General features: G+C 42.7%; 4 protein-coding genes and 1 long non-coding RNA gene across 11 annotated transcripts in view; 1 reads left to right on the top strand and 4 right to left on the bottom strand.

Annotated features, from left to right (window-relative positions):
* The window catches only part of LOC102917994 (alcohol dehydrogenase 1-like), a 21,615-nt gene extending 18,246 nt beyond the window's left edge, over positions 1 to 3,369 (bottom strand). The window contains exon 1 of the mRNA XM_076575050.1: positions 3,155 to 3,369. Within this exon, the coding sequence (XP_076431165.1) occupies positions 3,155 to 3,217 (63 nt within the window). The 5' untranslated portion in view covers positions 3,218 to 3,369. The remainder of the gene's footprint in view (positions 1 to 3,154) is intronic.
* Positions 3,370 to 13,951: 10,582 nt separating this feature from the next.
* On the bottom strand, positions 13,952 to 19,125 carry LOC121830348 (uncharacterized). Its single transcript, XR_006073550.2, has 2 exons — positions 18,891 to 19,125; positions 13,952 to 14,899 (listed from the first exon to the last, which is right to left on the bottom strand). It is a non-coding gene; the product is annotated as an uncharacterized LOC121830348 (long non-coding RNA).
* Positions 19,126 to 30,826: 11,701 nt separating this feature from the next.
* Positions 30,827 to 71,892, bottom strand: Adh7 (alcohol dehydrogenase 7 (class IV), mu or sigma polypeptide). 2 transcript variants are annotated; one of them, XM_076575049.1, is made up of 14 exons: positions 71,756 to 71,892; positions 67,292 to 67,487; positions 65,981 to 66,114; positions 51,376 to 51,444; positions 50,151 to 50,877; positions 49,834 to 50,034; positions 41,937 to 42,038; positions 40,264 to 40,402; positions 39,740 to 39,827; positions 39,433 to 39,649; positions 37,375 to 37,635; positions 35,737 to 35,872; positions 33,402 to 33,540; positions 30,827 to 31,547 (listed from the first exon to the last, which is right to left on the bottom strand). In XM_076575049.1, the coding sequence occupies exons 6-14, from the start codon at positions 49,993 to 49,995 to the stop codon at positions 31,523 to 31,525; spliced, it is 1,269 nt and encodes a 422-aa protein (XP_076431164.1). In that variant the 5' UTR covers positions 49,996 to 50,034; positions 50,151 to 50,877; positions 51,376 to 51,444; positions 65,981 to 66,114; positions 67,292 to 67,487; positions 71,756 to 71,892; the 3' UTR covers positions 30,827 to 31,522. The 2 variants fall into 2 exon arrangements, with proteins under 2 accessions (XP_076431164.1, XP_076431163.1); XM_076575048.1 differs by lacking the exons at positions 50,151 to 50,877; positions 51,376 to 51,444; positions 71,756 to 71,892 and having other exon boundaries at positions 67,292 to 67,640.
* Positions 71,893 to 71,951: 59 nt separating this feature from the next.
* On the top strand, positions 71,952 to 101,696 carry C6H4orf17 (chromosome 6 C4orf17 homolog). The gene is made up of 9 exons (XM_006970323.4): positions 71,952 to 72,197; positions 81,291 to 81,506; positions 87,146 to 87,349; positions 90,035 to 90,099; positions 94,078 to 94,221; positions 96,744 to 96,825; positions 97,828 to 98,035; positions 99,639 to 99,682; positions 101,084 to 101,696. The coding sequence occupies exons 2-9, from the start codon at positions 81,374 to 81,376 to the stop codon at positions 101,269 to 101,271; spliced, it is 1,068 nt and encodes a 355-aa protein (XP_006970385.1). The 5' UTR covers positions 71,952 to 72,197; positions 81,291 to 81,373; the 3' UTR covers positions 101,272 to 101,696.
* Positions 101,697 to 104,727: 3,031 nt separating this feature from the next.
* Trmt10a (tRNA methyltransferase 10A) lies at positions 104,728 to 118,335 on the bottom strand. 6 transcript variants are annotated; one of them, XM_006970324.4, is made up of 8 exons: positions 118,175 to 118,335; positions 114,031 to 114,234; positions 113,038 to 113,200; positions 112,100 to 112,171; positions 111,113 to 111,187; positions 109,337 to 109,486; positions 107,562 to 107,667; positions 104,728 to 106,267 (listed from the first exon to the last, which is right to left on the bottom strand). In XM_006970324.4, the coding sequence occupies exons 2-8, from the start codon at positions 114,213 to 114,215 to the stop codon at positions 106,011 to 106,013; spliced, it is 1,008 nt and encodes a 335-aa protein (XP_006970386.1). In that variant the 5' UTR covers positions 114,216 to 114,234; positions 118,175 to 118,335; the 3' UTR covers positions 104,728 to 106,010. The 6 variants fall into 6 exon arrangements, with proteins under 6 accessions (XP_006970386.1, XP_015847914.1, XP_042135926.1 ...); XM_015992428.3 differs by lacking the exon at positions 118,175 to 118,335 and adding an exon at positions 116,977 to 117,932; XM_042279992.2 differs by lacking the exon at positions 118,175 to 118,335 and adding an exon at positions 117,644 to 117,869.
* Between the last annotated feature and the right edge of the window lie 5,152 nt (positions 118,336 to 123,487).

Genomic DNA, 123,487 nt, shown 5'->3' with positions numbered 1-123,487 from the left:
CGCATACTTTGAACCGTTTCTGTCACAGGTCTTTGTCTTTCCTAACTTAAACAGAAACAGCGAGCCGTTCTGTAACTCCTTATGTATTATCTACACTCTAGATAATCTAGTTCTGCTGGAGTTTGCTCGGGATTTCTGCCCTCTCGGCATTCCTGGAGGTTGCACAGCAGGTAGATAACCCGCTCTGAAGCACGCACTCTGGAGTCCTTAAACCACAGCAGCACACACCAGTCAGTATCGCGTCTCCTCGCAAAGCATGCTGGTTAGTAGTTGAAACCGTGGCGTTGTTTACAGCAGCCGGCTTCGGGGCACATCTTGATGACATTAGATTAAATATTTCCCAGAATAAAAATCTTCATTTCCTTCTTCCTGGACTTCATATTCCTCCTTCAGGTCGCTCAGGTCAGAGCTGTTTTCTTCTGTTTGCATTGAAGGCCATCTTTGAATCCGCACCATGCCTGTCCAAGGCAGCTGGACGGATGACCCTTAGGCGGATGGATTTTGCTCTGGCGTTTTCCTCCCCTCCGCAGCAGAGAAGCTGACAACCAACACAGCAAAGGTCACGTCTGGCATCTTGCTGCATACAATGCCAACCACGGACTGGACACTCCTGTGCCTGGCACCAAGCTGTGTCCAGACGTGGAAGCAGTGAGAACAAAACAGCTTCCGCCCCTGCCAGGAGGCAGTCATGCACTGTGGGTGAGGCACAGTCTTGGGATCAGACAAACCGAGTTCCTAACTAACTGTGGGAACAAGGATTTCTTATTCATCTGCTGTTCACTTTAGTTTCTTTATCTGTACGATGGGGGACAGATAAAAGGACCACTGGAAGGAACTGTCTATCCTGTCAGAGTTTGAATCTGGTTGTCACAGAAACACAGCTTCCACCTCAAAGGGAAGTTAAGAGTTTATTCTAGAGCCAAATATGAGTGACCAGAATGAGTGACATGGAGTTAGGTGGCCCGGGTTGCAGGTTCCTACATGGAAGGAGTTCCTCCAGGTTTTACAGTATCAGAACAAAGAGAGCCACAAGTCAAGGACACTGAAAATACATCGGCGGGCTGCAGAGAAGCAGGCCACAGCCAGGCAGACAGGCCTCAGTCGTCACTTGACAGCATTCTTAGCCTTCCATGGGTGAGGAATAGGGCTTTGCTAGCACATTCCAGAACTTTTTATCTGTTTATGACTTGGGCTGACCCACAATGGTCAAGGAACAGCTATTTGGTTGGCTAGAGGTCCTCATGACACACTGTAAATTAGGCTTTGAAACGGCAATGTTGTGCTTCTGTCGAGAGACCCTCAAGCAAGACCACCACAGAGCCGACATCCAATGCGAAACACACAGGGGTTTATTGATAACAAGCGAGCCCAAGCTTGATCTGTGTCCAACACTCCGACACAGCGGGTGGAGGAGGATGGCCCTGAGCTTTCAGGGTGAGGTTTTTTTTTTTAAAGATAGATTTACTTACTTACTTACTTATTATGTATACAGTGTTCTGCCTGCATGTCATATCTCATTACAGATGGTTGTGAGCCACCATGTGGTTGCTGGGAATTGAACTCGGGACCTCTGGAAGTGCAGCCAGTGCTCTTAACCACTGAGCCATCTCTCCAGCCCAGGGTGAGGGGTTTTTAAAGGGAAAAACCGCAAGCAGGGTAGTACAAGCCTTTGCATCGTATGACTGAGTGAGGGTATGTAACCTCTGAATTTACTGGTTGGGGGTTACAGTTACCATTTTTAGGCAGGCCTGGACAAGTCCCAGGCTTTGTCCTTGAGCTGCCATGGAGACTGACTGGCCTTGCACGTACTGACTGTAGGGGCTGACTCAGTGGCCCAGGCTCTGTCCTTGAGCTGCCATGGAGGCTGGCTGGCCTCACAAGTTCACATTGACCCATGCACGTAGCTCTAAGTTGGTGAGGGTGAGGTCCCAGACAGTAAACAATTGACTGAACCTTGAGCAGTCAGAGTAAGGGCAGAAAGGGAGCTACTGCAAGGACTATGACTTTTGTTCACGGTCCTCCCAGAAAGTGCTTGTTCGAGTCTCAGGAAACTGAAATTGAGGCCTGGTCACTGAGAGAAGACTGGCAGCCTGTTGTGGCAGCTGCTGGGTCCTTTCAGCGACACTTCAACCCTGCCACACTCTCGGATGTTTGAGTCAGCCTGTCACACACAGCCTTGGCACACACAGCTTCTTTCCAGGACTTTTCTTTCACCATCTGGAATGGTCTGTGAAGGACCAGGTGGTGCTTTCTTAGTCTGCTGTGGCGTTACTGGAAGGTGGTAGAAACAGTAACAGATCTAGATGAACAGTTTTAGGCTGCTGTATGGTACTGTGTGTTTCCCCTCGTGGGGTATTGTGGGACCCCAGGCTTAGCCTTACCTTTCATTCTGAGTGCTGAATGGCTTGAGCCTTGCTGTGTTGCCCAGCCAATGGAGCCTATCAGTTTTGGTGTCAAACATCCAAAGTCATGGGTTGAAATCAATCTTTGCTCTTTATCAGTTGTCTTGGAGATTTGTTCCAGTGAGGGGACATTAACCGGTGAATAAGTATGATCCACAGAGTATGGCACCATCCTGGAGAACTCTCAATACATTTCAGCTACAGTCACTATCCTTAAAATGAAGCCGGGGCCAGAGGGATGACGTCACTAGCAGAGTGCCTGCTGTGTGAGCTTGAGGCCCTGCATTTGTCCCCCAAACCCAGGCTTTTAAAAAGCCAGGCATGGCGGCATGTCATTGGAACCCCAGTGCTGGGAAGGTGACAGTAGCTAGCCAGCCAAGCCTACTTGGTGAGTTCCAGGCCATTGAGAGATCTTACCTCAGAAATCAAGGGGGACAGTTCCAGAAGAACGAGCGTAGAAGAAACTGCAACCAAAGGAACAGATGCCATAAAGGACTGGCTAATAGTTTTGCCTAATCCTTTATATCAGACAAAGTAAAATTTGGCTAAGAGACCCCTGCCTCCAAAATACCCCAGAGATGAGTAGTGTCTTAGCCAGGCTTGTTAGAGAGAAGCAAAATTTACAATGGCAGGATGCTGCCTACCATTAGTTCACCAAAATGACCTCCAGCTGGTCTCCATTCTCATAACGAAAGGAGACAGCCCTGACTCCAACCTGCTATTAGGCCCATCCCGCACAGCAAAGACCGTACCTCCAAGGGGCAGCTCAAGGGGTCCGCACAGGGTCCAGTCATAATTAAGTCCCAGGTTGCCATTAAGTGCCCTGTCCTCTTATTAGGAAAAGCATATCTGCCAGGTGGGCAAGATGAGCCTGGCTAACAAGTATTGGCGAAGAACACCATTGCTGTGCTTAAGAAACAATTCTGGCAATCTTTGCTGTGTTAATCTCCCATCTGCCCACGGTGCCAGACTTGCTGTCTCTTGTGTCTGTTCAAATGGTTCAAAGTGTAACCTGCGGCCGGGACATAAAAGAGACTTCAGCATGACAGCATTTGTGAAATGCATAAGCCTAAGGTGTATAGAAGTTAGCAAGGCCGGGCGGTGGTGGCGCACGCCTTTAATCCCAGCACTCGGGAGGCAGAGCCAGGCGGATCTCTGTGAGTTCGAGGCCAGCCTGGGCTACCAAGTGAGCTCCAGGAAAGGCGCAAAGCTACACATAGAAACCCTGTCTCGAAAAACAAAAAAACAAAACAAAACAATAATAGATAAAGCAATCACAAGAACTATAGATGATTCAGATATTGCAAGGATTTGACAAAGACTTTGAAAATAATCATTATCATTATGTTACAAACAATAGGAAAAATAAATAACTCACAGGAACACGTTGGGGAATTTCATTAGCACAATGGAGATATGTGGCAATGTAGTAAGATTTTAATGTACTGTACTACAGATGAATTATTCCTCTGTGTTCTATGAAAACACTGAGCACAGCCAAGAAATTGAGCAATAGAAATTATAAAAAATGAACAACAAAAAGAAACTGAATAGGAAAATATCACAGCATCATGGGCTAAAGGATGTCAAACGGTCTAACATCTAAGAAATAAGAGTCCCAGAAGAGCCACAACCAATCAAAATGCAGAATTGTTGAGCCAATCCCAACTGATGCATGTACAACACAACTCCTGCACCTAAGGTTCAGAGAACATTGTGGAAAAGAGGCAGAAAGCTTGTGAGAGTATTTCCTACTAATGTCAGAGAGACACCCATAGAACATCACCAGCATGACCGCCTAAACCTGAGCAGAACAAGGACAACAACAGACAGGCTGAAGTAGATGGGGGTAAAGACCATGCAGGCTCAAACCTATACGAGGAGCTACAGGCAACCAAAGAATGCCAAGTGTGGGAGAGTCTTTTCCAGGGAAAGCACACCAACTGGTTGTTCAATACCAAACAGTCAGCCCTGAAAACATACCTACAAGTAACACTATATGGACTAACAGGTTATATTTAGGAATACAACTGTGCGCTCTCTCTCTCTCTCTCTCTCTCTCTCTCTCTCTCTCTCTCTCTCTCTCTCTCTCTCTCTCTCTCTCTCTCTCTCTCTCTCTCTCTCTCTCTGTGTTGCAGAATCAGAATATTTATTTAACTATGTAAATATATGTTACATTTGTTTAATTATATAAAAATGTGTTGCTTGCCTACCTAAGGCACCTGATTGATCTAATCAAAAGCTGAATGGCCAATAGTGGAGGAGGAGGTATAGGCAGAACTTGCAGGCAGAGAGAGTAAGTAGGAGGAGGAATTCAGATCTTGGGAAAGAAAGAAGAAGAAACAGCATGGAGACACCAGGGACTAGCCAGACACGGAGGAAGCAGGAAAGTAGGACACACAGAATGAAAGAAAGGTCAACAGCCCTGAGGCAAAAGGTAGATGAATAGAAACAGGTTAAATTAAGTTAAAAGAGCTAGTGGGACAAGTCTAAGCTAAGGCCGAGGATTCATAATATAAGAAGTCTCTGTGTCTTTATTTGGGAGCTGATTGGCAGCCCAGAGAAAATGCCAACTACAAATTATGTGTGTGTGTGCATACAACTATGTATATGTATACAAACACACACACACACACACACACACACACACACACACACACACACACACACACATGCTTGTAACTACAATTAATGAAAGAAGAGGCCATGAACTTGAAAAAGAGCAAGGAGGGCCATATGGAAGGGTTTTGAAGAAGGAAAGGGAAGATGATGTAATCATAATCTCAAAAATAAGAAAAAATTTTTTTAAAAGAGTTCGAGAAGAAAAGCAGTATTAGAGGGAATAAGAAATATTTAAGAGATAATAAATAAAGAAATTTCCAAAGTTAATTAAAGAAAATCAAGACATGAGAATTCTGAGAACTTCTCATACACGTGTGATCTGAACACACACACACATGCATATACACATAAGCACAATGAATATTAAAGATGAGGGGAAAATACTGAAGATATTATTATATCAGAAAATACACAAATCATGGAACAAATCTACTGAAAAGAAAACCTGCCCATAATTTTTCACTTGTTGGAAACACCTTTAAAAAAAGGAAGGCAAAATAATTTTTAGAGAAACAAAATCTGAATCTATTGCAGGCACAGCTGTGAGACCAAAATGTCATAGGGATTTCTTTCTTCCATGTTCTTCAACATACATACTTGACAGTAGGTTTCATTGTGCCATTTTCACACATACACGTATGTATTTTGATCACATTCACCCACCCCTTGCTCCTTCCTGTCCCTCTCACTCCTGCTGAGCCCCCTTCTCAATCACGCTCTAAGTCCTTTCCTTAGCACAGGGATTATGGTGTCAGATGGAAATTGGAAAGCACATAAATGAGGAACATTGGAAGCCAAAATGAAGGCCTGTATAGAAGACATTTCTTCTCCTCTTTAAATACTGAAATACTTGCTGTTAATAACAACAACATCAGAAGTAACCTGCATGTGACAGTCACTCTGGGGATGGAGGGAGAAAATGGAGATGCCACGATCCGTATGGCTTCTGTGGAGAGCTACAGTACTACCTGAAGTACTATTATCAGCAGTTGAAGATATTATGATGTCTTACTGAAGGCAAGAAGTGAGAGATGACCATGTTAAATGAAAAGTCTAGACCCAGGAAGGAAGACATATGTCACAAGCTTTGTCTTGTATTCAGAAAAGGACATGAAAGTGGAAGGGACTGGGAGCTGTCTGGGAAGGTGACGGGGGGGGGGGGGGGGGGGGGGGGGGGGGGAAGGAGGGCAGTGGAGGGCGACTGTGATTCTAGGCATAAAATGTCATAATAAAGCTCATTAATTCATACAACGCAAAAGCCTGAAGTATTCCCATACATTTTTTTTTTTTTTTTTTTTTTTTTTTTTTTTTTTGGTTTTTCGAGACAGGGTTTCTCTGTGTAGCTTTGCGCCTTTCCTGGAGCTCACTTGGTAGCCCAGGCTGGCCTCGAACTCACAGCGATCCGCCTGGCTCTGCCTCCCGAGTGCTGGGATTAAAGGCGTGCGCCACCACCGCCCGGCTGTATTCCCATACATTTTTAAGGGATTATGAAACAAAGGATTGATGAAGCTAAATTAGGGCTGAGATGGAAACACTGAATGATGAAGGAAGAAAAGAAAGAATAAAGCTTAAGTTACTGTACACGCCTTCCCCAGTGAAGCAAAATAAGTAAATAAACAAACAAACAAAAAGAATTGAGCCTAGAATTTCATATAGATTAAAGTGGGAATCCATAATAACAAACAGAGGAAATAAAGAAACCAATAAAAGCAAAGTCAGTTCTTGTAGAAGATCATTCTAATGGATAAATCTCTCCCCAGTCAGTCTGGTTTATTAAGATACACAAATACCAAACAAATGTCTTGAAACAGAAGCATGCGACCCGTACATGCACTAGAGACGCTAGAATATCAGTGGCATTTACAAACAACTTTTTACTGATGAACTTGACAATTTAAATGAAGTGAGCAAATTCATTGACAGCTAAAAGTTGCCATCTGGTCAAAGGTGAAACAAACGAAATCTGGTGAACCCTGTGGCTAATTAAAACATTAGGTGTTTTATTTTAAAACTTCACACAAAGTCAACAACTTGTCTGGGTAATAAGAGTCATAATTCTATAAATCTCTCAAAGAAGAAATAAACCTATTTTCTCAATTTCAGAAAACAGAGTGACTATTTATACTTCCCAATTTATTTGATAAAGTCAGTATTGAGAGATAAACCTAACTCAGATACTTCACAGGAACAATTAAGATTTCGTGAACGTAGAAATAAAATCTTTAACAAAGTATTGATAACTCATACTCAACCATATATAAGAATTATTTATTTATGACCAAGTATTATGTACATGGGGAATGCAAAACTTCTTTAGCATTCAACTGTTAATGTAACTCAAAACAGAATGCATGTAACACATAACAAAACAGAGGCAAGATGCATGTTATCATCCTCATAGATGAAAGTAGACTTTTGCTAAAAATCCAGTTTCGATGCATGATTACAAAATTGAAACTTAGAAAAACCAGTGCTATCAACAAACTTCATATTAAATGATTCGGTGCCTATGTTTGACACCAAGATGAGTAATTCCACTCTCAGAAATTTGACATTTATTCAGGAAAGGCTTTCAAACTTGAGTATAATTTCTCAAGAACAGCAGATGAAACCAAAAAAAATTAGGAAGACTAAACATGCCTTTTGTTTTTTGTTTTTCGTTTGTTTGTTTTGTTTTTTTGAGACAGGGTTTCTCTGTGTAGTTTTGGTTCCTGTCCTAGATCTCCCTCTCTAGACCAGGCTGGTCTCGAACTCAGAGATTTGCCTGGCTCTGCCTCCTGAGTGCTGGAATTAAAGGCATGCGCCACTGCCACCCGGCTAAGAATGCCTTTCTAACAGATGATGTCATTGTGACGTGCTGAGGGAATGAGGCTGGAGTTCATATTGGGTGCTAGTGGGAGTGTAAAATGGGCCGATTACATCAGAAAATAACCTTGTAATTTTTTACAATGTTCAGTTTTCACACAACGTATGAACTAGAAATTCTCTTAGTTACTTATTTGAAAGGAATGAAAACATGTCCAGAATACTTACAGTGATTATCGCAAATGACATGCCCATCCTCTGGTGAAGGTATAAATTTTTTGAATAAATTCAGTGGGCTACCATCTAGTAAAAATATAGTAAACACTTTATATCTCAAAAATATTGATGCACAGTGGAGAGCTTACGATTATGCCTAGAATTTTTCATGTACTATTGTTAAACTATTATTGATCCTGTGTAACTAAAGCTATGGAAGGCAAAACTCAGGCTTAGGCAGCAGGGGGGTGGGGTGGGAGGCCTTCATATAAAATTATAACAGGGCTGGCACGCTGGATCAGTGGGTGAAAGAGCTTGCCGCCAAGTTTGACAACCTGAGTTCAGTCCCTGGGACTCACAAGGAGAAAGGAGAGACCAGATCCCTTCAAATAAAGCAAACTGAGAGAAGAAGGCACATCTCGATTGTCTTGGGAGGCCTGTGTAGACAAATGAACCACAAAGGGCTACAAGGGAACTTTGGGGGAGGGAGTGGCGAGAACATTGTGTCTTGTTTGTGGATGGTGAATCAAGGTGGTCAAGGCTCACTGAGTTGTAGAGTAAAATGAGGATATTTATGTGGAGAGCTGATGTGAGAAGTAAATTTAAAATTTAAAGTTATCTGTCATCATTGCCTCAGAGAACCCGTGCTTGGAATTACCTATCGTTCAGTGTTATAGTCCTTGAAATGTCCAAGCTGTGGGAGAGAGAGTGATGTGGTAAGATAAGAGTCCCTGGCTCCATCCTTTTCTATTATTCACACTTATTTGAACATTTAAGGGGAAATACTTTTGAACTGCTTATGTGCAACCTAACACTTTACTGTTACTCTATTAGTGTCTGCTTTCTCAAAGCTCAAGTCTTCTCAAAAGAAACGCTGAGTCCTGAAGTCATTCGTTCATCTATTGTTCATTCATTCTTCATTCCCAGCTTTGCTCTCCTTCTACTCAGACCCCAGACGAGGCATCCCAGGGGGTATAAACCTTTAATGTGAGAATAAACACACATTTAATTTGAGACTATAACGATCTAGTTTACTGTTAGATTCAGTCAAGGTAGCTACAATCCCTGACTGTGGGACTATGCAATCCAAGTGTGGGGTAAATCAGAACCAAGGCTAATATAAGCATGATCTTTCATGTTCTTTGTTTTGCTTTCACTAAAAGGGCAATTTCTCAATATTTGTTGTCAGAGTGAATACTTTAAGAATTGCTTGCGTGGACATGCTCTTACTCAGCTGTGGATCAGGAGTCTAATGTTTACATTTAGCATGTCATTCAGGGTATTAAACAAAGTCTGCTAATGTCTGATGTTTTCCAGTAAGTTAAAAACAACAACAAACCCCAATAATAAAAGAAGTACTCCTACTTACCAATTTGACAAAAAGCTCAGTCTTATGGTACTTTTCATGTGTTCTCACAGAGACAATTTCACCTGATTTTCTGCATCAGCCAACTTCCACCTTAGTGCAACCTTATACAAATACAATTCCAATGCAATTGCCACTTACAAATCTTTTACAGAGTACTTAATGGAACCGCCAACACTGAGTACTTAAGTATTCTGCCATTGTGTAACATGGGCTTTGATTCCCTCTAGTTAAGTGACAGACAGTCATTTCCACCCAATGCTACCAGATCTTTCAGATGGCATTGTCACCAACCTTTGCACTTCTTACTCTAGGGCTTATAGAGCCACCAGGTTGAAAGGACTTAGTATTTTATTGTGCTAGCACTAAAACAGGCCGCAGCCATAGAGCTGTGGTAGTTAAGCAACGTGAAGTTCAGTGCTGTACGCTCTGAGCTTTCAACTTCGCAACTGGTTTGTTCTGCTGTTTATAGAGCCGGTCCATTTGCCTTAGATATGGCTGACAGATGTGTAACCAGGCTGATCCTGCAGCTGGACATCTCAGCTAGGACATCAAGAGTGGAAGCGGAGTTATTATTAGTCATTACTCTGTGACAGTTGTCCCTGTCAACCTGAGACACACGGCTATCCCACTGTCACAGGGATTACACAGGTTTTATGTGACCATGAGCTTAGCTGTCACCACATAGCTGTCTTTCCAGATTTCTCAGATGACCACCATGATAAACAAAAATCACTAGCCCTGCTATCACAAGTAGAAGTGAAAATTGGAAGGGTGACGATTCCTGGTGGAAGTGGAAGCTGGCACGCTGACCTTGCACTCAGTTACATCCTCATCTCACCGTTTCCTGTTACCGCTGGGCTCCTAAGTGCTTCCCCAGCCCATTAAAATATTATACCAGGCTCTGTCACCTCTCTGCCTCCAATCCAGACCTCGTTCCCCACTTCCTTTTTTTTTTTTAGATTTATTTATTTATTTATTATGTATACGGTGTTCTGCCTGCATGTATGCCCATATGCCGGATCTCATTATAGATGGTTGTGAGCCACCAGGTGGTTGCTGGGAATTGAACTCAGGACTTTTGGAAAATATCAGCCAGTGTTCTTAACCTCTGAGCCATTTCTCTAGCCCCTCCCCCCACTTACTTCCATTTTGGCAGGCATCCTCTGAGAGTTCTGTGGCGTCGGTCCTTTAAGGTGGACATTTAGCTCACCCCTCTTTCTCCCAAGTCACGCTATAAAACACTATGGAGATATGCCCAACCTCTGCCTCAGTAGAGGTCGGAAGGTCAGCCTCCATTCCTACTTAGCTCCTTTGGTCTTTGACATAATGGTCATGACTATACATTTTAAAGGTAGAAAAGAAATAACTTTAAAAGTACTAACTCTTTTGGTATTAACATCAGTAAATTCATTCTGAGGTACATGATTAGTATCAAGTTCTCCCTGAGAGCAAGTTATCCGTAAGAGTTATCTGTGATTGCCCTTTCAGAGGGAGCCATAAGCCTAGTACTAAAGCTGTGGCCTGGTAGTGTTTCCCTGGCAAAGGAACTCCACTGTTGATGGAGACAGTGTGGTAAGTATTTTACCTGTTCTCCTCCACCCCACCCCATCGTTAACTTTGTCATTTATGCGCGCGCATACCGTTTCGTAAGTGTTTGTATTAGAAATGTATGTACGCAGCATCTAAGGCAGGCAGTCCGGTATGTCTTTGGAATGAGGTCTCAGAAGCTGATCACCACAATGATTTATATGAACATTTTAGGGCTGGATGGCGTGGCACACATGTAATCTCAGCACTAGGGAGTCTGAAGCAGGAAGGGAGCAAGTTAGTATGTGGGTTGGATCTGTCACACACAAACAAGTAAACAATGATGATGAATACACTAAATGAACATTTTATGTTGGGCTCTTTATCTAATGAAGTGCTCAGTGTCCTGGGGTTGCCTTGATCATCTCCCAGAGCATCAGACGAAGGGGCACTTGGGCACATCAGAGCCAAGCTGCTTCCCTTTACTGAGTCTTCATGTTCATGGTGCTGTCTTCTCTTGCTGCCAAGAGCCTTCCCTGGTGGGACTCGGGCTGATACCACAGAGCCTGGTATTATTTCCTTAATTTAGCTCTAGCCAATAAAACAAACACCTTGGCCTTTGTGTGGCCTCCTCATCTGCTAATCTATTCTAAGCCAAGACTAGGAATCCGGTTTCACCTCCCCAAGCCAGGCCCCATAGGCAGACTGTAATTTGGTTACAAATCACCTGATTTCTTCATCACACCTCACCTCCTCCCTGCTTCTGTTGTAATCCAGAGATAAAGGGTCGTCCAGTTTCTGTCCTTGTCATGCAGTGACAGACACTACCCTGAAAAGCACAATTCCAGGATAATTTCTGACTAATCACGATTGGTTGCCAAATCAAGTTGTGGTACGGCTCTGCCTCACCTTGGGCAAGTGGCCACTTTGCGGAGAAGTGAACAGGACCCGACAGTTTTTTCTTCCCCCTCTCTTCCCTGGCACCCAGTCCTGGGAGGTGAAGAAGTTCAGATCAGACTCTTGCATGGATCATCTTCTTTCTTTCTCATTTCCATCCCATAACCAGCACCAGAGTCACTACTTCCTTTCTTAGTCTGTCATTTCTCTGTCTGTCCATCCTGTAGCAAGCCCTGCTTGTTGTGGAAGAAGTGAGAGAGACTCTCCCATTCTGGCAGAAATTAGATTCTCTAGACCACACAAAAGAAAAGAAGAAGGAGGAGGAGGAGGAGGAGGAGAGGGAGAAGGAGAAAAAGAAGAACAGAAAGAAAGAAAGAAAGAGAGAGAGAGAGAAAGAAGGAAGGAAGGAAGGAAGGAGAGGAAGGAAGGAAGGAAGGAAGGAAGGAAGAAAGAAAGAAAGAAAGAAAGAAAGAAAGAAAGAAAGAAAGAAAGAAAGAAAGAAAGAAAGAAAGAAAGAAAGAAAGAAAGGTTTTCCCTTTCTGGAAAACCTGCCTTTAAAGTTTATTTTCTCACTTCAAAGTCCTCTTTGAGGTGTCAGGCAGTGAGTAGACACAATCTTGGGTTGTATTTATTTGTCCACCAGTCATATGGCTGTTTCAGGTCAATTGAGAAGATTATAAGGATAGAGTGGATAGAAAATTCAGTGTTTTTCAGATCTCTTTCTTCCTTGCCCAGAGCTGAAGGGTATTTTGCTGAATACAAACACCTGCTTCCTCTCCTCCTGAGTACCGTGCTTGTCATCATGGACTCAAGGTCTATCAGGGCCTTGCTGAGTAACCCACGCTGCCCACATAACCACGTGTGAAAAACGTGGAAAGATCTTGGTCTTTAGCAGACCAGACATGCTTTATGCTGTTGAAACACAGAGCCATCTGTGTAGCTGTTTTTACACATTTCACTCTGTGTGCCCTGCATCTCAAAAGAAAAGAAAAATGGCATTTATCCTTCCATGTGGCCATAGTCCAGGCAAAACCTCACCACGTGTACCAGGTGAGTTTCAAAGGCTTCATCTTTAAAAAAAAAAAAAAAAAGAATAGAAAGAGTGAAGGGAGGGAGAGAGGAAGGAGGAGCCAGGGTCAGGGAGGAAGAGTCAGGCACATAATTCTTCTTCTGTGGGATTAAAGTTTTCTTGGAGCACTGCATGGTAACTGGACTGAGGCAAAAAACAAAGAATGGTCTGGCCGTAATATTTCATAAACTCTATCACAAATTCTGAGATTTGCCTTTTGGAAATGAGAGGGCCTCTGCTCTGTGAGGCCTTCTGATCCTAAAACTCTGCCGGAAAAACAAATCTTTCCCATTGCACTTCCAGGGGCTTTTTGTTTGGTTGGTTTACAAAGCTTCCACAGCTGGGCGAGATCATTTACACTAAATCATTTCAAGCTGAGAAAAGCAAAGGTCTCCTGAGATTGTGTCATCTCTGCAGGCCAGACAACCCCAGCTGACGAAATAGCTGGAGTGGGAAAAAGTGCACTTTCTAAGACACTTACTAATTCGGACATCTGGTCAGAGGTGTCATAACCTGCAGCATAGCACCTTTGGGGGTCAAGTTATTAGGCTACCCTTCCTTGTAGGACGGTAACTTGGCCTCCTCACACCGAAGCCAGGATCCCTGCACACAGCACCTGTACAGCGAAGGCCTGAGGCAGGGTGGGCTTTTCCATCCGTATTGAGAAACACATCTTTGAGGCACACCATGTACTCCTCAGCCTTTGAATCATGTCACCCTTTGTAGTGCCAAAAGAAATAGGGAAGTATTTTGTTTGGCTGTTTTTTTTCTTTCTTTCTTCTACTCTATGTCTTTTCAAAGTGAAGGACGCTGCTGGTCAGTGAGAAATCTGGCCCTCTCTTAACTGACAATGAGGGGCTGTCCTTGCCCTCTAAAAGTAGTTTACTCTTCCTAGCCAGACCCCACAGCATCACTGCTTTCCTTTCTCCATCCGGGGTTTTCCATAAATGTAACATTTTCATAAAAGACATTGGGAAAATGTATATGCCATTATCTTAGTTGGAGTTTCTATTGCTGTTACAAAACACCATGACCAAAAGGAACTTGGAGAGGAAAGTATTTATTTCAGTTTACTCAGAAATAAACTCTCAGGTCACACTCCATCACTGAGGGAAGTTGGGACAGGAGCTCAAGGAGACAAGAACAGAAGCAAGGGTCATAGAAGAACGTTGCTTACTGGCTTGTTCCAGGGGCTTGCTGAGCCTGCTCTTTTATAGAGCCCAGGACCAGCTGCCCAGGGGTAGCGCTACCCGTAGTGACCCGGGCCCTCTCACATCAACCATCAATCAAGAAAATGTCCCACAGAAGGCCAACCTGATGGAGGCATTTTCTCAGTGACGTTCCTCTTCCCAAGCTGTGTCAAGTTGACCACAATAAACGAACAAGAACAAACAATAACAAAATCAAAATAAAGAGCAAAACCCCCCAATCAAGGAGGACAGCCATTCTGAGACATTTGGTGGTCTTGGGAAAAGGTGCAGATCTAGATGGATTCAGCCTGTGGGACAGTTCCTAGCAAATCCAGTCTTGGGCGTTACATTTTTCAATTAAGAATAGTGTAGTGCACGATGGTTGCTGGGCCAGACTCTGCGAACTGAGCTAGGAACTGTGTGCATGAGTTGGAAATTCAGCTTCAGCTATAAAAGTCAGCTCTCAAGCTCATAGGATGGAAACTTAAGCCTGCGCCATCCATCCTCAGATAGATGCAGCATCTGAATCCAGGTAAGGGAAGTAGGGGTAAATGAGGCCAAACTGGAATGGGGTTTTAAAAGAATATCAACACAGGGGAAGAAGACTGTACCCCAAAAACAAAGGTCATAATGTTGAGTGAGACAAATGGCAGTTTAAAAGGAATTCGTGTTATTGGTCTTCACCGAGTGTAACGATGTCGGGTCTTCAAACGGATGTTTTGCACATTAGGCTAAGATGAAGGCTGGGACTCAGGTGGCAAGCTGTGAATGGGCAGTTCACACAGGAACATCAGAGAAACAACTGCAGAAAACGACAAAACCAAGAAACAAAACACACGGCTGGAAAACCTGCACTGCAAAAGCAGTAGGAATAGAAGTAACACCTTCTATATCAGATCGTCCATCTAGACAGCAAACTTAAGATATCACAAAGCCCCCTGAGTCAGAGTCAGTGAGAGAGAGACAGAGAGAGACAGAGACAGAGGGAGAGAGACAGAAACAGAGACAGAGAGAAAGGGAGAGAGGGAGAGAGAGAGAGAGAGAGAGAGAGAGAGAGAGAGAGAGAGAGAGAGAGAGGTTTGCCAAAACAAAATGACCAAGGTCAAAAGCAAAAAGAGAGGGCGCTCCATCAATTAATACTTATTTAGCACCACACACACACACACACACACACACACACACACACACACACACACACACACACACACACACACACAAAGAGAAGCAATGAAAAACCAAACTTTTTAGAAAGCTACTTAGCTGGGATCACAAGGTACTTTTGCCTGTATTCATACAAAAAGCTTTAATAAAAAGTATCATAAGCTCTATGTTTAGGCTAAGGACGTAGGAAAAACTAAAACTTAACAGGAGAGGACACACCAAGATACACATGCCCAGTGGTAAGATGGGTTCAATCGCCTTTTTATATACATAACTTATAAATCACATTGTTTAATCAACTCCAGTGCTGCCCCTACAGTGCAGAGAGCCCAGCTTTTGCCACACTCTGTCCAGCCCTCCCTGAAAATGGGCATTCTCTATCAACGTTCCCCAGAACTGAGACTCAGAGCCCCAATTGCTGCTTGCTCAGTATGGTGCTATGGAAAGGCTCTGGTTTGGAATAATTATTGGGACACCCCAAATTCTCCCCAGGAAGAGAGGAAAAGAGTGCTTTTGTCCTTGTCTCATGTTCTCAGGGCACGTTAGACAGGTCTATAGTGCCGTTCAGCAGTATCATTCCACCAGGCTCAGGAGATAAAGCATAAACTTCTTGCTATCCTTATGAACAAATAAAATGTGTGATATTCTAGCTCACTGCTGTTTACCTCTCTTAACTGTTTAACAGTCGTTGGGTGCCCAATCCTTGATATACTTTATTTAACAACACAAGGTAAAATTATTCATCACACCTGTTCCTGTAAGGAAACATGAGCTATATGACTGTGCCAGGAGGATGAAGTAAAAATATTTATAGCAACAAAGCAGTCTGCAGATTCCATGAAATCATATCACGATTCCAAGGTAATGTTTCACAGATAAAGAAAAAAAAAATCCTACAGCATACCCTGGACTTTGTAGCACTGAATAGCCAAAGCAGTCTTAAGAAAGAACAAAGTTGGAGATGTCACATTTCCTGATTCCAAAATGTATTCCAAAGCTACAGATATCAAAACAGATGTAGGTGGGGAGATGACTCATCAATGTAGTTGGTCTCCAGAACCCACATTAAAAAACAACAATAACTGAGTATGCTAGAGAGGCGGAGATGGGCGGGTCACTGGGAAGTGTGGATCAGACAGGCTAGCTTACTTGGCAAGACCCAGACTAGTGTGAGACCTTATCAAAAGCAAAACATGCCCCCCAACAAGAAAAAGGTGGACAGTCCTGAAGACAGGCACCTGAGGTTGCACACACACAGCGTCCATGCATATATGTGCCTACACATCCAAGTACACACACAGAAATACCAGTAGGCAACTGTATGAAACTAGATGTAAGGACAAATGGAACAGAATAGATATCATAGAAGTCAACACACACATTCATGATCAACGAACCTTCAGCAAGGATGCCCAGACACACAGCAGGGGGAGGCCGCCTCTCCCTCGGCAACTGCTCGTCATAACAATAACGACACACAGAAAAGTGAGACACAAAGATCAACGGGCAGTGAGTTGCTACTTCAGTGTAATGTGAACCTTACAACCTTTGGAGCTTCATTTGTTTAGTTACCTCAAGTCTTTTTAACACTTACTTTGTTATCATTGTGTATGTGCATGCATGAGAGTGCCCAAGTGTGGCGTGTGAGTGGCACACATGCCATGGGGCACATGTGGAGGTGAGCTCTCGCCTTCCTTCCAGCCTAGGGGTCTGGGATCAAATTCAGTGATTCAGTTTGAATGGCAAGCACTTTTACCCACAGAGGCAACTTCCCGACTCTACATGGAATGTTCCAGTTCAGAGGAAGTAGCCATGCAGCAGGCATGCTGTTAGTGGCTGCCTTGTCCTTCTACTTAATGTTTGCAGCGCTCAAGGCTCCTGTGACCTTTTATTTTTATGTTTTCTTTCAAACTTATCAGAACTTCTCTCTCTAGAGAGTGGCCATAAAGCCTTAAAGGCAGACAGTCTCTGGGGTGATCTCACATTGGGAAGATTGGGTTGAGCATCAACCCACTGTTCCCACTATTCAGTATCCAAGACCACTCAGTGGGAGGTAAACCAAACGCTTCTTCAGCGTGATCAGAGATGCTGTGTATCACATGAATAAGAACGAACCTGGACCTCATCATAGTTATATAAAAGAAAACCCAATGTGGAGTAAAGTAGAAAAAAAACTTTAAATTATGAAACTCTAGGCAGAAAAGATAGGTCAAAGCTTTTGTTAGATTTGGCAATTATTTTTTGTATTTTTTCACTTTTTTTATAGCTTCTCTCTCTCTCTCTCTCTCTCTCTCTCTCTCTCTCTCTCTCTCTCTCTCTCTCTGTGTGTGTGTGTGTGTGTGTGTGTAGGCACATGCCACAGCATGAATATGAAGGTCAGAGGACATCTTGCAGGAGTCAGTTCTCTTCCATCATGTAGGGTTCCACAGATCAAAGCCAGGTCATCAGGCTTGTAGGTAATGCCTCTCCCTTTGAGTCATCATTTCTTGACTCTAACATCAAACTCATGGGAGATAAAAGCAACAAGAGACACATGAGAAACACATTTTTGCTTATTCAAGGACAAAGTCAGTACAATGAAAAGGAACCTCTGATGAAGAGAAATTACTTCCAGATCTCAGCTGTCATTGACAGTTTCTATAATTAAAATGCAGAGCTGTGGAGCCCACCCCAAATGATCTAATTAAACACAACTCCCCGAACCTCTGGCTCAGGGAGCATCGTGGACGAGGGACTGTAAGAGCCAGAGGACAAGGAAGTGTGCTGAGACTGTGTCTCCTAGTATAATGTCAGAAGCTACACCCACAAAGTCTCACCATGACCCCTAACCACGAGCTGAACAAGAATAACAGTAGACATGGTAAAGTGGGCAGGGGAAAAGCCCGTGAGACCTCAACTCTACACAAAAAGCTACAGGCAACTAAGGAATTCTGAGAGTGGGAGAAACAGTCTTTTCCAGGGAAGAGCACATTGGTAGGTTATCCAATACCAAATGGCCAGCTCTGAAAACATATTCGGAGAAGTAACATGATACAGACCGAGCAGGTTGCTTTAGGAAGGTATATGTATGCACATTTATGTATAGAACAGCAATTAATGAAAAGTGAGACCCTGAACTTGAAAGAGAGTGAGGAAGGAGGAAGAGGAAATGATGTAATTATATAATAATCTCTAAAAATGCGCTGCTTCAGTCTTGCAAGATAAAGATTTGTGGAGGTGTGTCTTAATAATCTAAGTAAAGGCAGCATTACTGAATACCATACCCCAAATGATTAAAGTGGTGATTTTTATGATGTTTTACTATCATGAGAAAAAAGTATCTGAGTTGAACTTCTAGACATGTAGATAAAAATACTCTCAGTAGAATAAATAGCAGACTAGATGTTGCAGAAGAGAAAAAATTATTTTGAAGGAAAAAGAAAGCTAGAAACTATCTCAAATTAAATATAAGAAAGAAAGGCAAAAGCATGAGTAGAGGGCTGTGCCAAGAGGAACTGTGTGTGTACTTGTAATCCCTGTGGGGAAAAGAGGAGTGTAAACATAACTGAAGATACGTAACTGACAGACAGATCACAGAAACCAGGCTGTTTGTTTTGCGTAGAAAGAAGCTCAGGGACAATATAGACAGTTACCTTCGGCCTGCAAACCAAGGCTGATGTGGGGCCATCAGACCCATCTCGCAGCCTGTGAGGGAGGCAGCTAGGAGAGCTAGGGCCTAGAAAGAGGCCGTTGGGTCTAACGCGATGATCAGTGTCCAAGCCTGGGGAACTGGCTTTCTCTGTTGAAGTGGTATTGATCGTTCTTCATTGGCTTGGTGCATTTCCACCTCACCTTCGCATTTGTGTCCACTTGAGTCCTTTGCTTATTCTCTCAGCTGCTGAGCATAATTACGGGGAGGACTGTGATTTATCTGACTTGGATGTGCTCTAGCAGAAATTACACAACACTTTGGCAGACCACAGCGGGGTGAAGCCCAGCACCAGGTGGGAGGGGTCGTCTCAATGGATGGCTGCTGGGGGGCTCCTAAGCAGGGATGAGAATTATTTGGGGAGCTGCAGAGCACACACTGTTCTCTGTCCTTTTCACAAGCTGAGGACAGTTCCGTCTGTTCCAAAGCTCGACAAGGACAAGACACATTGGCTTCTGGAAAGCGAGCGTTCAAGGCTCAGAAGGAACTGCCTTCAGAAGCAGCCATGGGTCTGCTTTGAACCCCGCCAGTCTTCCACCGATCCCTGCACCCACCTCATCTGTAAATAAGGTTGAGTTTGAATACATTTGAGGTCATTTCTAGCTCTGTGCTTCTAACTCCAAAATGTTTTCTTTTGCAGGTTGACACCTGCTCACCATATGTATTATTATTCATACTATATTATTAGTCATTGTTTTCCATCACAGATTTCAGCTTCATTTGGTTTGCTCTGTTTTTAGATTGAAGACTTCGGGCACTTTCTTTCAGCTAGGCATATACCACATTTCCTGTGGACATGATGGGACAGAGAAGGCTGGCCACTGGAATGTGGTGGAAGTGTTGATAGATGCAGAGATAAAGTGACAAAGGACCTCCCTTTCACACAAACTGATCACACAGGGAGTTGTTTTGTGTAAAGGAAGTGTGAAGCTATCCTCCTCGGTGAAAACACACTTTGATGAATGAAAACGGTACCCGCCTTCATTCCATCCTTACACGCTGTACACAAGTATCAGATCACTGCTCCGCTCCGCACGTGTACACAGTTAATACTGTTGTACCCAGAGTCCCCCAAAGACCACCAAGAGACCGAATCCCATGCAAAAGCAAGGAGTCTTTTTTGTATTATGAGTTAACTCGGGACTCTCCGTCCGACTGATGCAGCAGCAGAGCAGGAGAGACCCAGATTAGCGATGGGGGAGGGTTTTTAAAGCAAAGGGGGGATTGGGGTCTACAGACTACATAGGAACAGACTTGGGATTGGATTATGTGAGTGGCAATCAGGTTAGTAACTTTTAATTGGCTAGGGTTAGTTGGGAATTACAGTTACCATTTTTGGGCAGGCCTGGACAAGTCCTAGGCATTGACTTTGACCTGCCATTCTGGCTGGCGGGCCTAGCATGTGCTGACTGTGGGGGCTGACTCAGTGGTCTAGGCTCTGTCCTTGACTCATGCACATATCTCTAAGTTGGTGAGGGTGAGGTCCCAGACAGTAAACAACTGGTTGAACCTTGAGCAGTCAGAGTATGTGCAGAAAGGGAGCTACTGCAAGGACTATGACTTTTGTTCATGGCCCTCCCAGAAACTGCTTGCTCAAGCCTCAGGAAACTGAAACTGAGGCCTGATCTCTGAGAGAAGACTGAGCAGCCTGTCATGGCAACCGCTTGGTCCCTTCAAATACTGACAAAGACAGTGAGGCCTCATTAGGACATCACTGACTTCCTCTTCTGCTCTTCACAACAGACTTTCATTAGGCTCACTGATCTCATCCTCTTGTCAATCTGAAGTGGGCCTGTGCCAAAATCAAAGGTGCCACCGTGAGAGTCACAGAGCCATGAAAGCTCGTAACTGAGGAAGAAAGCACCTTTCATCATGGAGCTCTGCTCCTCACACCCTCCGAATGCTGCTCTCAAGTTATCCTTTAGCCTCTCGGGAACTATTGCGTGGCTTCACCACGAGACAGTGTGAGAGTCCTCTGGTGTCACCAGGAGCTGAGTCATCCTTTCCGATCTACTACCAAGCAAGGTGATGGCGCACAGAACTGTAAATATTTACCCAAAGAGAAGAGCATTGTGACTTTGGCCTCCCTTTTCCTTCTCGAGATCTTTAAATGCAACCAGTGTCCTGCTCATTCTATGTTCCCAGAAGCATGGAAAGTGTTGATTCTGGAAGCTCAGCTCCGAGCTGGTACAATTCTAGGCAAAAAGATTACACTCTGGACCACCACCTATGAGAGGATTCTTTGCCAAGGAGCTGCCAAGCTCTTAAGTATGAGACACTGGGTGAGTCCATGGGCCTGGCAGCCAAGGGTATGGCAAGACCTAGTGAGATTCCGAGGTTTCAGGATGGTCTGAGTCCCCTGTTTTAACTCTAGAAGTGTGATGGGAAAGGGAAATGTCCAGACACACCTGAGAGCTTTCTCCTCTCAGTATATGTTGTCCAGGTTACAGCACCTATGTAGAACAATTGGGAACACTGTCTGTTTGGGCTTCTATAACAAAACACGGTTATTGGCAGGTAGTTCTTAGACAATGGAAAGTGGTTTCTCATACCCTAGGGTCTGGGAAGTTGTGGATCAGGAGGTGAGCATGCTCACAGTGAAAGGTCTCTTCATGGTTGTACACAGGCACTTTTGTATGCTAGAAGAGGTGAGTAGGTTCCTCAGACTTCTTCATGAGGTCACTAAACCCGTTCAGGAGTGCCCATCTTCATGGGACAATCATCTCCCTAAGGCTACATCTCCCTACCTCTTAAGATAGGCAGTAGCCTTTACTGTGGCCAGTGTGATTGTCATTTTTTAGTACATTTTAGTCGACCTTCACTGACAACACAAGAGAAATCCTTGTGACACTTTCATACCAACATCAACACTTCCGATAAGCCTTAAGTTATTTGAGCTAAATGAATTAATCAATCAGAATGTTTGAAATGTTCATTTGGTGGCACAAGCCTTTAATCCCAGCACTCGGGAGGCAGAGGCAGGTGGATCTCTGAGCTTGAGGCCAGCCTGGTCTACAGAGTGAGTTCCAGGAAAGGTGCAAAGCTACAGAGAGAAACCCTGTCTCAAAAGAAAAAAGAAAGAAAGAAAGAAAGAAAGAAAGAAAGAAAGAAAGAAAGAAAGAAAGAAAGAAAGAAAGAAAGAAAAGAAAATTAAACACAAATACTAAAATATGAGGCAAAGGCAAAGGAATTTCTTTTCTTGGCAATCTCTCTGGGGCTAGGTCCACGTTTGTGGTCACCTTTCAGTTACTCATTAATAACCCTATTAAACATTCAGTAGATTAAGGTTTCAATGTATAAATTTTAAGGGGGAAACAAACATTCCGAACATAGCAAATTTTCCACGAACAGAAATAAGACATAGTGAGATATTTATCCTTCCAAAAGGGCCACCTTGGGATCTGGGTACTCCATGGACTACCATAGTACCAGTCATAGAGATACATGCCTATAACCCCAATAGAGATACATGCCTATAACCCCAATAGCAGGGAGGCTGAGGCAGGAGGATTGCCATGAATTTGAAGCCAATTTGAGCTACATAGCAAGTTCTAGGCTAGCCAGAGCCACAAAATAAGATGTTGTCTCAGGAAACCAGAGCAAGCAAACAGACAAAAACAAACAGAAAACAACAGAAACAAAGCAAAGCAAAACAATAATAAGAACAGGGCACTCCTGGGACATTTCTAACTTGGCTTGAGTTGGTAAGGATGCAGCAGCTGGACATACTGTGGGTGGAGGCTGGAGCAGCCAGCCTCTCCCAGAAGTAGACTCTTATTTTCAGAGCTCCCGCCATGAGGGCCAACTGTCCCTTACCCTGTGGCAGGCACCAGGACTCCCTGAGAAGCCCCACCCCCACCCCTATTCGGATGGATGATCAGTAGTAGCACTGAGTCTACACAGCGGTCAGTTCTCTCTCCCGGATGCTACAGTGAAGCACCGGTGGACATTTAGGATTCACACAGAAGGAACCCCTCAAGCTGCAAGCACATGCCCCACATTTCAGAAAAGGCATTGCCTTCATGGGTCCCAATTTCTGGTCATAAGAAATGTCTCCTTTCTTAGGCAAACCCACATTCCAGCTGGGAGAAGAAGGCAAGTTCTCTTGCTGTACACAAAGCTCCAAGGGGGTGAAAATCCTCTTCAGACTTCTACTACAGTCCCTTTCAGTGTGTGGTTAAGTAACCGAGGTCCAAGGGCCAAGACAGCCATGCCCCATCCCCTCCCCCCACCCCCATACCAACAGTTTCGCTCCATTGTGACCAAGGCAAAGGTGAGCCCCGAGTTAATTGAGAACACTGGGCCACTTTCAAATATTTCTTTTACCACTCCTTAACTGAAGTGTGACTTTCTTCCAGAAAAGCATAAATAGGCTGGCAAGGGCATCTTAAATCTTATATCCACTCACTTCCCCCGAGAGAACTCATGGTTTCCTGCAAAAGATTCCTAACTGAGGCCCAGACTCTCAGTTTGGGAATACTTGCTGAAAGGGAACAAAGTATGTAGTGGTGATTTGTCTTGTATTTTTAAGTCTTTGGTAGCTGAAAACTGAGCTAATCATTCACAGGGTTCTCTGCACTTTAAGGATTAATGGTTAGTGATACAAAGCACTTTGTTCTTGGCTTTCTCTAAGACAGATTGTAGATATGAGGTTCAAGAGGGAAAAAAAACCAGCCAGTACTAGATCTAAAACAGACCTCAATGTCAATGTTAACTCACATGGAGCCTGTAAAAGCTATAAACCTTTGAGAACTGAGCACAGCCAGCCTTGTGTGGTCTCCGAACCTGAAATGTGTCATATAAAATACTTATCCCAAAATTAACACTCAAAGTGATTGCCATAAATTATGTCAAGTTCTGCAGCTAAGAAGATGTTTTCATGGATAGGGGTGCTTGCTGTGAAAGCAAGGAGACCCAACTTCAAATTCTCAGCCATCACCGAAAAGCTAGGCGTGGCTGCATTTGCCTCTAACCCCGGCACTGGGAGGAGAAAAAGGCAGATCCTAGGAGTTTGCTGGCTGACAAAACAGTAACCTTTAGGTTCAGAGAGAGATCCTGTGTCAAAAACAAAGGTGATGAATGAGAGAGGAAAACATCCCACTCTGAGGCCCACAGGCACACACAGGCACGTACCCCACCCCAACAGTATGTTAGGCTCCAACCCTGTTTGTCAAAGAGCAAGATTGTTCGTTTCCACTTTTCAGAGAAAGAAACTGGGAGCTAGAGAAACAGAACAAAGCTACACAATGCACTGTGGGGTGTGATCTGAGATGATGGGAAACCCAATGCCTGCTAGGTAAGGGTCCCAGGAGTGCTGCATCTGTCGTGTGTGTCCTTGGTGAGAAAATGGAACCTTTCATCCTGGTCATCTGCCTCCTCAAAATTCCAAACTTATTCATATACAGATGCATAATAGTATTATAGGTGGAAAGGTAGTGTAAGCAGTTGCCAATCTTACATTTGCTCTGATTTCCCTGTAGAATGCAGCTCATCACATCTTAACACTTCCTCCATCGGTTCTTGGCCACTGAGAGTGAGTATGCTGGGCTGCTTTGAGAAAAGAGGGGCTGTGAACTAATTTAGATATTAAGCAAGCCTGTGTGTTCTTCATGCTAACACTTCCCAGGGTAATAAAGAGAGCAAGCTGCTTTTGGCTGGGCAGCCTGAACTCAGCCTAGTAACAGTTGTGTTTTGCTGATCAGAGTTAAGAGGAAACACACTGTTGGTGTTTACGGTTATGAGGAAAATAGCTGTTTCATTATGTTGATCTGAGGTTCTTGTGAGGTGGAAGGAGAGGTTGTGGCGAATTCTGAAAACACAATCTTATTTCCCTTCGTTGGAAGGAGACCCAGTCAGTTTTCATGGAGTAGATTTGGCTTTTACTGGTGGATAATTTGAATGTCAATTCTCTCCCATTTTGGCCTCTGCTCCTGGCTAACAGTCCTCGTCTGTGACTTTGGCACTTGCCAGATGTCGCTAATTCTCCTCTTTCCCCCTTTGACCTAGGGGTCAACACTGTCCTCTTATCACAGGACCCCAGGTCCTTCATATCATCCAGTTAGGGTGACTGACCTTGGGGGTGGGGTGGAGCTCACTAATCTACTTTCTCATGAACTCTAGTTTACTCTGGCAGCCCTGCTGGGTACCTGACCTTCGAGTTGATAATCCTTAGGGTTAACTGTGGACAGTTATCTAATGAAAACTCGGGTTTCTGACCTGTCCTCATAGAAGTCCACTGGGAGCTGGTGCTGGTGCAGGTGTGGGTGGGCAGGGAGAATACACAGTGAAAACCAACCAAGACAAATGTCCGGGCATCACTGAACTAAAAGTCAGGCTTTCAGCGGGGCTTTATTTAGAACTTGGAAGTGAGTGTTGTGCTAGAGTGATTAGAACAGCGATGTGTTGTGTGGGGGTGGGTGGGAGTGGGGGTGAAATTGAACAAGAGTAAATATACCGCCTGAGAGAAGGGTGCGAAATCACAGCAGAGGGTTAAACATTTTCCTGCAATAACCCTTCAGTCTATGCAATTGTCTATAAACTAGAGAGTGGTTTATGAGCTGAACAGACCGTTTCGGAAGCAGTTTCCAGGCATTGCATGAACAAAATGGAAGGGTGTATGTTTCCATAGGGTGCTCCATTTGTCCAGTATTTTAGGGTGTGGTATTTCTGTTGAGCACAAAATTTTCCTCTGTGGCTTCATTTTCCTAAATTCTACTGGAAAAAGAAACAAAACTCAGCTGAAAGTTTATGCCAGAGAGTGTGTGTGTGTGTGTGTGTGTGTGTGAGAGAGAGAGAGAGAGAGAGAGAGAGAGAGAGAGAGAGAGAGAGAGAGAGGGAGGGAGGGAGGGAGGGAGGGAGGGAGGGAGGGAGGGAGGGAGGGAGGGAGGGAGGGAGGGAGGGAGGGAGGGAGAGAGAGAGAGAGAGAGAGAGAGAGAGAGAGAGAGAGAGAGAGAGAGAGAGAGAGAGTGTTCTGTAGTTCTTAGAGTAACTGGCTGGCCAGCTTGCTTTTTTCCTCTTAGCTCCATACTGCCACCTTCTGGTCTTAAATCCTGCAGAAGAAGCTAGTCCTTCATGTACACATGTACTTCAGAAACAGTTGGATGTCAGTTCTCATGCCGGCAGCTGGAGATTGATGAATAGACCCATGAAGGAAGAGACACACAAACATAAAAATAAAGTATGACATGGTACACACAATGACAGAGTCATACCCAGGTTCTGGAGAGTACATGGGTGGCAGTGACCGGGGTCAGAGTGGACAGACTGAAGAGGACTAAGGTGAATCCTAAAGAATGAGCAAAGATGAGTGAAGACAGATATGGGGATGAAGGGCGGTCACAGGAGGAGGACTTACAGAAAGGACCCAAGGAAGAAGGCGTCTCAGTGGGGTTAGTAGTGCAGCCACAAGCATCTGACTGGCTGCACCCTGAGCATACAAGGGTGGTGCGGAGGCAGTGAGAGGTTATCCAGCTGGTGCAAGGGACCCCAATTCTGTTAAAAACCCCAGAGGTAAAGTACAGTCAGTCGATGACTGTCTAAGCAGAGGATGATGTACTCGGGGTTGCCTTTCAAACGCTTTGCTTAGGCACATCTCAGGGCAGACAAGAGGCATTTCCCAAGTTCTCACTGTGCCTTACATTGGATGAAAATAACAGGATAGCAAAATTTATACTAAATTATTGGCAGTTTCTCAAAGGAGAGTGAACATTATGCCACACAAACTGTAAGTCACATAGACTATGGTTCTGGGTGGGTTTTGGTTTTGGTGAATACTAAGTTATTTTTTAAAACTCAAGAAATCTAATACCGTGGTAGGGGATGGGGAAGTAGCTGGGTTAGTAGACTGCTTGCCTCTCATGTACAGAAACCTGGATTCGATTCCCAGCAGCTCCTTCCAGAGACAGAGGCAGGAGAGTCAGAAGTTAGAGGTCATCCTTGATAATGTAGTGAGCTCCAGGCTAGCCCAGATCATATGAGGCTCTGTGTCATTAAAAAATTATGACCCATAATTAAATTAGACAAGGTATTACTAATCTCTTCTGTAATGAGGATAAAGTGGAAGTTCATGGCAACTAAACCTTGACTTTTTGATGACAGAGAATGGAGTGAGTTTACTAAGTCTACAGCAAGCAGGGAAGGTAGACTAAAACAGTGACTGGCAGAAAGACAGACAGACATCTGGTCAGACACACCACCAGCAGAAACCAGCGGGAGAAGCCCCAGGCACCAAGACAGCCCATGGACTGACATAGAGAGTCCCAAGCAGCTATCTTCTGCTGCAGGAGACTTCTAATTAGTCATTCCCACCACAGGAAGTTCTTTGCATGTTTTAAAAGATTTTATTTTTATGTATGTATATGTATCTGTTTCTGCCGTGTGTGGGTCCTCTTGGAGATGAGAACAACCAATTCCCCGGAGCTGGAGCTACAGGCAGTTGTGAGCCACCCAGCTTGGGTGCTGGGAACTGAACTCAGACCCTCTGCAAGAGCAGAGTACACTCTTCACCATTGAGCCCTCTCTCCAGCGCCCCCTGCAGGCATCCTAATGTCATGAAATAAAGTTGGTTTGCTTTGGGGAGGTGTCTGGGAATGTCCCCCTCCCAGCTGAATTCAGGGCCGACATCTTCACTCCAATCATGTACTGTCCTTCTGCTCGTAAGGACATGGTGTCTTCACATTGGAATATTTATGCTATTTTCTGTTCTCCTTCTCAGAAGGCCAGGGGCTAGTCCATCCTTGACAAGGCATCTTGGAGGACACACTCGGGTGTTATTATTATCATGCTTGGGTCTATAATGGGGGCCCCAGAGCCAGCTCCAATTTACTAATTCACATTGCTGTCTTCCATTTTTATCTCATACAGGGAACAAGTGAAAGGCTGGAGAAGAGTAAGAAAGGGATCCTGCTCTGAGGGCAGGAAGGAGAGGAAGGGGGGCGCTGAGCCCTGGCCTCTGAGCACACCTGTGGTGGCGTTACTGCTCCCCTTGGGTGGCCTCCTGCTCCTTCCACTCCTACACGAACAGACATCAGTGGTGCTGAAGCAGGGCCATGGGGACCAGGACACCTCTCGCCATCGTCACATCCTGTCCGCGGCAGGGCCTGCTCGAGGTCTCGGGGGAAGATGTTGGCAAGGCTTTGGTTTGGCCTTCTCCTTTACTCTTAAAACAATCCCTTTTGGTATTTTTAAGAATAAAAACAACAAAAAAGAAGAGCACTTGGATTACCTAGTCCAAATCTCTTCTACAGGAGGCAGGGTGTGCGTTAGATGGCAGGAATCTGGGTGAAAGGTGCAGGGAGAAGAGCGGGGAGGGAAGAGGTGACGGACTGCTGCACATTCCTTGGGGATCCATGAGATGTGGAAATGGTGACACAGGAAGATCCACATGGTGTCCAGGTTTTCAGTTTGAGTGAGCGGTGGTGCTAAGGGCATAAATTTGAGAACATGGGAAACAGGAAAACCATGGAGAGATTGGAGGGTACTGTTGAATTACCCTTGACCAGTTAGGTGGTTGTTTCTACCAGCTTCTGAGTTACCCCATACCCTCACGGTCACAGTGTCATGCCATCCTCAGGGCAAAGTGCAAATTTTGAAAAGGAGAAAAAACTGGATTAAAGGTCAGAGAGGCCGTGCATTAGCAGTATCCTGAGTGGAGCGGGGAGATTTCAAGGGATGACCGTGTGTCCTCCTGTTAGAGTCTTCCTCTTCTGGAAATACTGTCCAATGTACTGACACCGAAGAAACCAGCCTCACTGCCCCTATAAAAATCCTCAGTGTCGCCGCCTCTGTGAAAGTCTCCAGTGTTCCAACCGTGGGCTAACTGAGCCTCTGATTCAGTGGCCGCCCTGACTGCTGTTAGAGCAACCAGCTATTCCTTGTGGGTGAGCAGCTCAAAGTGAAATTACAGAAAGAGACGGGATACAGTGCTCTCCAACCAAGACAGAGCCTTGACTGTGGGGGAAATTAGCTTTAAAAATGAGTTCATTATTTTATTTTATTTTCAAAGGGACAATTTAGCTACAGGGATGACTCAGTTGGCACACCATTCGGCATGCAAACATGGGATCCTGAGTTCCTGCCACAAGAACCCACATAAACCTGGGTGTGGTTGTCATGGCCATAATCCCAGTTACAGGCTACCTAGCCTGTAGTGAACCCTCCCTCAAACAAGGTGGAAAGTGAGGACAGATGGCAGAGGTTGTCCTCTGTCCTTTACGCACACGTTCTATGGCATGCATGACATGTACACACATGCTTGTTTAAAAGGGATGATAGTCCAAATTAGGATCAGGATTCGGCCAGGCTGAGCATCTCTAGATAACAGGAATAACATGAGGCCTCCGGATAGTGCCAGGACCAGCACCCTGCACCCAGAGCTCTTGTCTTTTTGTCTCGGGGATTTAGTCCTCCCTCACACACATCCTCTTGAGCATTTCTTTTGGATTTAGACAACTACTTCCCGGAGCGTTCAGTGGTGCTCTCGGGGAGCCCATTTCTGATTCTCATTCCCACACTAAGGCACTAGATTAGAAATAAGGGATTAAGTTTAATCCTTTTTAAAAATGTATTCTTCTCTCATACAGCACATCCTGACTGCAGCTTCCCCTCTCCATCATGACCCACTGCTCCTCCATTTCCTTGTAGAAAAGAGCAGGCCTCTCAGGGATATCAACAGAACATAGGATGACAAGATGCAATAAGACTAGGTACAAACCCTCATGTCAACACCCCTGAGGACATAATCCTTGATCTCAGTTTGAGAAGTAAGAAACTAAGCCTAAGAATCCTACTGTAATCAGCGCCTTTTAGAGTTGGGACTATGTGTGTGTGGGGTGGTGGTGGTGGTAGGGTGGGTACAGGAACTAGGTGCTGAGGGCTTCCATTAGAGGTGGAGCTGGGATCAAACTGGGCTTCCTGGATCCCACATTGCATGAGGTCTTGCCTGGGGCCATAATCTACAGTGTTTGCGTGACCTCTTGCTCATTTGCTGTATGGGAAAGTTTGTTTTATAACAGGTCTTACAGGATGAATAACACTGCATTTGACGCACACCAGATAGTTGTATAAGTCTATGATTCTTTGCCAACACTCGCAATGAAGCTTGTGCTAGCAAAGTTAAAACACCACCTTTATAGGTTTTCAAAAGTGCAGTTGTGAAGTCAAGTAATTTACCTGCTGGGCTCTCTGGAACCTCGTTGAGATTTTTTTTCTTCTGTGCTGTTAGGTGTATTGTTGTTAGGCAGTTTTAGTTTGTGTGTGTGTGTGTGTGTGTGTGTGTGTGTGTGTGTGTCCTTGTGTGCTTTTGCTATCAGAGTAACATGGAACTCCTAAAATGAGTTTGGAAGAATTCCTTCCCAGAAAGGAGCATGTTTGTCCGTTGGGTTCAAATCACTGTTTATTGGAAAATATTGATTATGGATTTGGCTCATAGTTACCTGGACTTTCCAACCTATACTATGTCCTTACATGGAAATCCCCAAATTCTGCTATTTTTATCCGACTTCTTTTTTTTAATAAGTCATTTTGTTTTCCGATACTTCAATACTCTATAGCCATTATAATCTCAACAGTTAAATAAAACTGTCTCTTTCAAACAAAGTTGTTACTACAAATCATTTTGTGTAACTTTTTATTTTATTAAGAACTTTCAGCCAGGTGTACATGCTGGTAATACTAGTTTGAAGTTATCCCAGGCTACATACTAGGCCAGTCTGATACACATTATAATGAAATTTTAACACATACTATATGCATGTATACGTCCACAGGCAGATGCAGATAAATACATGCTGGTGTAGTTACAGCAAAATAAAAACATCTTCACGTTAAATGTAGTTATTATCCTGTAACTAGGGACTTAGGACTTGTAATTCTGCTTTATTAAACTGAATATTGTGGTAAATATCACAATGTTATTATAGCTATGGTTCATATGTAATGGCTATTCTAAATTTTTTTTGTCTTATAAAATATTAATATACACAGACAAATAGTCCCAGCACTGTTGTGCCTTTTGAATGTCACAAAGTTACATAATGATAATTTTAGAGTTAATCATTGAAAAATGTGCCCTTCCCTTAAGTTTCCCAATTTTTTTCTTAATCTAATCAAGTAATGCGTGCAATTTCACAATGTATTTCAAGTTAATTTATAACACATTTTAAAAGTGTTTCTGTTAAACAACAGAATGAGGAGTTGTAGCGTGTTTGAGGGTATTTCTCTAAATGTGCATGTACCACATCTCTACATGCTGCATCTACTTTACGTCACAGCGACCATGTAAAATTCTGCGAACAATCCCTGTTCTAGCAAATAGAAATCCAAGTATATGTTTGTAAAAATATTATAGCCTTAGGAAACACAAATTAAAGCACTTAACGTTTCTATTGAGTCCCCTGCTAGTCCCAGGCACTTACTAAACTAAAATAAAGGTTTATAAAACTTGATAAAGCTTCTACATCTTCACCAAATCTACTTCTGCATGTATTTCTGAGACAGACTCATGATCTCAGTGAGCACTGCCAGGAAGAAGGCTTCGGGTTGCCGTCACCCAGCACAGAACATCCACCTCTCCAGATCTCAGAATGTCAGGACAGTCCGAATGCTGAAATGGAAAATGACAGCTTTTCGTCATTTGTGTGTGTGCATATATGCATATATATAGTTTTTCAAACAAGAAAAACGTTCCTTTCTATTATAGGGGCTCTGTGGTTAATTCCATTATGGGAAAGCTGTCTGGCTTTGAGGTCCACACCCTCTGTGCATTCTGGTGAGGGAAGCTGAGTGGATAATGAATTGACTCAGGAAGCACCTGCTTAAACTGCAATTGTTAGCAAGAAAGAGTTCGTCCTGCCCCAACAGGACTAAGGCCGTGATGGGAGGACAGTTAAGATAATCCAAGAGGGTGTAAACTTCTCAATGCCAAAGAGATGGTGAAAAAAAGCAAGACCTACCTCCCCTACCTACCTACCTCCCCTGTATCCCCAGAGTTTTGTCAGGGGCTGGAGGAGAGTGGGTGTTGTGTTCTTAGTTATTGAATATTAGATCACTTAGTAAATGAAAGTGGGCTTTAGTTGAGTAGTAAGTCTGCTTTGGGACATTGGCCTTTGGGGATGGCCTGAGTACATCTATCTGCCCATGAAGGACTGACGAGGACTGGAAAACAGAAGCAGAAGGCCACTAACGTACTATGTTGGCATGTCCAGAGGAATCATGGTGATCAGACTGGCCCAAAACGATGCTCTTGGGCAGGAAAGAGGAGACACACTGGAGGAGATGGGGTGGGCAGGGGTGAGTGTGTGCGGGTCCTGCCTGCAGGCCTCAGCATCACTTTGGACACACTGGGCAGGAGTCAGAATGAGCATGCAGTGCTCTGGCTCTTACTCTATAAAAGCCGAATAAATGTCATTCTCTGCCGAGGTGGAGAGAAGCAAGAATTGTTCGGGTAAGTTGATGTAAATGGAACACTCTGGGCGGCGTGGGGTTGGGGTTCTTATGCAGGAAGTCATGGAAACTCAAGGGCTCAGTTTTACAAATGTCATTTTGGAAGTAACCACATTAGGGAGATGGGAGAAGTAAGATTTCAGGAAGTAGTTTTGTTTCTTTGGAAAACAACTAGTAATTATTTTCAAGCTGTATTAAAATATTAGTTTTGTTTACACAAATAAATAAATGTCAACTTTTTTTCAGGTAGAGACCCTTTCATTGTATACTTGTTTAAAAGTTAAAATTTAATTTAGGTACATGATGTTACGATCCTGTAGACTGCATCAGGCATAGAGAGAGCACTGAAAAGAAATGTTGTTTCCTATTACTAGCAGAATCCAACCCCACTGCACACTGCTGATGCTCAGTATTTACAGAACCAATAAAAGTCATCTGTTTTGATCTCAGAGGCAGGTCCGAGACATCCATAAGGAAAGAGGAGCTGAACTTGGACTCCTTCACACCCCACCTAGCTCTGGCCTAGTGCTCAGGAGGGAGCCGAGGATGACAGCAGCACCCACTGTTTACCTGGTTCACGGGGCTTTGGGTGAGAAGTCTGGCCCTGTGTGGAACAGAGTGCACCCTGGCGCTGCTCCCGTGGGACCAGATAGTATTTATTTGCCTTTTGTAACCTTAGTTTCATCAGCTGGATATGGCAAGAATAACATCTGAGAAACAAAACTCAGAAAACAAACACAGTTGCAAAAGAGCTTTGGGAACTGCACGGCTTGAGAATTAGAGAAGCTTTGTAATGCTAAAAAATGGCCGGTAAGATCCATCTGGTGTGAAAAACTAAAGTCTAGGGTACTTTAAAGAGCTCGTATAGGGCTGACATTCTAAGAGAGTAGCTATGTCCACCTGGCTAGCTTAAATAATCCAAAATCAAAAGGGAAGGTAATGGGTACATTTATAAATACTAAGCTTTAAAGGTAGCCTGTGGGAAAGAGTCAAAGGTCACCATAAGAAAACATACCTTTGCCCTGAATAAAGCAATTCAAACCCTTCATTGATGTTTTTAAAAGGCAAGGTGTGGGTTATCAACTGGTCCAGGTCAAATTTCTTTTCCAGGAGCTCAGTCACCAGTTTAGGTACATCATCTCTGCTCTTCCAACCTGTGAGTAAACTCAGGCTAGTTCACTGTGCTTTACCAATCCTCACATTTTACGGCATTGTATTTGTGTCGTTTCTCTTATGCATTATCGACATCCCCCCAGCCGAGTCAATCCCAACATCCAAAAGAGCTGTACTCCCATCGTAAGAAACCAAGGCTAACAAAACCCTTCTTGATTCCCTGTGTCTCCTTCCAGCTGTCTCACACCTCTGTGCTGAACAGCACCACAGAGAGAACCATGTCCCATGCACTCTTTCTGGTTCCAGTCCCTTTGACTCTCTTGTGAGCTCATTCTACATAGATTCACACTCCAGAGCACCACTCTTTCGGCTTTAGTCAAGGTTTACTCATCATTTTGGTAAAATGGTCGACTATGATTCCTGTACTGTGTCCTCTGGGGAGTCTTGGTGACTGATTTCTCCCTTTCCCTTACCTATTTCTGATCATATTATCATCCTCACTCATTATTCTCCTACTTCAGTTAGGAAAAGATCTTTACTGAATCCTCCACATCTCCCAGATACTCAAATGGTTATTATTCTCTCACACTGTATAAGACAGAGTCCAATATGAGGAGTACCTCCTAAATCCCAGTGCTGCATGAAGGTACCAGAGAATTCGACTTTGTAGGAAGGGACTGAAAGTATTATACTACCTACTGCAAGTGAGTGATTCTGGCCTCATCCTTATAGCCTCAGTCGTTCTGGTGGGATGGTGAACTCTTCCTATGGAATTTGGCATTCTATCTGTTCATTTATTTGGGATCTGGGCACAGAACTTTTACCAAGGTCTTCTTGAGTAGGGCAACTTCTCTTTCATAAGTGAGTGTTCTTGTGTGTATGGAGAACAATGGATGCCATCAGAATTTTCTGCCATAGCCTTTGGGTCATAGGAGTTGCAGATACTTACCTAATGTGTGCTCACTGGTGTTAGCTCCTGAGTCACTTAAGGAACAGATAGATAGCTGTCTTTTGTGTGATTGCTATGGCAGCTCCATTTGGGGTCATTTATCACTCACTCATCCTTGGAAGAAAGTACTTTGAGGGTAAGGAGACAAGAACACAAGTCTCTCTCACTTGGTAGGCTGTCATGGGCCATGACACAAATACAACAGATGGTAATTAATAATTCAGTTGTTGATACACAAGATGAATAACTCTCTGATGGAGGAACCTCATCGAGCAAGGCTTATGGGACCACAGACTCTGAAAACTGGTTGTTTCTATCTGTAATTTTCTTCATGTGCCACTACATTTCTTCCCTAAAAACAGCTATGGGTAGTTTCTCCATTCCCTGTGTGTTTATCTTGTGTATTGATTCCATCTACTGGGCACACATATATCTGTGGCTGGTCAGGAAGATGATTTCTTCTTAAGCTGTACAATTTTGCTGAATAGAATACTAGGATATTCTTCATAGTTCAGACTGACATAGGAACTAACAATATTCTCAGTTACAACGGCAGCTTTTTACCCAATTAGCTGATTTAAGACCTCAGAGCAAATTCAAAGTAAAATAATTGCACCTGTAAATGTATGCACAAGGACAAATTCCCAAGTGTCTGTTTGTTGAACCAAGGTCAGGCACAAAGCAACTTAAGTAGACATAATTCCCTGCACCGAATCTCTCAGCAACGGACTCTCTGCACACACACCCTAATATCATTTTTATGATACAAGATTCAAGGTTCAGCCAACTAACTGTTTATGCAGGATAGAAAAATATATCTTAAGATTTGGGATGCTTTTAAGGTCACTGTCCCTCACTATGTGTCTCTACCATCACTTTACAAGGAGTCTGGCTGACAGCCAAGCGTTGCCATGGTTACTCACTTCCAGCTGCCAGTCAGTGTGGCATTTCAAGCCGGAGAGGAACCATATGATTTCTTGTGTGTTATCAGAATGGCTCTGTCTTTATTGTTTGTTCAAGAAATGTAACATGACCCTCAAAATGTAGCTCATATATATTGTCTAGAGTTTTTTAGTTGGAGAGAGATTTTTTTTTTCAAGATGCAGTAATAAAGTTACCATCAAAACACATAAGTTCCTTTCCTAAAGACCTTCAGATAGATAAGAGACTTGACTGGCATTTCTTTTTGCTACCCTGCAGCAAATCTGGGAGCTGGTCTCCTGGGCTGCAACAGTAGGCAGCGGAGGCAAAGTTACTACCCACTGTCCGGAGGCCCAGCTTCCCTCACCTCCAAAGACGCAGCCCTTCCATGTACGCCCAGTGAAGAGCAGCATTGGGTCATAAGTGAGCATCTTGGCTGACGGAGGAGCACCAACGACCACACTGGTTCCATAGTTCATATGGCAAGATGAGAGGGCATCAACCTGAGTTTAAAATGAAGGAGATTGTTGCTTATGGAGATCGTGGGCTCAGAAATGACAACAGGTGGTCTGAGTTCCAATAGTTAACATGGTTTCCAACTACAAAATCAAATTAGGCTCCTAGGCTTTAGGTTTCTATTTGATTCAAAAATTCTCAATGGAACTTTAGTCCTTAATAATTAATTCCTACAGACATGTACCTCTTAAGAGAGGCAGTAGCCTTCACTGTGGTCAGTGTAATTGTCATTTTTTAGTACATTTAGTCAGCCTTCACTGACAACACAAGAGAAATCCTTGTGATATTTTCATACCAACATTAACATTTCAGACAAGCCTCAAGTTATTTGAGCTAAATGAATTAATCAATTAGAATGTTTGAAATGTTCATTTGAAAATCAAACACAAATACTAAAATATGAGGCAAAGGAATTTCTTTTCTTGACATCTCCCTGTGGCTAGGTCCACGATTGTGGTTATTCACCTTTCAGTTATTCATTAATAACCCTTTAAACACTCCGTAGATTGCAACAACAGACGGTGGGTTTTGGACGGCACTTCCTCAGAGCGCCACCTCACAATCAACAGAGCTCATCATGCATCCATCTGGCTCTTTGCTCCGTAATGTACAACCTAGAATGCCATGCTTGCTACAGAATAAATTCTAGGTGACACCAAGAAGGGGATGTGACGGTGGTGACAAACTGAAGGTTTCTTCTCAATTACCAAATGCCTCATAGCAAATTTCACCTGTTATGCAATTGTGAGCAAAACTGGTTTTGTCCGGTTTTCCAGGACTCCTAATTCTACCCAAGGCTAGGGCTTTCTAATGTCAAGAACTCTGTCAAGTCAGCCACTGGGGTACCACAGAGGAGGCATAATTCAGAGTGCTGAAGTTTGTGTTCAGTGGGGATTGAGAGAGGGGACAGCTGAGCTGGGTGAAGATATCACATGTAGAACAATCCTCTCGGCCACCTCATCACCTCCTCAGCCCTCTTCAGTTCTCATCACAAAACAAATTCAAAAGATGGAATCCCTTTTGCTAAGACCTCCACATATACAAGCAAAGTTATGGGCCACAAGTTGACTCCTTACCCTCTAATGACATGAAAATGGTATGATACAATACTTCTGTGACCAGGTAAAACTGATCTTAAGATGGTGACTTTTTTAGGCAAAATTGCTATGTGGTTATCATTACATTTTGATGCATTTATTTGTGTGTGGTCCTGAGCATGGATGAGTGCATGGAGTGTGTGTGGAGCTCAGAGAACAAACTTGTGGGAGTTGGCTCTCTTTTCTCCATGTAAGTATTGGGAATCAACTCAGGTCGTCAGGCTTGGAGACAAGCACCTTTACTCACTGAGCTGGCTCACCAGCCCTGCTTTGGGGCCTGGGTCACAGGTATTTCCATAGCTGATTGTTGATAATGCTCTGTAAAATGAGTTTTAGGCTGAACACATCGTGGAGCTTGGCTCCTTCGTGGCTCCCTGAATCTCGAGTCTTACCATGGTTTCAAGGCGCCCGATAACTTCAAAGGTATACTGCACGGTGTTGCCTGTCATGTCTGATAGCACCTCACTGATGGGCTTGGGGGAGTCCTTGGGACTGATACACTCTGTGGCTCCTACAGCCAGAGCCTTCTGGAATTTGTCTTTGTTGATGTCAACTCCAATGATCCTGGAGGCACCCGCGGCCTTACAGCCCATGATGACTGACAGGCCTACTCCTCCCAGGCCAAACACAACGCAAGTGGAGCCAGGGGTGACCTGTGGAGAGAAGAGTCCCTCCAAGAGTTAACAGTGACACCTGCCAAGTATCCTCAGTGTCAGGAACACGAAGCTCAGAGGCTTGCCATGACTTGGGCCAGGACTCCAGATGGCTTATTCCAACGACAATGAAACAAAAAGAATTAGAGTAGAAGAATGTTTGAGAAAAGAAGTATTTGCCAAAGCAAAGGCAGTATTTGCCAGATAAACAGCAGCTCTTCCTAAAGGTTTACCCATAGGCTAGCAGCCTTTGTAGCCTGCTTGGCCCTACCCACAAACCCTTCTGCCCTCCCGGGAGGGTTAGACAACACTGAGACCTTTCTATTGTCTTCCCACAAAGCCATGCTGATTTGTTTTAGGTTTGGTCTGACTGGCAGTTTCTGAATAGCCATGACTCTGAGTCATTTGGAGATATGTTGTCTTTTTTTCTTATCCCCAGCCAAGTCCAACCTCCATGTCATCTGCAATTCAATGGTTGATGAGTAGTTCAAGGAAGGAACCCTACTTAAGTCAACTTTGGAGTTTTTACCCAGTACTATACTAGATTAAAGAAGGATTCAGCCCATAGTCACGTTCCCGATAGAAGAATAGCAAAGACTGAATCCAAACGGTCCCTTAGAAACTCATCAGGCTTTTGTGTTACACAGCAGCTACTCTGGTCTTTCCTCTGTCCTCTACCCCATGTGTGGAAATGTTCATCTCCAGTACCTCAACATCTGGTCTTATTTGGAGAGTGTCTTTGCAGAGGTCATCGAGTTACAATGAGGTAAAAAGCCTTGCTGTGGTTTAGATGTAGTTAGAGCTGTCTCTCATGGGCTGTGTGCTGGGGATTTTGTGCCCAGGATGACCATGTAAGTGGCTATGGAACCCGTTTGGCCTAATGATGAGTGAGTAGGTCCTCGAAGGTGCTGGTCTCAGCAGGGATGAATTCTTGGGGGATCTGGATTAATTCTCTGGAGAGTGGGCTGTGTGAGGTCACATGGTACACTTGGCCTCTGCTATCCATGGCTCTCTCCTGTCTCAGTTTTCTATGCTGCGAGGAAGCTGCTGGGGTCCCTAGTGAGGGCCTGAATAGATGGAGCCATGTGAGCTAGAACTTTTGGTCTTCAAAACTGTGAGCCAAATAAACCTGTTTTCTTTTTCATACCCATGTTCAGGTACGTTGTTATAGCAACATAAAACTGATTAGCATATCCGTAGTCCAACGTGACTGGTGTTCTTATTTTTTAAAAATTGAAGTTTAAATATAAAGACACAGTAGGAAAGATAAAACAAAAAACAAAACAAAAACAAAAACAAACAAACAAAAACCTGGGAGATAGGCAGCCATGGGCATGACAAGAAAAGGGGCCTGAACAGGTCCTCCCGCAGCAGCCTTCAGAAGGAACCAAGCCTGCCCGCACTCTGATTGGGGACTTGTGATCTCCCGGACAATAAACCTTGGTCTGCCGCACTTCGCGGCAGTCTCTCCCGCAGACTAACACACCAGCACCAATATACGTCTGGTGGGAAAAGAGATCCGTTTGAGGACTGAATATAAACTTCAGTGATTTAACCCGAGGGAGATGCTGCAGGAACAGGCAGTAAATCCAGACGTTGCAGCTCCGTGTATTTAGAAATAAAATTTCTACCTTGCACCCCTCCCACTCCGCCCCCCCCCCTTTCTTCCAGCTCATCTGGCAGCTCGCATGTTTTCACAACGTTTCATTTTCAGGTTGCTTTAGTGCTCTAAAAACGCCCTCAGGAAGGCTGACAGGCGGGAAAGCAGGAGCTGCAGGAGCCCGGCCCGATTCTTACCTTGGCGGTTTTAACAGCAGCTCCATAACCAGTGGAAAACCCACAGCCAATGAGGCAGGCTTTCTCAGGAGCAGCTGCGCCATCGATCTTAGCTACGGAAGACTCATCCAGCACCGTGTACTCAGAGAAGGTGCTAGTGTTCATGAAGTGCTGGACCGGTTTGCCCTTGCACGTGAATCTGGTAGTGCCATCGGCCAGTACTCCGCGGCCGGTCAGACTGTTTGATATATCAAATGCACACATTACTTAATTCAATTCAGAAACGACCACGGGGAACTCAAACGACAGAGTGAAAAACTACACCTACTCGCTTCTAATGCAGAGATTGCCCTCGGGGTTACAGCAGGCATTGCACTCTCTACACTGTGGTAGAAAGAGAGGGATGACTTTGTCACCTAGAAAGAAAGTAGCATGATGTAAGATGTCATTCATTTGCATTAAAATATGAAGTCAGAGTGGCTCATGCCTGTAATCCTAGAACAGTGGTGACTAACACAGGAAGATTGGCGGGCCAGCCTGGGCTATGTAGTGAGTTTCAGGCCAGCCTTGGAAATATTAAGACTGCTATCTCAAGAACCATAAATAATTATAACTAATTAATTAATAGATAGATTAAATAGGTATAAATTGAACTTATACACAAATATGTCTTTAAAATACTCTAAGCATTGTAAGTACCACAAAGTAGTGTTAGAGGTTGAGATCTGACAAGTTGACTTTACTTGGTACAATCTGCTCTCCTTGTATCTTCCTCAGTTGGGTTTCAGCTCTCTATTAACCCCCAGTGAGGATGTGCTGTTTCCTTCAGGAGCATAACCGAGGCCCCCATACCTGGTCTCACTGTAGTGACCCCTTCTCCGATGCTCTCTACAACCCCAACTGCCTCATGTCCCACAATCACTGGAAACTTGGACACCATTGCTCCTTTTATCACGTGGTCATCTGTGCGACAGATTCCTGTGGCCAAGATCTGTTCAAACAAAACAAAACACCAACAATAAACTCCTCACAACCAGCAAAGGGATCGTTTGACACTGGCATGACATTTAACTCTCTCTCTTAAACTCTGTATCATTTTCTCAAACTATAACATTGATGCCAAGACAATCTGAGCCTAAATCAAGCATCAGACCAAGTTCCCTTACTTCAGGGATGTACAACATTGCTGCTTCCCTGCCTGCTTGGAAATTGGTGCTTTTCTAGAGAGGAGAGGTCGGATGAGCATTGAAGCCTGCTCAACAGGGGCATCTAAACCAAAGACAAAGTGCTGTCCAAGCGTGGGGGGCACTGCAGGAAGGTATTGCTTCTCAGACACAAATGAGTCCGAAGTGAAAGTCCTCTGGGTGGCCTTGGTGGCACAGGCCTGTAACACCATCTGTTTGGGAGAAAGAGGCAAGAGGATCACCAAGTTCACATCCTATCCGGGCTACAAAGTGAGTTCAAGGTCAGCCCACGTGACTTAGTCTGACCCTGTCTCCAAGCAACAGGTGAAAACATAGCTAGAGATACAGCTCCTTGGCAGAGTGCTTGCCTGGTATGCATGATGCCCACGATTCTGTTTCCTGTGCTGTGGGATGACTCATCCCTAGCAGGCTTGAGGCCCAGCCAAGTAAAAAAAGATACTTTCTGAGAGCCAACCTGGGTCTGCCTAGGGCCTTAGCAACAGCAGCTGAAACATGATCTGGAGATGACCTGGACCAATGAGAGACAGCCATGTCACACCAGCAGATGCATATTCATCAGACCTCCCCAGGGTGGGGTGGAGGGTATGTAAGGCTTGCCTCTGACTGAATAAACTGAGCTTGTTGTTTCAACATTCTCCCGGAGTCTGTGTCATTGACTCTGTGCCTACTTGGCCCCCTCCCCCAAAGGGAACAACAGCAAGGACCCTGCTAGACTGTGCCACACCAATAAATATATACATCTATACATAAATACATATCCCAATACACTGTGACTCCCAGAAGATTTTAAGTCAATTCTTGGTCATGCTATTGATCATTCTCTCTTAATCACTGTATTGGAAAAAACTCAATAAGTATTATCTTTAATAAGCTAGAACATTGTTGTTCTTATTGGACAGTTAATTTGTTGAATTTCACAGCCAGCATGCCTACTTTTGTAACAACATGCATGAATTTGTGGGACAATTAGTTGGCAAACAGTTTTTTAAGAAACCAACCTCTGGGCTGGAGAGACAGCTCAGCAATCAGTTAACAGCAGTGGCTGCTCTTCCAGAGGACCCGGGTTTGATTCCCTGCACCCACATGGCATCTCACAACTGCATCTCTGTAACTTCTCTTCCAGGGGATCCAATGCCCTGGCCTGGCCTCCTCCAGCACTAAGAACACATGTGGTATACAGACATGCATGCAGACCAACATCCCCACCCCCTAAAATAATAACTACATATCAGTTTAGGAGGAAGCCAGCCTCGCAACAATGGCTTTCTCAATGTAAATGAGATCTCCTTTCAGCCTGTGTGTTCCAAGCCCCTTTCTTACCTTAACACGAACTTCCTTAGCCTTTGGTGGGGCCACTTCTATGTCCTCAATGGAGAAGGGCTGGTTCATTCCCCATAGGACAGCTGCTTTGCACTTAATAACCTAAGAAGTCAAGTGTCATAACAGGTCTCAATCGTAAATGCAGACTCCCAGAGTCATAGAAACATCACAGAAGATCCGCATCTAACATCCTGATTCTCTAAAGGCTGCTTTCCTTCAATGACAGAATTTGAAGCCTTACAGATCCTCTTGTATGGACCCTTGTCTGATGTAATGGCCTGGAAAATGCAGGCCAGAGACATGGAATGACAGATCCAAGACACAGTACATAAGGTCAGGACTGAGATTCACAAACTACTCCAATAAAGTAGTCTATTGGTACGATTTCAAATGTGATAGATGAGTGCAACTGTTATCTGTGTATTGTTTATTAATGGAGGACAAGTCTATAAAGCAGAACACTGCTCATCTGTAAGAAGTCAACCCAGTCTTTAGTTACATCTAACCCATCCAGTGGCGGTGAAGCAAAGAGATGACTCACATCGTAAGACATCGTGGTGGTTTGAAAGAAAATGGCCCCCAAGGAGAATGGCACTATTAGGAGGTATGCTTTGTTGGGGGAAGTGTGTCACTGTAGGGGGTGAGCTTTGAGGTTTCCCACTCCCAAGCTCAGGCTACTCTCAGTGTGGCACATAGCTGCTTCCTATTGCCCATGGATCAAGATGTAGAACTCTCAGCTCTTTCTCCAGCACCATATCTGCCTGCACATGGCCATGTCCTGCCATTAAGATAATGGACTAAGCCTTTGAAATTGTAAACCCCCTCCATTAGATGTTTTCATTTATAAGAGTTATTGTGGTCATGGTATCTGTTCACAGCAATAGAAACCCTGAGGAGACAGACATGGAGCTGCCTGTTATCATCATAAAGCATGTGGATTGTGACTATGGTTTTGGAGTGTGATCCACATGTTTGCATCTCTATATCCCTTTTTGCACTTAACCCAAATCAGAGCTTCTCACCTTGTACAAATAGAATGCACCCAGCAACTGACCACCAGGCAGAGCTAATTAGCTAACTGGTATTGGAAAGAGTATCAAATTCTAGCAAGAAAGGGAGGGAGAGGGAGAGAGAGAGAAAGAATTTTCCTGTAAGTTTGCTGACCACATATCCTGGATATACAGCAGCCACAAGAGAACCCTGCCTTTTTAAAAAAAAGCAGAAGCAGAGGACAGATACTCAAGGTTGTCTTCTGACTTCCACATGTGAGCCGTGGCACACAGGTACCTATGTATGTATATATAAACAGAGAGAGAGAGAGAGAGAGAGAGAGAGAGAGAGAGAGAGAGAGAGAGAGAGAGACTGGAGAAGGGAAAGGGAAAGGGAGGGAGAAAGGGGGAGAGCATACATACAGATTCAAATAAAATAAAATATAAAAGTTTCATTTTTTTCTGGTTCAACATTGTTGTGGAATATTAGTTTAACCAGGCAAAGCTGTGTTACATTTGTTTATGCTGTAGAATATTACTTTAACTGTATAAAGGTGTATTGCATTTGTTTATGCTGCACTTGTTTAATGATGTAAGGATGTGTGTTTAATTATGTAAAGATGTGTTGCATTTGTTTCACCTTGCCTGCCTAAGGCACCTGATTGGTCTAATAAAGAGCTGAAAATGGCAAATAGCTAGGTGGGAGAAAAGATGGGCGGGGCTGGGGGGCAGAGAGAATAAATAGGAGGAAAAATCTAGGCTCTGGAGAGAGGAATGAGAGAAGAAAGAGGAAGAAAGAATGAGGAACATGTCCAGGGCCAGAAACTGGGCAGCCATCAGCCAGCCAGACACAAGAAGCATGAAAATAAGATATACAGAAGAAAAATAAAAGCCCCAAGGCAAAAGGTAGATGGAGAGAAACAGGTCAATTTAAGTTAGTAGAGCTAACCAGAAATGACCTAAGCTAGGCTGAGCATTCAACACTATAATAAGTCTTCATGTCATGATTTGGGAGCTGGTTGGTGGCCCAAAAGAAAAAGGATGGTATATTTAGGCATTCTAACATGAGGCCTATATTTCCATGTAGGGCTTGAGAAAGCTGAGGGGGAAAAAACCACCAAAAAACAAATATGGGGATATGGCTCTTTTAAGAGGATTTGCCATAATGATATGCTAACTAGAAACAAAAATCTAAGTAAAAACACCTGCCACAGTGCAGGCACAGGCATCCCAGAGGTGGGGGGTTGAATACAGTTCCCATTCATACACTTCCAGACCTAGCCTGAGGGCTTAGGGCTCAACTCTCATAGACCAGAGGAGGGGACAGAGCCAGCTGCCAAAGGACCCAGTGGCAGCTCAGCAGTTTAAGATTTTGCTCATGCAGACAAAAAAGGCTCAAGAAACAAAGTAAAGCAGGTTCAGATAGAAAAAAAACCCCTCTAAACAGATTACAGTGTGTTTAAAAATGTGTGTAGGCTTAAGAAAGAAAAGAAAATGGGTATAGATAGTCATAGAAAAAAGTAAATAGTTTATAAATAATAGAAGAAGAATAAGCTACATAGAGATGGGAAATACACAGGGAGTCTGGATCCTGTGTGTTGTTATATTGTCTTTGAATTGTTTGAATGCTCATGAGAGAATGACAGCTGCTGAGAGACATGTGATTATAATAAGGACTGCTGAATTAAATAAGCCTAGATACTTTAGGGATGCCTTAACTTTAAGATGGAAGTCAATAAATATATTGCTTTGGAGAAGAGGTTATTCTTTTGGCTCCATAGGGAACAAAAGGCTGTGGACTCATTCAAGGTTAATAGTAACCAGGTTTGATTAGGGGAGACCCCCCTGAAAATCCTGGCTACAGATATAAATAAAAAAAAAAAACACCTAGAAAACTACAAGACAGGTGACGTATATTTTACCTGCTCAAACATAAAAAAAAAAATCATCTTTGGATGGCTTGTGAACAACACATAGTCCATACCTGTGTTAATGCAGATAAGTATGTTACCTTTGAAAGTTTGTGTTTTCAGAGCAAGGGGACCAGACATCAATGAAAATGGTTGGTCCAGGTGATCCAGTCTCTCAGATTGCCTCTGTTGCAGTTTCCACAGTGTTCTGCATCCAGAACAGCTTCAAGGCTGCTGGCTGAGATGGTCCAGCATCACAGACTATTCTAGCCAGGACTACAGGTAAGCCTTGTGCTTTCCCGCTTTCCCATTGCACAGAGACTGGACAACAAATGTTATGGCTAGTTTTCTTAGGACTTGACCATTATGTTAATTTTCTCAGATTCCCTAAAAAGATGTCTTCACCCACAGTCAACAGGAAGCAGCCTAGAGAACACAACACCCACATTCCCAAGAGGTGGAGTGGGTAGTTTATGGTTATTTGGTGCATTATGGATGTTTGTCATCATTTAGTGAGAATATAGGAATATAGGTAAAAAAGATAACTATTAACCTCTAATATTTTGCATTGGTATGGATTTTGGTAAACTGATACAAATTTAAAGTTATTTCTGTTATACTGTATGTATGTTTCTATTCTTGTTTGGGATATTGTGCTTATGCAGCTCATTTAAAAATGTAATGTATAATTAAGAAATGCAAGTTAGGTATGTTTTCATAGGTTAAACAGATATATTTAGATAGATAAATGATCTTCAAATACTTCAAAGACCTACATAATATGGCATTAAACATGTTTAATAACCTAGGGCTTTTCATGACAGTGAGATTGCTCCTGGCAGCACTAATTTACTTTAGAGAAGATGATGGGAATTAAGGAAACTCCATATGGAGTTTTCTTTCATTGTGGGCAAAGTTAGCCACTGGGCAAGGAAACTGCTCTTGCCTCAACTGCTGACAGTATGCTGTACAAACTGGATTTGCAACACACACACACACACACACACACACACACACACACACATACACGAAAGTGACTGCCAAGCTTCGCCAAAACAAGATAGGACAGTCCTTCAAAATTTCTGCTTTGCTTCATAGAAAAGTCTGCCAGACATTCTGCAGGACACATGAGAAGGAGATTGCTGAACTTTGCCAAGACTAGGTGAGACAGTCCTTCAAAATTCCTGTTTCATAGAAGAGTCTGCTAGATATTCTAGGCCTGTAGGCTGAACATTAGATTCCCCAAAGTTGCAGAGGAACCTTGGGTGACTGTCCAGGAGATCAGATGTCTCTGTCATTTCTATAGTTTTGGAAGTGGAAACTGCACTTCCTGTCTACTTAGGTAATATTATGTCCTTCTGGAGTCTTTGATGAAGTTGAAGACTAGATAGTTATAGTTTTCCTCAGCTAAGATGGTAAGTAAATTGAGTACAGCTTTGGACTTATCAAGATAGAATAGCTAATAGAGTGATTTCTCTGAATTTGCCAAATACAAATGTAAATGTAATTCTTACTTGATAACTTTTTTATTTTATATAGTTTTACTATGTTTAAGTTAAAACTTTCCTTTTTTATTTAGATAAAAGGGGGAGATGTTGTGGAATATTGTTTTAACTAGGCAAAAATGTGTTACATTTGTTTATGCTGTGAATATTACTTTAACTGTGTAAAGGTGTGTTACATTTGTTTATGCTGCATTTGTTTAATGATGTAAGGATGTGTGTGTAACTATGTAAAGATGTGTTGCCTTTGTTTCACCTTGCCTGCCTAAGGCACCTGATTGGTCTACTAAAGAGCTAAATGGCCAATAGCTAGGCAGAAGAAAGGATAGGGGGGTTCCAGGCAGAGAAAATAAATAGGAGGAGAAGTCTAGGCTTGGGAGCTGGTTGATGCCTCACCCTAAAAAAAATCCAGGTACACAACACAAGCTATTCCTCAACTTATGACCAACTCATGCAAGCTCCTTTAGATGCCTCAATACCTTTCAGAGATTAAATGTGGGGAACATAATGCTAGAAGCAGATGACTGACAGAAAGCTACCAGCATCTCAGTTTAACATGTACCCTTTGTCTAGCTAAGAAAAGTATTTTCAGTCATGATATAATCTGGCCAACACTAAGCTAGAAACCTCACACCATATTAATGGCAGTGACAGAGAGCATGGAGTAACTTTTATATTTAATAATGACAGAAAAAAATGTTATAAAGGAAACAACAGCTCTTCAGAGGCCATTCCCCCACCGATTCATCCTGCTATGTAGCTCGGGCTTCAGGCTGGCCCCAAACTCAACAACCTTTCTGTCTCAGCCGCCTGAGTGCTGGGTATGTAGGAATGTGTGATGCTCTGAAAGTGTTGTATGCTGAGAGACAACAGCTTTTCCATGTAGAACAGAGAGATGCTCTGGGAGAGGCTGCTTAAAGTAAAATGGGAAAAGTCACCTTGTCGGACACACAGAAAGCTTAACCATGTGTGGAAAGAAAGTGTCAAGATCTCCAATCATTGCTCTGACCTCTGAGCTTTTCCTCTGTCCCAGGAGATGTGCATAGAGGACTTTAGCAGGAAAATATAAATTAATATATTGTGGTATATTTACTCTTCTTGCTCTTAAGAATATATATATTGGTTTTTTGAGACAGGCTTTCTCTGTGTAGTTTTGGTGCCTGTCCTGGATCTCACTCTGTAGACTAGACGAGACTGACCTCGAACTCACAGAGATCCACCTGGCTCTGCCTCCCGAGTGCTGGGATTAAAGGCATGTGCCACTACCACCTAGCTTAAGAATATTTTTAAGAGACTAGAAATAACAAGCCATAATTCTATATTTATCAAGCTGATAGTGAATTTTTACTTAACAAGAATACCCAATTTTGTCCGAGCAATAAAACGGGCAATCCTATTTAAGTTCACCGCTTTGGAAGGTGATTTGCTCAGTACATCATGAAACATAAGCATGTGCTGACACTCTTACTCCACAATTCCATTATTAAAATCAGCCTCAAGGAAGAATAAAGTGCAGAAAAATCTTAATATGCTTTAGAGGTTATCTCAGGACTATAAGGGAAATATGTAAAAAAAAAATGGAGGAAACTACTAAATCTAGAAATCAGTGTAAGATATTGACAAGTCATTGTTAAGTTGGAAAAATAGGTTAAAGATATTTGTATCTTATATGAGCATAGCCACATAAAATATGGTTGGAGAATGCATAGAGGAAACAAAACCAAGCAAAAACAAAGTCAGCGGGAGCTTGGGAATATGAGAATATGCTTGATTCCCCTCGACACCCATATTCTGTTCATCCGAATTCTCTAGGATAAGCATTATAATAGAGCAAAGTCTCCAAATTCATGTACTGAAGCCCTAATCCTCCTCAGTACCTCAGAACTCGATGGTACAGTGCTTGGAGATGGGCTTTTTCACATTGCAATCAAGTTAAAGTGTGATCACTGAAGTTGGTCAAGTTGAATAGAATCTTTTTCATAATGAGGTTAAGACATAGACATAGGGAAAACCATGTAGAAATGGCAAGAAGAGCACCTCCTAAGCAAGGCTCCTAAAGGAACCAATAGTCTCAACATTCTGTTCTCAGGATCCTAGCTTCCAGATGTATGAAGAAACAAATCTCTGCTCTTTAAGCCACACAATCCCTGGTACTTTTTTATGGCATCTTAACAAATTAATATATGCATCTTTGGAAAAAATGAAATAGCAAAAAATTAACAGAGGAGTACTGATGCATGAAAATACCAGAGCAGTTTTGTGGAACACATAACACCCTGTGAACTACCCTCCTGTATAACATCACCAAATGAAAATTCTAAATATGGTGTGCTATTTGTTTTGTATGCTGTATTCTTAATTATAGTTAGGAGATGCTGCTGGACCCTGGGTTATTTGTGACTTGGGATGTTCCGATAGTGGCTGGACATTCACATGATGAAGGCCACAGAACTGGCTGTTGGCAGTTGCAGATATTCTAAGGTTCATTTCAACTCTAAGTTCCATTTACTTCTATGAGCCAAGTTACTAACGTCCATAGTGCAAAACTAATTTTCCTGATATTCAGTTTTTACAGGATTTCTGACTCAGACTGAGATGTTTTCATTCTCTCTCTCTTCCTTTCTGGGGGGAAAAGTTTTCTTTTTTCAGATTCTAGCATTCTAGTGCCTCCTCAGAGATACCAGTGTTACCCAGACTTTAAACATCATCTTCATCTTCCTAAAATTTTAAGGCAGACTAAATGCAAAGTTGCTTAAAAGTCATACAAATATAAGTGCCCCATATCATATGCAGTTCCATGCCCATTGAAATCAAGGAGCCACCTACCCCAATCTTCAAGTGCGGGGGCGGGGGGGGGGGGGGACGGACCAGCATGATTTCTTAAATTACTGTCACCGTTCAGGTGCTGTCTCCTTCTGAAGGAATAGACGTGCCTTATCTACAGGGTAGTCCTCTTTTCTAAGAACGTTTACTCTTACACGTTGATACAAAATGTGTCCTCAAAAACTTGGAAAGTGGGATGACTTTGCTGTTGGCTTTGCATTCCAGAACCAACATTTTCCACCCTCACCAGCAGGCCACATTTCATCTGGCCGCTGCACAGGAGATCCTGGACCTGTTAGACTCCAGAAATGAATTGAATACATACTACTGACCCTGTTGAAGTCTCCTTGTGGAAACGGTTTGTTCTCCAGAGCAAGTGACTGGCTAGCCTGAAATTAAACTATGAATAATGTCCATATAAACCACAATTCCTTTTTTTTTCTTCGCTGCCTTCTAGAAGAACCTTCTGCATGTGGTTTTCAATCAAGTCCTGCTGTTTGCTATTGGCATTCTGACGCCATTTACCCACACACCCCATGTGTGCCCACACAACAGCCTTGCCTTCCTCAAGGAACAGCCTCAAGTATTTAGCTATTCTCCTGCATTCAAAGCTCTCAGAAGCAGCCCCCATTATTAGCACAAGAGAATAAGAAAGCTGAAATGTTTTCCTTACTTTTCCGGCAGTGCCCATCCTGGCTCTCTTGGGTTTGTAGTCTGCAAACAGGAACGTTTTCTGACTGATGCTCAGTTCACTCTGCCATGAATAATAGCATCTTCTGCATTCAATAAATAGCGTGACTTGGAAGTTCTGCCTGCCTTCAGCAACATGATTCATAGCCTTGAAACTTTCCCAACCCCAAGAAGCTCCACCCTCCTGCAAAATCAAGTGGTGAAAAGAAATACAATAACTGTTAGGATTAGACAAAGAAGAAGAGCCTAACAAAGATTGGAAAGTCAACTCTGCTGTGAATGACCAGAAAACATTCTTACCCATTTTATTTGGAGAATATAAAAACAGGTCAGACTAGTTCAGCTCAGTGCAGTTGATGAAGAATGAATTGGATGCTTCTAAGTGCAAGCTGTTATGTAGGGCAGCTGATTTTAGGGATGCACTTGAAGCATTTGTATTTGCACGCCATTCTGCAGACTTGATATAGCTTGTAGATAGTGTGGTTAAATATAAATGAGGACTAGGGGTATAACTCTGTGGTAGAACCCATGTCTTGCCCTGGGTTCAGTCCTCAGCAACACACGTGCATGCACGTGCACACACACACAAACACATACACACATACTTATAATGATATATTATGTATGTATATGTATGTATGTAATCAGTGCAAGGAATCTGTAAAAATCTGTATCTACCCAGAATTGCTTACACACATAGGTGTCCAGACTACCAAGAATTAGAATCCTGCTATACACAGAGGCCCTCGCATCCCCCGCCCCCCCCCCAAATCTTTTGGGCAAGCATTTAGCTGTTTCACTATTTTAAGCCACTATTTTCTAGTGTGCAGCCACACCAGACCCTCTTGAATTGACATTCTCCTTTGATAGGAGGGTGTCCAAGCTCTTCCTTATTTTTGACGGTGGTGGGTTGTCATATTGACACTCCACGGCCTCCAGTAAACTCTCCATTCATCTGTAAGATGTCACTCTCTTGTGGAGTGACATGGCAAGGCAGGCTTTCATCTTTAGACAAAACTCTTCAGTCCTGAAATAAAGAACACAGGCCCTCACCAACCCAGAAGACGTTTGGCAGAGTTTATTGTTCAGCTACTTATGTATCAACAAAACCCTTTCCTCTGAAAAGTGGAAAACATGGTCACAAATCTCTCAATGTAATACAATACATCTGGTAAGTCCGATTTAATACTTCCCTATAAATTCAGATGTAGCGATTCTAACCAGCAATTCTAGTGCATTGGCCAAATTAAAGCCAGGAGGTAAAGCATTGCCCATGGATCAGGCTTGTATGTAAGTGTGATCGTTTTAGCAGCAATGGTAGAGAACCAGGCATGCGTTATAGGCACAGTTAGGAAGAGTTAGGCAAGTAAGAACATGGACAGACAGACATTCTGAGTCTCAGCCATCAAACAACAAAGGGCAAGCCCCAGCAGCAGAAGCCTGTTTGCTTCTGAACAATGGCAGGAGAGAACCAACATGACGCAGTACCTGCCCAAAGGCACCAGAAAACAAACATGGGTGGTACCTGCCCAAAGGCCAAAGTGCTCAGCTGATAACTCCTCAAGGGTTTTGCCAAGCTTCATAACATGCTGGCCTGGAAAGTAAAATATTCTCAAGTTAATGTACCAGGTGATGTTTGGTAGCTAAATAAGGTTTTATGTTCCTAATCCATTTCACCCAGAATTGATTGGCTAAAAAATATCAAAAGCTGAAAGTTGGAAAGTACCCAAATGTGCTGGGGTGGGGAGTGAGGAATGAATATGATCAAAACACATTGTAGCGTGTGCGAAATTCTCAAAGAATAAGTAAAAACATTAATTATATTAAAAATTACACGTAAAATGTGTGGCTTGAGGTTTCTAGGGTAAGATTCCAGGGTAAGACATCAGGTTAGAAGCTTCCTCCATGCAATGCAATGAATGGGAAGAGTCAAATACCAAAGGCTAGAATGCATTACTAACAGAGAGAGACAGGAGAGCGCTGGCCAGAACAAAGAACAGAACGTGGAAACTGAAAAGTAGGAGAAACAGCAGAACACACTGTGAAGGACTGGGCAGCACACGGCTGGAATGTGGCTCTCTGGTGGGGCAGATGCCTCAGCCAAAAGATAAGCGATTGTAAAGTGGCTGACAGTCCTACCCATGTGACAGTCCGGTAGTTACCTCAGCCTGAACACATAGGCTGTTCTGTGAAGGCCGTGATGCCTGCTTGATGGGCAGAGGGATTCCATTTTGTCACACTCGGTATCTTGGAGAGCAGTGGCCAGGTGCCAGCTTGAGAGTTAAGCTTAAGAAGTAAGTTTAAGATGGTATCTCAGAGTCATTTTGATTTGCATTTCCCTGATGGCTACAGATGTTGAGCAATTCCTAAAATGTCTTTCAGCCGTTTGAGATTCTTCTGTTGAGAATTCTCCGTTTAGGTCAGTACCCCATTTTTAAACTGGATTATTCGGTATTTTGATGTCTAGTTTCTTGATTTCTTTACATATTTTGGAGATCAGCCCTCTGTCAGATGTGGGGTTGGTGAAGATCTTTCCCATTCTGTAGTCTGCCGTTTTGTCTTCTTGACAATGTCCTTTGCCTTACACAAGCTTTTCAGCTTTAGGAGGTCCCATTTATTAATTGTCAATCTCAGTGTCTGTGCTGCTAGTGTTATATTAGGAAGTGGTCTCCTGTGCCAATTTGTTCAAGACTACTTCCTACTTTCTCTTCTATCAGGTTCATTGTAGCTGGATTTATGTTAAGCTCTTTGATCCACTTGGACTTGAGTTATGTGCAGGGTGATAAATATGGATCAGTAGCATTCTTCTACATTTTAACACCATTTGTTAAAAATGTCAGAATGGCTAAGATCAAAAATGCTAACAACAGCCTATGTTGGAGAGGATGTGGAGTAAGGAGAACACTCCTCCACTGCTGGTGGGAATGCAAACTTGTACAGCCACTGTGGAAATCATTACGACAGTTTCTCAGAAAGTTGGGAATCAATTTACCTCAAGACCCAGCTGTACCACTCTTGGGCATATACCCAAAGGATACTCAATCATACCACAAGGACACCTGCTCAACTGTGTTCATAGCAGTGTTATTTTTAATAGCTTGAACCTGGAAACAACCTAGATGCCCCTCAACTGAAGAATGGGTAAAGAAAATGTGGTACATTTACACAATGTAGTATTACCCAGTGGTAAAAACCAATGATATCATGAAGTTGGCAGGCAAATGGATGGAGCTAGAAAAAATCATCCTGAGTAAAGTGACCCAGACCCAGAAAGACAAACATGGTATGTACTCACTCATAAGTGGATATTAACTGCAAAGTAAAGGATAACCATGTTACAATCCACAGTCCCAGAGAAGCCAGGTAACAAGGAGGACCCAAAGAAGGATGCATGGATTTCCTTGGAAAGGGGAAATAGAGGATATTTCCTGGGTGGACTGGGGGTGGAGTAGGAAGGGAGAAAATGGGAGGATGGGAACATGAGGGATCAGGTTGGGTGTGTTGGAGGCTGGACGGAGGAGGGAAGTAATGAAAGAGATATCTTGGGAGAAACCTGGTGCCAGGGAAACTCCCAGGAACCCACAGGGATGACCCCAGCTAGGACTCCTAGCAATGGTGGAGAGGGTGCCTGAGTTGGCCTTCTTCTGTGGTCGGTTTGATGACTACCCTAGCTGTCATCAGAGAGCCTTCATCCAGTAATTGATGGAAGCAGATGCAGAGATCCACAGCCAAGCACCGGGCCGAGCTCTGGGAGTATGGTTGAAGAGAGGGTGGAGGAATTGTACAAGCCAGGGGGGTCAAGATCATAATGAGGGAGCCCACAGAGACAGCTGACCTGAACTAGTGGGAGCTCACGGACTCTGGACCCACAGCCAGGGAGTCTGCATGAGACCCACCTGGGCCCTTTGAATGTGAGTGACAGTTATGAAGCTTGGTCTGTTTGTGGAATCCCTAGCAGTGGGATAAGGACCTGTCCCTGGTGCTTGAGCTGACTTTTGGGAACCTATTCCCCTTGCTGGGTTACCTCACCCAGCCTTGATGCAGGGGGAGAAGCTTGGTCCTGTCTCAACTTTCAATGCCATGCTTTGTTGACTCCCATGGGAGGCCTGCCCCTTTCAGAATGGAAGAGGAATGGATGAGGGGTAGATGGGAGGTCGGGGGAGAGAATGGAAGGAGAGGAGGGAGGGGAAACTATGGTTGGCATGTAATATAAATGAAAAAAATTAATAAAAAAACAAAAAGAGAAGTAAGTTTATAGCTGAAAATATACACAAGAAAAAAAATCTTGAACAATTAAACTAATGATTCACTGCAAGCCTTGGGAAGCAAGTACAAACCAAACCCAGAGGAAGTAGACAAACCAATGTAATAGAAACTAAAAGGACAAGAGAAACAATGGATTAAATAAAACTTTGAATCTTTGAAAAGATAAAAACCAAATGGTCCTTAGCCAAACTAGCTGAATGAAAGAGAAGACCAATTTAATGAAATGAAAAGAGAGACATTATAACAGACACCAGACGATCATGGAAAAAATACTTGAAAAACATAAATTCAAAGAGCTGGAAAGTCTAGAAGAAATGAGTAAGTTCAGAGAGACATCTGACCTGTAAAATTTATGTTAAATAGATACAAACAATTTAAAGAGATCTGTAATGAACAAAAGTATGGAAATAATAAGAGTCCTCCATTAAAAAAACACCCAGGACAGGAGGATTCCCTGTTGAATTCCACCACCTTTGCGAAAGAGCTGACAGAAGTACTTCTCAAACGATTCCATAGCATCAGAAGCAACACACCAAACTCACCTTATGAAGGCTGCTATTCTGGTACCAAAACTAGAGAAGGATGCAACAACAACAACAACAAAAACAATATAGACCAGTTTCCCTGATGGAGGCAGATGCAAGAATCTTTAATAAAGTGCTTGCAGACTGAATTTAACAACACATTAAACAGACCATACACAATGAACAAGTTGGTGTCATTGAGGGTGAAAGAAAGGTTCAACATATGCAGATCAGTAGGCAGAGCATGGTGCATAAGCAGGTTCAGGGCAGGATTCACACGATCATTTTAATAGACGGAGTTTGGTTCCATCTCAAAGTTAATGAGGGTCTGTCATGGTAAGAGCTTATCTCGAAGGACCCACACAATCCAGATTGCTACAAGAATAGAGGTTTGGGAGTCAGTGTGCTTGGCTTGGGGCCTGGCTTCTCACTTGTGTGACCTCTACCTGTGAGAATGGGAGAAACGGAAGCCACAATGATCAAGTGTCCCAAGGATTCAGGGTAGGGATCACACAGCTCCTAGCACACTGCTTCATTCATAACCAGGAACAAATGGCAGTAAGAACTTGATTCTAGCCACATGGATTATTATTCTGGTTTATTGCTTAGATTTTAAAAATGTTTGAAAAATAATCACTTCAGAGAAAATGTCCTTACATCACTTAGCTGTGAGGTCCTAGAAGCCTCCAGGATTTTCTGGAAGTTTGGGCACCAAGACCCCTCTGAACACAGTATTGCTACTGAAACTCAGAACTAATGGAGTAAACTATGATCCTCACATGAGCTGATCACCCATCAGATTGTCCAGCAGCAGGAAGGTTCCAGAATGCAGAATTTTCAGTGCCCTGTCCAGGAGAGGCCCAGGCATATGGAAACCAGTCCATCACCATTATTTTCAAGCTGCCCTGCCTAGAGTGTGACGGCATGAGGCCTCCTGGGTGGATTCAGCATGGGGTCAGTAGCTCTTGCTTTTCAGGACACTGTTTCTTTTCTTTCCATTAGCTCATGCAGGACTCTGATCACCCTGTCCCATGGGGACAGCAGGAATAAAGAAGGGCCTTTGAAGTCAGAAGAGCTAGCTAACCTACATTCTAGTAGGCCAGCAAGGGGACACACTACGTACTTGGGAAACACAGAGAAGCAAGCATTTCCATTTGGGGCTTCATGAGAGGTGTCAGTGATGCAGAAGTGTAGAGGCACATGTGAAGTGAAAATGGACATGATAATAGCCATATCGCTAGGGTTATGAGGGAGAATAGCCATCGCACGACCATGAAAATGGAAATCAATGTACTGTTGAGCTAGTCTTCATAGCAGAAAGAGCTGTAATTACTGAAGGGCACAGGACTGCTTAGTCATTCGAATCACAGTAAACGCTGCTGAATTTTGATCCACCTTATCAAACACCAAACCTTGTGGGTGGGGTTTTCTTCTGGCCTTTGTTTCTCACATTTTCTCAGTCCAATGATGAAAATGTAAGCCACCAGTTGCAAGCTGAAACTCATCCTTCCATTCCTTCTTCAGCCATGCCAGGCCATGTGGGGATGGGCCATGCCAGGGGCAGGGCAGTGGAGGCATCTCAAGCCCTGCCCTGGTGTGGGAGGCTAATCCTCTGCTAGGTGCTGGATGCCAGCTCCCAGGGCTGCCATGGAGACCATGCTTGGCAGTTTTAGCATACTTGCTGTTGTGTACACACCCCACTCAAGAGAAGAATCCAAAGAGGATTTTTCTTTCAAAACAAGAGAGGGATGTCACATCTGCTTTGAATAAACTCCTCATTTGTCCTGTTTACCAACTGGATGTTGTTTGATGAGAATTTCAATCTGAGGAAGTCAAGAATTGAGGAGAAAAGTAAACCAATGTTGTTTTTTATTCTGGCCTTATCTCTCTTTAAATATACACGCTTGCACACCGGAGGGTGCGGCATAGGCAGTGATAAATGTTTCCATGTGTCTGGCTAAGACATGTTAATGTTAAATGGCTTCTAGTTACCGAGACCTACCAGTCATTTCAGAGACTGAGCCTGGACACTGCTCCTTGCAGAGAAAAACAGGCGTCAATACACCTGAGCAGCTAGGAAAGAAGCCTGCCTAAGAACCCAAAGGCAGGAGACACAGCTCAGGAAGAAGGAGGTTGGTACCCCTGGGAAGTGTCCATCATGCCAACAGGCCAAGTTCATGATGTGTTCTTTCTTTACATCGGTTTCTAGGGTCCCCTCAGGGCTCATCTCAATAAAATACTGAGTAGGAGCCCAGAATGTTAACAGAGTGTCTGTAGACCACATCTTCTTTGTAGAGGTTCACGCCCTCTTCAGAGTCACTTTCTGACCTGGGAGGTGGTGAGCAGGGATGAGAACAGTCAATACCCTGCCTGAACTCTCTCCCTTCTGTTTTAATCGGTTTTATGTTGACAAGTCTTTGCTTTAGAAAGGGTTCCTGGGGCTTCTGTAAGAAAAGGAAAGTACTTCCTTTGCTTTCTGAATCATGAACACAGAAATGTGTGGGAAATTCTTGAGATGAATTTTCTCCTGATATAAAGAAATTTCCAGTCCTCAATTCATGATAATTTTGAAGTAATTGTCATTAAAGGACCATTCACATGTGACAGTACAGAGCAAAGTCCTGCACTTTGGGGTGTCGGGGTGCTCTGTGTTGCATGAGTTGGTCAAAGAAAGAGGTCACCCCAAGATGAAATTTTAAGGCCTATGTGGCGGCAGGAAGGTCCAGCCTCTGATGAACGCAACCCCGAACAGCCGTACAAAGGCATATTTATTGACTGTTACACAAAGTTGTTTTGGGGGTAAAGTATTTCCTCATACCAAGGTCCTATCTAATCTATACGTCTCTCTAAAGGAAAGCATCACATGCCCTCCTTTATTGTGTGTCATTTGCAGTACACAATAATCCAAGAGCCCCGGGTGGACCAGAGGTATCTTGTGACCTAAGTCATGTGAAGGCTGCAACGCCCCTTCAGAAAAACAACCCTACAAATCATGGAAAACCATCGCTGTTTTCCACAAAGATTCTTTACTGTTGTAAGGGTCTGAGAAAACACTGAAGGAAGACCCCAGACTCAAATGGTATACAAGAACCAAGAGTGTTTATTTACCAGCATGCGGGGTCAAACACCTATACAAAATGGCAATGGGCCTGAGAGGAGAGTGCAGGCTCCTTTGAAGCACAGCTAGGGGGATTTCAGGAACAGTTGGGTTATCTCGGATATAATTAGTCAAGCAAGCAGCAGTGACAGCACTATACTTTTAATTGGCTGAGGTTCAGTTTATCATCTTTGGACATACTTGAGCAAGTTTGGGCAAGTCCAGACATGACTCAGAAGAAGCGGGGGGTGGGAGGGGGTTGCAGGATTTGTCCTTGAAGTATTTGTGGGGCTGACTGAGGACTAGTACGGTGCTCTCTCCCTCATCCCTGAATAAGAGTGTTTTTGATTAATGGCCCTTTGCTGGGAGAGACACCTGTTTTGTCCCTCTCAGAGACCTGAAACCTAAATTCAGTTGTAAAAGTAGGAAAGTTTAAACCCTTCACTGTTTTCCACAATGATTCTTCAAGGTCAAAGTGCTTCTAGAAAACAACTCTGCATTCTAATGTCTACCCCCAGATGCAGTGACTCTGCTAAATTCCTACAATACTGGATGGGTGGCAGCTCCCATCACTGTTATCCTCACTGCTCACATTTAGACATAAGCCTACAGAGGTCGCTGTGACTGCCTTCATTGACATCAGTGCTGCCATTTCTGGCTGTTTGGGCATGCTAGTGAAGCCTGGCATATCCCAGAAGGTAAAGTAGAAGGTCCCTGGGGACCCAACTCTTTAAAACCAATCGTATCTAATATACGCTGAAATAGAAGGCAGTCTGCAAGGACGATGAATGTGGTGACAGAGAGGAAGAGACTCACACAATTCCACATGCTTTATAAGATGCACAAACCCACAACACGCCTGGACTGAGTACCAGGTCGATCTCAGTCCTCGGGGGAGGCTTTGCCCTGGAGGAGGTGGGAATAGGGGGTGGACTGGGGGGAAGGGGAGGGGGCGGGAGGGGGGAGAACAAGGGAATCCGTGCCTGATATGTAGAACTGAATGGTATTGTAAAATAAAATAAAAGGAAAAAACAAACCCACAACACTAATCGATTAGTTTTCTTCCACCTCGTTCAAGCTCCATTGCTCTCTGGGCTTTCAAAGAGCAAGAATTCCACTGTCACCATGAGTCAGCCTCTTCCGCTCCTCTTGCCCTACCCAGCTGCTTCATGTGTTTTGCCGTCCCAGCTTAGTAGATCTAGGAGATCCACCTCCCTAGAACAGCACCACACTCTAGAGTCAGATGTTCTCAGCTCTTCTAGCTTGAGAACTGATTCTGTCAGTGTGTCTGACTGTGGTAAGATTTTGAAGCAAGATTCATGTAAACCATGCTCATGAAAAAAATTGATAAACTAGGTTCCAATTTGGTATGTTGTATTAATTTATAAAGCCTGGCAGTGTAACTATGCTTTTCTGGTTGTACTGAAACATGATGGATAGATGTAATATTAAAAATATTTATAAACCTGAAAGATGTGGGTACCAATCAGTCAGGTCCATGAGGGGATCCAGAGCCCATTATAATAAATGGCAGCTGTTGTGGCACTCTAGGATGTATTAAGTAGATGGCATCCCTGGAAACGGAGGTCAGAGGTAATATTCGAGTAATTCTACTACTGTGCTATGTTCTAGTTTCATTTCTGTTGCTGTGATAAAATATCCTGATAAAAGGCAACTTGGGGGATGACAATTTTAGTGATTTTAGTCCATCACCACAGAGAAGTCACAGCCGCAGGAACTTGAGATAGCTGGTCACTTTACATCCACAGTCAAGAGCAGAGAAAAACAAATGTATTCAGGTCTGCTCAGTTTCTCCTTTCTTACATAGTGGAGGACTCCCTGCCTAAGAAATGGTGCCACCTATAGTGGACTGGGTCTTCCTGGTTCAGTTGTCAATCAAGACAATCTATGGACATACCATCAGGCCAACTTGATTCAGTTCTTCAAATAAGATTAATTTTCCAAGTGTTTTCTAAATTGTGCCATGTTGAATGATAAGAACTATCATTATATACTAATAAAGTCATAAATAATCTATTTGTACATTGAGAACTCACAAGGATCCACTAAAGCAGACACTTGAAAGGCCATGGTTCTGAGACTTTTGATAGCTTCCCATTGGTCTCCAGGGCGCTAAAAGGGCATGTAAGGAACTTGGGCTCAGCAATTTTAGATAACTTGCTTTTGGTCCTATAGGTAATGAAATGTAGATTTTGGTTCTATAAGCATTTCATTTGTACTATAATGTACAATGTACTCTCTCATGGTAAATTCATACAGGAAACAAATTTATCTAATCTATACGTCTCTCTAAAGGAAAGCATCACATGCCCTCCTTTATTGTGTGTCATTTGCAGTACACAATAATCCAAGAGCCCCGGGTGGACCAGAGGTATCTTGTGACCTCAGTCATGTGAAGGCTGCAACGCCCCTTCAGAAAAACAACCCTACAAATCATGGAAAACAATCACTGTTTTCCACAAAGATTCTTTACTGTTGAAAGGGTCTGAGAAAACACTGAAGGAAGACCCCAGACTCAAATGGTATACAAGAACCAAGAGTGTTTATTTACCAGCATGTGGGGTCGAACACCTATACAAAATGGCAATGGGCCTGAGAGGAGAGTGCAGGCTCCTTTGAAGCACAGCTAGGGGGATTTCAGGAACAGTTGGGTTATCTCGGATATAATTAGTCAAGCAAGCAGCAGTGACAGCACTATACTTTTAATTGGCTGAGGTCCAGTTTATCATCTTTGGACATACTTGAGCAAGTTTGGGCAAGTCCAGACATGACTCAGAAGAAGCGGGAGGTGGGGGTGGGGGTGGGGGTTGCAGGATTTGTCCTTGAAGTATTTGTGGGGCTGACTGAGGACTGATCAGATAATTTCTCTCATTGACACAAAGCCAAAAAGTTGTAGTAGTTTCTTTAAAAAAATTCTTTACATTTTGTGAATACCAAGATGGTCTCTAAAAAAATAAAAACTAGACTTTTATTTTGTCTACATTAGGCTGAAATGATTGAATTCTGTTGATGGTTATTGAAGCAGTTATGACTGTTAGTACTTGGAAAGAGATGTTCCAATAAAATCAATGTATTATATTCTAAAGCAGTATTTCTTAACTTTGGTGCATACTAGAAAGACCAAGAAAGCTGTTAGAACACACAAAACCAACTCTCACATACTCTTCTTTCAGTTAAAAACAAATTATGGAAAAATTTTCCAACTGATCCCACGAGAAGTCACTATGAGGACCAATTCTGCAGTGCTGTGACTGTAATCTAGGGTTCCTGTGATCACCCTGCCAAAAACCTGGAAGACAGAAATTAAGTGGAAGGAAATAAATTTGTTGGTGACTGGCTTTGAGAAAAATAGAAAAGACTTGTATCTCAAAGATCCCTCTTTGAAGGTGTTGGATGGGCTGAGGGACATTATAGGACACCTCAGGTTACAATGAAAGGGTGGGTAGGGAACTCCAGTATGGGGGCTCTTCCTCTTCAGGGCACACACGTGTACACACGCATGTGGAGCTTGTGTTCCATGATCACTCTCCAGCTATATATTGAGACGAGGTTGCTTGCTGAACCCCACGGAGCTCATGTTTGGGCTCTCCTCTCTCTACCTCCTGCATGCTGGGGGCCACCCTGCCTTCTAAGCATTTATGTGGGTGCTGCTAACATAAACTCCAATACTCAGGTCAAGCTTGCAAGGCAAGAGCTTTACTGCCTAAACCGACTCTCCAGGCCCTAGTGGGTGGATTTTTCAAGTCCAGAAGTTAGAACACCCTGATTCACCTCAACCTTCAATTTGCTAAATAGTCAACGATTCAGAGCTACCACATCTTTCCGGCCTATCTCCATTTCCCTTGCTAAGCTACACTATCCCTTTTCTGGAATTTTATTTGACCAAAGAGCTCTTACCCCTTTCACTGATGTCGATTTTGTATTTAGGAATGTCCTCTAACTTAAGGAGTCACCTTACTCAAGGACCGAGGTGATCTCCAGTCTCCCTGTTTCCAGTCTTGCTGTGAATGAAACAGCAGTTCTCACTGAGTGCGGGACCTGCTATTACCTAATGAGAGAGAGAGAGCTGAAGGCAAGTTGGGACCTGAGGTGTAATCCTATCAGAGAGGTCTGGTTGAGGACAAGTCTGAGGTTTGCTCTGGATTATTTCAACATAGAAAAACTTCAAGTTCGAACATGGACATGGTTACACTATGCCCAAGCAGTGGTAGATTTGGTTTTCTAATTAGAAGTGTGGCTGTCATGGTGGTGCACACCCACTATCCTAGTGAGGCAAAGACAGAAGAAGGGCCTGAAGTTTGAGGCTAGCCTGTTTTATCATGACCCCAGGCCATCGAGGGCTACAAACCGAGTGAGTGGAAGAATGAATGAATAAGATAAAAACTAGTCAGTGCAGTCTGATGGGGGTAAGGCTTGTTGGTGGTGGCCTCATTTCCACAGTCTGATGGGGGCTAGGGTTTGCTGGTGGTGGCCTCATTTCCACAGTCTGATGGGGGCTAGGGTTTGTTGGTGGTGGCCTCATTTCCACAGTCTGATGGGGGCTAGGGTTTGCTGGTGGTGGCCTCATTTCCACAGTTGAGACCTAGTCTTGGAAATACTAATTTGGGCATTCATCTGTATGGATTTCTGAAATATTCTGATACTTTCTGGGAAAATGGCAAGAAGGTTTTATATCAGGAAATCCTTGAAAGCCAGAGATAGGCCCACATTTCTGCAATTTGTAAAGAGGAGAGATCTTACATCTGAAGTAATTTGTTAAAAATAACCTCAGACAAGCTGAAATTTTCTCCTTATGACTTAGTGAATTTTCCTTCAACCAATTGTATATAATGCTTACTGGCTCATTAAATCAATATCTAATTTAATCATTAAACCCCTACAAGCCAAGCAGTATTTTTGTTTATTTTGAAGATGAGAGACTGAGACACTTCAAAGGTAATCTCAAAAAGGAATGATAAGCTACCTGAAAGACCTGGGACACGAATGGGTTGTGGAGATGTTTATAAGATAGCTGAGCAAAATGGGGGAGGAGAAGAAAATAAAGATAAAATGGAAAGGGAAGAAGGGAGAAAGGAACTGTGGATAGAGAAGTGTTCTGAGCCCTAAGACAAATTCCATGAACAAAGGCCCTGGTGAAAAACCCTGAGACCCCACATCAAAGGAACGTAAGTGAGAAGCCCATGTCATCTTGCTCATCCATGTGCATACTCTCATGGTCACTAAACAAAGAGTCCTGTACAGGTAGGCACAGTCAGGTTGAAACAGGTTTCACAAGCATGGGCAAACAGGGCATGCCTTTCTCCACAGTTCTTCCTCTTCCTCCTCTTCCTCCTCCTCCTCCTCCTCCTCCTCCTCCTCCTCCTCCTCCTCTGAGCTGCTGTATCTTCAAAGGACCAACCACCCTCTTTCCCTCATTTCTATCATCATTTGGGGCCATACTGAGTCAAACCAACAGGGGCCATAAAAGGAATTGAGATTTACATAAAATCAAACTAGGGTCTGCATTTCAGATTCACTTGGTATGAGACCAGGAAAATTATTTTTTGTTCTCTACACTTTATTTTCTCATCTGCAAATGGAGAAGATTCACCTTATTAACCAGAAAATACTGAGCAGAGCTTAAGAGTTCAGTCTCTGGACTCTGACATCCACTTAAAAACACTGTAATTTTTTATGTATTGTCTGATTTCTGCAAGCCTCATCTTCTTCATCTACAAAAAGAAAGTAATAGCACATGGCTCATAGCATTGTGAGAAAATTGAGTTCTCTCTCTCTCTCTCTCTCTCTCTCTCTCTCTCTCTCTCTCTCTCTCTCTGATAATGCTCTAGAAAGAAAGGTAGAATAAAGTCAACCCTCCAATTCATATCCACCCAAATGCCAGACTGTGGTATTGTTAGAAAATACTTTTTGTGCATACGATGTAAGACATTAAGGTGGAGTCATATTTGATCAAGGTTGAACCTAAATTCAGCAATCAGTGTCTTTGTAAGAAGGTCCCGTGAGAACATGTAGGTGAAGGAGCAGACTAGAGGCTGCACCCATGTGACTCAGTGAAGGAGAAAGTCAGAACAGGACAAAGGAGAATCTGCCTTGAAGATAGAAAAGGGGAGAACCTCAAAGATTCACAAGGGCGATGCCGGGGTGCTTCACAGAGGCAGAGGTGAGAGGGCAGTGCCTGAATAAGAGCTAAGCTATGCATTCCGGACACAGCCCTGCAGAAGACCTGCTAATGAGTTCATGTGTGGGTAGCAAAGGTGTCCAGATTGAAGCCTCAAAATGTGCTTTCCAGTAGACACCATGAGAGCAGGTGTCTGCCCTCTTGTAATGTCAGGAGTGGGTGGCCAGAGACATAGGTGTGAAGTACAGTCACACTGAGTCAGAGAGACTTGGCTGTCCAAATTCTTCAAGAGTTATCCATGACAGATTTAGGGACTGGACACCCCTGGCAACACTCACAAACTGTGGTGATATTTTATTTGTGCTCTAACCAATAAAGCTTGCCTGAGGATCAGAGGAAAAAGCCAACCACTATATTAAACATAGAGGATAGGCAGTGGTAGCACATGCCTTTCTTTAATCCTAGCATTCCAGAGGCAGAAATTCATCCGGATCTCTGTGAGTTCAAGGCCACCCTGGGAACAGAGCCAGGTATGGGGGCACATGCCTTTAATCCCAGCACTAGTTAACCATAGAGGTCTGGAGGTCTGTACAGACAGACAAGAAGTGATAGAGCTGGGCGGAAAGAGGAAGTGATATAACTGGGCAGAGAGAGGAAGTAAGACGGCAGGGCACAGAAAGGTATATAGGCGTGAGTATATAAAAAGTAACTCTCCCTTGGGCTGAGAATTTCCTAGCAGTAAGAACTTGTGATTGGCTTGTTCTATCCCTCTGATCTTTCAGCTTTCACTCCAATATCTGGCTCCAGGTTTTTTTTAATAAGACCTTTTAAGATTCATGTTACAACAAACCTTTTAAGTGTGTAGCCAGAAGCTGTTTATCACCTTATATTTTGAAGACAATATGAAGCTTAAATGGCAGTCTTAAATGAGAGTAGCAGCCAGTGTTCAGTCTAGTGCCTTGCTTGTCTGAAGACAGGATCTCTAACCTTTGAACTTTGAGTCTTCCTGCCTCACCCTCCCAAGCGCTGGCTTTAGAGGTACTCTCTGAGGCACCAACCTTGAGTCCTTACAGTTTTAATCAAGGGAGAGCCTACCACACAAACTATTCTTTTGTTCATTTGTTTTTGTTTTTATGACATCTTTTGTTTGTTTAAATGTGCCTAGGACGCCCTACCAAGACCTCAATTTGGCATTTCCTGAGAAATTTTTCTTGCCAAACTCCAACAGATGTACTCAACAAACAGCAAATCAAGCAAGCAGTGGGAAGTGGGAAGTAACTCTGACATAGGTTTACCTCCTCTCTGCAGCTGGCAGGAGGCAGAGGACAGAGAAGCCGTTCAACTGGCTCTTTTTAGGAATGACCTCGTTAATGTTTCCAGACTATGATTCGGCGTGGAGAAATGGACCTCGGTAAAGGCAGGAGTCAGAGCAGCTCCTGCACTCGACACTGTTGTTTGAATCATGGGATGCCTTCAGTCAGGTTAGTCCTGGGAAGTTAGTCCTGGAAAGTCAGGCACACAGTCTAAGAGGCATGAGTTGGGATTCTGGCTGACGTTAGCAAGTTAGTGACTTCTGTCTCCTGCTTGATGTAAAGCGTCTTTAAAGGGAATTCCCTACGGGGTCCAGTGGGAATAAGATGAGGTTGTAAAAGGGGCTCAGGAAGACACTGTGCTGGCGCAGAGTGACAGCTGGGTACTTTATCCTATAATCCCTGAAGCACACAGTTCAGCCCTACCTTCAGTAAGTACTTTATGACAGGTAGAAAGCCATTTTCCCACCAGGAACAGGATACTCTCAACCCAGAATGGTTGTGTATTTTAATCCCACGTAGCAAAGCTTGCAGAGGCTGGTGACCAGAGCCATGGCCTAGGGCCCCAGCGTGGCCAGGGGGTGGGGCTGCCTGTTGTTCTGCTTTCAGCCAGTAAGATGCCTGCCGGTGTGAAGCCACCTCCTCTTCCCGAGCACACGAATCCAGAAAGAAACAGTGGTGTAGCTCATCCCCTGCTTTCTTTTTAGGCAAAATAGTCCCCCAGACAGTATCCTAGTCAAGTTCCTTTAGGACTTTCCCTGAGAATGGGACTACCTGTGCAGTCCTAGACTTACCTGTGTGAGACGTCCACTTCTTGTTCAATAGCCAATACGCCAATACCCACATGCAGTCATAGAGGGTGGAGAGGACTTTCAGAAAACACCCCGCTGGTGGGCAGTGTGAGCAGGACCATATTCCATGCATAGTTCTTTTAAAGGAGAAAATGGAGATGATAGAATACATAAACACTTTTAATATTTGCATTATCATGTTCTAAAAATTAATAGTTTACTAAAAACTATGAATCCTATTTTCCTTCATCTTTGTGCTCTCTAAAGCCACTGCCCCCTCCCTAAGGCCACCACCCCGCCTGCTCTGGCCCTTGTCCAGAGATCTGGTAATAAACTACCAATTTCTCAATGACTCAACCTAAAGACACATTTATTTCCAGCTAACACTAACCATGACAGAAATCATTACATTTCTACAATGGTTCCGAAACTTGGTTTGGTTCGCTTTGATGGTGGATTAAGGATCTTATTATTAATCAAATTCACCCAGGGGCTTTCCACTAGAGCTAACACGAGCATGGGTTCTGGAGTAGTTATGGCTACACAGAAACCTCGGCTTGACACAGCACTGGGGTTGGGTCCGAACTGTAATCATCTAAGTTCTGTGATTCTGGCTGCAAACTCTTCACCTATAAAATAAGGCTACAGTAGTCGCAGGCCCCTGTGATGGCTGTGGTAGGTAAAGGGAATACATGTATACAAACTCTTCAGTCTAGATCATAGAAATTGTTTAAATAACATTACCATTTATGATAATGTTATGCCAAGGAGCTTGAAGGAAGAACTCAGAGGATAAAATGTTTGCTGAGCAAGCATAAGGTGGCCCCAGCACCTACATAAACATCTAAGCATGATAGTCTGTGCTTATAATATCAGTGCCGAGGAGATAGACAGGTGGATCCCTGGGGCTCACTGGTATGCCAAGCTAGCCAAATTGGTGAGCCCCAAGCCAGTGAGAGATCCTATCTCAAAGAAAAAAGAAGATAAAGTGGATAGTGCCAAAGAAACAACACACAGTCAACCTCTGGTTTCTATATGCATGAGTGTATGCATGGGTACACACACCCATACACACACACACACACACACACACACACACACACACACACACACACATGAGCATGAACACAATATTGTTGTGCCAAGAGGCAGAAAATGATCCCCACCCAGCTGACCACACATGGACAGTTTGGTTGTGAAATCTGTCTTCACAGTGCAGTGTATCGGGCCATAGTAGAGACATTGAAAGTTCATATGAGCCAAGCATAAGAAGGGCACAGGCTGGCTGCGTACAGAGTGGTCAGAGACATTTACCTAGGAAGTGAGTCTCTGCTGGAGGCTAGTGCGGCAGTCACTCTTTGATGCCCCAGATGTAGACTTGGCCTTTACAGTCCACAGAGCCTGGGCCAGGCCTTAGGCCAAGCACTGGAACCACCCTGGGCAGAGGGACCATGGCTCTGCCTTGTAACTCTTCTCCGGTCCATGGACAGGAAAGGATCAATCATCTCAACTTTCAAAGGAAGCAAATAGTTGGAATCAATAAACTGACATGTATCACCAAGGCAGGGATATCAGTCATAGATTGGTAGTGGGATAGTGTCTTCAACTTGCTACCAAGTCCCGCCTCCAGGTGTGAATAGCCCATCTTCCCTGGGAAATGCTCCGTGTACTGACTTCTGCATGTGGTCTGTAGTATCAGAACTTTCAGAGCTGCTGCAGCAGCCCAGGTTCTATGTGAGTCGGACATGCGGTATTTGTCACTGCTTGGAATTTCCCTGTGTCCCATGTCTCTCCCCTCTGCAGTCAGTTCTACAGCTAGAAGAATCTGACTCCACCTCACTGTTACACCCTTTGTCCTGTTATCCATCCATCCATCCATCCATCCATCCATCCATCCATCCACCCATCCACTCACTCATTCAACTATCACAGAAAGTGAATTCCACTCATATATCTGTAGAAGCTCTTTAAAAAAAAAAAAAAAAAAAAAGTCCCTAAGGACCTCTTGTTATACCCAGGACTGAAAATTGTCCTTCCCAGGGTTTTCATTCAGGAGTAATAGCATGAGTCAACGGCCAGCTCAGATTTCTTTAGCACTTCTGGGTCTGTAAGGCATTTTGGGGAGTACTAATTGTTCATTCTGCTCATCCTGAGCTGCAGCATGTGGCCCTTCACAGCTCAACCTCAACGAAGATGAAACCAAACAGCATGGAGGAAAATTCCAAGAAAAGGCTATCCATGTTCCAAACGTCTGTCCACTCGTGAAGGCCATCAACTCTGGTGACCCAGTAGCTTAATGGGAGACCTGTACACAAGCCTTCGTTGACGACTTCATCTCTGAGAGGTGTGTTATTTATGGAACTGAATGGCCACAGCAGGATCTGCCTCTGAAAGTTCCCGCTTGCCTCCTCTCTGCCCTAGTCTAGGACAGCGGTGTCTGTCAAACTATAGCCCCTTGCCGCCACCTAGTGGCACATTTGACACTTGCAGCCGTGAAGCTAAGGTAGGCAACATCTTTGAAAGCAGCTATTGTTTCTAAGAGGCGTGATTGGCAGCGCCCCTTTCCTCTCTGTTCTCTAGTTGCACGGTTCATGCTTGTGTGTATGTGCACTTCTGTGTGTGCAAGGGTGGAGGGGTGCGTTGCACAGGGAGGTGTGTTCATACGTGTTGAGGCCAGGTCAATGTTGAGTATCTTCCTCAATCACTCTCCACTTTCATTTTTTAAAATCAATTATAAAGGTTACTAGACACAGAAAAAAACAAACAACAACAACAACAAAAAAGACTCCTCTAAGTCAGGCCTTACTAACTGTCCTGCAAAATCAGGGACAGAAACTCACTCTACTTTCGGTCCAGGCTACGCTTTCCCCTTCTCCAGATGGCAGATTCACACAGCCATAATCTGTAGCGAATCTACAAATGTGTGTACTTGCTCCCAATATGCAGTCTAAAGACAGAGGGGACAACCAGAAGACTCGTGGCCAATACCTGTACAGTCACCACCCCCGGTCCTCGCCTAGGCTGTGCAGTCTGGGGTCGGACCTGCTATGCTGGGTGGTAGGTTGCAGCAGACATGGAAGAATACAGTGTGAAAGGTCACCGCTTTGTTTCTGACACAAGGGCTCCCAGAAACCAGAGCTCACAAACTGTCTAGTTGTCTGGACAGCAAGCCCTGGATCCTCCCTTCTCCTACAGCCAGGACTGGGCTTACAGGCAGGCTTTTCAGCACCTGGCTTTTTATATCTGTGCTGGGGACCCGAACTCATGTCTTCATGCTTGTGTGACAAGCCCTCTCCCCAACCCTCGTTAGCCACATCTTACATGAGTAAGAACAGATGATGGCTTTAACTCCTCAGTGTCTGTGAAGTGTCTTGTATGGATGCACAAATGGAAGAGAAAGATGATCAACTCTTCTCCCAGTGATAGACAAGCTGGACTGGAGAGCTGACGATACATCCCCTCCCTTTCCCAGGCATGGAGGGTCCCAGCCCAGAGCAAGGCCACCCATTCTTCCTTTTCCCACTGGTGCTCTACAGACAAGTGTGACTCCTTTTGCTCAGGTGAGAAACATGACCACACAGCCAGTCTGGATTTTGAGAGGCCCTCAGGGTCCCCAGGCTGGCAATTCAGCGGAGCCCTGGCTCTAGCACAGGCTAGGTCCTCAGTGTCTGACCCTGGAGGAGCTGCTCATTCGTTCTGGGTTTCAGTCAGGAACACTAGAGAGAAATTCAAAGATTATCCCTTTTATGTTCATATGCATGCTTGCACTCATGCACAACACACACACACACACACACACACACACACACACACACACACACACACACACACACACACACTTTTGTTAAGAGGTCCATGATCCTCCAGTCATCTTGAAGAGTTTTTCCTGGAACCTGTGGATTGTGAGCTTATTTGGAAAATGGTGTTTACAGATGTAGTTAAAAATCTTTCGATCAGATGATCCAGTCTTTCCAGCTAAACCCAAAAATCCAACGACAAGTATCCTAGTAAGACCCACAAAGGAGATGCCCATGGGGAGAGAGGAGAGGCCTCACAGAAACAATCAGTGAAGAGCAACAGGGGAGCAGTGCCATCAGCTGAGCAAGCCAAGGGACACCCAGGTGAAACGCAGGCCAGGCTCTGCTCAGGCCTGTGGAGGAAGTGTGGGCCCGTGGGTGCTGATGGGACCTGTAGCTTGTAGAACACTCAGACAATACATTTCTGTGGGCTTAAGTTACTAACTTGAAAAGAGTTGTTAAGGAGCCACAGAAAACAAAAACACACCTATTTTTTTCCATAGCTGTTTCTGACTTATTGACATGTCTACTTTAAAATTTTAAGGGATATAGCTGATGGAGTACTTGCCTAGCGTGTGCAAGGTCCAGTATGCAAGCTCCAGAACGTCTAAGATGCTGTGCTTGCTGCAGACACAGCTCAGGTGTAGAGCACTTTCCCAGCTTGTGCCAGGACCTGTGTTTGGTCCTAAGATTCACAAACAAAACAGAACAGAAGACAACGGGATACAGCCAAACAGACAGTGCTTACAGTAAGTGACTAGAAAATGATCTAAACTTGGGGAGGGGGATAAAAAGAGACAGAGAGCTTTGCTTTCTGTGTGCGCAAAATCTTGCACATGCACTTTTAGCCAAGTGTTGTGACACACACTTGTAACCAAAGCAAGCAGGAGGTTCATCAAAAGTTTGAGGCCAGTCTGATCTATAGCAAGGTTCATGCCAGCCAAGGCTATATAATGAGACTCTGTCTTAAAGAAAAACAGATGATCTCAACACATGCACGCATGCACGCACGCACGCACGCACGCACGCACAGTAAATAGATGGCTTAGCAGTTACTGAGTATGCTTGCCACCAAGCCTGAGGATCTGAGTTTGATCCCTGGGACCCACCTGGGAGAAAGAAAGAACTGACTCCTTCAGTTGTTTTCTGGGCACACACACACACACACACACACACACACACACACTTCCACATATCAAATAATCAAATAAATGTAGTCAACTAAAATACTAATTTAAAAAAGGGATATTCCAAATATAAGAACTTCCACAAAAGTGGTTTTGTGGCAAAGTCCATGAGAAAAACATGTTTCCCTTTTCCCTATGGATCGTGTTTTGTTTGGCTTATTCTCAATGTCCCAGCTTGGCTCTCTGCACCCCTCCCCCACTGCTTTCTCTCTCCCCTCCCAGAGAATCATTTCCTTGAATTTTATGTTTTTCTCAGTAGATTCACTATACATGTATATGTTCGCAAATAATTTTACAGATTATTGTAGTTCTTTTTAAATTCCCATAAGCTCTTCACCTCATTTTCCACATAATTTTTCTCAAATGCATTCCTGTTAAACATGTCATTGATGTAGTTTTATTGTGCCTTATAGCTATGTATCCTGTGATAGGTTTGCCTGTTAGGAGAAGATTGTGTCTGTCAATTTTCTTATATAAATGGCTGCATATGAGTGTAGACATGGGAACTAAGGTGGAGTTTCTGGGCTTTCAACTACATCTGGAACATCAGCTTGGGTTTAGAAGTGACTGCAGCAGTTTACAGTTCTGGTAAGAGTAGATGTGATTCTCATGATTTACATAGAAATCCAGAATTCTTAGTGCTATGAGATAGTTTCAGTTTGCCTAGTGCTAGTCACCGATGAACACTTGTTTATTATGCATTTCCATAATTTTGCTTCTGTAAAACTCCTATTCATAACTTTTATCTGTTTTCCTATTGTAACAGGGTACCAGACCTCAGTGGGGTGCCAGACCTTAGCACAGCTGATTCCATGATGAAAGTATCATTCAGGCTGTAAAACTCAGCACATAGACAGCACCATTTGCCAAAACTAAAACAGCCTGGGAGAGATGTTCTATGCTGTTAATGAAGCTGTTTAACTGGAGGCCCAAGAGCAATGGCAGGCACAAGGTTCTGGAACTCTGATTTCCCCAGAATGCTATTCAGTTGCTAAGCTCTGTGTTGTTGCCTAAGAACCAGGGAGGCGCCCCAGCTCTTGGAAGGGAGAGCGGGAGAAACTTGGGGGACACAGCCGTGCTCTTTGGAAGGCACTAGACAGTCGGCCGTTGCCACCAGTAAAATCTCCTTAGCTTAAGTCCTGAGATTTAAGGAAATAACATATTCAGTCTAGACTCAATATGAGGTTGGAAGGGCATCAACAGACCTGATTTATCTGCTTTAAAAACTGTCCTCAGGTATAATTTCTATTTATCATTAGAATAATTCACTAACGTTTTAGGTACGTTTTACTTACAAACTTCAAATATACTTTTTAAGGTATACAAAAACCAAGTAAGTCATTTTGAGGAAAAGGATGTTATCTTTTAAAGTTAGCCACTTATTTTGAAGGAGATCATACTAATAACACTGCACTAGGCATAGACTAGAGACATTTATTCTGTGGAAAAATCACTAGCACATTTAATGGCAATGACTGAGTTTATACCATGTAGCGGGTGTGTGCACCCAGCAGGCAAACAAAAATGAAAAACCAGGCTAGACGAAGGCATGTCTGATGATGACATCCTATTGGAAAAAGCAGGGAAGAAGTGAATGTTTACAACAGAAATCAGGGAGGGGTGGATGCTACGAAGAGTGATTTAAAGAAGAAAAAGAGAAAGTGACAGAGGCTGGGTGATGGCGGGAGCTACTACAAGGAGGGGGTTAGGACACCTTTTGGAGAAAGTGTGTGCCCAGAGAAATTAATCCAGTAAGGGAAGAAGCCATGGGGCAGCTGTGCTGTGTGTTCTGGGCTAGCAGCGTGGGAGTGTAGTGTGCATGCCCTGAGTGATATCTGTACAAGATGGCTGCCTCGAGTAACTTTCATCTGCTCGTGGCTCCTTGAAAGCCTGCGTTTCGTGGATGTACTATTTTGAACTTAAGGTTATCAATATTTTATGCAAATTTGCAGGACATTTTTCTGAGTAACATTAACTGTTCTTTGCCATCCACCTCTTTGGAGGATTGTATTTCCTTTATTCCAAATAAGTTCAATAATTTACTAATACATAGCTAGATTTGAGAGACTACAAGAAAGGAAACTTTCTTTTCCTAAGTAATTTTTGAAATTTTTTTATTTATTTATGTAATGTATAAGAGTTTTGCCCGAATTTAGGGGTATGTATCACATTCGTACAGCACTGTGGAAGCCAGATGGCGTTAGATAACAAGAGGTTGGAGTTATAGACAGTTTTGAGCTGCCAAATGTGGGTCCTGGGAATTGAGTCTGTGTCCTCAACAAGAGCAGCAAGTGCTCTTAATCTCTGAGCCATCTCTACAGCTATAGCTTTTGGAATGATGAACACAAAGTGCAATTCAATTCCTCTCACATACTCTTCACATTTCCTTTTTAAAGTGTCAGCAGCATGAGCATGACAAAGTAGACATAGACAGAGCTCAGCAATCTTCTCTCAGGAGACCTCTTGAGTATTAGTTGTGGTTTCTATTGCTGTGAAGAGACACCATGACCATGGCAAATCTTACAGAGGAAAACATTTAATTGGTTTACAATTCAGAGGTTCTGTCAGTTATCATCACAGTGGGACATGGCAGGCGTGCGGCCAGACACAGTGTTGGAGAATGATCTGAGAGTTCTACATCTTGCAAAGACAACAGGAAGTGGTCTAAGACGCTAGGTGTGGCTGGAGCATGTATGAGACCTCAAAGCCCGCCCCCACAGTGACACACTTCCTCCAACAAGACCACACCCACTCTAACAAAGCCTCACCTCCTAATAGTGCCATTCCCTTTGGGGGCCATTTTCTTTTAAACCTCCATATCCACTAAGTGAGGAAGTCTTAGGTAGATTTTATAATCTATAAATAGTAAGGCAAGAGTCAGGATTTTTAATAAAAATAGCTAAAATTCTTATGTTTTTAAATTATCTTATTTTTATAGAAATTATTTAAAAGGAGGTTAAGTTCTCTATTGCTTGTGCTGACTTGATTGAACTGCCTGGAGCACCCATGGGTGCTGCATTTCCAAGCCTCAGACATTGACTCTGCAGTTGAGTTGGTAGTTTTCAGCATTTTGATTTGAGATATGTGCTCCTGAGATGGGAACACGTCTTCTGTATGACCATCTGACATTTAAAAACATGGTGGGGAAAATAGACTGGGAATTGTCTTCTAGAGCATGCAGCAAATACTTATGAAGTTCTGGAAATAAGTGCGTGGCTTCTGCTGACCTGCCGTTATACATTACAAGATTCTATTTGTTAAACTAACTCATGGCTTATGTGTAGAAGTGGTCGTTACTTCACTTATGGAACTCATCTCTGATACACATCAGTCAATTTAGTACTAACAAATATCTCTAATATTGGGTTCAGCAAAAAAGGTTTAGTCTCTTTATTGGAAATAAATGACATTTCTGATCCTCCAGTAAACATATTTATTCAATAAGTAAACAGCTTATTTCTTGATCTCCACTATATGCACATGGCACACATACATACATGCAAGAAAAACACCCTTACACATAAAATAATAAATTTTAAAAAATTTAAGTATGCTCTTTTTTTATATTAATCTTGTCTTTTAAATGTATGGCGTTATGAGGATAAACAATACTTTCATTTCTCCTGAGTTTATAATTCTTTTTTGTTTTGTTTTGTTTTTTTTTTTTGTTTTTTCAATACAGGGTTTCTTTGTGTAGCTTTGCGCCTTTCCTGGAACTCACTTTGGAGACCAGGCTGGCCTCGAACTCACAGAGATCCACCTGCCTCTGCCTCCCGAATGCTGGGATTAAAGGCGTGCGCCACCACCGCCCGGCTGAGTTTGTAATTCTTAAGAAGTTATCAAAGTTATCAATTTGTTATCTACCATAATGTGAAACTTTGAAAGGAAAAGTGTTTCAAACCAATTCACAGACTCTGGGAAGGGATTTAAAAAACAGCAGACAATGAGTGGTCACTAGTGCTGAAGTCAGCATGAGCATGAGGTAGAAGAGAAAAGTGTGGGCCATTCGTAGGGTAAATGAGCATGGTTTAGCTTTTCCTCTAGTTTAAGCTGGTTTGATTTTTTTTTCATCAGTTCACTTGCTAAAATGATCTAAAGTACAACTTTAGTTTATTACTCAATCAACTGCGTTTCTAAAAATGTAAATTTAAATTGGACTTCAAAGAACACTGTTCTAATCCGTTTAAGTTGACATAACAAAATACCATAGGCAGGGAAAGTTATAAGCAACAGAAAATAGTTTTCTAATGCTTCTAGAGGCTAAAAAAAATCTACCATGAAAGTATCAGCACATTCATGGGCTGGTGAGAGCCAACTCCTCGGCTTATGGGCCACATCTCAGCACATCCTCACATGATAAGGTGGCTTCTGGGACTTTTTTTATAGGGCACTAATCTTATTCTTTAAGAATTCCACCTTCTTGACCTAAATGCCTTCTGAAGGTTCCATCTCCTAATATTATCATGTTGATGACTAGACATCAACCGAATAATTTTGTGAGGCACAAAAGTGCCATGTATAGCTTAGATTTTGCAAAATTTTAGTGATATATCTGAACAAAATATTTATATGCTGTCTTCACTCTCTAAACATTCATTACACATTAAATGACATCTGGTCAAACTTTTTTAAACCAAGCATACAACATTTCTTTAGAATGAGTGGATGAATCCCAGATCTTCCCAAGGTTCTTCTGAAGAGAAGAAAGGCAGCTGCATCACCCTCTGTTTACCTGTGATACCCTAACCTCCTGGATCAGGTATTCAGACTCACCTAAGAGGACTCATGTGGGACAGACGCATAAAGGGGAAAAACTGAATATTCTAGCTGATATTTAAATCAGCTCCAGCAGATTATAGAAGAGCAAATGAGAACCTAGGAGATCATTCAATTAGTCTGTGTTGATCCCAATTTTCATTCCAGGTTATTGCCCTTCCTGTTACCCAGCTTGTATTCCTCTTCTGTCTTGTAAATTAAACATGAACTTATTTGGCTTGTTTGAAGCAAAGGACCCACACAGGAAGACTAAGTTGTGGAATATTATTTTAACTAGGCAAAGATGTGTCACCTTTGTTTATGCTGTGGAATATTATTCTAACTGTGTAAAGGTGTGTTACATTTGTTCCTGCTGCATTTGTTTAATGATATAAAGATGTGTTACATTTGTTTATGCTGCCTTTGTTAGTGACGTAAAGATGCTTTACATTTGTTTCACCTTGTCTGCCTAAGACGCCTGATTGGTCTAATAAAAGCTGAACAGCCAATAGCTAGGCAGGAGAGGGACAGGTGGGGCTAGTTGGCAGAGAGAATAAGTAGGAGGAGAAATCTAGGAGAGAAGAATGAGAGAAGAGAATGAGGGAGAAAGAGAGGGACATGTTTGGGGCAAGAAGCCAGGCACCTTCCAGCCAATCAGACATGGAGACAGCAGGAAAGTAAGATATATAGAAATGAAGAAAGGTTAAAAAGCCTCAAGGAAAAATGTAGGTGAAGAGAAACAGGTTAAGTTATAAGAACTAGTAGGACAAGCATAAGATAAGACTGAGCATTCATTCTAATAAGAAGTCTCTGTGTCATGATTTGGGAGCTGGTTGGTGGCTTAAAAGAAAGCCTGCTACACTAAGTGTAAAGTTTGATTATAGGCCTGGTGTGGTAGACATTATCCCAACACTCAGAGGGCTCAGGAGAATTGTGAGTTCCAGGCCAGCCTGAGCTAATAGTGAGGCTCTGACTCAAAAATCTATCAGTAAAATAATGTAGTTTGACGATACAAAGAGATTAGAATTAACTCTCCTTGTGATAGTCCTAAAGAGTAATAACAGAATATACCATTTGTGCATCTACTTCCACCAGCCACTGGATGAGAGTTCTACCATGACAGTTAGGGTGTTCGGCCATCTGATCACCAGAATAGGTCAGCTCAGGCACTCTCTCAACCATTGCCAGTCTATAGTGGAGGTATCTTTGTGGATTTCTGGGAACCTCTCTAGCACTCTGCTTCTTCCTATTTCCATGGGGTCTTCATTTATTATGGCATCTCTTTCCTTGTTCTCCCTCTCTGTTCCTGATCCGGCTGGGACCTCCTGCTCCCCTAAGCTCTCTTACCCCCAACCCTTGCCCTCCATTACCCCACCCTCACATCCAGTTTGCTCATGTATATCTCATCCATTTCTCTGTTGTTGGATGATCCCTGTATCTTTCTTAGGGTCCTCTTTACTAGGTAGCCTCCCTGGAGTTGTGAGTTGCAGTCTGGTTATCCTTTGCTTTACATCTAGTATCCACTTATGAGTGAGTACATACCATGTTTGTCTTTCTGAGTCTGGGTTACCTCACTCAGGATATTTTCTAGTTCCATCCATTTGCCTGAAAACCTCATGATGTCACTGTTTTTTTCTGCTGAGTAGTACTCCATTGCATATATGTACCACATTTTATTTATCTATTCTTCAGTTGAAGGGCATCTAGGTTGTTTCCAGGTTCTTGCTATTACAAATAATGCTGCTACGAACATAGTTGAGCATGTGTCTTTGTGGTATGATTGAGCATTCCTTGGGTATATGTCCAAGAGTGGTATAGCTGGGTCTTGAAGGAGGTTGATTCTCAATTTTCTAAGAAAGTGCCATATTGATTTCCAAAGTGGCTGTACAAGTTTGCATTCCCACCAACAGTGGAGGCATGTTCCTCTTGCTCCACATCCTCTCCAGCATAAGCTGTCTTCAGTGTTTTTGATCTTAGCCATTAAGATGGGTGTAAGATGGTATCTCAGAGTCATTTTAATTTGTATTTCCCTGATGATTAAGGATGTTGAGCAGTTCCTTGAATGTCTTTCAACCATTTGAGATTCCTCTGTTGAGAATTCTCTGTTTAGCTCTATAGCCCATTTTTAATTGGGCTGTTGGGTATTTTGATGTCTAATTTCTTGAGTTCTTTATATATTCTGGATATCAGCCCTCTGTCAGATGTGGGGTTGGTGAAGATCTTTTTCCATTCTGTAGGCTGTTGTTTTGTCTTGTTGACCATGTCCTTTGCCCTACAAAAGCTTCTCCGTTTCAAGAGGTCTCATTTATTAATTGTTTCTCAGTGTCTGTGATACTGGTGTTATATTTAGGAAGTGATCTCCGGTGCCAGTGCATTCAAGACTACTTCCTACTTTCTCTTCTATGGGGTTCAGAGTAACTGGATTTATGTTGAGGTCTTTGATCCACTTGGACTTAAGTTTTGTGCATGGTGACAGATATGGATCTATTTGCATTCTTCTACATGTTGACATCCAGTTATGCCAGCACCATTTGTTGAAGATGCTTTCTTTTTTCCATTGTATAGTTTTGGCTTCTTTGTTGAAAATCATATGTTCATAGGTGTGTGGATTAATGTCAGGGTCTTCAGTTTGGTTCCACTGGTCCACAGCCAAGCCCCAGGTGGAGCTCCAGGAGTCCAATGGGTGAAAGAGAGGAGGGATTATATGAGTAAGAGATATTGAGACCATGATTGGAAAAAGCACAGGGACAAATAGCCAAAGTAGTGGAAACACACGAACCGTGAACCAAGAGCTGAGGAGCCCCCATGGAACTGGACCAGGCCCTCTGGATAAGTAAGACAGTTATTAGTTTGAACTGTTTAGGAGGCCCCCAGGCAGTGGAACCAGGACCTGTCCTTGGTGCCTGAGCTGGCTTTTTGGAACCTAGGGTCTATGCTGAGACACTTTGCTCAGCCTTGGTGTAGGGAGGAGAGGACTGGACCTGTCCCAATTGAATCTACCAGGCTGGGCTGACTCCCCAGGGGAGACCTTGCCTTGGACGAGGTGGGAATGGGGGGTGGATTGTGGGGGAAGACTCAGGGGTGGGAGGCGGGAGGAGAGGGGAATCCATGGCTGATATGTAAAATTAAATGAATTACAAAATAAAAATATTAAATATACACCATTTGTTGTTAAGTAATGATACTTTCTAAATTTAATGTTTAAGCATAATTTCTCTAACCTAGAATAACTTTAGAATGCCATCCTAGTTCCATTCTGTTGCTGCGACAAATCCCATGGCCAAAAGCAGCTTAGGAGAAGGGAAGGTTTGTTTTTAGCCTCTAACTCAGAGTCTGGCATTGAGGGAAGCCAGGCCAGGAACTCAGTCAGGAACTTGGAGGCAGGCCTGCTTGCCTTTACAGACAGCGTTACCTCCAATCAAGGACCCCACTTCATAGACGAAACAAGCATAACCAAAACCATGGAGGATGTCGCTTACTGGCTTGCTCACAGACCTCTTGTGCTAGATAGTTTTATGTCAACCTGACATAAGCTGTGAGAAGGAAACCTCAATTGAGAAAATGCCTCCAAAAGATAGGGCTATAGGCAAGCCTGTAGGGTGTTTTCTTAATAAGTAATTGATGTGAGAGGGCCCATTCACTGTGGGTAGTGCCACCCCTGGGCAGGTGGTCCTACAATGTATAAAAAAAAGCAGGCTGAGCACCTGGAAAAGCCAGCCTATGAGGAGTGTTCCTCCATGGCCTCTGTTTCAGTTTCTGCCTCCAGTTTCCTTCTCTGCTTGAGTTACTGCCCTGACTATCCTCATGAAGGAATATGACCTGAGAGTTACTTTTAGTCATGGTGTCTTATCACAGTGATAGAAACCCAATGACACTCATATTTAGCTATACCATCCATAGAGCTGGACCCTTCTACAACATTAGTAATCATGACAGTCTCCCACAGATGTGCCCAAATAGTCCAGCTTGTTCTGGGAAATCCTCATTTGAGATGTCTTTTCTCAGGTGGCTCTATGCTGTGCCAAGCTGACCATTAAAGCTAACTAGAACACACACACAGAGACAAACATAGACACAGACATACACACAGACACATACACAGATACAGACATACACACATAAACATACACACACACACACACACACACACACACACACACACCAAAATGAAATTCTTAAAAGTCATATGTTTTCTGGTAACATGGCTGATAATTTATACACCAGGCATTCTAAAAATATACCCTGGAAAAACTTGAACAGATTGCTGTGGTATAAAAAGATATAAATAGGGACTGATGAGATGGCTCAGTGGATAAAAGTAATTGCTGTATGAGCCTAAAGATCTGAGATCGATCCCCTAACCCAAGGTGGAATGGAAGAACCCGCTTGTAAAAGTTGTTCTGACCTGCACATGCACATTGCAGCATGCATGAGCCCCCCCCCACATATATACTACTACTACTACTACTACTACATAAATGGATAAACAAAAGATGCCAATAAACCAGAAATACACAACAACATCCATTCATTGGACATTTGGTACTACGTGTTAATCTGACCAGAAAAAAAAAAATGGGAATAAAAATGTCTCTTTGCCAGTTCTGGTATGATGAATAACGTTTACATATAACACAGAAAATATACTACATCAAAAACGTCTTCTTAAATTTCAAGAGCAGTATGTCTTTTTAAATTGCATATATTTTATTTATTTATTTATTTATTTATTTATTTATTTATTTATTTATTTATTTATTTATTTATTTATTTATTTATTTATTTAATGCGTGGGGGTATTTTCCTTGGGTTTGTCTGTGTGTCATGTACATGAAGTGCCTGAAGAGTCCTGAAGAGGGCATCAGATCCCCAGGGACTGGAGTTATTGATGGCTTTAGGCCACCAAATGGGTGCTGGGAGTCAAAACCTGGTCCTCTGAAAGACCTCTCTAGTGCTCTTAACCTCTGAGCCATCTCTACAGCTCCAAGAATGGCACGTCATTTTCAGAAGGCTTAAATAATTCTTTTGTATGTTCTGAAACCAGATTCTCACACACACCCCCAATTTGGTTGTGAGTTCATCAAGAACAGTAACATTTTAAAGATCTAGATCTGTGGTGTGTAATTGGTGTTAATCAATGATTGAAAGAATATCTAATATCACTAGATGTTGCAAACACCTTAGCAAATGCTATCCAGCTTATCAGCTGAATGACTAGTGTCATTCCCTCATCTTTTTACTCTCTTACGTGTCTTAGCTGTTTGAAGAATGATATAAATTTGAAAATCTAGGTTTCTTAAAGATACAAAATGAAAGTTCCTTATATAAGGCTAATTTAATGTAAAGCGTTTTGCAGATATGGTATTTGAAAAGCCTACTTTAAATTTACTTCATTAAAAGAAATAATCATGTAAATTAATTGTTCATAGGACCACAGCGATCTTAAATACAATTAAAAGTAAAATAGAGGTCATTCATTTTCACGGATACTTCAATTTTTTTCCAGGGGAACTTATGTTCTATTCTGGTCTGGAATGTTTATAGAAGTTTGATTTGACATTCTGTGTTTTCAAGGTTTCAGCCCATCTGTGAGTGAAGCCAATCAAGCTAGATCCCAAGAACTCCATGGCAACTGGGGAGAGGAAAACCAACAAGCCATGAACTCTATCCTCAAGTCCCCAACATCTTCTCTTTACTCAGAGAGCAAAGGCAGCCACATGATGGCAAGAAATGACAGCTGCTTCCTAGTCAGGCACACGCCTCATCCCAGAAGAGTTTGCCACATCAAAGGTAATAGGACTTCAGCTAGTCAGATATTTTTCTCCTTTGTGCAAAAACTGTAATGTTTACTTAAAGTATTTGACCACTGGTGAAAGAAGGTGCTAAGATATTAGAAGCCAGGTCCTAGTGCCTGTAGACATTTGTGAGTACCTTCTTTGCTAGATATTAGCCCATAGATTGCTTGTGTTGGGACATGGGCCTAAGGACTAAAGTACTCAGAGCCTGGGAAGTCATTCAGGGAGCACAAGGTGATACTGACCAATTGGATTAAATGTATTTTACATTCTTAACTACCTTCACACCTGTATTAGTCAGGGTTCTCTAGAATAATGGAACTTCATGAATGAATCTATCTACCATTATCTATCTATCTATCTATCTATCTATCTATCTATCTATCTATCTATCTATCTAAAGAAGATTTATTAGAATGATTTACAGGCTGTGGTCCAGCTAATCTAATAATGACTGTCTACCAATGAGAGGTTCAAGAATCCAGTGACTGTTCAGTCCATGAGGCTGGATTCCTCACCTAGCCTTCAGTATATGCCAGAATCCCAAAGAAATAAGCTCTAATGCCAGTGAAGGAATGGACTTGCTAGCAAGGGTGGGAAGAAGCAGGCAAAGAGAGCATCTTTCTTCCATATCCTTTATATAGGCTTCCAGCAGATGGTGTGGCCCAGATTAGAGGTGGGTTTTCCCACCTTTAAAGATCTGAATTAAGGGTATGTCTTCCCATCTCAAAGGTCCAGATTAAAAGTGGACCTTCCCACTTCAAATGTTCCAGTTAAGTAAAAAATTCTTTATGGGTGTGTGCCCTGCCATTTTTGAGTTTTAGTTAATTCCAGATGTAGTCAAATTGACAAACAATAAGAGCCATCATGACATCCATGCCAGGATCTAAACATAAGCTATATGAAGTACATTTATGTGCATATATCTGCATACATGCTGGATATGGAACCCAGGGCCTTGCACATGATAGCCAGCCACTCTATTACTGACCAAGTCATACTAAAGAGCATAACACTGTATACATAATAAATAAATAAGTCTTTAAACAAAAAAAGAGCATATATTTTATCGCCTTCTTTTCCTCCTCTCTTCTCTACCTCCTTACCTGCCTCCCTCCCTATCTTTTCTTCCCTTTCCATTTCCTCATCTTTCTGTAGCAAGCCCCTTGGAAACCAGACATTGCCACTGTATTCTCTCAGCTTGTACTGAAGAATAAAAGCACATGTAATTTCTACATATATCTGTGCTCTAGAGAGAAATGGTGTTTGAGGAGGTGGAGTTATCAAGATTACAAAGCACAGGGAAAACAAACAGAACTGTTGGCACTAGATAGAGTGAATCAGTCAGTTCACTCCAGATGGGGGCAACTGTGGGACACCTCCCTCCTCAAAGCCACCTCAGCTGCTGGGTTAATCACTAGTCCTTCATCTTATTCCCTGAGACTCATATTCCTATGAGAGCCACCTTGCTTCCTCAATAAGTAGTCAACAAACACTGACTTGGAGTGACCACACAGGCAGAGCCTGGAAACAACAGTTCTGTGTCGTGGTTATGTGTGTGAACATGAAAGGTGAAGAGAAAGTTGACAACATGGAAAAGAGCATCAGGAAATGGAGCAGGAGGTAGAAATGCAGAGTACAGCTCATGTGGGGAGGAGGAAAGGGGTCACTGGCTGCTGAGCACATTTAGGAAGTTCTGTATATCATGCTACAAAACAGACATCATAGACAGGAGAGGTATGTGTACTCGGGGTTCTCACACCCTTATCTTTGAGCCACTCTTCAGCCCACTGCATTGTGCTGCCTCTGTGGGGGGCCTGCCCCCACCTTTCTCCCCCAGGGTATTCTTGAGGAGTGAGGGATAAGAGATTTAGATAGAAATATAGAGGGGAGAGAGAGACAGATAGAAGCACAGGATATCCTCGGGAAGACCTGGATCCTTACTGGCCCCTTCTATCTCTTCTAAAGGGCTTTTTTAAAAGAATGCCAAGGATTGGAGCAAAAGATCTCCTCCTAGCACAGCCAAGTGCAGATGCTTCCAAACACCTGGTAACCATGCACATGGTCAATTCATCCCCTGATGCAGCCTTGCTGTGTAAATCAGGCTCAGGTCTCACTAGGAAACCTTTGTGGGCTCCCACATGCCTCAACATCCCATTCAAATCATACTTGCTAATATTACTGCTATCCTTATTTTGACAAATCTGACAAACATAATCAGGATGGCCATGATGCAAAAAAAAACCAGAAAAATCAGTTACCCTCATCCAATCCATTCTCTATAAAACCACCACACAAATCATATTTAAAATGTAAAATTGGCCATTTAAACATCTTGCTAAAATCCCTCAGAGGCACATATGATAATATTGTCTAATCCTGTGATGTGACTTCTGTCTTTTATTACTCACCTCACAATTCCCCACCTACATATGCACACACTTTATACTTGGGCTTGTCCAAGTTTCTTGAAGGTGTAACAAGCCCTTTGTAAGTTCTGGGTTTTCACACTTATTTTCTCTATACAGAAAACACCATTAATGATATCTCTCATCTTTCAGGTGTTGCCTTAAATGTCACTTCAAAGAGACGCTCTAGGCCCCATATCCTCAATGTAGATGGTCAGGTGATATTTTGCCATAGTATCCTATGTTTTCCTCTAGAGAAACAAAAGAAACAAAGGAAGCAGAATTAAACAAGAAGGAGAAAGTAAAATGCCACATGGATGTCACAGAGGCCTCAACCAAACCCACAAGGGAGAGCAGGGCTGGGGTGGCCTTTCATAGGGTTCTCAATTCCAGATAAAGTCTCAGCCTTTAAGATAAAAACCACTGATAACAGCTTATATTGGAGAGGATGTGGAACAAGGGGAACACTCCTCCACTGTTTGTGGGAGTGCAAACTTGTATAGCTGCTTTGGAAATCAGTATGGCAGTTTCTCAGAAAATTGGGAATCAATCTACCTCAAGACCCAGCCATACCACTCTTGGGCATATACTCAAGGAATACTCAATCATACCACAAGGACACATGCTCAACTATGTTCATAACAGCATTATTTGTAATAGCCAGAACCTGGAAACAACCTAGATGCCCTTCAACTGAACAATGGATTAAGAAAATGTGGTACATATACACAATGGAGTACTACTCAGCAGTAAAATCAATGACATCATGAAATTTTCAGGCAAATGGATGGAACTAAAAAATATCATTCTAAGTGAGGTAATCCAGACTCAGAAGGACAAACATGGTATGTACTCACTCATAAGTGGATACTAGATGTAAAGTAAAGGATAACCAGACTGTAACCCACAGCTCCAGAGAAGCTAGCTAACAAGGAGGACCCAAAGAGGGATGCATGGATCACCCTGGGAAGAGGAAATAAATGAGATCTCCATAAGTAAACTGGGGATAGGGAATGAGAACATAAGGGAATGGGATGGTTGAGCTGGAAAAGGTATGGAGTGGAAAAGCCGTGAAAGAGATACCATGACAGAGAGAAACCAGGTGCTAGGGAAGTTCCCAGGAATCCACAAAGATGACCCCAGCTTAGACTACTAGCAATAGTGGAGAGGGTGCCTGAGCTGGCTTACCCTAGTAATCAAATCAGTGAATACCCTAACTGTCATCATAGAGCTTTCATCCAGTAACTGATGGAAGTAGATGCAGAGATCCACAGCCAAGCACCAGACCGAACTCTAGGAGTCCAGTTGAAGAGAGAGAAGAGGGATTCTGTGAGCAAGGGGCATCAAGATTATGATGGAGAAACTTAGAGACAACCAAACCAAACTAGTGGGAACTCATGAAATTTAAATTAACAGCTGTGAAGCCTCCACAGGCCTGGACTAGGCCCTCTGCATAGCCAGACAGTTGTGTAGCATGATCTGCTAAAGGGGCCCCCTGGCAGTAGGATCAGGATCCATCCCTGGTGCATGAGCTGGCTTTTTGGAGCCTACTACCTATGGTGGGATACCTTTCACAGCCTTGAGGTGGGGTGCAGGCGGGGAGGGGGAGAGCTTGGACCTGCCTCTACTGAATTGTACCAGGCTCTGCTGGCTCCCCACGGGAGGGCTTACCTTCTTGTAGGAGGGAATGGGAGGTGGACTGGGGAAGGAAGGCATGAGGGGTGGGAGGAGGGAAGAGGAGGATCTGTGATTGGTATGTAAAATGAATAAAATATTAATTAAATTAAAAAAAAACCCTCAGCCTTTATGGCTTCCATAAGCCAGACATTGGGTGGTCATGCTCTGCTGTGCATGAGGGTGCCCTTCATCAAAAGGCAAATTCTCAGACAGAGCCAAAAGCATCAAAAGTTGATACAGCCTTATGTATCAATAGTAGAGACTCATGTTGATGGTCAAGATGGTCTCTGCTTCAGTTCCTGCCTCCAGGTTCCTTCCTTGAGCTTCTGCTTTAGCTCCCCTTTATGATGCACTGTGATGTGGATGTGTTAGCCAAACTAACCTCTCCTCTCCCAAGTTTCTGGTTGTGGTGTTTTATTACAGAGATAGGAAAGCAAACTAGGATAAAGAGTACGCATTTTCTTAGTTAATCACTTCTGTAATTTTAAACTTCCTGTTAAAGGATAGTCATCCACTAAGGAAACAGTTACCCTGGACAGAAACAGCCACTCTCCCATCAAACTAAGATTGAATGTCAATCAGAGAGGAAGGGCCATGAGGACAGAGCATTTGATGGGATCTCAGACAAGGGAGATTTAGAACCTCAGCTGCAGAAGCTTGACTCCCCAGAGCCCAGCTCCATTCCTGAACCCTTTGCTGAGCTGGAGGATATCTTCCTTCACTGCCGGGTTGAATTCACCTCTCATGGACAAGCTGTCAGTTATGAATGTCCCACTGGACTTTCAAACCACTGCCACACTGTTGTATTTGTTCCTTTACACCTTTGAAAAGCGGTTCCTACCTAACTCTTGAATAGATGGAGTCTGAATTCTTTCCTTGTATTTCTGTCTGGTATGAGATTGCCACGTGTGCACATTTGTACGTGAATATGAAAAAAGTGTGAACCAATAATAAGGAAACAAGCTAGGAATGGAGAGATCTATTCCCCCGTGAAATCCTCCAACACACACAATACATATACTGCATGCTTTCTTTCTAAAAACCTAATTAAAAGAGAAATTAGGAGTTTCAATACATGTGTCTGTGTGTAAGGTTGCCTATATTTAATTTCTTATGCAATTATATATTATGTACCAGGGCCAATCACTATTCTAGTGTTTCAAGTATAATGATAATATCTGATAGTGTCTTCAAGAATTCTCATTTCTATATAGAAAGTTACCTTTAGTAAAGTATGAAGTATTTAACCAAATAAAAGCCTTGTATTTGGTTGTATTATCCAGCCATTCATTCAGCCATCAAAGCTCGCTAGCTTTCTGCCAGGCACTGGAGTAGGTACTGACAACAGATAGTAAACAAAATGGGCAAAACACCCATCCGTGAGGCTCACATCCTAGTGCAGCTCTGACAAGCAGTTTACAAACAGACTTAATAAGACTAGTGATAGGTGCTGTAGGAAACGTAAGAGCATTAGGTGACAGTGACTGGGGGGGTATGTTCCAGACAGCTTTGTCAACAAACAAACAAACGGTTATCTTTCTTCTTCCAGGTTTGAACAACATCCCAATCTGCACTGTGAATGACGACGAGATCCCACTTAGAATGCTGGCTAGCACCGGCCAGTTGAACTACTCAGAGAGGAACGAGGCACCTTTAACCAAATTCAGTAATCCACCCAGCACTGCACCCCTGGAGAGCCCCACCCGAGGGCTGTCACCAGTCCGGAATAAAGTTCCCTCAAGACCTCAGTCTGGTGAGTCCCTATAAAGAAATGGAAAATGTTCTTAGGCCGCTTACAAATAACTGGAAAGACTGATTGCCTAACTAGCTGGAGTGACAGATGAGATAGATTATTCAATACAGACAATTTACATTCCTCTAACCACAATTCAGTAAAACACTATTAACAAATACTATTATTGTTTGATGTATTTGGTATAACATCCAATTCTTAGAAGAGTCTGTGGGATAATAGATTTCAAATGTCAACTCTTGACTGGATTTAAAATAGCCTGGAGACACACCTGTGGATATGTTGAGGAAGGTGTTTCTGGAGAACGTGGGTGATCAGGGAAGGTGGGTGGCACCTTTTCACACAACAGAGGTCCCAGACTGAACAAAGAAAGGGAAAGAAGAAAGGAGCCAGCTGAGCATGGCTTCAGCTTCCTCTGCTTCCTGACTCCCAGCTGTCTCCCACTCCCACTGACAAGCCTTCCCTGCAAAGATGGACTTTATAAGCCCAGCCATGAGCCAGAGGAGTCTTTCCCTCTCTAACATACTTCCGACAGACATTTGTGGTGGGAAGACTTCCCAACAAGCGTGCTAAAAGATGGCAGATGGGAGTGGCCAACACTGGCAGGAACAATGGACACAACGGGGGTGGAGATGTGCACATCTTTCCCACAGGACTCCCACCCCCGTAAGTTCATGTCCTGATGGCTCCGGCTTCTGTGCTCACGACACTCTTATTTTTCCCTCCAGCTCACATGCAGTGTCTGGCCTTTAGTACTTGATTAAATAAATTAATAGATGCTTACTGTCTTCCAAGATCCCACCAGATTAGCCTGTCAAACTGTTTCTAGCAGGCATTGGCTTTTCTAGATCAATAGATCAAAAGCTTCCACATTCGTCCAACAACATAGTCCAAAAGTATAAAAGCAACACGTTCAGTTTAAACTTCTGTTTTCAGATTTTTATTTTATGTATATGAATGTTTTGCCTGAACGCATATATATGCATCACATGTGTGCCTGGTGCCAGAAGGGATCAAAAGAGGGCATCAGATCCACTAGACTGGAATTACAAATGGTTGTAAACCACCATGTGCGTGCTGGAACTGAACCCGCGTCCTCTGCGAGAGCATCTAGGACTTTTACCCTCAGAGCTATGTCTCTCTAGCCCCCAACACAGCTTTATGACAGTAATGACCTCACTCCCTGGGTACCAAGTCCTGTCCTGTTTCGTTTTATTGCTGTGACGAAATACTGTGATAAAAATCAGCTTAGGGGGAACGGGTGTGTTTTAGGTCACAATTCTTAGTGGCAGTCCATCGCTGCGGGGAAATCATGGCAGCAAGGGCTTGAGACAGCTGGTCACATCACATCCACAGTCAGGAGCAGAGAGAGTGCATAGCCTGTGCTCAACTAGCCGTCTCTACTGTGAGAGAGTTCAGCGACCCAACCCGGGAATGGTTCTTCCCACTTTCAGGCTGGCTCTTCCCACACCAGCAAAGTCGGCCAAGACAGTCCCTCACCGAAACGTCCACAGGTCAACCTGATTCAGAAAATTCCTCATTGAGACTTTCTTCCTAGGTGATTCTGGGTTGAGTCAGGCTGTCACTGATTTCTAGACCTCAAAACAAATGTTTACACCCCAGTCCTCCCAATGTAATTACACATGCTCAGTTCGCTATACTACTTATATGTTTTTCTTAAAACAGAGTAGTGCTGTTTTCAGCAAGGCACCACTACCTGAACATGGTCACCAGCCATAACACCGTGTTCATTATCATAAGTAACAATCTTTCTTCAGACAGAACTGATGAATTTAGCTACTATGGAGATTATGCACACAAAAAAAATGTTTACTAACAAAAATGGTGCGTGGCTATGGCTTTGGTAAAGGAGCATGCCTTCGGGAGGACATACCTTCATTAAGAAGGGAGGAAGCTGAGCAGAGCTGTGGATGATGTCAGGCCAAGAGGGGTTTAAGGCTGAGAAACAAAATTAAAAATACAATTACAACTCAGTGCAAATCTTCTGTCTTTGGGGCAAACAAATTGTCTATTAAACAAAAAAAAAAACACATACCAATTGTCTATTAAACAAAAGTGACAGACACATGGATAAGAAACGTACAGTAGGATTCTACTTTTACAATCAGTTTAATTGGATCAAAAAAGTGTAGTAGCCAGGGCTGCTGGAAGAGATCCACAATCCTACTCACTTGGGAAGCTGAGTAAGGGGATCACAGGATAGCCTGGGTAGTGGTGTGAGACTGAGATGGGAGAGGGGGAAGAAATGGAGGACTGACAAAAGGAAGGAAGGAAGGAAGGGAGGGAGGGAGGGAGGAAGGAAGGAAGGAAGGAAGGAAGGACAGAAGGAGGAAAGGAAGGAAGGAAGGACAGAAGGAAGAAAGGAAGGAAGGAAGGAAGGAAGGAAGGAAGGAATGCAGGCAGGCAGGTAGGCAGGCGAGTTTCCAATACGTCTTCATCTTATCATTCTGGAAATAGAACCAGTATTTTTTTAAAAACATAAATGCACTTATATAATGTTATTATACTACAGTTTCCATCACAAGTTTTCTCATATGCACACATAGGCCTGAACTGACCTTAATTTAAGTTTGAACAGACCAGTTTATTTCAGCGACTAATACATAAAGCATGGATTGACATTTCTTTGATTTAATTTAAATACATTTCCCGAATTTCTTTCAGAGCCATGTAGAAATATCAATGAATGCTTCAAAACTTCCTGCGACAGTCCCTTAGCGATAAAGAAGGTAAACCAACAGCTGCCTACAGCCAGCTGTCCAGCGTCTGACACCTGCCCTACTTTACAGTCCTTCCGAGAAGTCTCTCACAATATCTCCACTGCTTTATTAAAGTATACCTTTATGATAGAAGATGTTTATATCCCAAATGCACAATTAGCTGGATCTTGACAAGTACATCTACACCTCCCGGCAAAGCACAACCAAAGTCAGGAGCATGCACATGTCCACTAGCTCCGTGGGTTTCCCAAACACAAATGATGATCTGCTTTGTGTCACTAAAGTGGCACAGACTTTTAACTTTTATATAAATGGGACCACATTTGAGTTCTCTTTCAAAGTCTGGTTTCACTCGGTGAGATTATTCTAAGATCCACCCATGTGGCTGTGTCGATTCTTCTTAATGCCAAGGCTTGCTTGTCTCACAGTTATGAACCCAGGCTCATGTTGAAGGGCATCAGGGTCATGTTCGCCTTTTCACAAAGCTAAGATGAACACTCACACATAAGTCTTCATGTACATCCATACTTATTTCCCTCCCAGTCAAGTACAATAACTGACTCTTGGGGTGGTCTTGTGTGAAAGTGGTTTAAAGGAATGGCCGGTGGTTGTTCTGCTTCCCATTTCCTTCATAGCTCACAGTTTCCTTTTTTCCACTTCCTGCTGAAATGTAAACAATTGGCTCTAGTTTTCAGCTCATAGAAATGCGGTTCGTCATCCTAGCAGGGAGGAGGCTGAAGTACGACTCCTGTCTTAAAACAAGCAAGCAAACAAGGTTAACCTAGGGTTGAGTTGTCTGTTCCTTGTGTAGGTTGAGTTCTGACTTTTTCTCACAACTGATGATGGCCGCTTCCCTCTTCTTCCCTGTCATTTATGTGACCTTTTATGGGCTGTGGATGTTCAGATCTCTTTGAAGTTGAGTTGTTGACCATATTGTAATTGTGATATGAAGGCTTTGTACACAATCTATGTAAATCCTCTGCCACATGTGTTTTGCAAATGTTTTCTTTAAATCTGAGCCTTGCCTGTTTGTTTCAAGGTCTCCTCAAAAAAAAAAAATGTTACTTTGAGTAAGGCTTAAATTTCTGATTTTTCTATTTTTTTAATATATATAATTTTTATTTAAAAAAGATTTTCTTTCCTTTTATATGCCAACCCTTCCCCCTCCCTTCTCTTTCCTGCTCCCCCCACCTACTCCCATCCCACCCCCATCCCCTCCTCATAGGCAGTAAGGCCTCCCTTGGGTAGTCAACACAGGCTGTTGTACCATGTTGGCCCTGGGCCTAGCCCCTCCCTCCTGCATCAAGGCTGAGTAAGGCATCCCACCATAGGGAATAGGGTCTAAAAAGCTAGTTTGTGTACCTGGGGTAAGTCCTGGTCCCATTGCCAGGGGACCCACACTATTATGTTTTCAGATTTGCATGCTACCATGTATGTTGTGCTTGACTGTGAGGGCCAAACCTCTGGTGCAGTGCGAACTAGAAACATGGGAGCTGACAGCCGCGCCCTACACTTGATCATTCAGACGTTCATCCTGAAGCACAGTGCTGGTTCTCTCAGTTCAGATGCCCAGACATGACTGAGGCGGCTTCCTTCTGCTTCCAGTGCTTTATCAGACGTGGAGGATGAATTCTGCCAAGCAATGTAATTATAATATATGCAAATGTATTGTTATATTATAATATATTTGTATTATATATTTATATTATAAAACATTTTCTTATATCTTTTCCTGGTTTGCTTTCAGGACCAGTGGGCACAACATAGTAAGTTGGGATCTCTAATATTCTGGAAGATTTTATACAGAGTTGACTAGAATCTTTAAGTAAAGTCATCCAGGCTTGAAGCTTCCCTCCAGTTAAAAGTTTTAAACGAAGAATTCAATTTCTTTTTTCACAGATAAAGATTTGCTTCATATGCTGTTTGTTTCTTCTTTAGTGAGCTTAGGGAGCTTGTATTCTTTTCAAGGAATTTATCTATTTCATTTAACTTTTAAGATTTACTAACACATTTGTTCAAAAAACATTTTTTCCATGAATTTATACCTGCACAGTTGTTTGTCTTCTGGTTCCTAATGATGGCACTCCATGCCTTTCACCCTTGATATGTATCATAGTTAGGATTATCATCACTGTGATGAAACACCGTGACCAAAAGCAATGTGGGGAGGAAAGGGTTAATCTCACAGTTATGTAGAACAGTTAGTTCATCATTAAAAGCAGGATCTCAATCAGGGCAGGAACCTGGAGGCAGGAGCAGATGCAGAAGCCATGGAGGAGTGCTGCTTACTGACTTGCTCCTCATGGCTTGCTCGGCTTGATTTCTTATAGAACTCAGGATTACCAGCCCAGGGGTGGCCCCACCCACAATGAGCTGAGTCCTCCCCCATGGATCACTTATTAAGAATATGCCTGATAGCTGGATCTTATGGCATCATTTTCTCAATGGAGATTCCCTACTTTCAGAAAACTTTTGCCAAGTTGACATAAAACTTGCTAGCACAATGGCCTACAAGTTCTGCTCATCTTCAAAAATAAATGTTTAACTTCATCAGTTATCATCAATGTTTTGGACTTTCCTGTCTCATTGATCTTATTCAAGGACTGTTGCATGATTAGGTCACCTTCATCTTGGAGACGTAGTTCTTAGATGGTCGTCCTTACAAGATCTGTCTTTCAGACAGTTTCAGGTAGTCAAAAAGCTCTTATTTTTCATTATCATACAATGATCTCAAGGCAAAAATGTCTACTACATTCAATGAACTTGTTTCTTACTTCCCTTTACTTTTGATTCCTGTTAATTCCATGTTGTCCTGTACATTCTGATTCTTTTATTTTTTAAAACTCCAATCAGATATTTCAGTTATATCCAATAAGAGGAGTTGAAGCAGAATAGTTAGTGTACACATGAGAAGTTTTCAAAAAGAATCAATCTGAATATGTATGATACAGCTTTGCTCTCCCAATTGCCAGAAGTTAAAGGCTCTTCTCTCATTCTGGTCATCTCAAGCCCAGGTTGACTCAGGTCCTCTTAACTCGGTGTGTCAGTAACACCGGCCACAGTGAAGGTGGTTGGAAGGCCTTTCCTGGAACAGGCTCTGCGATCCAAGGCCTTTGTAGCTCTTTCCACTCAAAGTCCCCATACTCGTTTGTTGTTGTTGTGATTGCTTAAACTGCAGACTGTATTTCCAGCCCACCCCACAACAGGCCTTTTTATTTCCCATTCACCTACTAAAAGCAAGAAAATTAGTTCCTAATTCTAAATTTCCAGCTTTTAGCAGAGCGAGGAAGCACAACTCACACAATGAAGCCTCTTTGCAGACAAAACGGAATCTTCCCCGCTGTCTTCTGGTGGTAAAAGGAATCTTCCCAAGGCAACACAGATCATCCGTGGGAGGGGCTGATTGCTGCCCGGACAACAATATACAAAACGTTTCACGTTCCCATTTAGATTACTATCTTGAATTTCATCAAGGGCTTTAAATGATCTCAACCAAAGTCCATAATACATCACCATCTGCTTTGTCTCCAAACACAAAGGTTTGGTAGAGTTCAGAGGACACTTAAAATTATTAGCATCGTGTTTGCTTGTATGGTTCTCTTATTAAAGAAAAATGTTTCTCTGGCCTTTGATAGGTCTGTGTGTAAAGGCACTTGCTGCCAAGCCTGATGACCTGTGGCAGACACCCAGGACTCACATGATACAAGACAAGAACTGAATCCTGAAAGTTGTCCTGTGACAACATGTATACCATGTTATGCTCATGTGCATGCAAACTCTCTCTCTCTCTCTCTCTCTCTCTCTCTCTCTCTCTCTCTCCACACACACACACACACACACACACACACACACACACACACACACACAGAGTTAAATAAACGTAATTTTAAAATGTGAGCAGTTAATGCTTCTCATTAGTTTAATTTAATTTATGTAGAAATTACAAGTGCAACAACGCATGCCGATCATACCGTATCTTTGATTTAGGGTGAATTTAAAGCCAAAAAGCCGCTCCTGCCTCCAAGGACGGGCTCTGCGGCTGGCTCCGGGTACTCGGAAGTGATGAGCACCAAGACGGATGGGAATGAAAACACTGTGTGCATACCAAACTATCTGGAGCAGGAGATAAAGGTAAGAGGCAGGTTTATTAAACCCATAGCTTGGAAACGGCATGAATACACACACACACACACACACACATGATAAAATGATAGATTCATTCAGGACTTAGCCTCCATTGTAAATCATCACAGAGAGGGGAAGAATATATGAATAAGTTGGTTTTAGGTATTTGGCAACAGACAACACAGCTCCATGACTGTGAAACTGGAGGATTACTGCATTTAACCCAGACTTCGGCTAGGGCATGGAGAAGTGGTACCCACAGGGCAGTGTCTTCACTACAGGGAAAACGGTTAGAGCTTGAGGATGCTGAGCTGGCTGGAGTCTCTGTAAGTAAGATGCTGAAGAAGAAAACCCTATGTAGAGAACAAGCTCCAGAAATACGCACAGGCCCCACTGAGTCTTTGGTCCAGTGTCAACCTTCGCACACACAGAGCAAACTGCAGAGGTCGAGGAGAAAAGACTGAATGAAAGAGCAATTCTTGGGAGCTGCTGGCTGTCAGTCACGCACACACCAGAGTGCAGAGAGCCTCTTAATACACCAAGAGTTCAGCGGAGACCCAGACATTTCACACCTGAAGAATGGAGTTACTTTGATCCTACAGCTGGGCACAGTGACTGAGGGGACACCCAGTGTCAGCATCTGGCTTTCACACGCGTGTACACACATGGGCGCACATGCTTCACATGCTTGCATACACACATACACACACACAGCATATACATAAATATTAACCAATTTAAATCCAGAACAATAAATCTACCTAAAGTAGATCTAAAAATATAAACAAGCCTATTGGCCTGTGAGAATATAGTGAGTATTCTAATATTTGTGTAACTGGGGTCTCAGAAGCAATAAAGATTAGAACATACAAATTATGGGACGAGTTAGTAGCTAACATTCTCCTAAAGTGGACAGAAACTTAAACCTAAACAAGATAAACTGGGGGTAAATTGCTTCTAAGCATCAAAATCCAGCTGCTGACAACCAGAGAAAGAAGACACACCACTGTTGTTTGGTTGTGCCCTTTTGGGAGGCCTACCACCGGCTCCCAAATAAGTCACACACAGAGGTGTGGTAGAATATCACTTCAAGTTTTGTTTGTTAGTTTTGTTTAGGTCACATTTGTTTAACTCTGTGAAGCTGTGTTACTGTGCCTGTCTAAAACACCTGATGAGCTAATAAAGAACTGACCAACAGCAAGGCAGGAGAGAGAAATAGGCGGGGCTGGCAGGCAGAGAGGATAAATAGAAGGAGAAATCTGGGAGGACAAAAAAAAAAAAAGGAGCAAGGAGCCTGAGAAGGAGGAGGACTGCAAGGGCCAGCCACTCAGCTACACAGCAAGCCACGGAGTAAGAGTAAAATTTACAGAAGTAAGAAAACAGGAAAAGCCCAGAGGCAAAAGATAGATGGGATAATTTAAGTTAAGGAAAGCTGTCTAGATACTAAGCCAAGCTAAGGCTGGGCTTTTATAAGTAATAATAAGACTCCGTGTGTGATTTATTTGGAAGGTGGGTGGCGGGTCCCTTTTCTTACTTTTGTGTATCTTACTTTCACTCTTAATCCATGGCTGGCTGGGTGGCTGGCCCCTAGCATCCTCCTCTCCTTGTTCTCTTGCTCTTTCTTCTTTCCCAGATTTTTCCTATTTATTCTCTCCACCTGTCATCCCAGCCCATCCTTTTTCCTGCCTCACTGTTGTCCGTTCAGCTCTTTATTAGACCATCAAATGTTTTAGACGGGCAAAGAAACACAGCTTCACAGAGTTTAAACAAATGCAACATAAAAAGAATGCCACACATCTTTGCATATTAAACAAATGTTCCAGGGCATAAACAAAGGCAACACATCTTAAAATAATCTTCCACACCACACCACACACCTTTCTACTATGATTGCTGACTTCTTAGTAGAAACCTGCACAACCACGACAACAGAATGCTTAAAGGACAAAAGCTCTCACCTTACTGTTTTGTTCTTCAAAAGGGAAGGAGAGATTCAGGAGGAAAGACCTGTAGTTTGAGGGAAAGAAAAAAGCAAACAAAACCCCCTCCCACAATCTCAAGTATGGATTTTCACTGACTGCTGGGATTTAGGCTCCTGTCTCACTGTCTCAGTGGGCCCAATACTGTATTCAAAGAATTGAGGCACCATCCAGCTCAAGTGACATCCTTCTTAGCCAAACAAGGAGAGCAGCAGCCAGCCAGTCAGCCAGCCAACTTCCCTGACTAGCAGATTCTCCTTCGGGCCCCCGGAAGCCCGCACAAGGAGTCCGTTTCCTGAAGTAAATTGATCCTAACAGATGTTAGAATCAAATAGACACAGCATGACACACAACAGACATCACTTGAACTGGCCATGCTTTCACTGACTGCCCTTTGCACTGTTGGAGATGTAGCCCACAAACTAGATCCCAACTGACCCAAGTTGCATGTACCCAGAGTGACATTTGGGGAGATGAGATTCTAAAGGAAGAGAAGGAAACCTTGTGAGCCTGGTGCCATTGACTTCCTCACTGTGTGTTCCCTCTCAGATCCTGGCAAAGCTCAGCGACATTTTACATACCGATTCCCTGGCCGAAGTTCTGCGGTGGCTGCTTCACGCAAGCACCAAAGGTGAGGTTAAAATGAGCGTCTGCAGGCACCAACCTCGGGTTACTGTCAGAGATGATGAGTGGGACACATGGAAGCCTCCTACCTGGGGCTTGCAAATAAATATTGCTGAATTATTTGCCCAGAGTCCCTGTAAGCCTGTCCACCTACCTGCATGCATGCTGGCCATTCAGCTCATCAAAAAAATGTAGTGTATCTCATTACATTGATAGGAAACATGTATTCCCAGCTAAGGCTGGTTTCTGCATCTCCTCTATGCTTCATACCCCAGGGCCCTCCATGAACACCTCCTCTGGCCTATTGTGAAATCTGAACATAGGCTTGTTTCTTTCCTTTGGTGTGGAGGGTGGCAGCATGACCTTCCATGTTTCAAACTCCTCATAGCTATGATGATTTAATCTTAGCTAATGCCTGTTATCTCTTGGGCTGTCCCTTGTATGTGTCATGAAAATATCAATACACTGCAGGGCAATCCATACAGCACATATCAGCTATCCTTAAACTAGCTGATCATCAAACTGAGCCAAGACCTCCTCCATGGGCCCCAAGAACATGCTTTTCCAACACCTTCGCAGGTGTTGCTGGTGGGTGATATTGGTCCGGGGAGTACTCTCTGAAAATGGGGAGCATTTTGGAAAAATAGTACCGTGCCATAGAGTTCAAGACTACTTTTAATTGCAAAGTGCTTGGGGGCAATTTTCTATGGGTGGGGGATTGTGACATTTAATAAATTGCATGCATTTACAAAAGAATATGTTATTACTTGTGTGTGTGGGGGGTGTGTGTGGAAGCAAGTGTCTCCATGAATGGTGCACAATGGACTTGCAAGAGGTAGGCAGGGGAGGTAGGAGGGGAAAGGAGGGGGGAAAGAACACGCTGAAGTGACGTAAATGTATGGCAATGTCACAGTGAAACCCATTACTGACTTAAAAAGAGACAAAACGTTTACTTCTCGTCCACACGACAATAGTAACGTCCATGCTCTCCAACCTTTCCCCCAACCAGAAAAGGAGTGGGTATCCGCTTTGGTTCATTCTGAGCTCTCTGACATTAACCTGTTGACTCGCCGAGGAAGAAACACCCCAGCAGAACCAGCAGCAGAGCCCAAGAAGTCATCCACAGCTGCAACACCCACCCCAGCCAAATCAATGCAAAGCACACCTGCCAAACCCAAAGTGCTGACCGGAGCTAGAGAAGGACATCAGCCCCCCAGGTAATTAAACAGGCCACCCAGGTGCCTCTGCACAGAACGACTTCACACTTCCTCGTTTTCTCTTTCAACTGCTAGTCATGCGGAGGTTTTGAGTCTTAACTCTACCCACACACAATAACAAAGTTGTTCTCAGTTCCACTGTTAGAACATTTCGGCAGAGGCTGTATTCTTTAGCTAATAAATAACCTTTCTCTTTGAAGAAAATTCCCTTTCCACTAATGGCAAAGTAAGACTAGACATCTAGAGAGCTAAGAAAAATATAAGGCTTTAAAAAGGCATTTTAAAGGTTATGTGTGTGTGTGTGTGTGTGTGTGTGTGTGTGTGTGTGTGTGTGTGTGTTGTGTATGAGTGCAATACTCACAGGGGCCAGAAGAGGGCATCAGATGCCCCTATAGCCAAGTCACAGGAAGTTGTGAGCCTCTTGGTGTTAAGAACCAAACTTGGGGGATTGGGGATTTAGCTCAGTGGTAGAGTGCTTGCCTAGTGAGCACAAGGCCCTGGGTTCGGTCCTCAGCTCCAGAAAAAAAAAAAAAAAAAAAAAAAAAAGAACCAAACTTGGGTCCTCTACCAGAACTGTAAGGTTTCCTAAACATTGAGCCATCTTTCTAGCCACAAGGGCTTTAAAAAAGTTTAAGTATGCAAACCATAAAGGACACTGGAACTATTATTAGTGTTATGCATATTTTGTAAATGCTAGTATTATATAGGTATGGATTTTAATGTAAATCAATGAAGATAAAAATAAATCACTTCAACTGATATATTCCTAGGAAGTTTCAGAGAGAAAAATAATCACTAAGCCATTTGAACAATGTTTTAGAAGCAGTATTTGTTAAACCACGCGATTTTAACAGAAGAAGAAACAGAGCTGGGTGTGGCAGTAAACATCTGTAATCTCAGCACGGAGGAGACTGGAGCAACGGTTTTGCAAATTTAAAATAAAATAAAATTTAAAGCTAGCCCGTATAATAAATTAAAATAGAAAGACCCTGTCTCAAAAGAAAAACAAACAAACAAACAAAAGAAACACATGTATATTTATGTATAGCATGTTGAAAGAATGTGGGTTAGGCTGGCTGGAGAGATGGCTCAGAGGTTAAGAGCACTGGTTGCTCTTCCAGAGGTCCTGGGTTCAATTCCCAGCAACTGCATGGTGGCTCTCAATCACCTATAATGAGATCTGCTGTCCTCTTCTGTCATGCAGGTAGAACACTGTGCACATAATGAATAAATAAATAAATAAATAAATAAATAAATAAATAAATAAACAAACAAATAAATAAAAGTAAACTAAACGTTGGGTTAAATGTAGAGTCACAGAAATAATATGATAAAAATAATGTCACTTTAAAAAGTATACATTCTAACTGCCTGCACTGTTAAGTTTCTGTGACATCAGAAAGTAGCACCTGGTAAGAGCTGACCTCCTATTCAGTGAGTAGCTTATGATAGGCCTGCTAGATATTTTCTCACAGTAAGCAGTCACTGGTAAGTAATTTAAACCAAGGTTGGGATAGCATGTTTAAGATAGATGCCATTAGCTTGCTGATGCTATAGTCTATTGCTGTTTCTCAAACTCTTTTTCTTTCTCCAATTGATTTAGAATGTCAAGTCAAGGATCCGAAGGCAGTAAGGCTGTCTCACAAGGTTAAGTACAGTTTGTGTGATTGCAGACGGTATAAGGAAATCAGTAGGTACTGACTACTTCGGGACATGGGTGCTAAGGATCTTGGCTTTCAAAGGACAATCAGTGAGGTCTGAGAGTAGCTTTGAGCCCCACCCACTCTTCTAAAGCACATCTGCTCAATTTTGTGTAAGATAAATATGACAGAAAAGTTTTCTTTGGGACCAAACACTCTGAAAAGTAACACAGCCAGACAGTAGTGGCTGCAAGCAGTCACACTCATTCACTGGAAAAGATTGCTGATCCATCCAGAGACAGCGACTTCCCTGGTTAATTCTGCTTGGTTTGACTGTCATGGACCTAAATGATTTCACCGTAAAGAAAATCTACCAGAAAAGAATATGACTGCAGCAATCACAAACAGGTACCCAATGAAGCAGCTGAGAACCAGTGTGCCCCAATCAGAAGCCCAGTATCAGCCTGCAGTTTAGACCAGAGAGACTCAATTGTCGTAGAAAACCTACTTTGGTCTCGAAGAGTACAAGAGTAGCCTCTCTGGAGATTTGTAGCTCCCAGCAGTAAAACAAGAACTGCATTAATGATTACAGAGCAATTGTCACGTAAATCTACAGGCCTCCAATACAAAATCTGTCTTGCTTCTCCAAGTTCCCCTTTACCAGAAATGAGAGGTTCACCAAGTAGAATTCTTCAGTGGCCTTGTTACTTTCCCATGGAGTTCACCAAAATCCAAAGTGGCTCTATACATTAACAAGCAGTAAGTGTAGCTGAGATCGGAAAGCATATCCCATCCCTTGCTCTAAGATGGCCCACCAGATTCCTCACTCTAGAATAATAATTATTACATGACAGTTCTAGTTACCCATGAGTCTCACTGATGGCCCACACATAGATTTACCCTGCCTAGATGCATAGACTTTTAAACAGGAATCTCCAGACTGCACCACTTTTCTCCACAGTTGACATTTGGCATCTCCAAACCTGCTCCTGGCTTGGAATGACTGTGTGGGCTTTGGAAAGGTCTGTGGAGTGCAGTTAAATTGGTCTAAGATGCTTGTCTGTTCTCTTATTTTACCTGTCAGGATAACAGATCCTTATCTCACTGGTCCAGTCCTTTCCCCAACATCCTCACAACATCACACTTCACCAACTCTAAACCCCACCATCACCGCTAAGAGTAAGCAAACAGATCATGTAGCTGAGCACAAATATCTCATTGAAGGTGAACACGGTAAAAGTGAATCGATTCTGTTAAGATGTTTGAGTGTTTTTTATTCATCTAACCTTCATATGTGTTTTGTTTTTAACCCCACACTGCTCACTCATAAAACAAGGCAGAAGCTAAATTCAGCTTCTCAATTATAGTCTTATTTAATAGTTTTTTGTTTTTTGTTTTTCTATTTCAGGGACTGAGACCCCATTGCTTATAAGAGGAAACAAGATGAAAACACCTGTTACAGAATATTTCAGCAAACCAAAGACTCCTCTCAGGTCCAACACTCAGGACAGCAGATCGACAAAACCAATGTCAGCCAGGAGTGTGCAAGTGTACAGCCCTCAAAGGGCACTCTATCCTTTAACACACCAAAGGTAGAAATGGACACTGGCCAGTTCTTTCACAAAGATGAGCTGCACACTGACAGAACATCAAAAATCATTTTAAAAATAACCAAACAGTCCCCTACATGGTGGCACATGTAAGTCTCAAAAACACATGTACACAACGCTAGAAATAAATATTAATGAAGACATTATTTCTATTTGTAGTTAGTTTTAATACACATAAAAGAACTATGCTTATTTAAATGCAATTTTCTATCCTGTACTAATAGTGTTAGTACCTAATATAGAGCGGATACCAGAAAGCCATCCATAATCAGAATTGAGCCCTGAATCTAAATCCAGAGTGGAGAAAATTTGCTTGAGAATTTTAACATTTGAGCCGGGTTTGGCAACCTATGATGTGGAATAATTCTCATCTCTCCAAAAAGAAAAAAATAAAATAAAAAGTATCCTTAATTCATGAGCCAGAAAGGAGTTTATTTCCACACAGCGCTAATGGTGAATGCTAATAATATAGAATTTTTTGGCGTTTTAAAATTAACTATTCTTGGGCTACAGCTATTATTCTATTAATATAAGTTTGTAACATGTGCTTCAGGGCTTACATTCATACTCAGTGGACACCTTTGCAGTGCTTGTTGGTTGAGAGGCCCAGGATCCTTCTACCTTGTGGCTCAATGATCATCTAGGGTACCACTGCCAACTGTACCCAGCAGACAGAAGAAAATTACACCAGAGAAAAGTACTAAATTTTCCACTGTTGCTGTAACAAAGTATTATAAACTTAGCAACTTAATGCCACACAATTTTATTCTATTACAGTTCTGGAGGCAGAGATGTGGAATGGGCTAAAATGGAAACGAAGTCATTTTCCTTTGGGAGGCTCTGGGAAGTCTGTTTTTTGTCTTCTACAGGTGATCCATTCTCCTTCATTTGTGGTTCTCTTCCATATTGAAAGGGAACAATAGCTAACCAAATTGTTCACTTCTTATAACAAATCAGTACGACACTCTTTGGCCTGTTTCTTTTAGTTTAAAGACTCTCATGATCACACTAGGCCTGTTCTCCAGACTAATAAAGATCAGGTCACTGGGGTCTGGGAAGATGGCTCCATGGGATAGTGCTTACTTTCAGATTGCATATCCTTTCCAGTTGCTTAGCTTTATTTTTTTACAGGTAATGAGGCTTTTCTCTTATCTCAAGTTTTCTGTATGTGTCTGCATGTGCATGCACACGTGCATGTACTTGTGTGTACAACATGTGTATGTGTGTGCATTCATGTATGCACATTCTGCAGGCACATTATGCAGATGTAGAGGTCAAAGGATAACTTTGAGTATTACTCCTATTCTACTTTTATGAGACAGGTCTCTTTGTTGATTTTCCCCTTTGTATGACAGGCTAGCTGCTCTACAAGTTCCTGGGGACTCCATATCCATTTCCCTTCTCTCAGTAGGAACACTAGGATTATAGGTGTTCATACTAATGTGTCTTGCTTTTTATGTGGGTTCTGGGGATTTGAACTCAGATACTCATGCTTGCATGACTAGCACTTTTACCCACTGATCTGTTTCTTCAGACTCCATGTTTTGTTTTCTACTTTGCTTTGTTACAGAGAACCTGCCTGTAGGGCTTAAGTTTTTATTTTCCTTGATAGTCCACTATCTCTTTTAGAAATGTTCCACAGATGATGGAAAACAAAATTTGTTTTTATTTTCAACATATGGATCTTGATCTAGATACACCTGTTATTAATTATACAGTGTCCCATATACAGTGCCCACATACTTACCGTTCATGCATCTGCACTGTCATGGTGCAGGGAACATGATTTAAATTTCCTTACACATGTGTTTCTATTTCATCTGATCCTCAAAGCTGTCTCTCAGTGTGTGCTGTGACGTGGAGGAGCTCTGGTTGTGACGGGAGACTAAGACTGCCCCTTCATTAGAACATCCTCTTTCCCACGCCGCTTGGAAAGTGCTAGCATTTATCAACTGTGAAGACTTTAACTTGTCTTTTTTTTTTAGCTTGGTATGTCCTTTTCCTTGTCTTTAAATTTTATTATTACTATTTTAAAAGTGGATATAGTCACATTTTTATCCAATCTGAGGCGTTTTGAAGCATGAGCATTTATATTTGCAGACAGGACATAGATTTGATCTTTCACGATTTTGTTTTATGTTAGCATTGTTTTTACTGTTTTAATAAAGGCTTCCCTAAATGATACATATTTTTTTCCCTGTAAATATTTATTTATTCTGGCAACAAGTCCATTTTCAAAATCATGCCAAGGCTTGCACTCCAAAGGAGCGACCCTGCAGCTGGTGATCGCTATTTTAGAGCAGGCGAGGTCAGGGGAGAAGAGGAGGAATGAGGGAGATGCAGACAGAGGAAAACCAGGGTGAGAAGGCATCACCACGACATCATTGCTTACTTCACAGGCGATCGTTGGTTCATCCCTGTGGGATAAATGTGCTAACAGTCACATTTTAAATAAGGACACTGAGTTTGGTAGCATGGGCAGTTTCACAATGAAAACCCAGGCTTAAACCTCATCTGGTTCCCTAATCTTCCCAGCATCCCAACTCTTGGGAATATGTCACGCTACTGCACATGCCTCCCAGTGAGCTGGGGAAAGGGACAAATGTCTCCATGGGCTCACTCACTGACTACTTTAGGCCCCTGTGCCCATGAATTCAAGACCTCTCTTCCTATTCTTTTCTTCTTTTATTGCTTACCTGTTGCTGTACAAAAAAGTTGAAAGAAAAGGACACATTAAGATTTTTTAAAAAGGTCTTTAAGTATTATTTTTATAGCCAATCTTTAAATAACTCCCAAATTCTTTGAAGATGAGTAGTGGTCATTGTCTTCTGGCCGACAGCCGAAAGACGGACGCCAAGCTCTTTTAAATGTGTGTATGTGTGCCGCGTGTGTGCAGGTGCTGTACGATGCTAGGAGGAGTGTGGCCCTCTCACGCTTGACTCTGAACCTGCAGCCTCGGAAGCTGTAGGAAAGAAGTTGTGGTTATTTTAGCCCACTCCGTCTGTGGTGATTTCGTACAGCACACCCAGGAAACCAATACAGAGCTTTTGCGATTAATGAGAATGAAACTATGTGGTAACTGAAATACTTTCCTTCACTTTCATAATTCAACAGGGCCCCATTCCATATACACTAATTCAAGTGGGAGGCGCTGTATCAGTTATGTTTCTGTGGCTGCCGGACAACAGGCCAGGGAAGGGCAGGCCAGGCAGCAGGCCTAGGCGGCCTGGCAGTCAGGAAGCAGTGACCACATTTTATCTGCACAAAGGACAGAGAATAAAAAGGACAAGTGCCTATAGAGCCTCACAGCCCACCCCAGTGACGTGTTTCTTCCAGCAGGCTCACCTCCTAAAGTTCCCACACCCTCCAACACGGTGCCACCAGCTGGAGACCGAGTGCTCAAACCCGGGCCTAAGGGGACACCTCACAAAACCTGGGCCAGTACAGTAACAACACGACCTTTATTCTTTCAGAACTTCCAAAGAACTCGCTATAACAGGCAACCAAGAATAAAGTAACAGACAGTCAATATCAATACTCGTCTAAACAAGCTTCCATCTGAGTGTGATGCCAGCACACGTACACATTACACAATAAACAGAGAAGACCGGAAACTGATTTTGTCGCAGTTCTGTGGGGCTCCTGGAGACCCACTGCCCTTGTGCCGAGGGCGTTGGGGCTGAATGTACTTCTCTGTGATTGCCACGCAGACGGTGAACAGCTCCCTTCTGCTCCCTCTTCCTTGGTCAGTTTCCAACTACTGCTGGATTTTGGACTTGGGTATTAGTGCATTCAACACAACCATTCCACAAACAATACATATCAGTCCTGTAACTGGACTAAAATGTGGGCAGGTATACACATTATTACATGCACATTTTCCTACATGCCTATGTTATTTACAGAAACACACATTTACATTAGTTGGGATATTACAGTCGGAGGCAGATGCACAATATTCACATTAAAAGCTAACATATATAGAAATATGTTATATATATGAAAAACATATAGAAAGGACAGGTTTTTTTTCTTTGCTTTAAACTGGGGTAAAGACGAATTGATTCTTTAAAAATAACATTGTAAAATAATCTAGGCAGCAAAAATTTCATTTTGTAATTGAATTAACTATTGTCCCTAAGGAATTTAAGATTATCCTTGTGATTATTTCAAAAGTATGAGAAGGCATCACAAGGGAGACGCAGGAATGGCCCCACTGTCCAAAGGGATGAATTCCTGAGCCCTGCAAACAACTGGTATTCCTTCTAGAATTAATGTAGTTCTTCAAAAGAACTACACTGAACACAAGCTACAGACAGAAGAACAGCCTCCCAAGTCCAACATGCCAATGACACACACACATCTGCTCCAACAATAGGATCGCACCAAAAAGACACTGAGAGGAACAGAGAAGACCCACGCTAAATCAGAAGGCACACTCTGAAGCATACACTCCAGTGAATGAGCAGAAGGAAGGCATAGTATGGGGAACATTCTCCATGACTCTGATCTGAGGCTTCAAACAACTTTGAAATCATACTTTTAAGTCTTCTTACACAAAACCAAACAATCCTTTCTTGGTGCTTAAAAGGTTTTTCATTATCATTTAACTCTAAATTCCACAACAGGGTTGAGAGAAAGATCAGTGTTCTTGCAGTCTCGTGTTCCGTGAGGCGCCACACTCTCTAGACTCTCCCTCAGTGGAAGGACAGCTGGGGAGGCTGGTCACTGTGGGACAGGGCTCACTGAGGACACCGGGCTGCTCTGCGGGCCCTGCTCTTCTTTCTGTGGTGAGCCAGGGTGATTCCTGCAGTGCTCTCCCTCGTTGGAACTGTCCCACCCTTCTGGCTGGGGCTGCTGGTCCTGAGGAGAGCTTTCACAGGCTTTATGTGCAGGAACAGCTCCTTTCCGTTGGGGTAAGATGGTAAAAAATGCCTCTTGCCAGTCTCTCGTTTCCAAGAACTCCAGGATAATTTCAAACACTGCAACAAGGACAAATGGCAGACACTCCTTACTCAGCTGTCTTAATGTGACCCTTGTGCTGGGTGCTGATTTGCCCTAACTACTGTAAAGTTCTTACCTCCTCTGCCTTTTGGCTCTCAGGGACCAACTGCCCCATGGCTCTCCAGTCTTTGTTCTTCCCAGTTTTTCCTCAGCCAGTTCTTCAACCCCAGAAACTCACTAGCATCGGTTGTCACTCATAATCAGGAGAGGATCTTCTGAGGTCCCACCCTATCCCCATCAGTGCCACCTCATCTCTCAGGCACTAACAACTAGGACACAGAGGCTAGCATTCAGCTGCATTTCTTCATCTCCCCTAAGAGAACCATCCAAGAAAGCTTCTGCCTACCATCTGCCTTTGCTTTCACAGTAGTAGGAAGGAAGCCATACTGTCCCTAGGTTCACCACACTGTGGGAGGGCTTTCTAGATAACTTCATAGAAAAGTCATTTCCACTAGGTATCAAAGGTTTTCAAAGAAATTTGTTCACTGGAAAAGTAAATTCACTTCTCTAATCCCATAAAGCCTGTTATATCAAAAGTATTTAGGATTACATAAATTATTGTGTATGGTTAAAATTGTCCCTTTAAAAAATTAAATAAAAGGGCTAGAGAGATTGTTCAGTGGTTAAGAGCACTGGTTGCTCTTACAGAGGACTGGGGTTCAGTTCCTAATACCCCCAGAACTGCTTACAACTGCCTATATAACTCCAGTTCCAGGTGGTCCAATTCCCTCTTCTGGGCTTCACAGGCACCATACATGTACTTGGAGCATATATACACATGTAGGCAAAACATTCATACACAAAGAACAAAAGTAAATCTTTAAAAAAAAAATTAAAGCTGGGTGGCTTGGTGGCACATGCCTTTTATCCTAACATTCAGGATGGAAGCAGAGGCAGGTGGATTTCTCTGAGTTCAATGCCAGTCTGATCTACATAGTAAAACTATGTCTCAAAATTTTTTTTTTTTTTTCCGAGACAGGGTTTCTCCATGTAGTTTCGGTGCATGTCCTGGATCTCACTCTGTAGACCAGGCTGGCCTCGAACTCACAGAGATCCGCTTGGCTCTGCTTCCCCAGTGCTGGGATTATAGGCACGTGTACCACCGCTGCCTGGCTAGCTAGTTGCTTTTATGCTTTTGTAGATTTTTAAAAGTTTCTGAAGCACTCACTCTTATTTCTAATAAACAAATGACTCCTCTTTTCTATTCGTCCAAATCTGAACTGTACTGTCTCTTTCAGAGTGTCCACTCAGGCACACCCTTCAGTAGCTTACCATGGTTAACTGCCAGGACTTTTCGACTGTTCATCTTCACGAAATCTGCAAGAGGGAGCTGTGCATGTTCAATTCCATAAGTGGATGCTTGTCTAAATGTGAGTCCCTGAGAATAAAGACACTGGACTTAGATGTACACAGTCTATGAGAGGGTAGGCCTTTTTCAGAAAGGACTTCAGTGGAGAAAACTATCTCAAGAGCGTGGACATTTAAGTCCTGGCAGTGAGAGAACTCCCAGCTCTTGTATAACCACCTCACTGTCCAGAGGTGAAGAAGACAGTGCATTCCCAGCAGTTAAGAAGCCTCTCAATGGCAGAACAAGGGACGGAATCTGTTTTCTAATTATTCTCTTTCCCATCCCCAACCCCCTTTCTCACAGTGTTAAACTTTCCAACTGAATTCAGAAAGAAACACTATCACTCTTTCTGTGAGTGAAATATACAAAGGACACTCGGTTTCAGTCATACCCCGAGGCACAAACATAAAATAAAATGAAATCCTGAGTGAGAAGTATTTCAGCTGTCCTTATATTTTATTTTTCCTTTCCATCAACTAAAAAACAGTGCGATAGGAATTTTATATTTTCTCAAACTTAAAATACTTTAAGTGTATGTCTATCCTAGATGAAAAATCCCAAAAGGCCATGCAGGAAGTGTAAGCTGAATCTCTCAACAAGTACTTAGCATATGGGGGCCGGGGGGAGATGAAAGGAGCCAGGGGCTTTTGGAGAAAACTATTAGAGTTCCTGAGCAGAGAACCTGTTCATGCATAAATTATAAGCTAGAATTCTCCACTGAGAACAACAGAAAAGTTGAAGACAAGGTCCCTTCGATGTTCTAGAGTTGCTCATCCAATGGCTAGCCACACCTGGCAACTTCAAGATTACAATTAAAAAAAAATCCAATCCAATTTCTCTGTCGTATTACACCTTGGTACTCCACAGATCGCCTGTGACATGGCAGAAATTCTATGTACACACTGTTGCTGAAGAATATGCAATTCCTTCATATATTGTGCTGACAATAATTTTTAGAAAAAATGCCTTTTCCTCAGAAAAATAGGATGAATTCAGTATGTTGCAAAGTACATAATATTCTCTTCAGAAAGAGGAGTTCTGTAACTTTTTATAAAGACATGAGATGAAAAAAAAATAAGAGAGAAAAATAATTTGAGAAATCATATATTTACAAACTAATATAGAGCTGGAGAGGTGATCCAGTAGTTAAAAGCACTGCTCTCCTAGAGGACTGGGTTCATTTTCCAGCACTCATGTGGTGGCTCACAACTGTTCAAAACTCCAGTCCTGGGGGTTCTGATACCATTTTCTGACCTTCAAGGGCATCAGGCAAGCACATGGTGCAGACATATATGCAGGCAAAAACACTTAAATACATAAAATAAAAATAAAAATTTTTTAAAAATTGGTATAAACTTCAATGGCTTAGCAATTCATTAGTATCAGAGCCCCTAGCAACACAGCACAGCTTAAATATGCAGACTCTGCAGCAATATGGTCATGTCCAAGAGTCTGCTTTGCTACCTACCATGATTGAATTTAGGCTTAATTTCTTTGTTCCTCAAATCCTGCAACTGTGAAATGTAGAAAATAACTGCACTGATCTCCCTGAGCTGCAGAAAAGGTCAAGTAAGCTAATGTGAAGTCCTTTGCTTAGCTTAGGTCACACAACAGTAACAGGTGCTCAAGAAGGACCATTCGTCATGAGGACTTTGTCACTATCTGAAACATAGATTTAGGTAGGAGCAAAGCACAGTACCTTGTGATGGTTGTGGTCCACTAACCCTCCAATCACATAGGCCTTTGACTCATCTAAGTCCTTCAGTACATTAGGAGAGTCTGACGTCAGATAAACCAGCTCTTCTTTCTTTATGAGTTCACTATAGTGCTCTGATTTGATGTGGATATCCTTTAAAAAACAGAAGGAGAATGAGTATATTAACTGGCAGGATACTGTGAAAGCTGGCTAAAAATGATTATCCTCTTTTCCCAAAAGAAACCTGCCCAAAAGCATCTGAAATAAAGCCTGAGAGGCTATTGCTAGAATAGCATTTAAAATCCATAACCAATTCCTTACATCGTAACTCAGTCACTGACATATCTACTGACCTTGTTTCCTTGGTTGGGGGCCTCAGTCCCTAATCTAATCCACACATTGAGCGCAAACTAACTTTCTAAAAATCTCACTTGTTATTATTCAGGCCTGTCCTGGAGGTTCAAACTCCTTAACTTAGAAACTCTTTCCTGAATATGGCACTAGCCTATCTTTCTCATTTTATCTGTGTCCAAAAAGAAAAAAGAAAAACACATTTTTCCTGCCTTCTTGATCACACTGTTTTCCAGATAAGAAATGCCTTTTCCAATTACATCTCCTATTCGAATCATCAAAAGGAAACTGCTTGTCAATTTAATTCATTGAATGTGTCTGTTTCTATCAGGAGACAAACTTGAAAGCTTCTTGACCAAAACTGTCAGTTCAGATACAAGACTGAGTAAGAGCTGGTAGTACAGATTTTTCAAGTCACATTAATTGCCTGAACGATATCACCAGACCCTGACTTTCATACAATAATTTTAAAGAAAATCAAGTGAAGCAGACACTTAAATTGTATGCCACTTTTCTATAAAGCAGTATGCTATAAACCTGACTCCATACTTCACAGTGGCCTCAAGGGGTATCTGAATTACTAGAAGCCACTGAATCCATATTTCTCTAAAAAAGTGAGGGTGTAAATAATAAGCTTAGCAGGACACAAACTAGAAAATATGCTTGTCTAATGTATTCGTTAGTTCTTAGAAAAAGAGACATGAATATCAAAGACTTGCTAAGGATGGTCCTCTTGCAAATGTCTGTATCACAGGCTTTTAATGAATGCAGCCTTTAGATTAGTAGGTGCTAGTGGGGGAAGCTGGAGACTGTAAGAGCTGAAAACAAACAGTAAGCAAACATGGACGGACATAACGCAGCACTCCTGAACAGAAGAGCACCCAGCCAGCTGGCCACACTGGTGCCACATCTTTACAAACACCTAAAACAGGGAAAGTATACATCACAGATAAAATCTGAATCTGCTAGAAGCCACGCTAAAAAAATAAAAATAGGCAAATTAACTTCAATGTATTTTAACATAACATGCCCATGTTATATCCCCCAATTCAGCACGTATCTCACATTTATAGCACATGTCAACTCACGATCCAGATTTTCACATCTCAGGAGTTTACAGCCAAGTTTGGCTACTGGTCACACAGTGGACAGCACGGATTTAGATGTAGAGACACTTTCAAGTTTTAGAGTGAGGCTTTTAGGTAGTTCTTTTATAAGAAGTGGCTCTAAAATAGCAGACAGTACTTAAGAGAGTGAACATAGACGAGCAGACATCCCACTCTCTTCCTTAGCTCCTCCCCTGTGTGACTTCAGAAATGGCTGTAATGACACCAGGTTCGCAGCACACCATTCTTGAGATTAGGGAAACCAAGAGGCCTTCCAGGAGCTCAGAGGTCATGAAATGACATGGGAGTGGATGGTCCCTACCTTCCAGTTGACCCATCCTTTGTCATTTTCATTCATGTTCTTTTTCAGTTGACCTCCATGGCTTGTCAAATAAAACTGATGAGCAATTGGTAAGCAGAGAAAAAGAGGAAAATCATCAGTTTAGTTCAGTATTTTACTTCCCTCACCACTCATTGATCACCAGTGAAAGACAAAATAGTTTTCACGGATTTAGAAAAAAAGAACTGTGCTCAACCCCGAGCACCCTGAAACGGGCGGTAGAAAGGACAGGTATGAACCCCTGGCCGAGGCAGCCCACGCACATGTTCCTCCCACATCATCCTGCACACTCCCTGCCCTGAGTCAGTTCTCATCCACCTCCCCGGGGAAGTGCTGCTGCCACTCTTACTGCGGTTACTTTTGCTGCTGCAGAGCCTTCCCTGACACCCACTTGACAGCTGACTCAAGGGTGCTGAGGGTCTTGTGAAGGGAAAAAAAGATGTAACGACTGGCACTGAGGTAGGTAGAGAACTGTACAAAAACGCAGTCCATACTGCTCCCACGTGGTAAACCACACAGCCACACACAGCACACCGGGAAGTCCTTGGCTCTTCGCGGCTCTGTGACTACCGCAGCAGTCAACAAGTCTCCCAATCACTCTCACCTAAGTTTACGGAACCCTCCTCGGAACTGTCAACGGCTCCAAAGGAAATGGAAAACACACACAGCTAAGAGGCCCTGCTGCACACATCAGTACAGGGCAGCCTCCCTCCCCTCCCCACTTCCCATGCTGGAAGGCATCAAAAGCTGAGAGACTGGTGTGAATACATGAAATCCTGAGTGAACAGACCCTGAAAATGTACAAGACTGCTGATTCATGTTCAAAGTATTTTTGTAGAAAAAACTGATCAGATAAGTATGATACAAAAAACCTCTACGACTCCCAGGCAAGGGCAACTGCAACAATCCAAGCCTTTTATCATGGGAGATGGAAAAAACCCTAAGTTTTCTTTAATTCTCCATACACACCTGTACAGGATGTGATGCACGTCGATTTTCTGCATAACATCGTTGAATCTGCTTATGAAGTTTCTTAATATCCTATAAAACAGCACAATTTAAAAAACAACAATAAATAAAGGCGATTGTGATAGTTTTCATTTGATTTTCCTACACACTGACAAAATTTCTACCTGTAAAGTTAATGCTCCATAATTCACCTATCCTTCTGTCCTTTAAAGTTTCTATCTATTCAAAATGCCACTTGACGCTGTCTTAACAGACAAGAAAAACAAAACCTTCTTTTTAGAATCATGCTATTTCCACACTTTACCCCAGTGGTACTGGGAAAATGCAAGATTTAAAACAAAATTTGTGAGTGTTTGCACTTGGCTAATACGTCTGTGCGCCATGTACACGCAGTGCCTCTGGAGGCCAGAAGAGGGGGTCAGATGCCCTGAAACTGAAGTTCCACAAGGTTGTGAGCCACCACATGGGTGCTGGGAACCAAACCTGGGTCCTCTGCAAGACTAACAAGTGCTCTTAACTGCTGAGCCATATCTCCAGGCCTGCTACAGACTTTTTTGAAACAGGATTTCACTAAGTAGTTCAGGCTTGCTTCAAATATGCTATATGTCCTAGGCTAGCCTAAAACTCTGAGATCCTCCTGCCTCAGTTTCCCAAGTGACAGAATTACAGACAGATGTCATCACAGTAACTATAGATTTTTATAACTAATGAAGTTTTACTTATAACTTATGAAGTTTTACTATCTAATTATGGGTAAATGTCTACCTATGTATATATAAGCATAAACATAAATATGCATATACATATAAAAGCACTTAATTTAGGAGTAAGAGATTTTGAAAAACTTAAGATGTAGTTTAATACATAAATACTGTCTATAACATTACACACGAGAATAAGTGATTTAACCTAGTTCACATACAGGGACCTCGGGATACCTTTAGCACCATCAAATCATCGAAACTGCAGTCGATGATGAGGCGCAGGCTGCTCTGAACAGCCTGTCTTCGGATGCGCTTCCTGTCACTCCCGTCCGAGCCGGACTCCAGCTGACACTGCCGCTCTAATTTCTTTCTCTTGCGCTTTTCTTTCCGTTTTTCCCTAAAATTAGTAAACAAAACGATGTTTTTGTTATTTGTGTATTTAGACGTTCACAAGACTTCTAATTAAACAAAAAGCAGCTGTGTTTGTAAACGGTCAAGTTCTATGAGACATCCTCTCCTCTGGGGAGAAAAGGTCAGAGAGAAGCAGCTTTATTACTCCATGCAGTAACTTTACACACGGAGACAGTGACTTTGCAAAGATAGTATAAAGCTTTCTTTAATGAGTAACTGAATATATTATTCAATAGTTTCATTACTGGAACTATACTATGCCTAAGAAAAACAAGAGTTATGAAGAATTTTACTTTCATAACTCACCCCTAAATGATTTTCTAGTTCAATAATAATTGGGAATACTAAAAAGAAAATTTCACTAAATTTACTAAAAGCACAAAAATAAAAGCCCAATGTTGTTCTAATCTCTTATTAGTTTTGACATTAGACAATGGCTCTGGCCTAAATGCTCTCATGGAAACCTGTTTCAGCCATACCCACGTCAGGCCCATGTTTGACCTTCCTGTGTTGTTGTTTTATCCCGTATCTAGGACACAGACACCCGCTCCCTGGCTCAGCTGTTCCAACAGGTGTCCTGACAGGCAGGCAGTTTTAGGGGAGAAAAGGTGCCGAGCCTAACATCAGTATTGCAAGAAACGTCACAAAATCGAAGCATGTGTGGTTTTAACAGCAACAACTCGGTGTTAGCTAGTAACATGCGTAACCTTATTTTTTCACAACTCCAGTTTCAATGAAGACGACTATTGACAGGACCCGGCTTTCCGTTTCCCAATGAGAAGTGGCATGCGCAGTAGCATGCGCGGAAGTACGCACTTGCGCAGCTCTCGCTGCTCCTCCCATTGCTTTTGCTTCAGCAGCTTCTTCATCTGGCGTTTAGATAGTGGCCCAGTCCCTGCATCTAATCTTGGCTTCTGTCCGTCCTCTTCACCTTCACCCACGCCTGGCTTTCTTTCCACGTTAGGAGTCTCAAGAGATGCCGGCAGCACTTCAGAGGACATATTTGTTGTTTCTGAACAACTGGAAAACAACATTGTTTATATGAATAGATAATTTATAAACACAAAGCAAAATAATCCAAATGGCCAAAAGATGCCAACGCATGTTAAACTCTATCAGTAATAAAAATACAGATTTAGATAGTTAAATTCCATTTATTGGCAAAGATCTTTATCAGTTAACATGGATTAAATACATTCGTTGACAGTACCGGTAAAGGACTGCTGTTTACATATACAACAGAGGGGCATCATACAGTTTTCCCAGAAGGCAAGTTACGTTTTGAGAGTTGTCATACACTGATACTGTCCTACAGTCAAGACGACATAACCCGGGGTTATTTGAGGAAGGCTCAGTGGCGGGACTGCCTAGATGATATTGGTCTGTGGCCATATCTGCTGATTGATGTGGAAGGGCCCAGCCCACTGTGGGCAGTGCCATCCCTAGGCAAATGGTCCTGAGCCGTATGAGGATGTTCACTAACATGAGCAATGGAGCAAGCTGCCATGCAGCATACGCCACGGTTTCTGCTTGAGATCCTGCCATGACTTCCCTCAGTGAGGAACCGTGGTCTAGAGGCATAAGGCAGAAACACCCTTCCTTTAGCTTTTGGTCAGAGTGTTTTATCACAGCAACAGAAAATCAAACAAGGACACGTGCTGACCTAGTAATTTATTTTCTTAAAATAAATTCCTGAGTCAGAAATGTACACTAAAATTTGTGTTCATTCTAGCATTATTTTTAACTGTGAAAAGCCAGAATTTACTTGAGTGTCAGCGAAAAGAGTAAATAAATATGGTTCCTCTAATAACTAATATATAATAACTCTATAAGGTCAGTTACATATAAGCCAGTAAAAAAGCTATTTCCAAAACTACTTATTGATAAGAGGAAATGGCTATATTTTACATAAGTATCAAAACAAATACTAATATTCCTATTACATCAAATTATTTTTAAAAAGTACACATTCATCTTCAACTTTTGTTCATGGATATCTATATTTTATACCTTGAATGACATAAGTTTCTTTCTCTAGTAAAGTCATTGTATATCTGGAAACACTTTAGTTATGGCTAAAGAAAATGTAAAAGTTGATTCTGTAATCAGTTTGTGAAATTCTTAGGGTTGGCTGAAATAAATCTTCATTTAAACCTAAACATGCCTCTGGATCCATATTAGCTAGAACTGAACTTGCTGCTTAGAGGGAGGCTAAACACACTGCAATGTCTTTACTCTTCAGGAGTATTAACAACAAAGCTGGAAAGTGCTTCCTATTGATCCCTGCCAAAGACTAAGCGTGATCTACTAAGCAGTCTATGGCCTTAAGGAACATTCAGAGATTTTTTTTTTTAATACAGCTAGCTAATAAGTCTACAGAGAGGCTACAATCTAAGCAAAAAAAAAAAAAAAAAAAAAAAAAAAGAGGAGGAGGAGTTGAAAGAGAAGAAGAGAAAACAATCTTCCATAACGTAATAATGAGAGAACAAAACCTTTGCAGAACATAATTTAAACAGTAATTTTATTATATGATTCTCATGTTCTTTGACAGTACAGTGTTACATTAGTTGAGATTTAATTGATTCTTATTTCATACTTAGGATAACTGAGTGAATAGATATGGCATTTCAATCACTTGAAAAGGAAATAAGAGTAATACCAAACAGTTACTAAATCCTCCTGAGTTTGATAAAGAATGCATCACCTAACAAAATCTCAATCTCACCAGAATGGACTGTATTAGATTTACTTTAAAAAGAAGTCACCATGAGATTGGATTTATTTGAATTTAAAAGTTATTAAATAATTCCTATGAAACAAGGCATCTCAAACAAATCTAGCAGACAGAATATACTCAAAATACTTGGCTGATTAAAGAGACAAATGAGCTGGGCGGTGGTGGCTCACACCTTTAATCCCAGCTCTTGGAGAGGCAAAGACAGGTGGATCTCTATGAGTTTGAGGCCAGCCTGGTCTACAGAGAGAGTTCCAGGATAGCCAGGGCTACACAGAGAAACCCTGTCTCAACAAACCAAAAGAGACTGAGACAGAGAGTATGAGAGAGAAAGAATGAAATCATGGCATTATGACTCAAACTCAGCTCCAACATCAACACTTCCCAGTCACCTAAATCCTTGGAGGTGGGGGTTCTGAAGGGACCGTGCTGATTGCACACTGTTGACAGACGGCTCTGAAGGCATTAAACTCAGAAATGTATAGAGATAACAGAAAAGCGAGGGATAATGGAAAAAGCAAGACTCATTAAATATGAAAACTTAAAAGAAAAACTAAAATTCACAGGAAAACATTTTATGAAACAAATTTTCCATTTCTGCTTATCCATGGCAATGTTTTTCAGTAGTTCTCTACGTGGTTCAAAAACCTGAAGTGTTGAGCTATTCTGTGAGGATTACAAAAGCATGTTCTATAATTCACCTCCACCAGGGGGAGCCTTTGTCTTTCACATCTAAAATGTCTCAAGTTAGATTTAATTTGACCTATCGCAGAATAGTGACATTTTTGAACAGCCTATCAAAAATAAGGAAACATGAACTAGACCTAATTTTTTTTAAATCGATTCTCGAAACACTGTGCTGGGTGAGTTTCCTAAGCTTTAATTAAATAAGCCAGACAGACGTACTGAAACACCTATACATGAAATGCAGATAAAATACTAGCTGGCTATCTTATTTTGGCTAGACAGCTTCCGCTCCGACTGTCTACCATACAATAAATTCATTGTGTACGAATTTGCTGCATTACCTGTTATGCAAAACACGGCACTTTTGAGCATACTGTTTTTAGTTTGGGTTAGGACGTCTCTGTGGCAGTGCCTGGGGCTCCTCCCTGACCGGCAGTGATGCTCACAGTGTGTTTTCATTCACTAAGCCAAGTCAAGCAAGTAATTAAGGACATTTTACAGAAAGTATAGAACATAAGCGTGGAATTTTACTGCAGCACAATTTTTAAAAATGGATGGCTAATTCATAGATATAGGGTATCAGATGGGAATATAAAACTGAACAATGATGACTAAGAGTATTTGGTGTGGGGAGACCACACATCATCGAAGACAAAACCCTCAGCTGTTACCGTGCCGAATCAAAACAAAACAGCCTTGGTGGTTTTCAAGTTTTCTTTTCGGGAACTGCCGAGTCGCAGTAACTGCAGAGCAGAATTAATGACCTGCCAGTAACAGTTGTTTTTGTTTGTTTTTTTTTAAACGTGTTGGTCAGTTCCGCAGTAAAAACAGCCCTTTGTTCATTTGTCAGATCCCTTAGACCAGAGTGCCGGCTTGGGAGGAACCTTAGAAGACAGTTCCGGGCGGTTTTGTTCGTGTTCTTTTTTAAGTGAATAATCTCCTACGATCTCTTTACACCCCCGGACAGATAGCCGCATTTTAAACACAATGTATTCCAGGGACATCTACCAGCTCGTGGATCTTAACCTCATCCTCGGCTCAGCCGCGTCTGCAGCAACCGCCCCTCGACTCCCCGCACCCGACCGCCGGGCACATCAGGCCCAGGGACGGGAACCCAGCAGAGGCGGGGAGAGCGCCTTGCCCGCCCTCCAACAACAACGCAGCCCTGCGACGGGCGGGCCGCCGGCTCCACATGTCGCTTCCTGTCACACTTCCGGTACAGACCCCCACGAACAGAAAGCCGAGAGACCCGCGCGGCCCAGGGCCCGCGCACGCGCAGACACAGGCCCGCGCGCCCGCCCCGCCCTCGCCGCGCGACCCAACGCAGCTGACCAATCAGACCGCTGCAAGGAGGGCCGTGGGGCGGGGGGGACGCGCCGCCTGACGTCACGTCCTCGGAGAGCAGGCGATTACTTCCCGGGCTATGGCCCTCTCCCCCGGAAGCCGTGCTTGCCGCGGAGGGAAGCGCGGCTCGCGTTCCCTTAGCATCCGCGAGGGTACCAAAGCGTAGCCGCGCAGCAGTCGCAGTGCCATATTTACCAGGCCGCGGGGCCGATGGGGAACGCCGGGGTTCGGTCAGAACGCCTTTCCGATGTGCCCACCGCTCCACGCGTCAGTCCTCCGCCAGAAACTTCAACTCCCAGAGGCGGTGGTTGCGCGCCTGGTTACGGCACTTGCGGCTGACGTCATCGAACCGCGCCAATTACAAACACGTTGGGGGAGGAGGCGGGGCCTGTAGGGGGCGGGGTCGAGACCTGGCTTTAGTTGGAGAACGTAGTAGCTACCACGAGGTGTGCTTCCCTGGCAGGAATTGATTTGTACTCACAGGCGTTTGTTCATGTTTCAGCTCGGGTCGCGAGTGGAGTAGAGCCCCACTTACAGAAATCAAAATACGAAACAGACGAAATGCTTTTATTTTCTCGGTGTTGAGAGGGTGATCTATTGCCCAAATGATTTCTAATTTATGTAGGTAAAGGTTACCAGACCATGGTTTTTCATAAGTGGAAAAAACTTAAAGTGAAGTTCTTAATAAAAATGCATTGACGTTAAGAATTGAAGGTTTTTTTTTTTATAACCTTAGTAAAAACATACACTTTACACTCCATTCTTTTGAGGTTTTCCTATGCTAATTTGCAAAACACGTGATATTTCATCGTTTGTAATACTTGACCTTATATAATCTTTTTGTTAAATATAGACCAACCGAGGGGGGGGAAATTAAGCAGTGTGTAGACTGACTATTTTTTTTAATTTGGCCTTTTTGATTGATGACTATTATAGAATTTGGAAATAAACTATTTTCAAATCTTTGAATAGAAGTCTGCCCTTTCAATATTGAAAGAACCATGATGTATATTTTACTTGATGCTTGACCTTTGAACATGGTTACATGATCTTACATGTACTGAAACGTCTCTGAATTTAGTGGCAAAACCAAAGTCTGTCTTTAAAATCTCTGGTTTTATTTGGGATGTGAGCCAGGATTCTCCTGTGGCTCTCTCAAAAATAAAAGATTTCTCTTAACTGAGCATTGGCATGAAAGCTGGATCCAGTTATGATCTGTTGGTAGGACATCTTTTTTCAGCTGCCTCCATATCAGGGCAGAGAGTAGCTGAGCAAGGATTAGTAATTGGATATGGAGCTCTTCACATGTAGGTCATTAAATTCAGGCTGGCATCGCAGTGTGCCAAATCTTTCAGCAGCTGTTCAGTTGCCCCTGTGGGATCTGTTTTATAAATAATGATACATTTTCAAAGGTGATGCCTAGCATCCTCGATATTTAAAAGTTTTTAAGCTATGAGAAAATCCTCATTTTAATAATGTCAGCAAATTTTTGACTTAGTTATTTGATCTTGTAGTTGCAGAAGCAATCCGAAGTATGCAACAACAACAAAAAAGTACCAGCAAAAACTGCAGAAAAACAGAAGCATATAAAAAGTCTAAGGTAAGGTCATGTGATATGAAACAGTCACTGATTTATAAGACTCATGTTTATTTAACACATTAAACAGCCATGGAGTTTCTCTTATGACTTTTTATGATGATGACTAAATGATTATCTCTGTCCTAAAGGAATAGGGCCTCCAGAAGTGAATACATACTTACGATGCCTCTAGATATACAGGAACAAGTGAATGTTTCTTGAACAGATAGTTTCAGAGATCTTGTGATTTTGCTGTATCTTGGGAAGTAAGGAGTTTCCCAAATGTAAAGAAGAAGAAGAAGAAGAAGAAGAAGAAGAAGAAGAAGAAGAAGAAGAAGAAGAAGAAGAAGAAGAAGAAGAAGAAGAAGAAGAAAGAATTCACAACACAGTGAAAGCAAAGACCAGAATGTGATGGTTTTACACAGTGGCTGAAAAGCAATGGATAGAATAAGGAAGAAAGGAGAAAGCATGGCTCAAAAGGTGTTTCTAATTTGAACAATAGTAGAAATATAATCCCATTATCTGGGTCATTTAGAGAACACTAGAAGGAAATCGGACTTAAAAATTATTAGCAAGTTTGGGTTTGAATATATATGGAATCTGGGGGATCTGCAGGCATCTAAATAGAAACAGACTTAAAACCCAACAGTACGTGTTTGTACTTTGAGCCAATAGAAGAGGTTTCCATGGGTCACAAGCCTGTTATATCTGTGCAATCAGGAATGTAACAAAGGAGAGGAGTTACCTGCAGGGAAGCCAGAGAGGGCATTTCCTTTTTAATCAGAGTACAAGCTCCAAGTGGCAATGTGGCCCCAACGATAGCAGACCTTAAGTTTTGAAAGAGAAGTCAAAAGTTGAATTTGTGTGAAATGTGGTTTGTAGGTATTGACACTGCTGTGCATTTTAAAATACTGAGGAGCCATTATAGAAAATAGTACAAAGGTTTCTATGGAAGTTAAAAATAGAACGACATACATAAACCTGAGAAAATGCTATCACTGCCTCGTAGATATCTGCACTGCTGTGTTCCTTGTAGCATTCCCCATCACCAAGATAGGGAAACTAGTATCTGTCCATGTCAGCAAATGAAGGATTAAGAAACTGTTAAATATATACAATGAGCTGTTAGCCCTGAAAAAATGAGATCTTGCCATCTGCCAAAGTATGAATGAGCTAGGAAGACAGTGTACTGCGAAATAAATATTTTATGTTCTTATTTATGTGTGGAAAATAATACTCAAGTGTGCAAAATTAGGGGATAAAGCGGCAGTTATGAGGAAGGGGAAGCATGGGGGAGGACAGGAAGATGTGAGTCGAAGTAACATATATAAGATAAACAAGTTGAGAGTAAATGTATAACCTGAGGCCTACGGCCAGAGAGTTGTTCTGTATGGTATTTTCATACTAATGAAGTAGTTTTAGCTGTTTTCATCACAAAGGAAACAAAAAAGTTGGTTAACTGTGAAATGATGGACATGTTAATTTGTTTCACCATAGCAACCTTTTTACTGTTCATATCTAGCCCATAGCATCATGTTGTATGCCTTAATGCAATAACATTTATGAAAAAAATAGAGTTTATGTGATTTATTCACAAATAAATATTGAGCAGCCTAAATAAATCATATCTCTGTACCAATTTCAGACAATTGGTAGCCAGTTTAAGTTAGACCACAGATTGTAAAGTAAGAAGAGGGCTACAGACAGAATAGAATTTTAAGACACAAAACATGGTAAGAAATGCAATTATGAGCTTCCCCATATGTCTGGACACATTGGGCAGTCACTAAAAATTCTGTTTTTGTCAATCTGGTTATGACTTTAAATCTGAGTTCACTTCAGCAAGTTGGAGTGGTAGGCGGGGGTCAGAGTAACACTTGTGAATTCTTAGTTTTAGACTGGAGAGCCCAAATGGGATCAAATCTAAAACATGACTTGAAAGGTATCTAAAAAGAAGAAACAGCTTCTCGGCTGTATTTATTTCAACTGGCACTTTGGTTGACTTAGAAAACTAGAGAAAAAGTAACTTGTAATTGATAAATATTGAATATGCTAGGAAGATGCCTAGGGAGGAATGTCTGTGAACCTCCTGAATATCCTCATAGAAACAAGTGGAACATCTAGTGTGGCCAGCTGTCTCCAACTGCTGTAACTAGGCAGGAGAGGATCCAAAAGCCCTGAGACCAGGAGGGCCACAAACTGCCAAGCATTTGCTGAAAAGTAAGGGACACTCCCGACACCAACAAGAAAATTGGCAGGTGGTCCAGCAGACTCAAGTCCAAGGCGAGGGCAAAAGAATGAGCAGGGAGCTCTGAAGTTGCCACTGTGGAATCTGTAAAACCTGCCTATGGGGGCGCTGCTCCGGGGCTAAGCCCAGCACTTTGGAGAAACTACTGGGGTCTAAATTGAACAGGACCAGCCAATAGGAAGAGGGAAAGGAAAGTCCAGATGCAAGTGAAGGAAGGGCGAGGTGAAGGTCATGACACAGGTTCACGTGTGCCATTTTACAAAAGTAACAGGTGTTTGTAGTCTTGAGAGTAGAAAAGCAGTTTGACCCCTTCCTTAAAAGTCAGCAAGATGGCTTCGTGAATGAGGATACTTGCTGCCAAGCCAGAGGACCTAAGTTCAATCTACAGGACTCACATGGTGGAAGGTGACTTGACTCCTGAAAATTGCCTCTTACCGCCACACCAGATTCATGGTATAGGCTCACTCACAGTAAATGATTTTAAGAATCCCACACAAAAGGATTATGGCTGGATTGCATTTAAAGGTGCCACAATACAAAAAGAACAAGGAAGCAATAGAGGGATGAGACTATATCCAGCTTTCAGACTAAACATGGGGACATTTTTAAGTGATAAAATATGAACAAAACAAAAAACCAGAAAATTAAGAAATAGACTGGCTTGAGAAAGGAAAAATTTGAAGAAAGTGATGGCTGAGAAAAAAATAAGTATTAAAAAGTGCTTGTGTGCATAAGACATGCCCAAAGGCCCAGCCAGTGAAATACAATAGAAAAAGGAAAGAAAATAAAATTACAGGTGGCATGATTGTCTATCTATATTTAAAAAAAAACAAAAACAAAAAAAAAACAAGTTTCCTAAATCCTCATTTCACTAACTAGCAATTATAGCAGAATTTTAGGACAAAAAGTTAACACACAAAATCCATTGCTGGTTTATGTGCCAGCAATGTACAGTCTGATCTTGACATTAAAAAATGTTTACCCCCACCTTGTGTCATTGCTGTGGGATGTTCTGTATGGCAAATGTGTTGCTCTAATTGGTCAATAAATAAAACACTGATTGGCCAGAGGCAGGCAGGAAGTATAGGAGGGACTAACAGAGAGGAGAAAAGAAAGAACAGGAAGGCAGGAGGAGTCACTGCCAGCTGCCTCCAGGAGAAGCAGCATGTGAAGATGCCGGTAAGCCATGAGCCACATGGCAAGGTATATATTTATGGAAATGGATTAATTTAAGATATAAGAACAGTCAGCAAGAAGCCTGCCATGGCCATACAGTTTGTAAGCAATATAAGTCTCTGTGTTTACTTGGTTAGGTCTGAGCGGCTGTGAGACTGGCAGGTGATAAAGATTTGTCCTGACTGTGGGCCAGGCAGGAAAACTCTAGCTACATGCCATAGTTAGAAATCTAATAAATTTGTAAAGAACCTAAAGGAGGAAGTCTGAAAGACTAATGAAAAACTCAAGATCTAAGTAAATTCAGAGATGTTCTCATGGGCTGGAAATTCAAGACCCTAAGAACATGGATACCTACTACCCATACTTAAGTTTTTATGATTTTTAAGATTAAAAGAAACTAGAAAGCATTGGGGAAATACCGGAATCTAGGAATTGTAGAAAGAAACAGAGCTAGTAGCCAATAATACTCAAAAGAAAAACCCAGACCTAAACACATAGATGTGGG

Source organism: Peromyscus maniculatus, chromosome 6 (genome assembly GCF_049852395.1).
Source record: "Peromyscus maniculatus bairdii isolate BWxNUB_F1_BW_parent chromosome 6, HU_Pman_BW_mat_3.1, whole genome shotgun sequence".
NCBI lineage: Eukaryota > Metazoa > Chordata > Mammalia > Rodentia > Cricetidae > Peromyscus > Peromyscus maniculatus.
This window is presented reverse-complemented; position numbering and strand designations above follow the sequence as displayed.

Excerpts from the sequence above, each read along its gene's own strand:
- C6H4orf17 (XM_006970323.4), top strand. The coding sequence starts at position 81,374 with ATGAACTCTATCCTCAAGTCCCCAACATCTTCTCTTTACTCAGAGAGC. Across the intron at positions 87,350-90,034 it reads TCCCTCAAGACCTCAGTCTG|AGCCATGTAGAAATATCAAT; the intron begins GTGAGTCCCTAT and ends AATTTCTTTCAG. Across the intron at positions 94,222-96,743 it reads ATCTGGAGCAGGAGATAAAG|ATCCTGGCAAAGCTCAGCGA; the intron begins GTAAGAGGCAGG and ends GTTCCCTCTCAG.
- Trmt10a (XM_042279992.2), bottom strand. The coding sequence starts at position 117,666 with ATGAGGTTAAGATCCACGAGCTG. Across the intron at positions 109,487-111,112 it reads AAGGATGGGTCAACTGGAAG|GATATCCACATCAAATCAGA; the intron begins GTAGGGACCATC and ends TGTTTTTTAAAG. Across the intron at positions 106,268-107,561 it reads AGTCCTGGCAGTTAACCATG|TGTTTGAAATTATCCTGGAG; the intron begins GTAAGCTACTGA and ends TCCTTGTTGCAG.
- Adh7 (XM_076575049.1), bottom strand. The coding sequence starts at position 49,995 with ATGAATCATGTTGCTGAAGGCAGGCAGAACTTCCAAGTCACGCTATTT. Across the intron at positions 40,403-41,936 it reads CTAAGGAAGTTCGTGTTAAG|ATCTTGGCCACAGGAATCTG; the intron begins GTAAGAAAGGGG and ends TTGTTTGAACAG. Across the intron at positions 35,873-37,374 it reads TCGGGCGCCTTGAAACCATG|GTTGATGCCCTCTCATCTTG; the intron begins GTAAGACTCGAG and ends TTTTAAACTCAG.